Genomic DNA, 144179 nt, shown 5'->3' with positions numbered 1-144179 from the left:
AAAAATATGAAAAGCAACCAAGAAACAAAGGAGAATTGTCTGAAAAATAATGAGCAACCAAAATAACTGGAGACTTTACTATCAGCAACAATGCATGGCACAGAACAACGAAATAATGTATTCCCAGTGCTGAGGCAACAATTCTGCCACTTAAAAATTCTAAACTGGTACCTTTTCATTCAACGGTAAAGCATGTTTCCTTCACAGTGTGGAAGTTCACCTTGGAGAGAGCATCATAATGCATTTCTGAGGGGAAAAAGGATACCCCTCTCATTCATCCCAGCTCCGACTGCCAGGAGGCAGCAGATACTCATTTTCCCCCCACACACAGGTTCATTTTGCCACATTCCCACTTGGCATACCTAACGCCTCTTATTCACAGGCTCCGATGGACAAGCTCAGATGGACCACCAAATTTCCCTCTGTTCTCCAGTGATGGAGGTCACCCATTTGATATTGCTGCCACCCGGGCTAGCCACTTCACCGTCGCAGCTAGAGGTGTGTCGGCCTTGCCACAGCCTACGACATGGGTACACATGCTAGGCCAGCACCACTGGGGACAGGGGGACGTGGCCCAATCCTGCGGAGACGGGGTGGGACGTAGGAGAGTCGCAGGCAGTGGTTTTGTCGGTCATTGTATGGTATAAATCTACAGCTAATTGTTTGTTTTAAGGTTTGACAACACTTTTATTTTGCGAATCTGTTAGGCAACAATGAGCCAAGAAATTTAAAACTAAACTAAAATGTATGTTTAGTGAAAAAATGATACTAACCTTCGTGTCTCAAGACCATTGATGAAAGTGTAATGTGCACGAAATGTGTTTGGCATTTAGTACCCAAACCCCTTGCTGCTAAGGGGAACGTCCCTTACCCAGTAAAGGGTGTCCCAGCTGTATGACCAACGACTCAAAAGCCAGCAGGTACAAGTCGGTTCCTGGAACAGCTGGGGGATGTTGAAAGAAGTGTCCCCATGACTGTAGCCCCAGAATACGGATCTACAAATCCCCCATCAACAATGGTTTTTCACGCGCAGCAACCAAATATTCTCAATTAATTGGGCTTGTTTTCAGCTTACAAAGTGAAGGGGTTGTTACGCACCAATTGGGAACTTTGCAAAGTTTTTTAAAAAGGCCAGTTTTAAGTCCCACTGTCACTTGATACTTCAAATAGGAAAAAAGTTGAATTATTTTCTAAAATTGGATTTTTGGGGGTCCAACTTACAGAATCCAAGGAAAGCTTTGGAAATTCACCGTGTCCAAAGTGAAGCACCTGGTCTGGTTTCCAGTGTCCCTGTAAATTCAGTGAAAATGTTGAACAACAATGATACACTTAGGGGCCTTTCCACTGATCATTTCAATGCACGCTTTGGCGCTGCACAGCCAAGTCGTGAAGACAAGGCTCTTATCGGATGAAACAGCCGACGGAGCAGAACTGGGCTGAGAACCTGCTGGGCACACAGGAAATCCACCATTTTGTACAAAAAGCAACAATATTCCACCAATAAAAATAAAAGCTAGGGTTGTCGAAATTTACACATACACACACATGCATACACAGTGATTAAAACTACCAAATGTTTGTAACGAGGCTAATGCTGAAATTAAACAAACAAAATATCTTGGCATAGTGATACCAGCTTTATCTCCTTGTTTCCTAAAAGCAATCATAGCTTAGACACTTTTAAACCTTTGAATTAGTATTTTGTAAATCAAGCTATGTGTTCTACCATGTACTGAATTTTTATTTATTTCATTAGCAATGAGAGTGCTACGGTTTGATTGAATTTCATTTCTCATGCATTGGAAATCTTTCATTAAAGTATATGGCAAGTGGAAAGCTCCTCGGTGCAGCATCGAAAGCTTGTGGAGAACTGCCATAGAGAAAAAATAGGTTTGTAAACAAGAAGATATGGAAATATTAAGGCAAAGAAGGAACTAAGCAAAATAATAACTCATACAAGTATAAGAGATTTGATTTGGAAATTAGGTAACGGAACTGGGAATATCTCAACCTGTAGAAAGAATATTTAGATGCTGCTTCTATTTCTAATTGGATAGTGTTATTCTGGGCTAGAATGAAGTAAAAGTAAAAAATCATAATTTTTTTCAGCACTTAAGTTTGGTAAAACATTAAAAATAATAATACGGGCAATCTTTACGGCAAATTCTGTCTTTGAAAATATTTGTCAAAAAAGTTACTCTGAATGGATGCTGAAAGACAGTATGTAAAATATTTAGGGTGAAATATTTAGTTATTTCCATATAAAAATAAAGAATTGAGAATATCTTCCATCCAGTATAAATTATCCTGATCTTACCAGATACAACAGCATTAATAAAATACTTTCTCAACTGAAAATACATTTTCACCCTGCTGGTACAGCTCAAAGGATTGAGCGCGGGGCTGCAATCCAAATGGCTGCTGCTTTGATTCCCTGTCAGGGCACATATTGGGGTTGCGGCCGGGTCCCCAGTGGGGGCACATGAGAGGCAACCACACATCGATGTTTCTCTCCCTCTCTTTCTCCCTCCCTTCCCCTTTCTCTAAAAATAAGTAAATAAAATCTTTAAATGGATATATCTATTTTCACCAGAAACAAAAGTTATTTGAATATGCCAAGAATTTCAAACGTATTAGCCATAAATTACAATCCTGAAGGTCTCAGAAATTTTATGGGAAAACCACCCCCCCACAAGATAATAAAAATATACTGAAAAAATTTCCTCAGAAAAATACCAGTGACAACTTTAGAGTTAAAAGGGGCCGACCACAGAGGATGTTTAGGGCAATGAAAATACTTCATATGACACTATGATGGTGGAAACATGTCCTTATATATTTGTCCAAACTCACAGAATGTACAACATCAAGAGTGAACCCTAATGTAAACTACAGACTCCGGGTGACAACGCTGCGTGAGGGTAGGTCCATCAGGTGCAATGAGTGTGCCCCTCTGGGTGGGGAGGTTCATGGTGGGGGAGGTACCTGGTGGGGGAGGCTGTGCATGCGTGGGGGCAGGGAGTATACGGAAATCTCTGTATCGTCTGCTCAATTTGCTGTGAACCTAAACCGCACTAAACAATCTATGCAAAAAATGTTAAAGCATAAAAAAGCTGCTAAAGATATGATAACCTAATTAAATAAAAAATGTGTTCAAGCCAGAAATATTTTATGATCAATTAAGATAGTACATTAATAATCATTATTTTTCTATTGTATACAATTTTGGTGCCCTAACCAATATTTTTCTAAGTTTATTACTTATATATCACAATACGCACATTACCTTTTATAAGTAATAAAGTACAGTATAAGTAATAACTAAGAAACTAATTAAAGTGCATGAATATGTGCTGAGAATATGTTACCTGACTGTTATTTTAGTGGTTATTTAATCCGTTTATAGACATTTAAAATTGTTTGCATTAACATACATGAATGTGTTTCATGTATGTTTTCCAAAAATTTTGGATCAAGAATTTTTGTCATTCTATTAATATAACATTTCTTTGTCAAGAACTATTTCAAAGTACATGACCCACTATTTTAGCACTTTTCCCCCCAAAGGCCTGCTGTCACTTGGAGGGGAGTTAGAAGAATCCTGTGCATTTTGACCACAGTTTTAAAACAAGAGTCACAGCAGGGCTTGGGGCAAAGGCGATGACTAATCAGGGCATTTCCCACGGAAAACACTTGGAAAGGGACAACACTCGTGTGGAACTCCCAGCATAATGTGGAATAAAGAAACAGTTCCATTGACTAAATTCCCTTGTTCATAAAAGGAAAAAGTCTGTCCCGAATTACATTCCTCACGCCAGTCTATGGGAGGAGCACTTTAAACAAACACGGAGCCAGAGTCTCTGAGAGCGACACCCAGAAATCTGCATTTTAAAAAGCTCCCAGGAGATTCTGCTGGGCAGCTACCCCAAGCCCGCTGACCTGGCTGACTCCCACGCCTCTTCTTTGACTGACTTTCTGTAAGTCCATAAATGTCAGCTCTGCACCGTTTCTCGGAAGACTCAGGACATCGCTGTCATTCGACAACACTGCTGAGCATCTGCTCTGAATGAGACATCCTACTAACTGCCCGGTCCTGCCCTCCTGCTGTTCGTGTGATGACAGAGACAGTTTTCCTAGGCTTGACTGAAGCCTTCTCCCCTTTCCTCATGAAGCTCCCACTCACCACAGCCTTCCCAGGGGAGAAAGATGTGTTCGGACTCTTTCCATGGCGGAAGCTGACTTTCCAGGTCAGACAGAAGCCACCCCTGCCCCCCACCCCAACCCCACCCCCGGGGTGGCTGTTCACATAGGCGGGGTTGAGCACTGAATTTACAAAGTGGGCCCCGAAGCTCGCCCATCACTACAAATGGTCTCCTCCGAGCAGATAGGTGTGGGGTCCCTTCTTTTCCTTTTTTCTCAACCCTCAGACATTCACTTTTTCTCATGTGAAAGTAGTTATATCGACTTGGTGGAGAGAGATTTGAAAATACAGAAAAACAGAAAAATTACAAATCATCTAAAATACTACTTTCAAGAGAAAGTTAATCTTTGTGAACATGATGGTTTGCACAGTCTTCTTCTCTTATCTAATTGTGCTTTATTCCATTTTCAAACAAACATAAAATTCTATTTCTATGTGGCTTTGATTTTGTTTCTAAGCAGTGGACATGTGTAAGAAGTGTGTCTTGAACTTCCCTTTCAATTTTTACTCTTCCTGGAGATTAAAGTATCGAAGTAAACTTCTTAACTCAGCAGAGGGAGAGACAAGATGTCTCATTAAAATGGCATGAACTCTCTCTGTTACAGCTTATCGATTTTGGTAGCTCTCTGCAAAGCGATGGCCCCCACTAAGAAATCAACATTAATGTCTCACAGCTCAAGACCTGGAGATAAACGGCCACTCCTTCCTTGTACACTGAACACACAACCAGTGTTGGCCGAGGTGTGTCTGCTGCTCTGGAGTACAGGACCGGAAAACTAAACTTTGTAAGTCATTTTGAACAAAAGCTGCTGGAATCTGGAAGGATTGTTTCCTAGCCAAGGACTGCCTTTGAGGTTCACTCCAAAAACCAAGTGTCCACTGGGGAGAGCTGGTCTCATAACTTCTGAGAGTTTAATGTACAGCAATTCCAGCTCATGGGCATGAATACAATTTTATGAAAAACAATATACCAACCACTGGCATCACACACAGAACTAAAAAGGTGTCTTTTCTCCCAGAGAGTATTGTGGGGCAGTTTCTTTCAGTCATCACACTGGGAGACATACAGTGCTGGGGAATTCTTCAGAGGAGCACACAGCACAGAAGCGAGTGATTTAATCATTTTCACCTCCTTTTCCCTTTGTAGTTAATTAGCGAACATGACTTTCTCCATCTCATCCTTGTTGAGGTCATGTCAGCAACTATCTGCCCTCCGGTCTGTGTGAATCTACCCGAATAATTCATAATGCAGAAGAGCTCATCCACTTTCTTCCATGTGCCTTTGCCCCAGAATGATTAGCAAGGAAACATTTCAAATGTACAGAAACATAAAGAGGTAAATAAAACCACCAGGTAGAATAGAGGTTAACACTCCACTGTACACACTTAACAGAGTTTTAATGAAGCTTTTCAGGCATCTTTTCACTGCCACATTCCTGAGGAAATCTGGCCATTTGCCGCCTCTTTTATGAACATATCCTTGTATGCAAGTCTCTCACACATTTCTCGGAGTGGTTGCATGGCTTTCGTCTCCATGGTCTTTATTTTTCAGGTGTGGCCCACTCCACAGGGGAGGGGATATGTCTGAGAGGGGTAGTGGCTGCAGCCTGGCTTTGGGGCCACGCAGATCCGAGCTCCAAACCCTGCCAACTAGCTGAGGGCATGTAGGTGAGAACCTGCACCGTCTCGTTTATAAAATGGGAATGGGAATGCCTACCGTGTGGAGATGTTGAGAGGTGATGTAAGCAAAGCGTTAGGTGAGTACCTGAGCCATAGCAGGTGGTTATTACCAGCTCATGTATCTGTTGTATGTGCCAAACAAGCCTCAAAAGCTTGGGTGCCCATCCAACTGAAGCTGTGTTTACTAGGAACCAGCCAACCACTGTGCAGACTGTAAGCCTTTATCTGTGCACTCACTGATACACACCACTTCTGCACGCAAGGCCAGATTTAGCCCAGTGAAACGGGAATCTTCCGGTGCTTCTGATTTTAAAAGCATGAAATTCAGAGAGTTTTGTAGCACTTATCTTTATGGAAAGTCAAATCAGCCCATGAGAAAAGGGAACAATTGGTCATAACCATGAAGTGAGAGCCCTTGTGACCATGGGCAGTCTTTGGCTGTCTTTAGTTCCGTGCATATCTCCCTCTCTTCCTCTCCTCAGGGTGAGCTATGCCTTGTCATTTTAGCAAACTGTCTTTAAAAGAACACATTGTCTGACTAAGTGGTTCTCAAATACGGCTGAGCTTGAAACTCATCTGTGTTTGTAAAATATCTCTCTGTCTGTCTATCTATCTATCTACCCATCCATCTATCCATCATTGATCCCGAGGCCCCAACCCAAGCTATCCCAGGAATCTCTGGGACTGGGAGTGGTGAGGGTGGGTAGGATGAGGGCAGGGGTTAATGAGGCTATTGTGGACCCAGGGTTGAGAATCACTCTTGGTTCATTACTTGAAATGGTTTGTATCTAAAGAGCCATCTGAGATTTTGGAATTAATCAGGGAGTCTTTTCTTTTCCTTCCAATTAGTTTGTAGGCAGGACACTGCTATTCCAAGTCTTCTGTTGCACATTGTGTCTTCCAAAGGGATGAAGCAGACACACAGTCCATCCGAGCACCATGTAAACCAAAACAGATGTCCACAGCTGGAGAGAAAGCATGAGGGCCGTGTAACTGGATTCCACTGGAATGAGTCTGTGCGATTCCATGCCACAGTAACTGTAAATGACCCCGCTAAAGAAAGCTACAAGGAAGACAGCCAACACGCAAACAAACATTGGATTTAACTCAATGATAAAAAACCCCATAGTAAAATGCACGCACCGTACATGTTTGCAAACAAAACCACACCAAACATCAAGAACGGGCATGAGAGTATATTGTTTTCCGTTTATGAAGCCCAGACCGGTGGGGACCAGTGCGTCCCGTACGCCCTCCCTCTCCCCCTTCCTCTTTATCCCCAACAGCTGTATGCTCTCAGGTAACCTGGCAGAGAAGTGCCTCTGAAGAGGGAGGCCATTAAGAAATCACGCTTCTCTATGTATTGCAGTTTCCATGGCGAGCGCAAAATAAGAGACAACAGTAAGTGTTTCAAAGCAACAATGAAAAAGAAGCAACGTCTCTCCCAGGCAGGCCCCCCTTGGAGAGGGAGTAAAAGCCCTATAGCTCTCTGCTAGGTGCTGTTCTATACCTGCCCCCATGCCAAGGGGCGTGGCCGTTCTTCATGGGGCGGGCTCTCTCCAGACACAGACTCCAGCCGCCAAGAAGCTCCTCCTAGAATGTGCTAACTTTTCTGTTTTCACTGGGGACCTGGTGCTAAGTTTCACTTTCAATGAACTCCCAGAAATCAGACAGTGAAATCTCTAGGGCTTTCTGGGCCACTTAATTCAAAGGAATCCGGAACCTGAGTAGGGTTAGAACGCTGGCTGACTTTTTGCAACAAACAGGGACCTGGAATCGGGGGTAGTGAGATAGTTAGCAAGTTCTATCCCTCAGGAGAGAGTCCTGTGGGAAGTGGCCTGCGTGGTTGGGTTTCTAGTGCCTGGATCCCCCAGCCTCTGAGAAACCAGGGCCACACTAACCCACAACATGGCACAGCACCCCCTCACTGCAACCTCATCCTCATTTCATCCCCTTTCCCTCCCAGCTGAGTGCCCTGGCCCATGTCGATCGCGCCCGTTTGCTTTCCTTTCCAAGAGAAGCTCCGTTCGAGTAGTATTAAATCATTCGTTTCCATGACCATCCAACCCATTGACAGGATTGTCCTCAATTAACCCCCAAGAGCCCCCCTCAGAAGAGAGTGGAAAATCAGACAGACAGCATGGGGAAAGCGTGGTTTCTAATACTTCATTTTCGTTTTTTTTTTTCTAAGGGGAGGAAATTCCCTCCGTGGATTCAACTTAGACCCAAACTGGCATCTCCGCTTTGGACTTGCCCCTGTGTTCATTCACGGTGGTACTTTTTTCACTGAAGTTTTTGTAGAAGGTGGTTCTTCTCTGCCCAAAAACCCAAGGGAAAACCCCCCAATTCTTTCATTTACTCACATCCTGCGGCGCTTTCCCAGGCTGCTCACTTTCACACCACAGCTCACCTCCGGCTGCAGCATCCTAGTTTGCAGGACAGGGAGAGACCGGTCCACTGGACGCTACCCCCAGCTCAGGGGGAGGGAGTTCCTCGGGTGCTTCTTCCTGGTCACCAGCACCGGGCTGCTCTTTCAGAACCCTAGCAGGCTCAGTCCTAGAAACCGACACCCCGACTCCCTAGCCTGCCAGGGCTCAGTGAGGCAGAAGGAATAAATTAAGTAAATTAAGTGACAACATCTGGTGACTCTCAGTTCCTGAGAACCCAGGAGGTGAACAGTGAGAGGTACCCTCAACCTTGAGGGATGAGGGCTACTCGGTTGCCATAAAAGCATAATGAGCTCTGCAGGTTTGGGTAGAAGCTCTTATCCTGTCCTGGGGGTTCCCCTGTCTCCCTGGCTCTAGGAGACCGACCACCCGAGTTGCCCACAAAATAGCATCATTTTTGAGCCACTAACAAGGTGGGCCAGTGGATGGGTTATATTCTAAGGGTGATTTTTAATTCTTTCCTTCCTGTCAAAGTGGTCTGCATTGTGCCTCACCCCAATCTTTATATCGAGGTTTGATCACACTGAGACGGACACTGAAGGTCTCCAGGAAGGAAACACGAGTGGGGGAAGGAGAAGAGACAGGAAAGGGGTGCCATGATGCCTACATTGTTTGATTGACAAGGGCAGCCACGACCGTGGGGGAGGTATGGGGGAGGGTTGGAGATGATATTGAATGCCTATAAAATGGAGGCACCCCTTTTACAGTCTGATTGGGGAGGCCAACTTCATTACAGTGCTGACATTCTGAATCTGCACATGAATTACAGGTTTTAAAAACTTTAAAACGTTTTAGTCCCAGATGGAGAATCCACATCCATCCCCTCCTGCACAGCTGTCCCTTGGCCACAGTGCGGCTTGGGCAAGGCAACGCTCCCTGACCCTCAAGGTATGGGAGCTCTGGCCCAGAGCTGCTTGCCATTTGCCTTCTGAAATAATCCTTACATCTCCTTTTGAGTTTACACACTCAGAATTTGACGTTGTATCCTTAAAGCACAAAGCTCTCCACATTATGCCCATTCGGAAAGCCTAAGCAAGCAAGACTGGCTAACCTAGGAAATGGCCAAGTAATTCCATGGAAATCTAGTCTTCCTATTGCCCAGTAACCACAGGCCATGGAAAGTTGCTTCGTGTGACAGGGAGCTCAAAAGCTACTTCTCACTCTATCTCTGACAGCCATTTGACATTGGGAAAAGATCTGTCTTTTCTCCGAATTTTAGCTTTCTCCTTTTCAAGAGTAAGAAGCTGGCTAGACAGTGACCTCGCAGCTCTAGGTGCTGGGTGTTGTGACTGACTGCAAGGTTGAAGATCTGAGAGCGTGTGCATGCCAAAGGGCTTAAAAACAACAGGACCTAGCACGTAAGTACTTTACCTGTTTGAACACATTGAATCCTCCCTAGAACTCTACGAGGTGTTACAATTAAAAGTAATTCTTAATTATAGTAAAAGCATACTTTTATACTAAAGTAAAAAGTATAATTACTTCTAATGACAACACCTCTATTTTTTAGGTAGGAAAAAGGCAGACAGGGTGAACAGCCTGGCCTGTGTCACACAGAAATGGTGTGAACTCGAGGGGTCTGGCTGTAAGGTAAGGTAGTACTCAGTAACCCCCAGAGATAGAGGAAAATAGAGCAATGGAAGGAGGAAGTGTGAGAATCACAATTTAGCTGCCAGTTCACAGCATTTACAAAGTACCAACTACAGCCAGGCAAGGACTTCCTTACTACCCGCTGGGTTCTCATTCATTACCATAAACAAACACAAGTTCTTGGGGCGATGGGGTAAATTGCATGGTAGCAAAGCCTGAAATCACTTAAAGACACACTGTAAGCTGGGGATCTCTTTGCCACCTACTGACCTGTGTGTGGTTTGGGGCAGGGAATGCTCAGATAACCTGGATGAGGAAACCCAAGAGGCCAGGCAAAGAGAGCCAGCCACTCTCCTGACTGGTTTAGACAAGAAATAAGTCTGCAGCCATAGCACCTTAAATGCACCAATAACGCCTGATATAGGAAGCTGGAGGAGAAATGAGCGGTGTCTCCAGGGTCTTCAGAACTCCGCGGTCCCCTCTGCCCTGTTCTGCCCTCCCAGCGTTGGCCTCCCCAAAAGTCAGTCCAACCCTCATCTGGCAAGACCTTCACAAAGGAAGAGACAACACGCTTGTTCCTTTTGAAAACGAGTCTATTAAACCCCCCCAAACACACTGCAGAAAGGCAGAGATGAGAACTTATGCCATCCTGATTCTAAGCTCCCTGTACCAGCCTAAGGTTCTGATTTGGCTTCTTTCAATACTTATTTATTTTAGAAAAGTTCTTTTTTTCCATCAAAACATTGTTGAGTGTTGTTTAGTTCTGTGCCCTTCGGGGGTTTTCCACAGTTAATCCTCTGGGAGCAGGACGGGGTGAGCTGAGCTGGTTTCAGGGATCCTCAGGCAACACAGCACTGCACAGGTTAGAAGCACCTTTGGGGGGAAACCAACACAGCAGGGCAATGGGATACAGTGTCAGGCTCCCATCACTGACAGGTATTCTACAGCCAACTTGGAAAGAGTTCTCTACCCTGATGCTTTCCTTGACTCCATCAACCAAATAGCCATGGGGCATACCAGCTGTCACACAGAATGAAATAATGCCTTTCCTTCCCTTGAGCTAAAAGCACACTGTAATAAGAAGCTGTAGATCTTCGCTACCATGTCACTGATTTACCTGCTGTATTTGGTAACCCAGGAGAGCTATGAATCACTCCTCTTAATGTCCCAGCTAACAAAACTGGTTCCTTTGGATACAATCTGTTCCTTATCTGGATTGGTTTTCATCTTGATACACTCTGAGGGCATTATTTCTTGCTAAAGACAGCTCCCCCTCAGTGTTTGTTCAGTGATGACTTTTGTTTCGAGCTCTTCCTGAGTAGTCTGCTTGCCCTTGTTGAAGGCTCTGTATTCCTAGGAATGCCTGACTCACGTTTCCAGTTTTCATCAGTCGCAGGCAGGGGCACACACATTTTTGTGTCTCTCTTCTCTCACATGGGTCATTGAACAGTGTTAAAATTCTGATTTCTTTAGGGGGTGGGCTCAGAGACATCTTTCTTTTTTCTTTCCTCTCTTCATAGTCATTGTTTTAATTTCCAGACACTACTACACATCATTTCTTCATTCAGACGTCAGTTGAGGAGTTACTGTGTGTCAGACACCTTGCTGAGTGCTGGGGACTGAGCTGAAGAAACACCGTCTGCTCCAGAGGATGCTCCCGGTATGACGAATGGGAGGTCATGACTAGACAGAGCGCGGGGTGCCCTAAGGAAAGAATGATTCTTGGAGGCGTGCGGAAGTGCTTGACCCAACCTTTAAAGGACAAGTAGCGGTCATTTCAGGAGAGTCCACCAAACAAGCCCTGGCTGGTGCAGCTCAGTGGACTGAGTGCCAGCCTGCAAAGCGGAAACAGGTGGACAGAGGTGGGTGCTGCAGAGGGGCATGATAAAGGGAGAGGCTGGAGAGCCGTGGCCAAGAAATCTGAACTTTATTGCAGACAGGAGCCACCCAAGGAAAGAGACAGCAGAACTGTGACACAGACTGGCACCGAGGATGCGAGGACAAAGTTCGCACACACCGGTAAGACTGTGTCCCCATTCACCTCATCCGGCACTGCTTACTTGGCCCCGGCGACAGCGGGCAGAGCATGGGGACACTGGTGGGAGCTTGGTGCCACTTTGTGACACCAGCCTACCTCTCCCCAGACTCCTTGTCAGGACCCCCATCTTCGGTTCTCTGCTCTGCAGCGGGGTCCGGATGCTGATCACCCCAGAAGCCTTCCCAGAACTGGAAGGATCCCGTCACATCAGGTCATGAAATGAGGGACCCGGATGACAGACAGCGGTGTAAATGGGCAGCGCTGGCAGATAGGAAGAGAGGGTGTGCCCAGAGGTGGAGATGCAAGCCAGCCAGCCCTGCAGGCAGGGAAGAGGTGGGAAAGGTTGTGAAAGGGAACAGAAGATCTGTGTGTTTCCTTTTCCCAGAGAACACGGCCGCACAAAAGAGCACACATGTCCAAGTTGGAGAAGCGGAGGTAGAAAGGGTAAATTGTCTCGGCACAGAGATGAGGCAATAGCACACTAGTAAGATGAACCTCATGGGTTTGCTTGCTTCTGCTTCTGATCTCTGTTCTCCATGCCCAAGAGCAGCCTGCCTGTCCTAGCCAGTTGGGCACCTGCCTTTGAAATCAAGCACTCACAGGGCTGAAGGGAGTTTTCGGGTGGATGTGTAATTACTTCTATAGAAAGGGGCTCATCTGCTGGTGTCGCATCAGTAGCATAGCTCATGTTCACTTGCGGCTCATCAGAAGATCTGGAAACAGCTCAGGAAAACAATTGGACTCCCGATGATCCCTGAACAATACTTTCCCCCCTCTGGACACAGGCTGCTTCAATTTTCCATGAGAAGTTTTGGGTAAAGTGAATTAACAAGTAACAGAATTTTAGGAGTGCATGAAAACTGTTAGGTTTATCTCATTTCATGCACACGGGCCTTTCTGCTCCAACCCCCCAAATTTCTCCCTCATATGTATGTTTCATGAAGGACTTTTCCAGGAATTTAAAAGTTTCACTGAGGCTAAGTCCGTTTCTGTTAGTAATTTCATTGGCTCAGGATGTGTTCCAGAGACAAAAGCTGTTTCAAAATTGCTGGTTCAGTGCCTGCAAGTGACTCTCCATCTAGCAAGAAGAAGGTGTTTTGTATCATTCCTGTCCCCAAACATACCCTGAGGCTACTGTGTAAGCCCCTGAGACCCCCACCCTGGTCTCCCTTTGGGTCATATTTTCTATTTCACAGATGTAAGGAGACAGGTTCTGGATACTGAATGATGAATGTAGGGTCAGTGTGTTTAATGCAATAGGCGTATTTCTGCAAACATATACGTAAATGAGGATTTTGTAAGCACCATTAAAAACTATCTAAAAGGGATTTTCTAGGTAACTTTCTGTCAATCTTTATATAAAGCAAAATCCCTTTTGAAAAAAGAACATCACTACCTACTTCATGTGTTTTAATTTCCGGGTTTCATGAATTAATTTTAAAAAGTGATGGAAACCACCTTCTTTTTCATTTATTCAGTAGGCTCCACACCCACCCAAGAGCCAATCTAGCTTTGCTGTTCAACTTTACTAAACAACAAGTAGCATTTGAAAATGCGGGCTACTGAACAGAAACCTTGCCCATGAGTCAGTAACCAGGCCCTGCAAAAGATCTCATGCATGGTTCCAACTAGCTAGCTCATAGACTTTCATATCCAGTTCTGCTTTTTTACCGGTCACTAAGGGCCCAATTTCTGGTTAGGAACTGAGAAAGTGGGTTGCTTTCTACTTCCGCAAGCCAGTAGTGGTGCTCAAATACCTTGCGTTAAGAGTGGTCGAAAAAGTAGCTGAACCCCAGGGTCTCATATTAAATTCTTTCCCTTCAGCTCCCATCCACCCTCTCCCCGCTGAGGTTCCAAAGGGGAACAGTGAGTAAGCAGGGAACAAGGCAGGCAAAGAACAATGTGTTGTTAACGGGACCCCTGCCTCAGAGCTTATGGTAGTGGAGGCTGGTGAGCTGGCTTGAATTAGAAACACTCTTGCCAGAGAAATAGTTCCTAAACCCAGTCACGCATCACAATCACCTGAGGAGGTTTGGTTTTGTTTTGAACCGTAATTCCAAGTCTCTCCTCAGACTGACCTCTGGAGTCTGTATTGTGAAGAGCACTGGCTATCGGCGCATGGCCCTCGCTGCGTCCACCATCACAGACGCGCCAATCTGAGAGAAAAGGCACAAAGCCAGCGGTGTGCTGAGGATGGCTTGTGCCGGCTCATGAGAGCTGGTTATTAAATTTTCAGGGATTTTGCAAGCCCTATTAAACATTAAATTATATAAACTTACTATTAAATAAATTACATCCTAAACAAAGATAATACCCAAAGCTCATCACTTTCTAATCCCTTACGACACTTTACTATTACCTATGTTCTTCAGCTTTTGTACATCTATTGTTTGTATAGTTGTGGGAAATGCTATATAGTGGGGCCTGGCTGCCCATCTCTTCCCAACTCTGCATCCAGTGACGTCACATTAGTAACTAGAGATAGGAGCATTTGTACCATGGGAATCAGCAAATGCTAAAAATCAGGCGTGGATTTATTGTTGACTGTCTCTCGACTTAAGCAAGTGATGAAAAGTGTAGTTAACTACAAGAGAGCTTCCATAAGACTGCTGATTTCTCAACAGAAACTCTGCAGCTGGAGGGACAGGCCCAAAATATTCAAAGTGATGAAAAGAAAAGAACTACAATGAAAATTACTCTACCCAGCAAGGCTCTTGTTTAAAATCAAAGAAAGAGAGAGGAAAATCTGAACAAGTTCTTCACCACCAAATCAGTATTACAAGAAATATCAAAGGGACTTCTTTGAGAGGCAAGTAAACAAATAAAACATATGAATAAGAAAATATTGCAAAGAAAACATTCTCACTGACAAATGCAAACAGAATAAAAGCAATAGATCAACCAACACTACATTTAGTACAAAGTTTAAAAGGCAAAAAAGTAGGAAGATCACGTGTAATTCCAACAGTAAATTAGGAGATATACACAAACATGCACACAAAATAATTAAAAATAATGGCACAAACATAAACGTAAACAGTGTGAGTGAAAAATGATAGTGACTGTAGAATGTGTTTGAACCTAAGCAACCACCAAATTAAAATGGACTGCTATAAATATAGCTTGGTATATATGAAGCACATGGTAACGACACACCAAAATCTCTAAGAGATATACAAGAAATAAAGAGGAAAAAATCCAATTACAATGCTACACAAAGTCATCAATACGCAAGAGAATAAAAAAGAAAAAGAGAACAAAAAACCCAACCAGAAAACAATAAAATGGCAATAATTACATACTTATCAATGATTACTTTAGATGTAAATGGATTAAGTGCTCTGATCAAAAGACAAGTAGATAAAGATGTGGTACATTTATATAATAAAGTATTACTCAGCCATAAAAAAGAATGAAATCTTACCATTTGAGACAAGAGGGATAAACCTAGAGGGTATTTTGCTAAGTAAGTCAGACAGAGAAAGACAAATACCATATGATTCCACTTCTGTGTGGTATCTAAAAAAAACAACAAAAACCGAAATAGAAACAGACTCATAGACTCAGAGAACAGACTGATGGTTGCCAGAGGGGAGAGAGGTTGGGGGTTGGGTAACACGTGAAGGGATGAAGAAGGACACGTTGGCAATTACCACCTCGTCACGGGAATGTAAGGCACAGCCTAGGAAGTACGATATTACTGTAAAGATTACACATAGTGGCAGGTGGGCGCAAGAGTTATCGGGGGGTCACTGTGTAAGTTATACGAACGCCTACCACTGTGCACCTGAAACTAATAAAATATCGCATGTCGACCGTAATTGAAAAAAATTTCTTAAGTGATGAAACCATGTAAATAATGCAGATTTAACTTCAAAATGTGTCATGTCTGTAGCCAGTACATTGTGAGTAGCACAATACTTGAGGAAACACTTCTAGTAAGCAAAAATTGTCCGATTCCATTAAAGATGTTACTCTTTTCACTGACGAACAAGTGAGATTCCAACATATGTCTTTGTTGTTCTCACTTTCATCTCACTCTCATGTGAAGAAAAATACTAACCAACGTTTGCGCCATGAACCACACTTAACTCATCAACTGTAACCAGTCTGGCTACAGATACTCGTTCCACACAAATCAGTGAACGCATTCTGTAAGCATTAGTGAGCTCCAAGTAAAATTTACAATGAAGTGTATTGAATGTTCTATTACTGTGTATGGATTGTATATTTTACCGAAATGTATTACTCTATTACGCATGTATTGTATCTAATAGTAGTGCATATTCTATGAAATATGTGAAGTACATATTTTATTATTTGTGTATCAGTGAAACTTCTAACAGACGGACATTGGACTATGCGTGCAATACACATTTCTTTCTCCGAGAGCTGGTGGTTAAACATTTACGCACACCACTGCCTAAACCAAGCAGCAGCGGCCTCCCTGGCTGCTTCTATCCCATAGGTCCATGCCCGTATCACGGCTCTGTAGTCTACCATCCCCCTGTTAAGAAAATTGCAAAGAATTGTACAAGAACACAAATCTAAAGAAAAAGATTTTCTGGAAGGCTCAAAGCATAGAATTTAATCTCCCCGATCGGGCCTTTTCTAAGAAACCTGCCATCCCAGAAGGGGAAGCCCGAGGCCGATCCGACCACATCTGCCAGGTGGCAAGAGTCAGAGCGAATCCTAACAGTCTGGGCACCATAACTTAGTAAGTGTCCTCCCACCTTGAATCCACAGAGAAGTCCCCTGGGGAGCGGAGGAGAGGCGGGTAGTGGCATCCACACAGGGACAAAAGGAGTTTGAATCTTCCTGTCAAATTTGGAACATGTTTGGGACACATAAGAGAGGCTCGGCCAGCATTTCCACCTTTCACCAAGCAGAGTGCTCCTGAACATCAGATCTTCCTACGGATTTATTTTTTAAATGTCATTGCTTAATTTTAAACTGTCTTTCTAAAGGTGAAGTAACACAGTTACCGAACCAAGATGTATAGGAATTCAAAATATTGTTGCTCGGGAAGCTTGCTGTTTGGCAATTTCAGGCCAATGCCAACAGCCAACACTGATCAGTAAGGAATTTCCTTCAGTGCTAAACCAAACCAGACCAAACCTCAAAGTTTCTTAAACAAAACAAACAAGGTCAGACCTACCTCTAATCATATCAGGTGTCTGACTGTTCATGTTCCCCTTGTGTCCTCGTCCCGTCCGGGCATCTATTCAATACCGGAAGTATTTTTCCATTTGGGGCAGTCTTATCCACCCCCCCCCCAGCTTCTCCTCAGTGATTTTTCTCTTAAAAAAACAAAAGAAGCAAAAGCTCACCATATATCTGGTATTAGTATCTGAATACCATACGGTAGAAACATTTGCTAAACTGGCATCCCCCAGTAAAGGAAATGCAATTTTTCATAAATGAAAAAACACAACCGATGTAGAGAAGAAAACCAGTGGGCCTGCAGGTAAGTAGCTTTTGAGGTCTTATTTATAATGTTAAAAACATCAATGCCCCAAAATACATCTCTGACCTCCAAACAGGAGATGAGTCAATGCTACCCTCATAAAATGTTCACATCCACTCACCAAAAAGCAAAACTGCTTCAGAACACCTTACAGAGAGCAGAAAGCCAGTCTTGACAGAAGGTACCGCTTTTACTGAACTGGCATGTTCTGGAAACCCAGGCACAGAACTGCTCTTACAAGACCCCCAGGCCCCTCAGAAAAGGGGGGGGAGTAAGGGCCAGACATTTAGGGGCTGGGGGTACGGGAGGAGAGGCATCCTACGACGTATGAGCCATGTGTCATTATAGTTTATGAATTAATAATTGCGTTCATAATAGTAAGAACAAGGGGTGGAGGAACAATATATTTCAAACAAAAATGTACCCAAGAAACTTAGAAAACAATCTGGGAAAAATCAAGGAGATATTATGCTCTCAACCACAAAGACATTTACTGACTTAAACATTTTTTATTAAACATTTCTTTTTCTATAGCTTGTTACCCCAGAGTAAAGGAAAAGAACTCTTGGGTCATCACCCAATAACTTGCCCTCTCAATAAGAAAGCTGAGGTGTTTTTCTATTTGACTTTTAATTCTTAATCCACACCAGCTGCCACCCACTCACGAATCAGAAGATTAGAGAAATACATTATTCATTAATACTTATTTCAGCAACTCACATCTTTTTAATGCGCTAAACTCCAGAATTTCCTAATAAACTGACGTTTTAAAACAGGAATTTCTTGCGAGGCTCTGGGGCCAGACTACCTGCCTTGAATCCTGTCTATGCCCCTTGCTAGCTGTATAATCCCACACAAGTTATGTGATGTGTCTTCTGTGAAATACTGATAATGCTAATATCTACCTTATGGAGTTGAAGTCTTAATGAGTTACTAACACGTGGAAAGCACTCAGGACAATGCCTGGGACACAGTGAGTTAGCTGTTGCTACGGCATTATTCTAGTCTCATGATGAGCACATGAATAGTTTGACTAGAAAAGGTCTGCATATACTTTATGGGAACTAAGTAATTAGATAACTAGAAAAATATTAAACTATCTACCTAGAAAATAAAATTTCTGTAGCGAATTTCCCAAATGACACTTTGAAAAAGTTATCTTACCAGTTCAAGCTGATTGAGTGTAGGCTCCTCGTTTAGCCCTGAATACTCAGTGTGCGCACACAGATGCACATCACTATTGAACGAGTAACGGATTTCAACATTTTAACATTAAAAACGGTATCACTTAGCAGATAGGGGTATTTACATGCAATAAAGTGACATTACCTCTAGCCCCAGGAGAATTCTACCCACAAAGTAGGTCTAATACAGGTGGTTTACACCTTTGCAAGGTGTCTTATCATCTGGCGTTATTCCAAATCATGAGATCACTTTACTCCCCAATGCCCTGGACTGGTGCGTCGGTTACTAATTTATTGTCTGTCAGATTCAAGTGCACCCTTCCAGGTCTGTTCACAACAATTCGATGGGTCTTTTAGCACGAGGTTTTCTCCGTAGAAGGCATCCGAGGGACACTGCTAGTTCCAGCTGCTGCTCGGCTGGTCAGCGGATACAGAACAGGCAGTGACGCTCTGCCCGGCCACGCGCCCAGAGCGGCAGCCCCAGCTTGGCCTGGTGACCACCTTCCCAGGCCTTCCCAACAGACACCATGCACGGGAGCGGCACCCTGACCCCACAGAGCACAGGCCCAGCAGCTGAGGCTGCCCAGTGCCCTGGGAGGAGGCTTCCTATCTCCTGGACGACAACTGCGGACAGCTCTGGCCTGGGCAACTAGACCACGTTCTCTGCTACCCAATGGGCTGCTACCATGGGACCCTGCCTGGTAAGGTTGCCAATATAGAAGCTGGGAGCCTTCAAAATAAAAGCTTAGGCAAATACTTTTGGTTCTGAATTGTGACCAGATTCAAAGATATTAGAAGTAACATGTTCTGTGTCATGGCTTTTTTCTTTAGAGGAACTAATAAAGCTTACGTTTTTCTAAGCCTGCCATTCAAAAATAGAAGTTGTAATACTTAACTTCAGGATTCCAGGCTAATAAATAGTTGTCCATAATGGAAACAAAATCCCTCAGCGCACTCTGCATACAATTACCATAGAGGCACAGAGAGCCACTTGGGAGGATACATGCATCGACTTCAGTGGCCATGTAGAACACAGGTCAGCGCTGCTACTGAAGAACTGGGCCATCAGTTCCCTCAGGTGGGAAATGCTATCTGTTAACACGGGGCTCTCTCAGCAGGAGTAATACAGCCTGGAGAGCTGTACACTGTGGTGCAGTGTCTGAATTTCGGCACTGCGCAGAAACCCCAGGCGTGGCACCTCTGAGCTGCGTGCCTTCGGCCAGATGACATAAGCTCTGAGTTTGCCTCCCTGGCCTGCCTTACAATGGTGACTGTAAAGTGGGACATACCTACCTTGTAGAATCAGTCTCAATTCTAAAGAAGAAAGTGAACACCACTCTGATTAATTTCTCCTCCTGTTTCCTCATTTTATAGGTAAGCCAATACTGAGGCATAGAAGTAAATTACCAACAGTGCAGTAATTTATTAAAAAGGTTGAAACTAGGCTAAAAATACTCTTGGTTTAAGTATGCAAACTCGAGAAACAAAGCACGTACTAAATGCCAGTAGCTTCTACCGAGAAGGATGGCACTTTGTTAAGTGCAACCCTGAAGCTCCTGATGACAGCCGTTCTCTAGCAGACTGACAGGCCCTGATGGGAAGTGCAGAGTCAGCGCAATTTATGGGACTCAAAGGTGATCCCGGAGAGTAGCATGACACTTTTACTTGGTAAACTGCTAATATCATTTCATCACACCAGCCGTATCTTTAAAAGACCTGTTTTTTAGTGATAGAAGTAACAAAAAATTTCATAAACGAAGACATTTCAGAAAAAATAATCTTAGGCATGGATAAAGGAAAGTCATAACTAATGAATGATTTTGCTAATAATGTCTCAACCCTTAATAAAAGCCCAACTTTCCCTTAATTGCACTATCACAACAGGTGCAATGAAGATGAAGTTGAATTAGAGGTTTAAAAAAAATAGGCACTTTGCTAGAAAGAAAATGGCTGCTCAGATTTGGTGCATAAAATATAAATAAGTGCTAAATGTGAAAAGTAAACTTTATATGATGAAGAAAAACAGTCACTAAGGCTAACAATAATTTTCCAAAAGACTTCTTTATAACTTAGAATTTTGACTAAATGGTGTTTTCGATATTATGAGTCTAGACGAACCGTACCTTCCCTCCAACTCTGCCTGTCCCCATGTCTTGAAACCAATGGAGACACTAGAAAATAAATTTTTAAAATCCACAAAAATGATTTAAAATAATTTCAGTGGAAGACTCCTGGTTTTCCCACTTACAAAAAGTTTAAGTGCCTTCTGAAATACACCCTTGACTGTATGTAACTTAACAGAACGCGGACCTTCTGTGAGCTGGTGATGGGCCACAGGGCACTGCTCTGGCCTGGGCAACAGCATTGTTGCCGCTGCATTACCGGACAGCACGCATCCACCTGGACATCTACAACTCAGCACCGCAAACCAGCATGTCCACCGTCCCTCCTTTTCTCCCCCCTTTAAAGCCACTTGACCTGGTGCAGAACTGTGACAACGCACGCTTCCACTGTAGCAAGAGCTTCCAACTGGTCCCTGCTGATTGCTGTCCTGTTTTGACCGGCCTTGCATATTGTGGCCAGACTAATCTTGAAGTAATTCTGCACTGTTATTTCTTTCTTCAAAGACTGATAAATAACGAATAACGTCACATTTAAATTAATGCTCTATCTTACCTGCCACACACTGGTCCTTTCATTCTGTCACTTCACCGAAGACAAAGTCCATCGCAACACCGTATGTAATGAGGGCAAATTTTCCTTGAAAACTAAGATTTAAATGCTATTTTTATTTTTCTCCCACACTCTAACTATGTTACATTAACTCACAGCACCACCTACCTTTCAATAAAAGGTTAGGAAACTAGGTTTACTTTTAGCATCATGTCCAAAAGCCTGGCCTATGCAATAATAAAATCAAGATCCAAAAGCCTGGCCTACACAGAATAAAATCAAGATCCAAAATGCAAAAAAGAAAAAAAAATCTAAAAACACAAGCTCCACTTGGCACTATATATAAAATGCCTGTACCAGCACACACAAATTTCTCAGGAATACTGCAAACGAGGGCGTCTGGCCAGCAGCGCGCTCTCGTTTGATCTGACATGACGGCCAGTGAGCCAGCGGCACCTGCGAATGTTAACTGGCGGCTGTGAGCAGGAGAAGCCGGGCTCTTTGACTTACTGATTCTAGTGTCCACTGACATTGTCCTGCCCACGTGTTACCTGGGATGTGCACTGTCTATCCCTTCGAAGCCTTCTCAGTAGTTTAGCCATGTTCCTGTTTAAATGAGAAAAAAGATGACCAGGTGCAAACTTTCATCTGTATACCCTCTTGGCGTGATCCGTATGGGCACTAGAAATATCTATAAAGCGTGGCCCAGAGCCTGCTCGGGCACCACGGCCCTTTCTCCACACGACCCAAACCACACACAGCACAGTTCTTTCTTCAGTCAGTGTTACTCTTGGACTTGGCGCTGAGAGAGAATTCTTTTTTTTTTTTTTAACAGAAATTAACAATCTGCTTACACAAACCTAAGCAGTATAGAAATACTGGAAAAATACTTTTTAGTCAGCATGAACAAGCATTCGTACCAATATTTGAGAAGTGAAGCCGTGAGAAGCAACTGATTATATGAAAAGCCTGGTTGCGACGGCCACCAAGAATGAAAGGGCCTTAAACTTATCCCGCGTTGCCCCCGTGCGGTTGGCAGCAACCCCATGGGGCAGGCGGGGGTGGGGTCGATGTCCATTCCCACCACAGGGCACAGAGGCACTAGGGGGCACGCACCTTGGCCCACGGAAAACCAAACAGAACCCCCGGCGCAGGGTTATTTATGGCTCTCTTGCGCTCTTCCTTCGGTATAAACATTGGAAAAACAGCAAAACAATTTCACCTAAAACTGACTGAAAGTAACTAACATATAAAAGTGATTTTAAAAGTAGTAGTTGGTTACAACTTTCGGGAAAACTGTTCATATGAGAAAAGTTTTGAAGACTATTGTTCAAAAAACAGCTTGTTAAAACGCAGTAACTGGATTAAGCATTTTCTTAACAATTCACAGGTTGGCGCTCTAACTATTTTGGGAGGTGCCGCTCTCTTCCTCGAGCGTGAAGTTCACCGTTGTCACTGCCACACAACTTGTACCGGACAGTCCTTCCCCAGGTGGGTCACGTCAGCAGACACTCACCATGAGCCAACTTCAGCACAACGGTCTTGCCAGTAATAGCAGAGTGGTTAAAAGAAGGAAACTTCTAACCTTTACAGTAATTAGTGAAAATTTCATGTCATCAATGGAATAACAAGGGTGGTTCTTGCCCGCTTCATACACCTTTTCTCCCCTCTTTACATTCCATATCCACTATTTTCCTAATGTCATTAATTTCAAATTCCTCCTTTCCTCCTGCAGAGTCCCCCATAAGCTGTTCTGGGGAAACTACTAACATACGTCAAGGTTTCACTAACCGCCCTGAAGTGACCAGCGTGGTTCAGTCGGGTGGGCATCGTCCCGCAAAGCAAAGGGTCTCTGGTTTGATGCCTGCTCAAGGCACACGCCTGGGCTGCAGGTTTGGTCCCACGAATGGGCACATATGAGAAGCAACCAATCGATATTTCTCTCTTGCACTGATGTTTCTCTCCCTCTCTTTCTCCCTCTGTTTCCCTCTCTCTAAAAAGAAATAAGTAAAAAATCTTTGAAAAAAAAGGTCTGACTAAACTTCTGTGTCCTAACATTTAAAATACGATAGAAATTTTTACACTGTCTCATATGTTATTGCATAATACAAACTTGATTATGATGCATTAAGAAACATTTTGTGTTCAAATCAACACTAATTTAAAATGTTCGGTAGTAAACAGCATCATTTATTTTAATACATTCCAATTTAGTATGAAGATGAGCAGTTATTTCTGAGGGTTTAACTATTTAAACTATAGTTTACCATTGAAACAAACAATTTTTTTGGTCTCTTTCTCTTCATTTTTGATTTAAAAAGTTTTCCTCTGAAGAAGTTCACAGTGTCACAGGAATAAAAAACAAGACTGATAGAAAGCATTCTAAAATGTATGGCTTTATATACATAAAAAATTCAATAATGTTGCCGCAACCCCTAATACAATGTGATCCTTATGTACTGTTATCCAGAATAAACTTCTGTACATATTAAATTGTTCAAGTATATCTACAGCAGTGCCTGTACAAGTGAAGTCCCACTGCTAAATCAGTAGGTGTTTCTTTGGAGACCACATCCAATGTCAACACAACTAAGTAGAATCGTAACCATTTTTTGAGTTTACAATTTATCATATATTCTCAAATATTCCCAAATGCTCCAACGAGCCAAACATATGATTCAATTTGCATCTTCTTTAACGCTCCCTTTGACAGCACCAAGATTAAAAGTGGATCTAACTAAATGTTCTTTTTTAATTATTGTACTTAGAGTTTGTTGTCATTTATTCCTACAACATTAAACACACTTTAAAAATGAAGACAACTCAGAGCAAACTCTTTCACCTTAAATAAATAAACATTCCATCCACTTCACATTTAAATACCTAATTTTTTTAATAGAGCATATGTTTCTGGGTAGCAGTTCTGTCTCTGAGAACTAGGCCAGTCGAATAGGATTCTCCAGGTTTGCTTTAAAACTTTCCAGAAACCGGGTAGCTAGTTCGTCATCCACCAGTCGGCCGTCGCTGGACATAGTGACCGTGACGAGCTGGTGCTGCTGCAGCTGGTCATTCCCCTCCTCATCCCGCGTGAGCTTCAGCACCGGTCGGAATCTCCCGACGGCCAAGATGCAGGCCTGAGGGGGGTTGATCACGGCAGTAAATTCATCGATGCCAAACATCCCCAAGTTGGAAATGCTAGAGAAAACGAAAAGGCGGCACGTTGTCAATCGGATTAGACTTTCGCTTCACTGAAAAACTGCTACAGACCTTACACTAAGTCATTCAAAGACCAATAACAAAAGAGTGTTATATACAATAGTATCAAAAAGTGTGAATTAAATACTGACACGCATACAGATATTATACCGCATAAAAACACCTATTCAGCTTCCTACTGGAAGTTGTAGGCAGTGGCATATGGCAAGAAAAAGAAATGTAAGATGCAAGGACTAAAAATAATAAAACTGTCATTATTCATGGACAAACTGATTGCATACATAGAAAAATGTAAGGCTCCACAGATAACCTAGTCAGATTAGTAAGTGAATTCAGCTAAGTCGCTAGATAAAAGGTCAATAAAAATTCATTTTATATCTATATACAAGTTGCTATAATTAGAAAATAAAATTTAAGAACAATACCATTTACAATAATATCACACACATCAAGGAATGAATCTAATAAAACATCTATGAGACTTCTACACAGAAAATTATACAGCATAACCGAAAGGAGCCACAGCACTGACTACACAGCGGGTTACGCCACGGTTGCTGGCTGGAAGACTCGTGCTCTGAGGATGTCGATTCTCAAACTACCCACAAGAGTCGATGCAGCCCTAGTCAAAATCCCAGCATGGCTTGCTGTGTATACAACAAGTGACCAGTTGGCCCTAAAAAACCTACACACAATAAACAGAATCCAGTTTCAGATGGATTATGATCTGCCTGTGAAAAGCTCTAATGCCTCTAGAAGACAACTTCATGACTCTTTAGGCAGTAATTCCTAGCAGAAAACAAGGACCAACCATAAAGAAAAATAATGATAAATAGGACTTCATTAAAATTCAGAAATTCTGTTTATTAAAAAACACCATCAAGAAAGTTCCATGGAGAACATTAGGCCCACTGAAATCAGCCAGTCAGAGCAAGACAAATACCATATGATTTCACTCATATGTGGAATCTCATGAACAAACTGAACTAATAAGGAAAATGGGGACAGACTCACAGATGGAGAGCAGGATGACAGTTGGGGTGAGGGGAGGTTAGGGGGTGGAGGGATTGAGCAAAAAGGAAAAAGGATTCATGGACACAGACAACAGTGCAGTGATTACTGGGGGAGGGGTATGAGGAGACTAAATGGTGATGAAAAAAAACATATAATAAAGATTAAATTTTAAAAAGTTCCAGAGGCAAGGCACAGAGTAGGAAAAGGTATTTGAAATAGTCCTACAAAGGTCTGTGTATCTGGAAATGAGAACTCCTACAAATCATTTTTAAAAATAGACACAAGACTTCACCAGGTCCTTTATCTGATGAGTTACCAGATACCCGCATGGCTAAGAGAAAAATGAAAACCGTTTTCAACATCATCAAACTGTATTCCCCTGACCACAAAGAGCGCCACTGCATACCCCAAGAACTGTTAAAATGTAAAACCTAGCATTCCTAAGAGGACTTCTCATAGACTGTTAAGTGTAAATCTGTGTAAGCATTTTGAAAAATTGTTTGACAAGATCCATTAAAGCTCTTAACCTAGCAATTCCACTTTCAGTGTACACAATGAAAGTATGTACAGTCACCGTAAGACACTAATAAAATGTTCATGGCACCATTATTTGTAATAGCACCAAGCTCTATCCAATACCATAAATGCCCAACAGTAAATGGATACTGGCATATGTTTACAACACTCTACGGAATATAAGACACTGCAACGATAACAGATAAATGACTGCGTCACACAGCAACATGGCTGATCTCACAGACATTAATGTTGAGTGAAAGAAGCCAGACACTAAGAATGTGTACTTAGCCTTGGATGGTGTCTCAGCTCGTTGGGCATTGACCTGTATACCAAAAGGTGGTGGGTTTGATCCTCAGTCAGGGCACGTGCCCGGCTTGTGGGTTCAACCCCTTATGGGGGCACGTGCAGGAGGCAACTGAGTGAAGGCTTCTCCCTCACATCAATGTTTCTCTCTCTCTCACCGTCTCCCTTCCTCTCTCTCCAAACAGGCGAACACATCCTTGGGTGAGGATTTAAAAAATGTGTGCTTACACGAAGATCAAAGCTAGCAAAGCAAATCTATGGTGATTTTGAGAAAAGTGGTTATCTTTAAGAGGATGGAAGGGTAGAGGAAGTATATCCTGCTTTGGTTTGCTGCACAAGTTTCTTTATTTCATAAAACATTCAAGCTACACCAAGTGCAATTTATTGTGTGTAAGTTACACTCAAAAATAGAGCTGGTACTGGCGGGCCTAAGTGTTAATATATTTCTCCAAGGTACCTTAACATGAGAAAGCACAGCAGAAAAAACACACAGTTGAGGTTTATAAATCTACTGTACTGATATATTTTTAAATATAAACAGCAAACTCTGAATGTCATTCTATGAACATTATTCAAATGTTCAGAGTTCATGAACTCATTCAGAGTTCACTAGCTAACCCTAAGGGGTTCCTACTAGGTTTGATATGAAAATCTGATTCATCTGAAGAATATCTTCACATATACTCTGTTATCAAAATACAGCATGTGATATTTATCTTAAATTTTAAAAAAGTTTCAGAAAATAAATAAAACAGGTTAACATGGGCTTTATAAGTCTTCTATTTGTTTGATGCTACTGATAATTAAGAGTTTAAATTCTACCTGAAAGATCCTCCTTGGTATTCTTCAGGTAACAATTTTCCATCTCTTGCTTTCTTTGATAGAGCCTGAGAAAAATACAAATGAAGTGTGTCAAGTAAGACTATATTATACAGAGCACAGGTTGTCATTTGAAATATTTGTACAGGGTACAGTCTCATCTCTTAAATGCTTTGATTTGACTTTATCAGATGTATATCTGGTTTTCTCCAAATTAATTTAAAAAAAGACAAGATAAAATACAGATAACCTAAAGAAGCTAAAGATGTGAATCAAAACTAGAAAAATCACTTTCCTTTAAAAATTCTTCAAATATTGGAATTACCTTATGCACTACTAGTATGCAGAATGCTCTAATATTTCTATTTTTCTTAGAAGATAAAATATTAGACGAAGCCATTCCTGTTCATCTAATATTTTAAATAAACTATGTGACAGCAACAAACCCACAACCAATATATCAGATTTTGTTTTTCAACTTTTGCCTCTTTTTTACCCATAACACACACACACACTTTCAGACAGTTGTTAAAAAACCCCAGACCGCTCTACTTCACTTTTCAATATAGACATCTTCTATGTTGCTAAGCCTTTATAAACAAATTTTTAATGTTTGCTTAACATTCTAAAGACTCTATCTGCCAGAATTTACTTAGTCATTTCCCCAGTGTCATAATTTGGTTCATTGGTTTCTTTTGAGTGATTTCATACAAGTTCTCAGAAGTGGAATTACTAAGCCCCAGAAAATGGACATTATTTTGGTTCTTGATCCTACAGCCAACACATTTCCTGGATGAGCTAGTCCAATTTAGAGTGCAACACGGAGTGTAGTCATTTTTGTATCACTCTTGACAATACTGACTTCTAAAACTTACAGAGGGAAAGGCAGACGACACCCTAAGAGTGAATTTAAGGAAAGTCATTCAATTTTCCTCTATTTAACCACTTGCAATTAACTTGCAATTAACCATACTTGTGTTCATTTTTATTTTTCAATGCTTCCAAAATAAGGAAACACAGGCTGAGTCATTACATAGAAAAATTAATAATGAGTGATTTTATTAAGAGAAGAATAAAGCTGTTGTCATTTGAACAGATAAACTAAATCGGGGCTTACTTGATGTTCTGTATTATACAGATAACAGAAGTAGCTGTAACCACCATTAATAGCTCATTTTAAACCACAGGTGACTTCAATTTTGAAAACTAAAACATTCTTTAAAAATGTCAAAACATCTCAATGTATCATCACTGTGACTAATGCAACTGACACAACTGCAGATTCACACTATTTGGACAGAGTCACTTATGAAAGCTACTTGAAACCAAAATGAAGAATGAGACACAGACTCGTACAGTCCGTGGAATAACAGGTAGCGAGAACAATCTACAGATGCATTTTTCCTGCCTTAAGCAACACAACTGTTCACATGATTTGAACAGGCACACGTCACACAGACTCTGAAAGGCATTTCTTCCACGGCAGATGACCTCCACATACCCATACCACACAAATACAAACAAAAAGTGTATTTATTTTACTACACTTTTAAAAAGTCTGTAAACCCAAACTACATCAGCAGAATGTTCCTATCAATGAACCCTAAGAGCCTAAAATAAAAATAGAACCTGAGGAGGATCATTGGTTCTAAAAATTCCTAAAGAATTCTCACCGAATTTTCCTGGTCACGTGAAAATAGGAACTTAAAATAAAGCAGCTGCTACCTGAAGCGTCCAGCTGAAAGCACGTTATACAAGATGACTGGCAAGTGTTTCTAAAATATATCACATGCCTTAGTAATTCATTCAAAACCTGTACTGAGCACCAATGAGGTAACTTTACCTCTGTCTCTGTGAAAGGTGTATTTTATTGATTTTGCTATTACAGTTTTCCCAATTCTTCCTCCTTTGCCCCCCTTGGCATGGTATCCCCATTCCCTCCAGCAACTCCCCCCTGCCCCTTAGTTCATGTCCATGAGCATGCATAAGTTCTTAACCTCCCCCTGCCTATTCTGTACCTACCAATTTGTACTTGTTAATCCCTGTACCTTTTCCTCCATTCTCCCCCTTCCAGCTGATAACCCTCCAAATGATCTTCATATCTATGATTCTGTTCCTCTCCTGCTTGTTTGCTTAGTTGTTTTTTAAGATTCAGTTGTTGATAGTTGTGCATTTGTTGCCATTTTAATGTTTATAGTTTTGATCTTTTTCTAATATAGTTCTCTTTAGTTTCATATAATGGCTTGGTGATGATGAACTCCTTTAGTTTTCCCTTGTCTGGGAAGCACTTTATCTACCCTTTAATTCTAAATGATAGTTTGCTGGATAGAGTAATGAAGGCTGTAGGTCCTTGCTTTTCATCATTTTGAATACTTCTTGCCAGATACTTCTAGCCTGCAAAGTATCTTTTGAGAAATCAGCTGACAGTCTTATGGGAACTCCTTTGTAGGTAACGGTCTCCTTTTCTCTTGCTGCTTTTAAGATTCTCTCTTTATTTCTAACCTTTGACATTTTAGTTATGATGTGTCTTGGTGTGGTCTTCTTTGGGTCCACCTTGTTTGGGATTCTCTGTGCTTCCTGGACTTGTATGTCTATTTCCTTCACCAAATTAGGGACATTTTCTTTCATTATTTTTTCAAGTTAGTTTTCAATTTCTTGCTCTTCCTCTTCTCCTTCTGGCATCCCTATGATTTGGATGTTGGTATGTTTAGAGATGCCCCAGAGGCTCCTTATTCTACTTTTGTTTTGAGTTTTTTTCTTCTTGCTATTTTGACTGAACATTTTTTTCTTCCTGATGTTCCAAACGGTTGATTTGAATCTAAGCTTCATCCCATTCACTATAGGTTCCCTGTGGATTTTCCTTTATTTCACTTAATGCAACCTTCATTTCTGCTTGGGTCTTTTTTATGCTGTTGCAGGACCCAGTGATTTCTTTGAGCATCCTGATCACCAGTGTTTTGAACTATGCATCTGATAGGGTGCTTATCTCCATTTCATTTAGTTCTTTTGCTGGAGTTTTGTTCTGTTCTTTCATTTGGGCCTTACTTCTTTGTTTCCTCCATTTAGCAGCCTCCCTGTGTTTGTTTCTGTATATTAGGTAGAGCTGCTTTGACTTCCTGTCTTACTAGCGTGGCTTATTGTAGAAAAGGTACCCACCTGGATGAATGTAGCTTTTTAAAATCCTTGGTTGTTGGACTTCCATATAGCTCAACTTTATGACAAATTTCGGTGATGTTTTTGTAGTTTAGTTGTAATTTTTGCTGTAGTTGTGTGTGGAGGCAAAGTGTGTTTAGTTATGCCTCCATCTTGGCCAGAAGTCTCTTAATCTGACATCAGTGGATTCAAGGAAACACAGATGGCTGTCCCAAAAAGTAGGAAGAGCACAATAATGGACAATCCAACCAGACGTTTCTTAGAAATCTAACGGCCGCCTCTAAAGGACGCCTTATGGAGCCTAGGCAAGGCGTTCTTTTCCTGAGGTCCATGGACTCTCAAGCTATCTTCTAACTGAAGATTTCCCTGAATTTCTAACAGGAGCTTAGCATTTTCCTGGGTTGTGGGTTTGGTCCCCATTCGGGGAGCATGTGGGAGGCGGCTGATTAATGTTTCTCTCTCCCGTCCTCTCCCTCTGTCCAAGGCCAGCCGGGTAGTCTGGGCAGCAGCCCCTTGCATGTACCATGCTACAGCATAGCACTACCTCTGCTTTTTAGAACTGCTATAATTAATGAGGAATTAAGAACAGCGTGGGATCTATGGCTTGTTACTGTATTACTCTATTTAGGGAATATAAACTTGAACTTGGCTGAGACGTACATACCTTTAACACCACACATTGACATCCTTCAGACAAAGAAGTGAATACTTAGTGCAGGTGTTCTTAGCCTGGGGTTCATAGATGCATTTACAGGGACCTACAAACTTCCTGGAAAATTAACTTCAGTAAGAGTTTTTATGAAATATTTTAAAAGATTCATTGAGTAGTTAGTATCTTCCAAGCACTCTTCTAGAATTGGATATATGGCAGTGAACAACACAGTCAACATGAGATAGAAAGGAACATAGAAGGGTCAACAAATAAGGTAATTTCAAAGACTGATAAGCCACCCCTGGCTGTTGTGGCTCCATGGATTGAGTGCTGGTCTGCAAACCAAAAAGGTCACCAGTTTGATTCCCAGTCAGGGCACATGCCTGGGTTATAGACCAGATCCCCGGGGAGCGGGTGCATGAGAAGCAACCACACATTGATGTTTCTCTACCTCTTTCTCCCTCCCTTCCCCTCCGTCTAAAAATAAAATCTTTAAAAAGAAAAGGCTGATAAGCCAATGAAGACAATAAAACAGGCTAATGTAGGAAGCTATTCTAGGTATGGAAGCCACAGAAGGCCTAAGAAAATGGCATTTGAAATGAGGAATGCCTGGATTTAAGTAAATCCCACTTCTACCGCTTTCTAAATGCATCACTTTGGGCAAAATTTCTTAAAGGTGTTAAACTCAGTTTCCTCAATTTTAAAATGGGGACATTTAGGTTCCAATTATAATATTGGGCCCATAGGATTGCATTAAATGCTAAGCCTAGTGCCTGGTGTACCATAAGAACAAGAGAGTGGAGTGTTGATCACAGACATCAGGGTGGGGGAGAGAAGCAGGAGAATGAGAAGTACAGGTGAGAAGCCAGAGCACAGCAAACCTTCGGGTTGCTGGGAATTACAGGGGGCACCACGGATTCCCAGAGGCCCTGGGACACCCTAAAGGGTTAGGACTGTGCTTCCTACGGTAGGGAGGCTGCGACACTGTTTCCTTACAACCCCAACTTCTTTCCGGATGGAAGGGAGAGAATGCTAATATAGCTACTTTAAAGACTATTTATCACAGTAGTTATGTTGGTAAATTAAAATCAAAGAAACCTTCCTATAATTGTTAAATTTTTTCAATTAAATTTATATAAAGATAAGAATAACTCCACAGTTAAATTCAATTCTATTTGACTTTCACAAAAACACTAAAATGCATGTAATCTCGCTGCTGCTGAAAACCCTTGATGAATATAAGGCATGTACTAGCCTAGTAAACCAGCCTCTATCTTTTCGACTTTTCAATTGGCCAAATTAATACCTCCTCTCAAGTACAAAATACAGTTGAACTGTCATCTCTAAATACATACTTCGCAAACCTTTTCAAGAACGAGTGAGGAAAGGCTTTAGAATGATAATTCTACTAAGGTCACCTTTAATTACATCTATCTCTAAGACTCCAAAAGTATGCTTTTTAAACTAGATAGGCTTGCATTTATTTACTTATTTTGGGCAAGTAGGTCTACACATTTGCATACTGCCAGCTCCCCAAAGAAATCTTATCTTCTCCTTATTAAACACCCTTATATCTTGTTCTACTACTACACATACAGCTGGTCCTTGGTAAGTGAAAAAAGAATCGCTTATCTAAATGCATCTAAAATTTTCAATGCTAACACTACGATATTTCTGACCAAAACACACACTTAGACTGTCAAAGCTGCCCTACCACCTGTATTCCTGCTTATTCCATGTGGTAGTTTTGGCAAAACCAGACTTTTCTATATCGGAGCTATGAAACTGCTTTTAAAGAAATCTAGGAAAAATAAAATATTTTTGTTTTTGGAATACTAAATAGGTTTAGTGGTCTCAATTCCAGAAAGGAAACGAATAAATTTTTAACAGTAAAATGATAATAGTGAGGTCTATCTACTGCCATTTTAAAGAAATATAGTTTCAGCTTTAACTGTCTAAACTACCATCCTTAAAGTTGAATTCTAGACTTCGGTAAGTAAAGCATTCACTTATAACACAAATGGAATTTATCTGTATGTTATTTCTGAAATTTTGAATGTTAAGTGTTTGTAAGTTGGGTTGTGCATGAATAAAAATTTAAAACTCCACATCCACAAGTGACAATCATTTGATGTGCACACACACACACACATAACTGTATATATAAATATACAATTATATACAGATATATGCATATTGTATCAGTCAGAAAGTGACCAGGTCATGTCAAGACTCACTCAGAAAGTAAATTCCAACATTTGAAAGCACGTCTTAAGGCGCACCTTCACAGAGTCGGCAATTTCCTGTATGCCCTTAGCAGCAGCATCCTTTATGATCGGTGTAATTAAACCTTTGTCTGTCGCCACGGCCACCGAGATGTCAATGAAGGGCAGTTGCTTTGGGCCCTCTCCATCCCAGCTGACATTAACACTCGGCATTTGCTAGAAAACAGAAACAGAGAAAAACATGCTACTAAAGAAGCAGCTTTAGACCAAAGTGATTACAGAAAAAGAACTAATCCTATTACGCGCATCTGAAAGTGAATATAGCTAGACAGAAGAAAACAAAAATTCTGTGTAAAAAATAGATTGGATCTCTGGTTAATATCTTTTACATTTGGGACGAATAATTCAGCATACTATCTTTTTGAAGCAAGCCTGAAGAAATTCTGATGATATCCATATTTTGGTCTCTTTGTATCACGGTAAAAAAAAAGGATTCCTTTGTTAAACCTGGTTGATAAAAAGTACTGTATTTTGCAGTGGATGTGCACTTTTTTGCCTACATTTTTGAGGGGAAAATAAGGATGAGCACTATACATGGGTAGTACCTGAAATTCCTTGTATCTGTTCTTCTGCATTTGTTACATAAAATTTCTTGTACCATAATATGTTAAAAAATAAATGCTAAAATTCTTTTGTAATATAAAAATCAAGTATCTAAATATAGATAAATAAAAATTGAATTAAAAAATTTAAACAAAAGATATTTTTCCTGGAAGTTTGGGACAAAAACGTGGGTGTGCATTACATACAGGCGCACTTCACATGCGGCAAAACACAGTAACTGACGTCTGCTCTCCTTCCCGCCCCAGTGTTTGACCAACGTGACCTTGAAAGAGGAGAGGGAAGAGGGCAGTGACATTCATCCACACTACTCCTGGGGCATGAAGGAAGCCTACTTCCTAGCGCAGTCCTAGCGCAGTCCTGGGGAATATCAGCAGGCCATTAATAAATGACTTCTGTATTTAAGGGAGATTTTCCAGCTTCATCAACATACTATATACCCTATACATGTATATGTATCTATTTAATATACATATAAACTACATGGGGGGTGAAAAACCAGAAGAAATGATTAAATGCCTTGAAATAATGTGCAATAATACTGTCAAATATCATAGCAGAAAATGATGCTCAAAAAATAGGTATCAAAACCAAATTTCTCTTCTCAAGATTCTTTGCTTTCTACTGAATAAGATCCATGCCTCTCCACATGTACTGTAACAGAGCCATCCGCCAACAAGATGTCACCCACTTACCTAATTTGAGCTCCGAGCAGCCCTGACAATGAATCCCCCACTCCACTCAGGCCTCTCGCTGCCACGCTAGGCTCATTCCCATTCCATCTCTTTTCAATTGCTCATTTCACTTCCTCGTCTTTCAAGGTTCAGCTCATTCATTGAATAATCCCATTATGTCAAAATAATAAACAATGACATCCCAGTTTTCTTAGAAGATATTAAATTGTTTAGAGATAATGGTAAAGTGAAAGAGAAAAAACCCTCACAAATAAAGAGTATCTGGAAAATAAATTTAAATAGAAAGCTATGTAACAAAAATCTATGGGACATAACCTAAGTTGTACTCAAAAGAAAATTTATACTCTGAATAATCTTAATAAAATAATTAAGATTATTCTTCTATAATTATAATTAATTAGACATTCAAGTTTTCTGAAAAACAAAAACAACCCCCCCCAAACTCTAACCAAAATAAACTTAAGGAAATGAAGGGATATATAATGAAACAATATAAAAGGAGCAAGAATATAAACATGAAATAAAAGCAAGACAGATTTCAGAAAACGCCCAGGCACTGAGGACACTGACTTAATTATAACAGGCAAATTTAAATGACCCTAGGCTAATAAGTTTGGGAATCTAGATAAAATAAATGATTTTCTTGGAATATATCAGTTTCTAGACTGATTTTAAAAAAGCTGAAAATTAAACAGCTTAATAATTTGGGTAAAAAATGAGAAAGTTGCCAATGTTCTCTCCTCAATATAGAACTCAGATAGTTTTACTGGTGAATTCTACAAAACCTCAAGAACTAAAAATCGTTACAATATTGAAACAATCCCAAAGAAAGGAAAGAAAAAAGTAACCAAATTCATTTTAATGAAGCCACTGATTAAAAAAATAAAAAGGAAAATCCTAAAAGAGCTAGCAGAAAACTTAAATTAAAATGACTATGGCTCCTGACACAAAATTATGAAGTGAAATATTGACAAATAGCTAATGTCCACTTAAGGAGGGCAAGAATAACTCATAATCAGAAAATCATGAAGTGAAATATTGACAAATAGCTAATGTCCACTTAAGGAGGGCAAGAATAACTCATAATCAGAAAATCATTACTGTAATTCAAAATGTTTGGTCATAGACAAAAGACTTATGAGCATTTAGATATGAGCAGGTGAAGAGGCATGCCTTTAAATTCTCTATTATTTAACTGATCAATAAATAAAATAAATTCTTTATAAATGTACTTTAAAATACAGCCATTACTAAGCAGTTATACAGAAAAGCAGCCTCATTTACACAAAGGCGTGACAGAAAATGGTGCTGAGCAGCAAGTCAGGAAGCCTGGGTTTTAGATTAACATCTCCAGTCAGACCCCCTGCCTTCCTGCCCCCTCCACCAGGACGGTATGAGGCTTCTCAAACTTAATACACGTCCGGAGCCGAGCTCGAGATTCTTGTCTCCAACCAGCTCCTCCTCCATCTTCCCAATCTTAGTACACGGGAAATGCCATGCCTCCCATGTTTGGGCCCAAATCCTCACCCTTCTTTCCCTCGCATCCCACATCCATCAGCTACTCCTGTTGGCGCTCCTAGGAGGCTGCCACCTTCAACAGCCTCCTAGGAGCGCTCGCCGCCCCGACCTTGCCTTTCCACAGGCTGCACTGCACACGGCAACCACAGCACTCTCTCCTTTTTCTATTTAAAATGTGAGTCAGATCCTGTTAGTCCTTTGCTCAAAACCCTCCAAAGACGTGCTCCTCATTCGTAATAAAATCCCGAGTCCTTACCATGGCTACCAAGGCCGCCTGTACTAGGGGTTGCCCTCAACTCCACACTCTTGTATATCCTCTGAATCTCATCTCCTACCCTCTGTTCTTGCTGACTCCTCTGTAGGCACATTTAGTAGCTGCAGTGCCATGTCTTTGAACGACACAGCCCACTCCTCACAGCCTTTGTGTTTGCCTTCCCCGGAATACTAATCTTCTAGCACTACCTACTTGGCCCGATCCTCTCTTTTTGCAGGCCTTGTCTCATGATCGCCTTGCCAGACAGGCCTCCCTTTTGAAAATTACACCCCTAGTTATTCTATTCCCATACCCTGCTCTTTCTCACCTCTGCATTTTCACACTACGATGATAGTATTTGTTTGTCTCTCCCAACTAGAACTTGAGCCCCACAAGAGCAGAAAACATGTAGGTTTGGTTCACTACAACATTTCTAATGCCTGGCACATTTTTAGCACAGGATAGGGGGTCCATTAGTCTATGCTGAATAAGTGGTGTTTATTCTCTACGACTAATTAGTATAAACCCTTCTGATTCTCAGTTTCTTCATCTGTGAAACTAAAGGAGATTAAATGATAGAATGATTTTAGCAATAAAATTATAAAATGTTTGTGCCTTAAAAAAAAAAGAGTTCCATTTATTATATAAAAATTTAAAGACATGCCAGGGCTGGCTGGCTTGCTTGGTTGGAGTACTGTCCCGTACACCAAAGGGCGGCGTGGGTTCGATTCCTGGTCAGGGTGCAGGCGAATGGCAGCCAATTGATGTTTCTCTCTCATATCAACGGTTTCCTCTCTCTTTCCTCTTCTCCCCTCTCTCTCTGATATCAATAAACATGTCCTCAGATGAGGATTTAAAAAAAAATCAAAGATGTGAGACTACTTGAGGAGCCAAAATTATTGGTGTTTGCTACTTACTTTAAGGGTAACAGCTGCTGCCTTGATGATAAAATCATTTACTGAGACTTTAATGTCATCTGGAAGAAAAATGGGCATATTAAAATTATTGCTCATAATAAACTTTACCATTGACCATTATGATTGCAAATTGTAAATTACTGACTACACTGACAAACACTGATAAAAGGCATTACAGGTTTTTATTGGTTTGCTTATTCAATAAGGTTCTGCTGATTAGAAAAACTTGTGCTATATGAGGCCCTTGATAAACAGTATTAACTATATACATAAGAGTTTACTTTTGGACTTCTGGTCAGGATGATGGCATAGGCAGACATGGCTTTGCACAACCACATCAAAACTACAACTGAAGTAAAGAAGAGCCATCATTTCTTTATTTTGGAAACATGGCCCAAATGAAAGAATAGATCAAAACTCCAGAGAAAGCTAAATGAAATGAACATAAGCAATCTGTTGGATAGAGTTCAAAACACTGGTTCCTTAAGGATGCTCAAGGAACCTAGTGAGGACCTCAACAGAATAAAAAAGGTCCAGTTAGAAATGAAGGATACACTAGTGAAATAAAGAACAATATACAGGGAAACAACAGTAGGGTGGATGAAGCCAAGAATCAAATCAATGATATGGAATGTAAGAAAGCAAAAAACGGCCCTGGCTGGTGTGGCTCATTAGACTGAGTGCCGGCCTATGAACCAAATGGTCTCCAGTTCAAATCCCAGTCAGGGCACACGCCTGTGTTGCAGGCCCAGTCCTCCATGGGGGTTATGTAAGAGGCAACCACACATTAATGTTCTCCTTCCCTTCCCCTCCATAAAAATAAATAAAATCTTTAAAAAACAATAAAATAAAATAAATTTATTTTAAAAAGCAGCCCTGGCTAGTGTAGCTCAGTGAACTGAGTGCAGGCCTGAAAACTAGAGGATCGCAGTTCGATTCCCAGTCAGGGCACATGCCTGGGGTGCAGGCCAGTTTCCAACAGGGGATGCACGAGAGGCAACCATACATTGATGTTTCTCTCCCTCTCTCCTTCCCTTCCCCTCTAAAGAAAAATAAAAATAAAATCTAAAAAAAAAAAGCAAAAAATAATCCATCAGAATAAGAAGAAAAAAGAATTTAAAAAAATGAGGATAGTATAAGCAGTGTCTGGAACAACTTTAAAAGGTCCAACACTCACATCTCAGGGGTGCCAGAAGGAAAAGAGAAAGAGAAAGAAATTGGAAATCTATTTGAAAAAATAATGAAAGACAACTTCCCTAATTCGGTGAAGGAAATAGACATGCAAGTCCAGGAAGCACAGAGTCCCAAACAAGGTGGATGCTAAGAGGCCCACACCAAGTCACATCATAATTAAAATGCCAAACGTTAAAAGTAAAGAGAGAACCTTAAAAGCAGCAAGAAAAAAGAAGTTAGCTACCTACAAGGGAGTTCCCATAAAACTGTCAACTGATTTCTCAAGAGATACTTTGTAGGATGGAAGGGATTGACAAGAAATATTTAAAGTCATGAAAAGCACTGCTCTACCCAGCAAAGCTATCATTTAGAATTGAAGGGCAGATAAAGAGCTTCCCAGACAAGAAAAAGCTAAGGAGTACATCATCAACAAACCATCATATGAAATGTTAAAGGGACTTATTTAAGAAAAAAATATCAAAACTATAAACAATGCCCATTGGTCGATGACTGGATCAAAAAACTATGGTACATTTACACAATGGAATTCTATGCTGCAGAAAGGAAGAAGGAGCTCCTACCCTTTGCAACATCATGGATGGAGCTGGAAAGCATTATGCTGAGGAAATAAGCCAGGCAGTGAAAGACAAATACCATATGATATCACCTTTAACAGGAATGTAAACAACAAAACAAACAAGCAAGCAAAATGTAACCAAAGACACTGAAATACAGAATGTGCTGACAGGGTCCAGAGGGTAGAGGGGAGAGAAGCACAGAGTAAAAGGGGATGGACTCACATGAATAAGTATGAAGGACACATGGACAATAACTAAGACAGGGGCGGAGATGGGAGTGGGGCGGGGAGCACTGGGGGGGTGCAGGGCTGGGAATACAAGAAAGAAAACTGTACTTGAACAAAAATTAAATAAAAAAAACTATAAACAATAAAATGGTGAAAATACATGTCTACCAACAACTGAGTCAAAAAACAAACTAAGCAATCATGAAGAACAGAGAGAGAATCATGGATACAGAGAGTGTTTTGATGGTTGCCAGATGGGAGGGGGTGGGGAGAATGGATGAAGAGGTGATGAGATTAAGAAGTATTAATAGGTAGTTACAGAATAGCCATTGGTATGTAAAGTACAGTACAGGAAATGAAGGAGCCAAAGAACTTACATGCATGACCCCTGGACATGAACAATGGTGGGGGGAACGGCCTGAGGGAGTGGGTGGTGCTGGGAGAGGGACAAAGAGGAAAAAATCAGGATAACTCTAAAGGCATATTCAAATATAATGAACAAATTCTTCTTTTGGGGCTTGATCATAATTCTCTAAGTATCTCAGATGTCATACATAAGAACTTGAAAGATGTATTACACCCTCAAGCAGAAAGAAAAGAGCCAATTCCTATGCTTCTAAAGAGACAAATGATTTCTCTGTGATGTATATAAACAGGATGTTTACAAGATAATTCACTGTTTTCTCATCCTTTTCAAATGTCCTTATTCTGCGCATGCTTTATAATATACTGATTCTATTAGAGCTGTGGTAGACATAATCACTTAAAAATATATCTGGAACTTAAAAATTTCTTTTTACTAACTGGGTACATGACAAAAATTTTAGACCACTGCATTAAATAAGATCTGCTTTTTAACTTAACCAAAGAAGATAGAGCAAAGGCCAAAGATGAGGCAATGTGGGTGTAGGTCCTAGCGTAATAACTAAAAATGAGGTTTTCTGGAGAATCCATTTGAATTAATTTCAGCGCAGTACACATAATGATTTTAAGATAAAGCTGAGGTCCTCTCCCTTCCCACAGAGCTGATATAACCACAGTATTTGATTTATACTTTCGCTTTTCCCAGTGGATATGAAAGTGTTGGCAAATATAAACTATACTTGATTCTTTATTGCAAGAGCTTCCAGGATAAGCTTTAAGATCAAGATGTAGTCAATGGCACACGGCAGGAATCACGAATCCTTGATTACAGTGCCCTGGAATGCTGTGTGAACGACAGCGCACCCCAAAGGCACGTGGAGGACTTCAGAGGGGGGTTAGATGAGTTACCATAAATACTGTCAAATGCCATGGCAACTGTCATCTGCTCATTTAAGTCACAGCTCTTCCAATCCAGATTTCCAAGAACGTACACATTTTCTGTTTCTTTAGAAACCCTTTAGGAACAGAAATATAAATGGATTTCCAGTGCTCAGACTTCTAATGATAAACCATATAAAAGACTTGGTCTGTACAAACTCAGACATACAGACACAGTCTTTTATGAATTCACTATATTTACCTTTCATGGCTCCCTCAGCTTCCTTCTCACTTCATCTCCTATCCACAGGTCCGGCGAAGATTTCCCACACCAGCTACCAGCCAATGATTTCTAAACCCACTGCCGAAGTCACAGTCCTCACCTAAAATTCTCTGCTCATTCTCTGACATTTCGTCATTTCAACATTTTTTTCATCTACTTTCTCTTACTGGCTTCTTCGTCACTCTACCCTCCTGGTTTCCTTCCAGTCCCTGTCACTCACTCACTTTCAGGTTTTTCCTCTGAAGGCTGGCATGTCTCCAGGTGAGAACTTCCAGTTCCGTGCTTTTGATACCACTTACATGATGATTCCTCCAAATTCCACCTCAAATCCTGATGTATTTGGGGCTTCAGACTTATACATTCGATTTTTCCCATGATATTTCCACCTACATGTCTAATAGGCATCTCAAATTGAACATGTACAAAGGTAATTTTTTTCAAGTTCCTTTATTGTAACTCATTACTACAGCAATTTTCAAATATAGAAAGGAGATTGTCAGTGACATTTCTTGAAAAGAAGAGAGCAGAAAACAGTTTGGGGGGGAGTAGTGGACATTCCCATTTGCAGTTATAAAAGCAAGCGTGCGACATGTTTACGGAATGCTGCATGCTATAACGTTATCTAAGAAAAGAGGAGTGAAGATACGCAGGACACACAGATGACGTGGCTCTTCGAAGGCTGACCACAGAACTCCTCACTGCAAGGACACACAAAGTCTTGGGAAAGACCCTACACACGGACCTACAGTGCTCCTGACTACTGCTTTCTGTCGCATGAAAGGGAGGGGCCAAGGGAATTACTCTCATAGGAACCTCTGTAGCACAACTAAACAAGTATGATTTCAGACCTACAAGGGGAGCTCCCAGGGTTCACTTTTTGAATATGAATCCCTTTCTCTGAAGCAACTTCCCATTTGGTTCCTTGAACTTTTAAGAGCTATTAGGTTATCTTCATACACAATGCTGAAAGTCTGTATCTAAACTGATGTTATCACTCCTGCTTTCACTTGGGACATAGAATGCAGCGAGAGAACGGTGCCCCACCCTAACAGGGCAGGAGCACACTTGGGATCAACCACAAAACCCTGACTTTGCGGAGCTCACTAGGGAGCTGAGGTGACAGGGCAGACAGGTGAACTGAACAGCAAAGGGTGAGGTCCCCTAGGAGGAAAGGCGAGCAGAGTCTTGATTAACTACTGCCAGAGCACAATGAGCACGCACAGGCGGGGACGTCAGCAGAGAGACGCACACCACAAAGACATTCAAATGGAAATGCAGGGGGAACCATGCAATATCGAAGATAAATAACTGCTTTTTTAAGCTTCAAAGACTTCACACAGCAGAGGACAGTGTCATAAAATGAAATTAGATTGGTTTGTTAAAGTAAAACACCATGCACATATTCTGGGGATTGCATCATATGCAAAAGTAAAACATGAAAATAATAGTACACATGACAAGAGAAAGGAAACGTAGTGAAACTGTAAGTTTCTTACATTATATGTGAAGGGCTGTAGTTAAAATTTGAAGGTAGCCTGTGATGAGTTAAAGGATTATACAAGGTGGGCAAAAGTAGGCCTATAGCTGTTCATGTGGAAAAGGCATACAGGTTATGATTATAATAATACAAAAATAAACTTCGAGCTTTGTACACTCACAACTGTAAACTTACTTTTGCCCAGATATTGTAAACTCTTCAACTGTCATTTACAGAACGCTCCTCAAAACAAAAGTAGAACATACATTCTTCCCAAATACTCACAAAACATTCAACAAACTTGACCCTATTATGACTGTAAAATAAATCTCAACACATTTAAGAAATTTTAAATCATATAAAGTGTATTCTCCAAACACAATGGAGTTAAACTAGAGATCATAAAAAAAGTAACAGAAAAGTCCCCAAATATTTGGAAATCAAACAGACATATCTAAATAATTCATGGATCGAATAAGAAATCACAAGTGAAATTAGAAAATATCTTGAATTCAATGAAAAGGGAAAATAAAAACACCAGAACCTGTGTGATACAGTTCAGCATTGCTCACAGAGAACCTAAAAAAGCATTATATGCTTTTGTTAGGAATAAATAAAGTTTCTTATATTGATCTCAATTTTCACCTTATGACACTATACAAAGGTAAACAAATTAAGCTAAAGCAAATACAAGAAAATAAAGATCAGGGCAGAGATCATGAAAACAAAACTATAGAAAAACAACAGAATGAAAGCGAATGCTGGCTCTCTGAAGACATCACTAAAACTGATGACCCTCTAGCCAGAGTGCTCTAGAAAGCAGAAGGCACAGACCACTCATGACGGACATGGAGACATCACTGCAGGTTACAAAGACGTAACGAGTATAATAAGGTACCGAATGACTTTATACCAATAAATCAATAACTTAGATGACATAAACAAATTCTTTGGATGACACAAACTACCAAAGTTGTTTCAAGGAGAAATTAAAAAAAAAAAAACAGGAAGAAATAGATAACTCACATCTATTTAAAAAAATAAATTCGAGTTAAAAATCCTCTCATTAAGGAAATCAGTGGCCTAAATAGTCTCACTGCTAAATTCTACCAAACAATTAGAAATAAAACCAATTCTACCTAAATTCTTCCAGAAAATAATAGAGGGGAAAAAAATCTCCCAACTCATTCTGTTAGACCAACTCATTCTGTCAGACCTGAAAACAACCCCCCAACCCCCGCCACCCAAAAGTATCTCAACAGAAGAAAACTACAGATTGGAATTTCTCATGCACACAAGTGTAAAGATTCTCAGAAAGTTTTAGAAAACGGAATCAAGCAATTATGAGAAAATTAATGATCAAATGAGTTTTATTCACTCGTTATAAGCAATCACTCATATAAACAAAACAAATTCACTATCTGGGACTCAACCAGTGAAATTCACCGTACTGACAGACAGAAAAAGGGAAGATTATCTAAAAGATACACAGAAAGCATTTGACAAAATCCAACACCCATCCAAGTGTGAATTTCTTCAGCCCGAGAAAGGAAATGACAAAAACCTACAGCTAACATTAAACACTAAATGCTCTCTTCCAAGATCAAGAACAAGGCGAGACTGTCTGCCTTTACCACTCACACTCATCCCTGTAACAGAGGCCCGTACAGCACAGTAAGGAAAGAAAAGAAAATAAAAGCCATATAAACTGGAAAGTAATGATGTATCAGTTTATGCTAAGAATTCTTATGTTTGTCAGCAACCTTAATTTTAATTCACTTTTGAGAGAAACATTTCAAGTTTAACAACCTAAAATGCATTCTGAAGAAGTTAAAGAATTAAAACCTGTGTCAAGAAGAGGGATATCTAAGACATATTTATAATCTAAAATATTCTCAAACCAGTTCTGCATTTTATACTTTCTAAAATGTTAAGGACTGCTTTGTTCAGATACATAGAATACCAAAAAGTATGATTTATTCATACCTAAAGGATGAAAAGTAGTATTTATAATACTATGAAACTAATTTATTTCTTATAGGAAAAGAAAACCAATTCTTTTCTTTAGCACTAAAACATGCCCAGATGAGAAAACTGAAAAAAAAGCTGCACAATGTGCATTTTATAAATGAAGGATTTCATGACAGTTAGCATGTGTACTGCATTAAGTAAATTCAACCTCACTGACCTTTGACTAGATCTTGTCTGACTTTTAAAACGGCTCCGACGTCACAATCGGCAGTAGCATACGCATGAGGTATAGTACTTTTAGATTCAGTTAACCTCTTGGCAATAACTCTTCGAATATTGCTTGCTGGGATTTCAGTGAAGGTGCCCTGTAAAGAAAAAGCAATCTGTCCATTAAACCATAAATGGAAAGGGGAAAAAACCCGTTGTAAATCAGGTCTCAGTTACTTATGATAATCAGGTCTCAGTTACTTATGATAATAATTAATAAGTAAAGATTAACATAGCAAAAGTACTATTAAAAATTCTTAGTATAAGACACAATGTAAGAAATCTGAGGAGTTTTACTGTTATAGTATAAAACTGTAGAAAAAACTTCATAGTATATGACTGTAGAAAAAAGTGGAAAAATTCAAGTTTCAGTTGTAAATGGGGCTTCTCACATTACACCATGTTTAAGGTGTGACGTGAAAAGTTTAATTTCTTTTCAAATTATTGAAAGAAACCTCACAAATCATGAATAATTCCCCATGGATGTGTGGGCATTGTCCACACACACTCCAGAGACGCCACCTGAAACCAGCTTTTGTCATAAAAATAATTTCTTAATAACACTCAAAGCAGCCAATATATCAACAAACTAAAAACAATTCTTATTTATAAAAATAGCTTACAGTAGAAAAGATAATCTAATATATTTGATAATCTACCAAATTACTTTTATTTTGGTTTGTCATTTTCTTTAAAAAGAATCACATGAGTATCTTATTTCCTAGAAATTCAAAATATAAAGTATGAATGAGATAATTAAATCTTCCTGGGATTTTATTGTAGTGTTTCCATTCTCTTCTTTGAGCCTCTAACAAAACCATGATGGACCTTAAATTACATCTAATTCGTTTTCTATTCTTCACACCATTCTGGGACTGGCTTACAATCAACTCAGGATAATACAAAGAGGCAGAAAGCACAGCTGATTTCTTTTTTAACAAATGCACTCTTCTGGAATCAAATATTTTAGGTTAACAAAGTACTTGATCAAATGGTACAAATGGTATCTACACACAGCAAGAATTTGAAAGTAAGGCTTATCTTCCTAATTTAAATAACTTACTTTTTAAAAAAGATTTTATTTATTTACTTTTAGACAGAGAGGGAGGGAGGAAGGGAGAAAGAGGAGAGAAACATCAATCCAATGTGTGGTTGCCTCTCACATGCCCCCTGCTGGAGACCTGGCCGGCAACCCAGGCATGTGCCCTGATCAGGAACTAAAACAGCGAGCCCTTGTTTCTGCAGGCCAGTGCTCAATCCACTGAGCCACACCAGCTAGGGCTGAATAACTTACTATTTAAAGAAGTAAGATTTTATTACACACACATTTTTTGTGTACGTAGTCATAAATCCTTAATGTATATTAAAAAATCTGTTTCCTATGAAATTTGTACTGTTTTCAATTCTTTTAAAAATACTATGTTAAAATATATTTCTCCATTAGAAACAGCAGTGTAGGTTTGTCTTTGTTTATTTTTTTATTTTTAAGTCCCCATCAACTTTAAGTAAACCAGGTTATCCTGCATTTCTTCTGATGGGAAGAAAGTGACATGAAACCTAGGCAAGGAAGACGGAGAAGCAAACTGGAGCAATTTGAAAAGAAAAAAGGACTGTTATACTGCACATACTTCAGAAGAAAAACACGATTAGCTACGGTCTCTGTGGTTCTTCACAGTAAGACCATTAATTTCCTTAATCGAAAAATAGAACACATCTGCAAAGGGAGCTAGTGTCAGCTACCAGCTACTGGCGCCACACCCAAGACAAAAGACCTGAGGAGTGTCATGGTTATAGAGCATACGTATGGTACTGAAGTTGTGGAGCTTGTAGTAAATATAAACCAAATCATGATTCTAATGTTCCTTTTGTAAGTGAGCACTGTACAAATAAATTTGATTGGTCCTAGGAAATCTGCAATACAGAGCAGTTTGGAGAGTTTGGCTTTATCGCTTTTAGCTGCTACCAAAACAGATTGCTAAAACTACTTGTAAAACATACAGTAATGGTGCTTATTTTCTCTCCCACTTAAATCTGAAAAATAAAAATCTACTCAGATGACGTTACCTCTGCGTTAGGCTGTCCAGGAGTTGACACTGGTGGGATCATCGGCCGGGGATAAGACGGCCTGGTGGTGGCCTGTGAGGGCAAAGGTGCAGCAGGGGTTATTGGAGGGGCTGGTGTCGGTCTGGATTCAGGGATCTTGCCCATCCCTTTCAACTGGACAAGCTTGAGAGCATCCCTAGGGGAGAGAGGAAATCAGAGAGCCATGATTAGCTACAAGAACTATAATAGAACTTTTAGAAACTGGAGGTGAGATGTGGAGGGAAGATACAAAAATAAATATATGTCAAGGCTATAATGCAAAATAAACATCTGAGCTAGATAAGTAAATCTTGTCTCACCTAGTCTGCTGATTCATATTATTTGTTCAATGGCTATAGTATTTGTACATTTTCAAAAACCAAACAATAATTAGAATGTTATCAAAGTACTGGGTATAGATGTTCAAGTTATTTTTACAAAAAAGAAATCAGTCTTTTTATCGGGGGGGGGTGTCATATGGAAAATGAACAATTCATAAATCAAAACACACCCTTATATTTGTGAAATTATTTTCACAAGGCATTCAGAAAGTATCATGTTTATTGTACCTATGACTTTCATTAGGATATTCATTAAATAACTGTTAAGTTCAAATTAGCTTGTTTATGGAGAGAAAATCACCCCATTATTAATTTTGCTTAATAAGCTACCAGCATAACCTAACATAATAAACCTAACCTATGACATCATTTAGAATGAAAAGTAACTAAACTAGAAATAGACCTACCTTTGTATTACTCTGTGAAACAAAGGAATCTTTTATAAAAACGATATAATTAGATTCCTAAATATGTCAAGTCATCAATTCTTATGAATTAGACGAATGAATTAAGCAAATTGCTTTAAAACATTAAATCAATTTGAAACGTTACTATTAGTGCCAATACAGAGGTGCCAACTCCAGCAACCTTCCATCCGTTCATGCGCCTACCTGACTGATCTCTGTCTTCCCACTAGAGAAAGTTTCAATAGAGCAGGCACGTCTGTTCTAATACACTCTTGAAAGACACAAAATTTAAACACATGAAAAGACGTACCGGTGTTCTTAAAATGAAGACTTGACATCAAAACGATGCCAGTTCTAAGTTAATTTAAAGCGTGACACAACCCAATACAAACACCGTATGTCCTCTGCCAAACCCCGCCAATGGGGCTACATGAATTGTTTAAAATTCATGTGGAAGAATTAAGAGTGTGGAACTAAAAATGAGAGACAAAATGAAAAAGAAAATTAAAAAAAATACCCAACTGTACTTGGAAATTACTTTGATCATACAAGTGAATGAAATCCAAATACATAAGAATAAAATTGCTTTTAAAAGAATACTTTGGACTTCCGGCCAAGATGGAGACATAGGTACCTGGTCTTTGCTTCCCTGCACAACCCATAAGGACAACACCAAATTTAAAAACAAAAAATAACCCAGGACTGCCATAAAATCAAACTGTATGAAGTCCAACAACCAAGGAGTTAACAAGAAACACTCATTCAGACCTGCAGGGGGTAGAGATGGGCAGCGGGGGAAGAGAGGACGCACAGCAAGGTGTCAGCTGGAGGATCAGGTGGTCCCACATTTGGGTGCAGATAAACTGTCAGCAGCAACTGGGGAGCAAGACAGACCACACAACCCAGGGTTCCAGCACAGGAAAATAAAGCCTCAAAACGTCTAGCTGCAAAAACCCGTGGGGTTGTGGTGGCAGGAGAAACTCCCAGCCTCACAGGAGAATTCGTTGGAGAGACCCACAGGGTCCTAGGACGTACACAAACCCACCCACTCAGGAACCAGCACCAGAGGGCCCAGTTTGCTGGTGGGTAGCGGGGGAAGGGACCAAAAGTTGGCCGAGAGCCAAGCAAGCAGCACTATTTCCTTTCTGAACCCCACCTCCCTCACACAGAGCCACAACACAGAGACGTGGGTTGCTCCACCCTACAATGTAACAGGCACTGCAAGACAAAGAAATATGGTCCAAATGAAAGAGCAGATCAGGACTCCAAAAATAGAACTAAGCAACAAAAAGGTAGCCAATCTATCAGATGCAGAGTTCAAAATATTGGTAATCAGGATGCTCACAGAAATGGTTGAGTACGGCTAATGGTTGAGAAAGAAGTGAATGCTATGCAAAGTGAAATAAAGAAGAAAATATATAGGGTACCAACAGTGAAGGAAAGAAAACCAGGACTCAAATCAATGGTTTGGACCAGAAGGAAGAACTAAACATTCAACAAGAACAGAATGAAGAATCAAGAATTCAAAAAAATGCAAGAGGCTTAGGAAACTCTGGGGAAACTTTAAATGTTCCAACATCCAAATCACAGGAGTGCTAAAGGAGAAGAGGAAGAGCAAGAAATTGAAAACTTATTTGAAAAAATAATGAAGGAGAACTTCCCCAATCTGGCAAACAAAACAGGCTTCCAGGAAGTTCAGGAAGCTCAGAGTCCCAAAGAAGTTGGACCCATAAAACTACCAGCTGATTTCTCAAAAGAAACCTTGCAGGCAAGAAGGGTCTGGAAAGAAGTATTCAAAGTCAAGAAGGGCAAGGACCTCCATCCAAGATTACTCTAGCCAGCAAAGCTATCATTTAGAATGGAAAGGCAGATAAAGTGATTCCCAGATAAAAGTTAAAGGAGTTCATCATCACCAAGCAGTTATTACATGAAATGTTAAAGGGACTAATCTAAGCAAAAGAAGAGGATCAGAAATATGAACAGTAAAATGACAACAAACTCGCAACTATCAACAATTGAAAAAAGAATCCCAAAACAAAAACAAACTAAGCCAACAACTAGAACAGGAATGGAATCACAGAAATGGAGATCACATGGAGGGTTATCAGCAGGGATGGGGAGGGGGCAACTGAGGGAAAGGGTACAGGGGTAAGAAGCATAAATGATCGGTACAAAATAGACAGGGAGAGGTTAAGAATAGTGTAAGAAATGGAGAAGCCAGCGAACTTACATGTATGACCTGTGGACATGAACTAAGGGTTTGAGAGGATGCTGGTGGGAGTGGGGGGTGCAGGGTGAGGGGAATAAAGGGGGAAAAAATGGTACAACTGCAATAGCATAATCAATAAAATATATTAAAAAATAAAAGATTACTTCTACGTTTTAGAAATTTAAATGTGAGTTCATGTTTATTTAATACAAATATAAAACAATCAAAGTTCCACTACTCTGCATTTATAACCATTTCTAAGGATCTGGCTTAGTTATCAAATTAGAACTATTCCTGAGTAATGCTGCAATTATTCCAAAAACCACCCTTGTATCAAACACACTTTTATACAGACAAAAATAAAAATACAAAAAACAGTGTACTTCCTTTTAAATCTTAACACTGAACAAGCTCTTCTTTAAATAATTCCAGAAAACAACCTTGAAAAATAACAAAATTGGTTATTATGAGCAGCACCCACGTACTCTTTCGTGAAGACCCCCCGAGGCCCAGTGGCTGTGCCCTGGCTGGCGTCCAGTGCGTGTTTGGCCAGAATATTACGGGCAGCTGGACTTAAACGGAACCTAAGAAGAGAACATGAAGGTTAGAGGAATCAATTGTCACTCATATGTGATTCAAATATATCTAAATGTCAACAGTTTTGCTAATAATGAAAAAAAATAAAAGCATAATAAAGCTAAAATAGCCACAAATATATTAATCTGCACTAATCTAGTTTCTTTTACTAAATCAAAATATTTTCATAAAATTTAACTAGTTACTATTTCAAAATATTCTTTTAAGAAGAGTAAATATTCATAAGGAGAGAGTTTCTACTTTTCACATGGCTCATGACAGATAAATCAGGAAGTAACTATAACGTTCCTTCATTTTTTGTAATAAAATATACTTAAAGTTTACAATTTTGAGCATTTTCAGTGTAGAATTAAGTGGCACTAAGCACGACCTCGTGGCTGTACAACTGTCACCACCGTCCTTCTCCAGAACCTTCATCTCCCCGGACCGGAACTCGGTGCCGGGAAAGGGCAATTCCCTGTTCCTCCCCCTCCACAAGCCTGGCAACCGTCAGTCTCCTCTCTGCCTTTATCGCTTTGCCCTCTGGGTGGCCCGTGGAAACCATACAGTCTTTGTCCTTGTATGAGTGGCTTATTTGACTTAGTGTAAGGTCTTCAAAGTTCATCCAGGTGGTGTACTTGTCAGCATTTTCTTCCTTTTTTTTTTTTAGATTTTACTAATTTATTTATCTTTGAGGGGAAGGAGAGAGGGAGAGACACATCAATGTATGGTTGCCTTTTGCGCATCCCCTGCTGGGAGTTGGCCTGCAGGGAACTGGCCTGCAACCCAGGCATGTGCCCTGACTGGGAATCGAACCGCAATCCTCTGGTTCGCAGGCCTGTGCTCAATCCACTGAGCTATGCCAGCCAGGGCCATTTTCTTCCGTTTTACAGCTGAATAACACTCCATTGCATGGATGTAGCACATTTTGGACACATGGGCTGTTTCCACCTTTCAGCTCTAGTAAATAATGCTTTGATGAATGTGAGTGCCCGATATCTCCGAGTCCCTGCTTTCAACTCCTTTGAGTGTTTACGCAGAAGGGAAACGGCTGTGTCACAGGGTAACTCTACTGTTAATGTTCTGGGGAACTGGAGCTGCCACACTGTCTCCCCAGGTAGTAACTGCACCATCTGACATTCTCACCAATAGTGCATAGGAGTTCAAACTTCTCTACATCCTTGTCAACACTGGGCGTTGTCTAGCATGGTCTAAAAAAATAATAGATATTCTAACGAGTGTGAAGTAGTATCTTCTTGTAGTCTGATTTGCAGTTCCCTAATACATAGTGATACTGGACAGTTTTCATGTGCTTATCGGCCACCTGTACATATTCTTTGGAGAAAACGTATACTTGGGTCCTTTGCCTATTCCCATTAGGTTGTTAATTTCGTTTTGTTTGAATTGTATCTTTCATGTATTTGCTCCAGTCCTTAGTATCTACCTGAATTCATTTTGTAATTTACAAACACTCCAGAAGAATAAGAGGGAGGCAAAAACAATTATGCTGATTCTACAGACAAGGAAACTGAGGCACACTGAAAGGTAACATGACTGGTAAGTGCCAACTCTTCCACTGAGGCCTGAAAGCACAGCAGCAAACACAAAGGACTGCACAGTCAAAGAAAATCAGTAAAAGGAGTGGAGTCTGCAGTTTATAACTCCGAAATGCACTGGAACACACTCATTTTGTTCCGTGCTGCAGGTGCACGAGCTGCATGTCTGGGAAACGCTCTAGCTGATACGGACTTGGTGCTACCCAATCTTCACCAAAATTTCTGATTTTTATGTAAGATTAACTGGTAGCCCACCGATTCGAAATGTTTTAAGGAAAGAAAATCACTGCATGGGCCAACACTGTGCAGGTTCGCAGTCAGCTGGTTTGTAACCCACGCCCTGGGGTCTCAGACCCAGCGTCTCTGAGGATGAGTCTCAACAGAGAGAGCAGGCCCGCTGTCTCTGCCAGTGGGGCACTGAGCACAAGACGGCCACAAGCCTCTGCCTTCTGATCTTCGTGGTGAAAAGGAGAAAATAAAGGGAGTGATGGCCATGGAGTCAGAAACACTGTGTGATAACAGGAATTTAAAACTCACTACTTCAAAAACACTTACTTTTTTTTCCCCCTGACAAGAACTGACAATGGTAAACTAAAGAAAAAAATACTAAAAAATGAAAGGGTTTTATTTAAGTTCAAAAGTGGTTTTTAGGACATTTTTCTTTACAAATAACTTTTTCCTATAAAGCAGCATAAAGGTATTTGTACTATAGAAAATATTAAATAAGTGAAACTTGTTAGAATTTTCAGAGTCCACCAATTAAAGCTATGGAAAGCTAAAGTAAAACAATGTTTACTAAGTATCTGTGTTGTTAAAGAACAGCTAGACAAAACAAAGTTCCAATCTCTCTCAAATTCAAATGCAAAATAGCTGGAAAAGGAGCATGTGTTCAAATGCTCATTTCATTATCAATTATAAACTTAAAAGTGGTATTCATAGCACAGTAATTAGAATCCATGAATGGGAACACAACAGGAAGTTTTATATACTGAATTTCATCCTGGAATCCTACAACCTCATTCAAGCTCAGTGTGGACATGCACAGGGCGTGCCCATTACCTGGAACACAGCAGGTGTTCATTCAATACCTATTCGTTTGTTGAATGAACAAATGAAGGTAAAGTACTCATTCCTAAGTCTCAGTTTCCTAAGAGACAAAAGGGAAGGTCAGCAACTTCCTACTTAATGTACAAAGATGTTTCAAATATTATAAGATTAAAGTACTCTAAGAGTTGCCAAAGCATACTTCTTTTTTATACATCATCATTCGAATAAACATACTCACTGCAATTTCCCTGGTGTGTGTTCCTTTTTGACAGGGACAGAAACCGGCGGTTCTGGCGACGGGGGAGGCACTGGCGGTTTTGAAGCAGCTGCTGGAGGACCTACATCTTTGGGAATTTCAACATGTTTCCAGTCTTCTCCTTCTTCAACCAGCAAACCAATTAGTGAACCCAGCCGTATATTTTTAGACCCTTCTTCAACCTGTATTTTAGAAAGAAAATAACTGCAGAGATGGAAAGGCTCGTGATCTCATGGAACAGTTTATTCCTTTGTTGGACAATTAATTACTGGTTAGAAAAAGCTCTTAATTTGCACTAAAATCTGCTTCCTCCCCCCCCCCCCACTCACCACCTTCCTTTCCTACCTTCCCACGGTTACACCTTCCCTTACCACTTCTGCCTCCCAGTTACTGATGCTATCTCCTGAAATAGACACACACACACACACACACACAGAATCTCCCCTCTTTGACAGCCTTTAAATATATAAGACATATCTATGACTGTCTTCCTTCTTAATCCCAAACTAGACCATGGTTACATATCTCAGCTATTGGTAATCTTTCCCAGGGCTTCTATACAATGGATTCCGAATTCCAAGAACGCTTAAGAGATTAATCCCCCCAAATAAGTTCTATTTACTTTACTAAAATTAATTTAAAGACAATATTTTCAGTAGACTTGATCCAGAATAAATAACATCTCATTGTATAGACAGAATTGGTTAACTACTCTGGTTAATGTTAAGTGTGGTTTCCACCTCCCTCTATATATCTTTTTACAAACCTGGGACAAAATACAACTGCATGGCATTCTCACCAGTATCAGAAACGTGGTGGCATCTCAGCTAAGCAAATGCATTTTCACAGATAACACCACTTAAAAGTATAAATAAGACTGATGATAAATAAAACTTAAGATAAATATATTTTAAGTGCTTCAGTACTACTAATTTATTTTTAAAGAATCAATTCTCATTTAATTTTAAAAAGTCCCTAGAGAACCTTCAGATGACAGCATTTTATAAGTTCAGGAACAGAAGAAAATGTTATTCCTTTAAAATTTGCTATTATTTCAATTACTTTAAATAAGGTTCATTACAGATGTAATTTAGTGAATAATTGAATGACAGGCTGCAGGATGCTGCCCAATATAGTAATCATAAATAAACTCCTAAAATGAAACTGATATTTCCGAGTAACACTAATTTTGATGCTGATTAGTATGAGCACTATTCTTAAAACAATAGGACATAAGTTCCAGGAATAAGGAGTAATTCTAAGTTACTAATTGCTAATGGAGAAGAAATGAAACAGTGGCTTTGATAAAGCGAAGTATACATAAGAAATGTGTGTTTAAAACTCAGTGAGGATGTTTAAGGAATTGCAGGCTGTGGAAAATACCAGCTTGTTTAGTGATTTGTCACACACTAAAGTTCTTTAGACTGCTTATTGTCTTCAGNAGCACTATTCTTAAAACAATAGGACATAAGTTCCAGGAATAAGGAGTAATTCTAAGTTACTAATTGCTAATGGAGAAGGAATGAAACAGTGGCTTTGATAAAGCGAAGTATACATAAGAAATGTGTGTTTAAAACTCAGTGAGGATGTTTAAGGAATTGCAGGCTGTGGAAAATACCAGCTCGTTTAGTGATTTGTCACACTCTAAAGTTCTTTAGACTGCTTATTGTCTTCAGTATATCAACAAGATGAGTTAAGATTATCATTCAGTTAACATTTTGTCTTCTTCTAAAAATGTCTAACTACCTGGTTATAAATTGCTAACTCAAAATCACAAAGTAAAATAGCTCATATTCTTTAAAAAATCAATTAAAAAACACTAAGCAATATAAAGTCTACTTGATATTAATTTCTATCAACAGTGAACCAGGAACAGGATCGATACCCAAGTACAAAGAATGTCACTCCAATGCAAAGCATTCTTTAAGAGGAAAGCTGTGTTGAAAAAAATATCAATGGATTTCTGAAATCTGAATCAGATACTATATTAAATCTAAAACTGACACCTCAACTGTTTTATCTACAGTAAATTGTAAAAATGATTCCATGTATACCCTGCCAACTGATACTTCACAAGTAGGCAATGAACATTTAGTATCATTTCCACTTTTATCATATCTAAATATTAAGTACAATTTATTTTTAACTACTCACATTTTTCCCATTACAAAATGACAGCATGAAGAATGATACCCAAATACAATTGCCAAGTGTATACTACCACACAACTTGAATATATAACAGAAGTTAAACGAAAATAAAGTCTATTTGTAGTTCAATTTAAAGTAATAAAAATCACTAAATGAAGCTAAGATCATTTCTCTGACTTTATTACCTGAGAAGAGATCTTTTAGAAGTGTGCTAGCTTCCTGTAGACGAGTTTGCTTATGTTGCAGTCAGCAAATATTTAAAATTGGGGAAGTCTTAGTAACAGAAGAGTAAATAATGCTCTTTCCAAGTTGTGTTTGGAAACCAAACAAGAGAACGAGCCTCCGTTGCTGCTCCCTCTGAGTTAGCACCCTGGACGCGCTCGACCCACCACAGCCCCAGTTCTTTCCCCAGGCGCCTGGTTTACTGGATCAGAGTCCTCTCTCCTCTGGCGCCTGCTCTGCCCTTGGGCCTCCGCTCTCTCAGTATGAAATGCAGGACCTTTACCGGCTAAAACTGCTGGTTAATGCTGAAACACTGGACCTGGAATCTGTCGTTCAACATGTTAGCGTTCACGCCTATTCTTCTACAGACTGTGTTGGTTTTAATGCTGGCACTGCTACTTACTAGTTAGGTGGCCTTAGTAAAGTTTCTTTATTTCACCATGACTGTTTCTTCGTCTGTAATGGAAATAATAATAGCTGCTACTCAGAGTTGTTGTGAGGAAATAAATGAACTAGGTATAAGAACTAAAACAGTGCCAGAAATCTAGTAACCACTATGTAAATGTAAAAGGTATTATTACTATTATTATTATCATCATCATCGTCATGGTGCTGGTATTTTCCTCCAAGTTACTGTTTCAAAACAAAAAATATACTCAACACAGATCAAGATTAGACTACAGAGGAGTGACCCTTGGTACGGGTTGGGAATTCATACCTTCAGGCCCAGCAACCACAAGGCTGGAAGCACTAGAGAGCAAACAGCAACATATGAGACCACAGGAAGTAAGGTCTGTGACAAGCTAGTTTTCCACGATGCTCCACAGAGGCTGAATTCTGTCCCAAGGTGTGCCCTCCATGAAGAGGCTACTTACCAGAGACGTCTCCACAGACCTGACATAAATCACCTGCAAATATGCTCAAAACTGCCACCTAACCCCACCCACTGGTGGACCAATAAAGGATAGGAGACGCACACACAGAGTAGCCACAGCAGTATTTACAAGAAAACCGAGGGGGTTCATTCCACCTAAGTGCTGGTAAATACAGTGTTTTGAATCTGACATTAAAAAACAATCAGTTAGTTCAGCAATTGTTTAAATATTTTTCTTTTTAAAAGTGGAGTATTGGAGAGCTGCTAGTGAGTGCTGAAGGAGCCTGCACTGTGGTTGGCTGGCGGAGAGGAGCTGAGTCACAGGGTGACTGCCACCAGGGTTTGAATCATCACACAGTTTTCAATGATTTTTATTCTTTAACATATAATGATTAACTTATGTGCACAATGAACTTGGGTTTAAAAGGAATATAAGTAAGAAACACTGAAGCCGAGAGCTAATCAATGACAAGACCAGGTAATCCGTGAGGGGCTAAAGACACATTCAGTAAGTCCTTGAATAAAGGTTTGTCTGGCCTTTTCGGCAAAGTGCCAGGCTCTGTTCTGGCACAGTATTAACTCATTTAATTCTCCTAATAATCTTATGAGGCTAAGTGCCATTATCATTGCCATTCACAGATGAGGAAACGGAGGCCTAACAATGGTAAGTGCTGAAGACCACAGGCTACTGGGCATCGAGCCAAACACCGTCTGGCACGTCCCCTGCCAGCATTCAGTATGGTCAGTACCAAATCCATGACAGCATTCACACCATCAAATGAGCACACAGCACCTCAGGGCAGTGCTACCATTTCTAAAAAGGAGCTTAACAGAGAAGCTGAAAAGTGGATTATAATTGATTTAGTTTTTAATTCTTTGGGAGCATAGGCTCACTAACCATTTCAAAAGGAAAAAATTAGAACCGAGAATATCTTCCATTTAATAGAACTTGCTCTGAGCTTTAAGAGGGTATTTTCTCAATTAGAAATGTTAGTCCACAGAGAAGAATTAATTGAAGCTCTCAAGAGTTCAAATTTCAACCATAAACTTTCAAATTATAAAATGTAACTTTGAATGCAACTTTGGGAATTTAATAAAAAATAAGGGGGACTACCTAACAATAAAATAAAATCATACTGAAAAAAATTCTTTAGAAAACACCATTGACATAGCATTGAAGATACAGTGAACAAACTGATTAAAGACAATCTCTAATAACTCTCTATGTCATTCTAATATTCTTTTATTAATTTATTATTTAAAACACCTGCCATCCAAATTGCTGAATAATAAATTTAAGCTTATTCACTAATATGTTTGTAATAATTTAAGGTTTTCTGCTCAACAATTTACTAGTGATTAAATGAGAATTTAACTTTCCCATTAACTGAACTAATTGGAAAAAAATCATAAAATTATTTAAACTGACAGCAAATAATCTTTATTAACATTAAGAGCTTCTAAGCTTTTCTTTTTTGGTTTTAGGTGAAATGCAACAAATATTATTATTTTATATTTAAAGTAGAATTCAGATGCAAACATTATAGAGTGAAGACAAAGAAGAAATCAAACTGGACTGATGGGAATGCAAAAAACCCTTAAAAGACTATGGAAATAAATCCCTCGGAACAGCAAAATAGGTTATAATTCTAATACTTTCACAAATGTAAGAAAACTTAAAAACCAGAGTTTTATATCATCTCTTGGCTTTAATAAGCTCAATTATCCAACTCCTTGATTCTGAAAGTAAAATCTCTTTTATGTATTCCTATAAAATCATTTTATTATTTATGCTAATATGACAACTACTCCACAATGAAAGACAAAGTTGCTTGTGTGGGGTTGGAGGGCTGGCAATGGAGCAGGGTGAAATGTGAAAGGCTGAAAAGAAACAAACGAGTAAGATCATCTTGTTTTTTCCCCCAGTAAATTGCACACTCTGTGACATTAATACACTCCCATTTCTATTACCCAAAAAGCATGTGAAATGATAATAAAGCCCTAAAATATACACACAATCTTTTCTTTGGCAAGAAAACAGCTATTGGTGCCACTGAAGCTGCTATCAATCACGTCCCCACGGCTCCCCAGAGCACCAGGGGCCAGATGATCAGGCCCTGCTGACCTGCGACACTGTTAGCAGGCTGAACTACACCGCTCAGCAGCTACCTGGAGAATGCGATCAGCTCATTCACAGCCAAGCAATCCAGACAGTCTAGGGCCAAGAACACTGCTTGCCAAAAGCAAACACAGTAAAATGTAGCTGGGCTCAGTACATACGGCAATTCAAACAACCTTTTTCTTTGAGGAAATGCTGCATAAATTAGTCAAAGAAACTATTTTTGTTTGGGTATTTATATTTTTGAAGCTTACAATCATAGCTGCTGTGTGACATATTTGCATTTAGTTATAAAGGGAAAGAAATTTTTGCCATCTGTTCATATTTCCTCCAATGAAACATTTTCAACAGTGTGTTTTACATGGCTACTAATATAGTGGATTACAAGTGAAGGATGTTTGGCAAATTAGAATGTAAAAAATAAAATAGAAGCACCCAGAAAAAAGGGAAAGAGGATTTTCCAGTAAGAAACAGAAGTGAAAACCGTGTGTGGACCTACATCTCATTGGAGTAGAGCATTTCCAAGTGCGGTCTTTGGATAGAACGTAGAAAGGAAGCCGTTCCGTCCATGCTCAGGGCAGAGGCGAGCTGGAGTTTCAGAATTAGAGACATATCAACAAGGGACTACTGATAGATGTGCAGCTTATCTGTACAAATCACTGTAGAGGCACGGATACTTAGCGTCTAGTCACAATTCCTCAGACAAACATACAGAAAGCATGGATCTAAGGGTCACCAAGAGCTGAGGGAATAATTATGATGATGGGAAGAGCAACATGTATTGACACTTGGTGGGTGACAGGTCTTGTGAGGACTGCACATGTGTTCCCTCATTTAATCCCCACTACTTCCCCATGATGTAGGTATTATTATTATCTCCACATTATTATGAAGAAAAAGGCAGACAGAAGCAAAAGACTTTGCCGATCGGTACACAGTGAATAACTGGCCACCTTATCAGCTCCATGAGTCAGGCAGCAGAGCCACGGTCTTAGCTGCTACACCACACTATCTGCTAAACGTGCTGGAAGGGAAGAAACAAACAGGCACATCGGGGAACAGACCATCCATGTAACCCCAAGTAGTCAGGCTTTAAGCATTTCACTTACTTTTCACATAAACTCGAATATTCCATTTTAAAAATAATACGCTTAGTACAGAATTTAGAAACTACAGGAAAAACGGGGAAAGGAGAGCACTTGGTTCCACTCACCAAAGATAAACACTCAACGTTTTTATGACATTTTATTCTTTTCTATACTTATATTTTTCCATGTAGTCCTAAGATTATAATCACTGCCCTGTATATAATTTCCCCAAATTTTTTAGTATTTATTAATGTATAACATATATAAAGAAATCACATTTTTAATGGGAATTATTTTTAATGGCTAAGGAGATTATTTTCTCCTTTTAACTAACCTCTCTTACACTGCTACCCATTTTGTTTGATGGGATGTACCAACTTCAGATTCTAGTAAAACCACTAGTGTATCCAACATGCTCCTCTCTGTTGAATCCACCAACCACGAGAACAAATGTCGGAGACTTTCAGGGTTCCAAAGATGTTACTTTATTGGCCAAGTTTAACCTGCGCAGGGGTGAACTCTCAAAGTGTCCAGCGACACCGTGCCCACAAGGGCTGCAAACGAGAGGCACACACAGCGCTTACAGCTAAGTCCTTATATAGAGCAAGCAAGCAAGCATTACAGAGATGATGTGGCAGTTAGCTATTGGCTTACAGAGCCCGTGCGCAGGAACAGGGTGGGGTCTGTCTCAACTGAAAGGAAAATTTTGAAACTAAACAGATTGCAATCAACTTACAGGATGTTTGCTAGGGACGCAGGCTCCTTGGGGCTGAGACTATTTTTCTTGTTCCCAACACTCTCCATTCTACATTAGCTAGAAAGCAAAGACTGCCCAGAGAAGAGCTCTCAAAATGACTATGACGGCAGGCCCAGGGTGGGAGAGACCAGAGACCGGGGTGGTTACTCAATTAACAACTATTGGGCAAAACCAACAAGACTGCTAAGGTTCCTCAATGAAGCTTGAAACTGATTTAACCTCCCCGTGGCTATTTCCGGGATTATCTACAGAGAATAACCGAGTAGCCTACCACCAGGCCTCGGCTTCTCTTCTCCCCTGTGCTTGGACTTCTGGACTGTTGCCCACAGCCAACCCAAAGGAACAGACATTTCTTCCTTGAGGACTATGCACTCAGCCGAGAACTAGCTCTTCTTGACCTTCTCCCACCCCCTAAATCTACAGCCAATACAAATTATTTCAAAACAACTTACATCTTTCTTCCTCAAACTGTTTGCGCAAGAGCCTTCAGCTCCTTCCAGCCCTGCCGCTGGTGGTTCAGACTTCCTGCCCCTGGACCTGGTCCTTTCTCTGGCTAGCATTTGGGTTCTCAGTGAACCCTTTCTTTTATAAAAACCTTTGGCTAGTAAATGTCTTTGTTTAACAATTGCATATACTTAAATTTAGGTCTAAAAGGAAATGACTGGTCTCCTAGAGGCACAAGTGCATTTTCCATAAAAATGCTTATGGAACAAAAAATACACCACCACAGGAAAGACTGTCAACTACATTTAAGTATACAGAATACTGTAAACACATTTGTATAGAAATATATATTTTAAATGATTATAAAAATGCCTACATTGTAAGAATGAGTAAGAATTTAACCGGGCCAGTGAGAGTGGCTATGAAACCTGCAGACGAGACTCCACAGGACATCTAAGAACAGTCTGGTCTCGAGACAGGCACTGAGTGGACGGTAACTGCCCCAAACTGGCGGTTCTGGGACTCCTGGGTCCCGAGATACGACTCTTTATTTTCTTGTGATAAGAGTAAAACATTACTCTTCTTTTTGATAAACGTTGAAATTGCTAGTTCTAAGCTTTAACCTATTGCTTTCTTTGTCTTCAAAATCCCACCTCAAATAGCCCTCTCTCATCCCTCCGGCCAGAATACTTCTCATTCTCCTCTAGCGAATCCCATACACTCAGCACCACTGCTGATAAGGCCGAAACAGTTTCCTGTTGTCTGATCATCATTGGCTATTTGTAGTCGTTAACACTAAAGTATTTTATACATCTGAACTTAACATGTATTATGGAGCAGGTAGTACAACACTATAAAAAAGAGGTAAAAATAACTTCATTTCAAGGAACTTCATGTTTAAGAAATCTTCATCCTGGTGAAAACAATCAAAATAAAGACTTACCACTATTTTGGCCAAGATGCCATCGTCACTTGCATCTAAGGTCACCACAGCTTTGTCCGTCTCTATCTCACACAAGGCATCTCCAGCACTCACAGCTTCACCTACAAAATAAGACTGGGTTTGGTTTGTCTTTTAAAGCATGAATTTTGGTACGTGAGTTGATATGTGTAGGTGTGTGTAAAACATGAACAATAAACACCAAAACATTCAGTAGCCATTTCTGGGCTGTGGAACTATAAGTAATTCTCATTGTGCACCTAATATGTTTGCTTATGTATATAAGTATGTTCTGTTGTATTTTCCTGAAACTCTATAATGGGCACAGTGATATTTGTATTTTTTTGGTTTTTTTAAAATTGAAGTTATTGGGGTAACATTGGTTAATAAAATTATATAGGTTTCAGGGGGTATAATTCTATAATACATCTTCTGTATATTGCCTTGTGTGTTCACTACCCAATATTTCTTATAATAAAAAAGCAAGTACAAAGATTCCTGAGCAAATATTAAAAATGAGATCACATTTTGGAAATGATAGCAATGGACGTATACCCTCCTGTTGAGAAATCAATTCCAGATGCCACACTCCTTCCTTTATGATATACTTCAACTATTATTCCATGAAGAGAAAAATTTTACAATTAAGAGCACTTCTGGGTTAACATCGAGTTCAGAAAACCTGCTGGCACCACAGAGCATAAATAAATAAAGTATATTAAACACAACGAGAGGTAATCGAGATACAATAAGGTCAAATAAGAAACATTTCTGTGCAACAGAAACAGCATGGAAACTCTAAGTTGGTGAGCAGGCCCGACTCGCTGGTTTCTAGATCTAGACAAGACGGGGGGTAAAGTAGAGCAGCTTCTCTCCGCGTAAAGGGAACTAAAAGCGACCTCATGAAGCCATGGGACTCAATCAGACTCTCAACCTAAAGCGGGGTCAGGGTTCCTCTGTTCCTAACAGGAGGCTGGTAAAATACGCGATCCACACCTCTGGACCAGGACTGGGACTCCGAGGAAGTAGCACTGTGGGTCTAGGAAGGTAGGGGAAGAAAGCACTGCCTCAATGCCAGGGACAGCTCCAAGCCAGCCTCTGGCTCCATCGCTGCACCTGCTAATATCTCTAATATCAACAGCAAAATTCCTGATTAGAGGGTGGGGGAGGGGAAGAGTAGAGGACAAGTGGGGAGACACTAAAACATGAACAAACACCTTCCATTCAAACGTAAATTGCAAAACAAAGTTCCACGACATATGAAGAAATCCAAATGCTACGAAAGAAAACCACAGAATCAATACTTGGAACAGAAGTTCATTCTAGATGCAATTCATTTCGTGCAACCTGCCAAAGACTTGAAAATAAGTATTTGAGGATGTTCAGAAATACAGACGAAAAGAAAGATCCATCACAAAACCAAGGGATAGAAAAAACAATAACGTACAGGAGGAATACAATAGTATCAGACAGAAAAAACTAGAAATCCTGGAAATAAAATAAATCTTGGGAGTAAAAGAAAAAGAAACAATCACCAGAGTATATTCTAGATGAACACAGTGCAGTGATTTGGTAAAGTACAGAAGCAGTAAGGAACTACCTGGAACTTAAGACAGGCAGACAAGAAGGTAAAAAACAGAAGAGAGGAGTTAAGACGTAGATGGAAACTGCAGTGTTGTTCAGCGGAGTTCCAAGGGAAGAGACTGGAGGGAATGGTGGAGAAGCAATAGATGAAAAGAGAATTGCTGAGAATTGCTCAGAACTGAAAAGAGACGGGAACCCTCAAAGGAAAGAGTTCTGGAGGAGTTTGGAATAATAGCTATCTACCGTGTACTACCCAGGAGGGGGCGGGGAGTCTTAGGCCTTTTTGGGATTATTCTGTATCTTGATCTAGGTGGTGGTAACCTGAATATACGTGTATGTAAAAGTTAACTGAGCTTACTCTTCCCGCAAGGAATAACTTGATAAAAAAAAAGTTAAACAAAAAAAGTATTAGACTGTACTGACACGAATTCACATCAGATACATTGTGGAGAAATTGCAGACTATCAGTAGTAACGACCACAAAAGCTTTCAGAGGAAAAAACCCAGATCACCTCAGTGGCATGACACAGTGAGAGCACATGCCAGCAGCTGCGATGGAGTCAGAAGACGATGGAGCAGTATCTCCAAAGAGCTGAGGAAAAATAACTGTTTGGACTCTAATACGCAGTCAAACCAACGTTCGAGAATGAAGGAACATATTCTTCAGACATAAAAAGGCTAAGAAAATTTACCACCTGTTGATGAGCTATATTACACAGTGCAGAGGCAACCCATGGGCTACAAAAAACAATTAGCACAGAAATTGATAAAAGTGTTAACTAGTAATTATTTATAAGGTCATTTCTGAGTATTTTCAAGGCATAACACTTAAACTCTAAAAAAGATTAAGATGAATAAGGAAATGTTTAGGTGATGGTTAAAGCACGCTGAGACCTTTGATACAGAGAGGAGGGAAAATACCAAATAATTCTAGACTCCATTGGCAAAGTTTAATGGAATATGTATCTTAAAAACCTAATGGTGTATGTCAAAAAATATAAAAGTAGAAATATAATCTACAGTAGTCAAAAAAGCTGAGGAAACAGCAAATAATAAAAACTAACATCCAACTGAAGGCAGACACATAAAAAAAACAGCAAAGAAGAAAAACAAAAAAGTAGAAATAAGTCCAAATGTATCAGTCATTGCAATAAATATAAATGGATTAAAACCACCTACTAAAAGCAGAGATTATCAAAATGAATTTAAAAAATAAAATCTGGGTACATGTGGCTTCCAATAGACAGACCCCAAAACAAAAACAGAGTAAAAAATAAGGGCTAGAAAAACATGCAACACACAGATGCACCCGCCCCACGCACACCAAAAGCAGCTGCTACGGCAACACTAATAGGCACACTCAATAAAAGAGCATGAAGGAAAACCTAAAATACTAGGCTACAAATACCCTCTGCCAGTTCACTGTACAGCTACCTCACTGTACACCAAGATTTCCACGTAGATGGCTGTACTGTATCTTGAGTTAAAACAGCTCAGAACCACCAATAAATCCTGTTTAAATGAAACAAACTTATCCGTTAGATAATATCTAGCGAACACCTAAAGGTGTTTGGTCTGACCCCAAAGAGATTTTTTTACTCAACAAATATTTATTGAAAATGCATCAGGGCACTAAGAACACAGAAGTAGGGGCTGGGGGTAGTGAAGATTTCTGACCTCAAGAAGCTTACTGTCTACTGACAGACTAACTGCAGCAGTGTTAGGTGAAGTCAGGTGCTGTGGGGATACTCAGGGTGGGCACCTAACTCACTTTTCGGAAGGTGAAAGACATCTCATCTGAGCCGAACAGACGAGGAGGAGACAATGAAGGAAAGGGGCAGTGATCCAGGAGGAAGGCACAACAGAGTCAAAGTCCTGGGGGAAGAGGAAACAGGAAACTTTGGAGGAGCAGCCCAATGGCACCTGGGAGAAGGGCTGAGAAAACAGGTGGTGAGGTGCGTAGGAATCAGACCAATAGACCATTCCTTGTGTGTCGTACAGAGAACCCTACGATGCCAGATTACAGGATCTTACACACTTCTTTATATGACAGAGGTTTTAGTAGTTAAAACAGACTGCACTTCAAAGGGGAAGAAGAATCACAACTTGATGCTTCTGATATAACCATGGAAAAAACAACTGAACTAGGCAATCCAGCATTAAATACGTCTAGAAAAGAAACCCTGGCAATAGGAAAAGAGAAAATGATGTTTTATCACTTGAGCTCACCTATTTCATATTTCAAAGAGCCTTTAAGAACCACCCACAACTTCTACTTCAGCTGTAGATCAACACAGATGATTCTGTTCCTATTCCCAAATAGGCAGAGGAGTTACAAGGAAGGCTTCCCACTCAGACACAGGTTTGAGTCCAAGCTCTGACACTTGCTAGTAACCTTGACCAAGCTACTCATCTCTCTGTCAGAAAGGTTTTGAATGTGCAGATATATATGATATATATGTTTAAATCACAGAACTGGAAATGTTACTTTTCACATGCATCTTCACATAAGACTTTGCAACATTTTAGATTAAAATGTTAGGTATGTTATGAAAAACCACTAAGAACCAAGACTCATTCTAGCTCTCTAGTCCACACCCTGTTACTTCAAACAGACCATTCAGCAAATGTTAGTGTACAAGGCATTGTACAAAGCACTGGATACAAATACAATAGTAAGATATGGTTCTGCCCACAAGTTCACAGTTGAGAAGATAGGACAGGGCATCAAGGCTGGCATGGGTGACAGACGGCTCCTCAGCTGCCATGTTGGTGGCTGATGGGTTGTCGACGAGATGGCAGCCTGGCAGTGTCCCTGTGCCACCTCCTCATGGTGCAGCTGAGGTGGAGCAGGCCTGGAGCAAGAGTGCGGGCCCCAGGAGGGGCCAGAGCAGAGGCCCGCCTGGGGCCGCTCCCCAGCACCGAAGCCAGCATCATCATCCCATTCCTTCGTCCCGACAGGCAGGCAGCTGCCAGAGCGGAGGAGTAACAGAGAATAAAGAAGCTTCTCTTTCTCCCAGAAATTCTGGGTATGAAGTAGAGTCTTGAGGAAATACAGTTAATGGTGACGTTTATGTTACTGACTTAAACACATCCTGTGGCTTGCACAAAACCATTTTGTTCTGCCAAAAATGAAAAATGAAAGTCTTCCTTTAAAACACAGGTGGCAAGCACAAGGCCTGCTGGCTGAACTGGCCCAGTGCCTTGTTTCTACCCGGCGGCAGCGCCGAGCTCTCGCTTAACTGTTAAGGAGCAGTTACACTTACACAGTCCTGAATTTACATTTGGCCCTCTGGAGGCAACTGCGAGGCTGATGTGGCCCCTGGTGAAAATGAGTTTGACATCTGTGCTTTAAAAGATGTATGTAATAGTAGAGGCAGGGGAAGAGTTCGTTTTTATCTGTAAGACCAAATAAATCAAACCTACTTGAATGTTCATTTTTTTAAATCCCTTTTCTGTGCTATGTTGAACATCATGACAACCTTTTGACAGACAAAAATAACTCAGTTTATTCAACAGATATTTACTAGCTGCCCCTAGATATAAGACACTGTGTGAGGACCACGGTAAAAACAGTCAGACAGACCTGCTTCAAAACTTCCCTAACCTGACTAAGGAGAGTACAAACAAGCAAGCTGCTATGGCAGTGTGGGAACACAGAAGGGGCCCTAGTCAGCAAGGTTGCCAACTCTCCATTTCATCACACACGAGAAAAGAACATTATTTGCATGGCCCAAGCTCCCAGGCAACCTGGCTCCCAGGCCATCGGAAGTTCTTTTCACTGTACTCTTACTGTCTTGGCTTAAAACACACACACACACACACACACACACACATATGACTTTAATAATAGTAACTGTAACAGATTTTCAAGACACTCTGGCAGGGTGTCCAACCTTTTGGCATCTCTGGGCCACATTGGAAGAAGAAGAGCTGTTTGGGGCCACATATTAAATACGCAAACACTAAAAAAAGCTGACAAGCCAAAAAAAGGCCCGTGCATAATTCTCACGGTATCTGCCACCACAGACAAGCAAGAGTCCTCGTACGTGGCCCGCACGCTGCGGGTCAGACACCCCTGCACTGAAAGACCAAAATGCTACCCATTAATGGTTATCAGATTAACCTTCGCTTAAAAACAAATCAGATTCACGAAGAGCTACAACACTATTCTGTTCCATGAAAAAATTTCAATATCTTAATGTTTGAGGGTATAAAAACTCAATTGTTTTAAATGGTGACCATATGTTAATAAAGATCTCAAGATAAATTTTAAAAACACAGCTAATAAAAAAAGGTATATAAAACGTTTTCTGCCAGCATATAAATGATTTTAATATAGGATGTATGAACCAATATATAGGATATATATATTATCATAAATATATCAAAAAGCAAAAATACGTAGGCATGTACAGTCATACCCATGTGAATAGTACATAAACGCTAATAAAAAGAAGTAAATTATGCTCAGTTAAACCACAAAGGGTGTACTTAAAAAGAAGCCAGCAAATAACTAAGAAACAAGGATTTAAGTTGCCCTGAGTTAATTACAGTGTATTAGCAAATAAACATTTCTCCTCAGTTAACAGGACACAGAATTTTAAGAGCACCCTCCAGGAAGACATGGGCATGGGCTTACAGAACAACTTGGCTTTTCCCATATAAAAATAGCACATTGTAATTGAATGGAAAAAAGAACAGAATGATGAGGCCATTTGTCTCTGGGCTCTTCTTCCTCCTACTCTCTATATGCAAATGGATGTGAATAACTTATCAGACTGCCAATGAGCTGGAAGTCTGAGAGATGAATGTAGTCTGAAGAATCCTCTTATTCACTTGTCTATCCGTTCTCAAAGTGTAAAAAGTATTAATCCTTTTATAATAACCCTGAAAGGCTGTTCTGTGTCTGAATTATTATTTAATGACACCAACACTCTATCATACTGAATATGGAAACAGCCAAAGCTCTGTAATTTATCAGGAAAAAAGAAATCTTACAAATAGATTCCAACTGATTACATTATTTATAAAGATGAAACTTTCTTAGAGACTGATAATTATTCTAAAAGATGGCAACAGCCACGTACAGCCAATTACTTGAAGTGCTTCCACATGACGCACTGGCCGTTCTAATTATATGACATGTTTTTCTCAAATTGCAGAAAAGTCGCTGCCACTTCTTCTTTGGCTATTACTTCCTCCTCATTCCCTTGTTTTTTTCCCCTTTTGGAATTCCGCCTATTGGATTATTATTATTTTACTCTTCACGTTCAACTTCTTTCATATTTTCTACTGCATCATCTCTCTGTGCTGCACACAGGCCAATTTTTTCAGGTTGGCCTTTGGTTCATGAATTCTTTGGTCAGTCATGTTTAACTACGCTTCCACCGAACCTTGGGTTTCTGTTTTTTAATTTTAGAGACAATATTTTTCACTCATAAAAATTCTATTTGTCCTTTTCAAATCTGTCTAGACTTTTTAGATAGTGTTTGTTTTTCTTTGCATTTTCAGTTCTTTCTCTTACATGTTTAATCATTCCAAACATGCATTCATTTTGTGTATCTGGCAATTCCAATGAATTGAAGTTCTTGGAAGTCTAATTCTGTTGCTAGCTACGATGCCTAATGACTCTTGCCAGTGTAAGACCGACACAGAATTCCTACAAGTAGAATTGCCTGGATATTGACAAATTCTCTTCTCCGGGGCTTATACTATTTTGTATTTCCTCCAGAAACGCATGAAAGTGCCTGCTTCCCCCATTCCCTCTGCAGCCTCATCAGCTGAGCAGCTTGTCCAGCTTCCTAATGTCTGTCACTATGAATGGTGAGAAATATGATCGATCTCAGTGTAGTATTTGTTTGCTTATTTCTTATTAAGTGTTTTTTCATATGTTTAAAGGTAATTTGCAATTCTTTTTCTGAAAATCATTTGTTTATATATCTTTCCCATTTTCCTACTGAGGTAATAGTTTTCTTCTCTAAAGTTTAGGAATATTAACCCTTTGTGATTACAAATATCCTTTCAATTTTTCACCTGTTTTTTACTTATTGTGTTTTCAGCCATATAAAACTTATGATTTTTATCATCAAATTTATCAACATTTCCCTTACTGCATCTGGATTTGGAGCTGTAGTTGGGGTGTTTATTTCACTTCTAGGGTGAGAAGAATTCACCATTTTTCCCCTAGTACTTGTACAGTTTTACTTTTTGTATATTAAGTATCCGATTCATTTGTAATCTTTCCTTGGGATAGTACAAACACTAAACCTAATATTGTCTTCTTTCATTATACATTAAATACCCAAGTTTAACTGTTTATTTTTTCATTTTCTATTCAGTTCTATTATTTGTCTCTTTAAGCACCAATACCACAGTTTTAATTATGGGGGTTTAAAAATATATGTTTCAATATATAGTAAAGAAACAGTCTTCCTCCACTGCTCTTCTTTCTAGAATTTTCCTTATTTTTCTTACTTACTTGTTCTTTCCAATGAAATTTATCAACTTGTCTAGCCTCAGGAAACACACATACAAACTCACACAGAATCATCATAAAGCTAAAATTAACTAAGGGGACTGACAAATTTATAATGTTGAAACTAAAAGTTAAGAAGTATTAGGACTAAAACTTGGGGGGAAAACCCCATAAAACACTTTCACATTCTCTGCTTTTGAAAAGTTACAGTCTGAACCCAGAAAACCTTTGCTACATTACCATGAAAAAAATTGTATTGAAAAAACAGATTACCTAGCAGAGAAACCCGATCTATTCCATTTATCATGTACTGTGTAACACAACTGATTAGGGGGAAAATGCTCGGATCACACAGGGCATCAGTGATGTACTTGCTCACCTTCCTTTTTCAGCCATTTCACAATGTTCCCTTCTTCCATTGTCGGAGACAGGGACGGCATCAGTATCTTTATAGGATCAGCTGAAATTGAAAGAAAGGAAAGATTAGCCACAAAAAAATAATGCACCTCACAAGGCATCCATAAAAAGTTCAAGTAAATGAACACTAAATTTAATTTGAGAAAGAAAACATTCCAAAGTTGGAAAGACTTCCAAATGGTCAAACTAAGTATCCAGGCCATAGTATAGAAACATAATATTCTCAACTTCTTAAAAATAAAACTTTTTTGGAATACTTTCAACTCCTTTCTCATGGGCCCCAGCACTCTGTACATATTTTCAAGCCAGGTATTCACAAGATTAAAAAACAGAAAAGTTGATTTATGTTTCATCTTCCCTTTCTGCAAAAAAATAAAATATTTACAAGTAAAATGATTAAAAAAGACAAATAAAAAATAAAAAAAGCAAGGGTTCCAATAATCTACAAAATAATAAAGATAGACTTTAAGAAATTGGTTGTTTGTATTATACTATACTATTCGGGAATCAAAGGTTTTTGTGATGTGCACTTGAGGCCTTATATGATCCTATTAGCCACTGTTAATAAATTTAATTGAAAAATGCAAGGGTAAATGCAAAAAAATAATAAACTGGTTGTGTTTCTATTTTCTTCTAATGTTTCACTGTCCTTGGCTGGTACATAGGAAAGGCAAGGTTTGCCTTGTCCAGGACAATCGGGCAAGTGAACCCAAGTGGTTAGACCAGCCTGTGTTCCATACGACAGTTCCACCGGGGACCCAAAAAGGCAGACTCACCAGGGAGACCTCTCAAGGACGCACAGCTGGTTTTTCCTTAAGTATCAAAAAGGAGACGCTCTAACACATTTGGCCAGACATGCTTCCCAATAGTCATCTGCTGAACAGGACCCCAGATATAGAGAGCACAGCTATGATATTACCATTTACAAAAAGTTTGTACGAATACAATTGTTAACAGCATGCTCCAGCTCTAGCAGTAGCCATGGTAACGAACCTATTCTCTACTCAGATTGTTCAACAATTTGACCCTATAAAGCAACACACACTGCATATCTAACATATTCCAAATGTGGAAGAGAACAGAATGGGGTTTCTTGTTTTCCTGCTGATATTCTAGGGTTAAAAGGAAGGGTACTGAATACTAATATTAAATGAAGTGAGGACTTCGGTCAAGATGGAGGTGTTAGTGAACACACTTTGCCTCTTGGAGCAACAACAGAAAAATTGCTAGACCTCAAAACAAACAACACACAGAACTGTCAGAAAAGAGAGCTATATGGAAGGCTGACAATCAAGGATTTGAAGAAGTCACATTATCCAGATCGGTAGCAGGGGCAGAGATGCTGAACAGGCAGAAAGGCATACAGACAGACACCGTGTGGCATGGAGAGGTGCCAGAGGCAGAATGGGTGGTCCTACATTCACCTGTAGTGGATAAAAATTGGGAGGGACACCTTTGTAGTGAATGATCCCAGCCCCAGGCTTGACCATACAGCCCAGGGTTCTAGTGCCAGGAAGATAAGTCCCCATAGCTTCCGGCTGAAAAACCAGTGGGGGCTGGGGTGGTAGAAGAAACTGCCGGATTTTCAGGAGACCCCACTTAAAAGGCCCACACAGCCTTGAACACATGCTGACCCACCTTCCTCAGGGATTCAGCACCAGGGCAACAGCTGGAAGGGCACTGGTGGCATGCAGGGAGTAAGAGAAGTGACCAGAAACATGGTGAATGCCGGACACACCTCCAGAAGCCAGGCAGTGGCACTGTCCCTGGTATTGCTCCTTCTCTAAGCCCTGCCCCCTGCCCCGGCCACACAGAGCCACAAAGAGGTGAAGTGGGTTGCCCCACCCTGGCGACTGGCTAAGGCTCCATCCCACTCAATTTATAGGTGCCTTTTCTACAATAAGCCATGCTGCTAAGACAGGGAGCCAAAGCAGCTCTACCTAATACACAGAAACAAACACAGGGAGGTTGCCAAAATGAGGAGATGAAGAAATGTGGCCCAAATGAAAGAACAGATAAAAAACCAGAAAAAGAACTAAACAAAATGGAGATATGCAACCTATTAGATGCAGAGTCCACAACACTGGTGATCAGGATGCTCAAAGGACTCACTGAGTGCTTCAACAGCACAAAAAACACCCAGGTAGAAATGAAGGTTACACTAAGGGAAATAAAGAAAAACCTACAGGGATCCAGCTGTGGAGGGGATGAAGCCAGGACTCAAATCAACAATTTGGAACATAAGGAAGAAATAAGCATTCAACCAGAGCAGCAAGAAGAAAAAAGAATTTAAAAAAATGAGGGTAGTATAAGGTGCCTCTAGGACATCTCCAAATGTCCCAATGTCTGAATCACAGAGAATAGGAAAAGCAAGAAATTGGAAACTTATTTGAAAAGATAATGAAAGAAAACATCCTTAATTTGGTGAAGGAAATAGGCATACAAGTCCAGGAAGCAGAGAGAATCCCAAAAAAGTTGGACCAAAGAGGTCCACAGCAAGACACATCATAATAAAAATGCCAAAGGTTGGAGATAAAGAGAGAATCTTAAAAGCAGCAAGAGAAAAGCAGTGACCTACAAAGGAATTCCCATAAGACCATCAGCTGATTCCTCAAAAGAAATTTTGCAGGCAAGAAGGGACAGGCAAGAAGTTTTCAAAGTGAGGAAAAGCAAGGACCTACAATCTACATTACTCTATCCAGCAAAGCTATCATTTAGAATGGAAGGGCAGAGAAAGTGGTTCCCAGACAAGGTAAAGCTAAAGGAGTTCATCATCACCAAGTCATTATTACATGAAATGTTAAAGGGATTTATTTGAGAAAAAGAAGAAGAGTAAAACCATAAGCATTAAAATGGCAACAAATGCACAACTATCAACAACTGAATCTTAAAAAACAAACTAAGCAAACAAGCAGAAAAGGAACAGAATCATAGGTGTGGAGATCATTTGGAGGGTTATCAGCTGGGAGGGGGAAGGGGGAGAATTGGGTAAAAGGTACGGAGATTATGAAGCATAATTGGTAGAACAGGCATAATACAGAATAGGCAGGGGAGGTTAAGAATAGTATAGGAAATGGAGAAGCCAAAGAACTTACATGCATGATCCATGGACATGAACTAAAGTGGGGGGAATGCTAGAGGGAATGGGGGTACCACGTGGAGGGAGGCAAAGGAGGAAAAATTGGGACAATTATAATAGTATAGTTGATAAAATATATTCAAAAAACAGAAATGAATAAACAGTTTAAAAAATGAGGTTAATTATTTTCTTTGGGAAACTGCACTAATGCACTGTAATTTCAAACAACATGTTCCTATGGCTTCATGATAAAGGAATTCCACCTCTGAAGCATTTGGAAGGAAGCTTCTGTCCTCTTTCCCTTTTTCATTTTTTCCTCTCTAAAGAACTGAGAAAAGGACCTGAGCCTATATTTGCCTCGGCCTTTTCCTCATTTTCTTTTAAGATCTGCCTACATATAGGGAACCTGTAGTTTCCTTTCAGTCCTTCCATGTGCTGGGAGTGCAGAGACCTGACTTTCAAAGGCAGATAGCAAGCCTGCCCCTCTCGGTGCCCACCCTCAGGACCTGCTGGGGGTGAGGTAGGAACTCACGTGTGTGTTTGCTTTGTCTACACAAACTCTCCCTCTCAAACAAAAACCCAAAGTCTAAACATGGGCTTGTACTGGAAGTCCAGCTATGAAAGGCCACGCATCTAAGTCACATTCTCAAAAGCTAATAAAACCATCAGCATTAAAACTGTTATTTTTTATTTCTATAAGCTTTTTTGCCTCTCCCTCAATTGGTACCAAACTCTAAGAATCAAAAAGAATTATCATTCCTAATACTCCAAAAATAACAAGCTCCAACCAGACTTCAAGTCAACAGCACACCCATTCCGTCAATGAGAAAACTACAATGCAGACTGATGAAGGGATCTGAATTCTGCCTAACTCTCAGGGCTGTATGTACTCTACTACACTGCACAACCTCTCGTCATTAATTACAAGGCAGGATCATCAACGCATCACCTGTTATTTATAGCCTACTGACCCAGAAGTTCAAACATAAACCAGACATACCGAGTCCATGTGAGCATTTTTCTTATGTCCAATCGAATATCATAGTAAACACTTTCCCTACCATGGGCATAAAGAATTCCTGTACTAAGAAACCATTTCTACTACTGACAATATTTAGAATTTGGAAGGGAACAGGTAATCTTTTAAGTGCATTAAATGCATATCTTGAAAATTAAGAAGGGGAAAAAAAGCTGTAAGTTCTGAGTCCTGATTTATCATTAAAGAACACAGCTAGAATAGGCTGAAGTGTCTGTGTACTGTCTCTCAATAATCTTCACTGTAACACTTCCATTTAATTTCCAAGTGACCTCTAGTTGAAAAGCAAATTATGCCTACAATATAGCTTTAAAAACGCTTATTTTTTTCCTTAGTAAAATAAGTCCTCGTGGATTAGGTACTGTGAATAGGTACAAAACAATGCGGACCGCGATATACAACCTCGGGGCATCGTTGCCTATAAAACAGTGAAGCACTGACTGAATTCTGAGTGAAGTAAATTAGAATTCGAGAAATGCATTTAGGTTAAACACACACACAGGCAAACTCACACTGTAACGTCAGGGAGGCATCTCCAAATCCAAGCGAGAACAAGCCTCCGCCTAACTGCAAGAATTCTTAAACAGTAGTCAAAGCTTTCCCCACAGTCAATTCATTAGAAAATAAGAAAATGAGCTTCCTCATCCCCTGCATTATTTGTATACATAACACCTTTTTAATTTTTTACATGGCTTCATGAAAAAAAAACAAACATTTGCCTATAGAATGTAGCGCCAGCCTAAGCCTGAGCATTTAATTTTTTAAAGCTCATAGTGGAAAAAAGAAAGAAACCAAAAAACAAAAGACCTACAACCGAACAGCGCCACGGTAAGAGGCCAACCTCTCCTGGAAAACCACAGCTTAAAACAAACCCCGGTTTGTTGCTTCCCACAAAACCCGTCAAGGCTGCGATGGAATGTTTCATCTGCACTTACATATTAAGTTTATATCAAATACAGTTCCACTTCAAAGAAGCCAAGTAAATGGACTTCAGTGCTGCTATGTCCAGATTCCAATTTATGACAAAAATGAAATCAACTCTCTTGAAACAAAGTCTGTCTTCAATATCCTTACATATTGGTTCTAGTTGCCTTGATACAATTCATATTTATTTTATGATTCAGTCATTATAATCTCTCACCTAAAAGACCTTCATATTTCCATGATCCTGACACTAAAAACTCCACTATGAAACTTTTGCATTTTTATTTTCCAAATTACCACATCAAAAGCCTCAAAATTATTTATATTTTAAAAATGAAAAGAACATAATCATTCCTCATATAGCCACCCTTCATGGATGAATTGAAATTGCTTCTCTAAATAATGACAATAAAGTATAAAAACTGTGTAATAGATCACTATCCTCACTCTGAAACAAAGGTAACGAAAACAAAGAAAGACATTTTGGACATCGCCATTATTCAGCACTACCTTCTGATTGATTGTACCGGCTTACTATGGAAAGCAAAACGTGCAGTGTTTTCTGATTTATCCTCAAACTGTCATGCTGGAAAATAATATCAAACACAAGCACTGACTTATTAATAATGGTACATATTTCATTCTAATATATCTTCTTTCAACTGGAACATTATACACATCTTTTTCAAATGTATTTTTCCAGCAGAAAAGTAAGTCTGCAAGCATAATATCAGCTTTGAGCGACAGGGCTGCGCATAATTAATATCCACCCTTAACAGATCAATTCTACCGAGATGGTGTGGGTTTCTCTAGATGCCTCAGAATTTTAACCTACACCTAATATTGTTTAATTTCACTATAAATTAAATGTAGCTTCCTTTTTCACTCCAGTAAGCAGTAAGTACATTATTCAGGAGGCCTTGAAATGTGCACCAGTTATATTTCCTAAAAGCAAGTGGGCACACCTATGGGTAAGAAAAAAAGAAAATGTGTTTTATCCCCCTCCACTGGTCACACAGGCTATTTCAAAGCAGTAAAAATACCATATTTAATAAAAATGCCCCAAATTTAGTTAAAATTTAACACCTCTGTAGTCATTTTAATGTTCTATTTTTTCTATCAAGCTAACAAACTGTATTAATGGCTTTTAAAGTCTGTCCTTTTATAGCAGTTTAAAAAATACTTAAGATGATTATGGTAATGTACATTTCCAGTTTATATTTAAATACACTGATTTTAAAAGTAGGGTCTCAGGAATTATTTGAATTGCCTTAATCTTTTTTTCCTCAATAGAATGACACAATAAATTAAAATTTTTTTGCTTAGTATACTGCTGCTTTACCCGCCACAACGGGACACTATAAATCACTGAATTTTATAGCAGTTTCTCTGAGCAATTCTTACACTTCTCTCCCAATCTTCTCAAATCTTCTCTTCCAATCTTTCCACAGCAAAATTCCATCTTCAACATCAAATTGTAATTTGATTAGTAAACTACTACTCTAATTGTAGTTTCTCATTCCCTAAAGAACCCCTTTTTACCCAAAGAGCCATAACACATTTCAGGCAAATCAATGATGTCAAAGCTTTAAACTGCTGACCTACGTATCTGTTCTGAAAGTTCTCAAGATTCAAAAAGAGCTAAGATGAGCAGACAACACAGGAATGCGGATCAAACTGCTCTGTGGCCGAGACGCAGTGGATCTAGGCTCCACGATGGGGCCGAAAGTAACTGAGGAAACTCGGCGGTTCACAGAGGCAGCTCCAGCGTCATTCCAGCCCACGTACATCACTACAATCCAAACACAAGTCAGGACACGAAGACAGGATGGACGAAGGAGGAAATTACCCCGCACTTTCTTAGTGTGGCTCCCTGTCCCTAACATGAAATTGCTTCTTTATTAGGAAGAGATGCTGCTCATTGTATCACTTCTCTTTTCAAGGCAAGAACTCATCAAGCACAACTGCACCTTTAAAACTTCCATTGGAGAAAACAATTCTGCCATCTGCAGGCTGAATAAAGTAAAGCAGAATGAAGTGCGAGGGTAATTTAAAAATCAACACCCAGGCACAGAATAGTATCAACACTGCAGATTTGAATAAAGGCAGTCAAAGCAATTTTTAATGGGTGGTTGTCATGTAAGTCTTCTTCACTCAAATAGTTATTTTGGTATGGTATTGGGGCAGGAATACATGGAAAATATCAATGGATGACAACAGTACGCATAATAGTCTGGGTGAAAATAGCATTTATAGGTTCTGGCACAGTAAGAGATGCCCAAAACATGTAAGAGATTCCCCAAACAGAACAATAGCATAAGCTAATTTCTACTTGCTTATTAGCTTGTACAAAAAGGCTGAAAGGATATATTCCAAAATGTGAGTAATGGAGTAAGTTTTTTAAATTAATTAAACACTTTATTAAATAGTAAAATACTTATTCTAACACAGTAATGCAGGTACTTGGTTTAAATAGTGAAATAGTACTAAAGGCTGATTAGCAGTGAAGTAGGTCTCTGCCCTGTCTCTCCCCATTTCCCCAGGCTTCTTCATACAGGTAACAGTAGTTATCTCTAGTTGCTCATATTACTTTAAGTTCCTTTCATTACATTTGTTTCTTATAATCTACATGTTAACTTTCTACAATAAATTTATCTAATTTTACTCCCTCTCCAAAACTTATCTAACACTAAGTAAAAAAATGTGCTTTCATTTTTCTTGTACTTAGACACAAACCCACAAGGACAGGGGGAAAAGAAGGGACAACTGCATACAATTTTGGATGCGGAAAAGTAAAGAGATGAGGAACGGCTGACTACCAAGACTCCAGAAAGCCGAACGCAGTGCTGGGTAACAACCGCCCTCATGCAGCGGAAGACTGAATGCCTGGAGATGGTTTTCCCCAGAGAGGGTACTTAGGGATGGAGGTGCGGCCTTCACACCCGGGACACCAGGCACTGCAAAAGTCAGTTAACCAAGAGATTACCTGATGTGACTAGCAATACAGAATAGTGCTGAAAGCTAGCAGATGGGGTGGGATAAATTAGCAATATAAAATACAAATAAAACTAAAGAAAACTTTTCAAAGACAACTGTGTCAAGAAAAGCAAAAAGAAAGGTAACAATCATAATATAAGACAATATATGGCAATCCTCAGGTGTGTAGAACATTTGTTTAGTGTAAACAATGAACACAGATTTAACCAAGACCTGCAAAAGAACTGTATTAAGAGAGTGGGGGAGGATGGCACTGACCAGCGGTCAGTTATCCACAGATGATACAAAAATAGAAATAGGGAGAGGAGCAAATACCAGAAGAAAGTTAAGAGATAAAATTTGTTGCTTTCAATGAAGACGACTTGGGAAGTGGGGAGAGACAGGGCAGCGACCTACTTTACTGGTAATCAGCCTTTAGTTGTCTTTTTAAAACAAGTACCTGTATTACTGTGTTAAAATAAGTATTTTACTATTTAATAAGATGTTTAATTTTAAAAACTTATTCTACCACTTACAAGTTAGTCATTCTATGCCCCAGTTGCCTTGGGTAAAATAAAGAGTGTTGTAAGGATTAAATTAGGCAAACACACTCGAAGTCTTTGCAACGCAGCCTGGCAGAGTCGGTCGTCTCCACGCTGTTAGCTATTTTTTTGCTAGGCAGCACAGACATGGTTAAGAGGGTGGACTCTGGAGGGCTCCACACAGTGGGCTGGATGTACCACGTTATCCCTATTTACAATTCCTTCCTCCAGTAATGAGAGATGGATTCACCCGTTCCTTCAGGCTTCCCAGCCTAAACTTGGTTTCCTTCTTATTCTCTCCTTTACCTACTTCAGGGGTTCTTGCAGCTAAAGTACACCAACTCATGACATCTATTTTAACTGTACTTCACGTCTGAAAACTACACTCTCATAAAATCACTGGCAGGTGTTTCGGTGGACCAGGTAAGTTAAAAAGAGCATGCTGGAACTACTGCCTTAACTCATAGCACCTCAAAGTACCATAGCACCTTATAGTACACTTTACTACTCACTTAATGGTTTGAGGTTATTTCAATAGCAGTGAAAAGCCGTGAAAACGTTTGAGCGAGTAAGAGAAATAACCACAATAAGGACATGAACTTGTCTGCAGTTCCACATATATGGCTAATGCTTCCTAGTCAATTTTAAAAAATGCACATGTTCTGATATGGTCACAACTTAAACATCACAGAAAAGCTAAAATAAGTGCAAACTAAAGACACCCATGAACGTGTTTCCTGTCTCCTTTACTCAATCAAACCCTTTGACCTGAGGGACTGAAAAGGCACCTAGGGACCAGGTCCTTCTACACTTCAGGCCCTTGTCCTACAAAGTGTCAGGGAGAAATGGATGGGTCTTTGACTGGGGTGTGGGCATTTCTCGCACATCAGTTCATGGCACAGGAGTGGAGTAAAGGAGGGGAAAGAAAAAAGCCCTTTGTTTATTCATTTGTAATTCACTCAACAAATACTTATTCAGCACCTACCAGGTAGGTGATTCTAGGGGCTGGAGATACCAAAGGTGAATAAAAACAGACAATAATCCCTACTCTTACGGAGATTAGCTTTTAAAGTAAGGAGACAGAAATAAATAATATGACTGGTGGCGGTATGAACTACGAAAGGAAGGTAAGGGGACAGTGACCGTGGAGGAACTGTGTTATCAGCTGATCAGAGAAGGCCTCCTCTGAAGGAGGGAGCAGAAATGGAGGAAGCCACGTACACATCTGACAGAAGAGCCTTTAAACGGAGGAAGCGGCGAGCACAAAGACGGAGCAGAGTGTGCTTGGCCTGTCCCAAATACAGGGAAGCCAGCACGCTGGAGTGAGTGGGGGAGAGGCTCGGCAGGCTGAGGTGAGAAGTGGACGGCTTTCGTCCCCCAGGGGGCCTTGTAAGCCACAGCCAGGACCTGAGGTTTTAGTCTGTGTTTAACAAGAAGCTCTTGGAGAGTTTTCAGTGACATGACCTGATTTACAATTTACAAGCACTCTGAAAGCTGCATGGGAAACAGTCTGTACTGGGCCAAGGGTGGTGGCACGGGCCTCTGTTGAGACACTCCTGTAAGAATCTGGATTAGAGGCAGCTTGGCCCAGTCTAGTACGTAGTAGTAGACATAGTAGCAGTGGTCAGGTTACACTTCAAAGGTAGAACCAAGGAGTTTTGATTGACTGATGTGGTATATTAAAGTCAGGAGTCAAGGACGAGTTAGGGGTACAAGTGAAAGAACAAAAATCAGAATCAGATGCCATAGGACCAAAAGAAAATCTTTCTTCCTCTAAAAGTGCCCAAAGAATATTATAAACTAATAAACTTGATTCCTTATTCAGCTACTCAAATACGGGCTGAAAAAAACATTGAAAATCAATCAGGTCAGTTATAAAAAAAACTGCTTACTCTTGTGCAAGGCAATGCCTTGGGGACACAATCCAGAGACACATGATTCTTCCACATGTAGAAATTATACTTGTTCTCTTCACCTCTCTTAGCATGAGAACTATGAAATATACATAAGGTATAGTATTTGCTAGTTTCAGTGTTAAAACTGAGATGCAAATGACAACGACTGATGACTGTGAGTCCAGTAGGTGTGGGAGGTATCCCCCATCTGTCTGTCCAGGTGTACTTCTCAACCTTCCCACACACCACTGTACGGGCTTTGGCCTCTGGTTGGGTTCTACCGATGGGCAGCATTAGCAGGAAGCTAAAGAGAGAGAGGAGAGTGAGGACAAGGTATTTATTTTCCCAGCTTCCTCCTGGCGGGGTCACCTGGAGTGCGTTGGATCCTTTAACCAAAGGGCTCATCTCCATCACAGGGCCCTCCCACAGGCTCCCGCCTTCCCAATTCTGCTAACTGGCTCTTCCTGTGCCTCTTGAAGCCTAGAAGTGGTGACAGCACCTCGCCCAAAACAGCCCCTTAGTATAGCACCATCTCTACACCCAGAATCTACAAAAATGTTTATTCCTTAAACTCAGCTCTATTTATCCACTTTTAGGGTCCTGGCAAGGAACAATACTATCTGTTCCTACAATACTATCTTTCCCTATAGAAAGACTTAGGTGTGTGGCATTTTTCATTAAATAATGAAAAAAATTTCAAACCACAAAGTCATTCCATTAGAAGGAACAACATGAGCAAATGAAAGAGAAGTGCCCATGTTTAGGGAAAGGTGAATTGTCCGAGGAGCCTAAATCCACAAGTCAATTTAATACAAACTCAGATCTGAATGAAAATTTCTAAATTAGGACTTCCGCCAAGATGGAGGCATAGGTGGAAACACTGTGCCTCTCCCACAACCAAGTTTGAATACAACAAAGGTTTGGAGAACAAAGACACAGCCAAAGAACAGAAAATTGAATTATACGGAAGTCTGACTACAACTAACTGTTCAACCGGGATGGTAAGAGGGGCGGAACCAGCAGTGGAGCAGGGTCGGGCAGGACAGATCCCCAGACCTAGGTGCACAAGTGGCCCGGACCAAGTCGGGGTGCGGGGCAGACTGACCAAGGTCGCACATTCACGCACAGTGAGACGGACCACGCAGGCCCCAGCGGGTGAACCCAGTGGTGGAGGGCTGACAGCGGTGGCACACTCGTGTGCATTGGGACAAAACGCGAGGGCCCCGGTGATGGTGGCAGCTGCAGCACCTGTGGGGGCCGCAGCGGGAGGCGGCAGACGGGATGCCATTGCACCTCTTTGACCCCGCCCCCACATACAGCGTCACAACCCAGCAACTGAGTTGCCCTGCTCTGGTGAACACCTAGGGCTCCGATCCTGTTATGTAACAAGCATGAACAGCCCAAAAGATGGCGTAAGAAGAACTCAAAGTCCCAGAGCCGATAACTCTAAGCAACCAAGAGATTGCCAGCCTCTCAGAAGCACAGTTCAAGACACTGTTTATCAGGATGCTCACAGAACTGGTAGATTATAGTCACAAATTAAAGGAACATATGAAGGCTAAACTAATTGAAATAAAGGGAGATGTCCAGGAAACCAATAGTGATGGAAAGGAAACTGGGACTCAAATCAATGGAATGGACCAGAAGGAAGAATGAAACATCCAACCAGAAAGGAATGAAGAAATGAGAATTCAAAAAAACTAGGAGAGGCTTAGGAACCTCCAGGACATCTTTAAACGTTTCAACATCCGGATTATAGGGGTACCAGAAGGGGGAAAGAAACAGGCACGAGTGGAAAACTTATGTGAACAAATAATAAAGGAGAACTTCCCCAGTCTGGCAAAGGAAATAGACTTCCAGGAAATCCAGGAAGCTCAGAGAGTCCCAAAGAAGTTGGACCCAAGAAGGAACACACCAAGGCACATCATAATTACATTAGCCAAGACTAAAATGAAGGAGAGAATCCTAGAAGCAGCAAGGGATAAGGGGACAGTCACCTACAAAGGAGTACCCATCAGACTGTCAGCTGATTTCTCAAAAGAGACCTTACAGGCAAGAAGGGGCTGGAAAGAAGTATTCCAAGTCATGAAATCCAAAGACCTACAGCCAAGATTGCTTTATCCAGCAAAACTTTCATTTAGAATGGAAGGACAGATAAAGTGCTTCTCAGATAAGGTCAAGTTCAAGGAGTTCATCATCACCAAGCCTTTATTATATGAAATGCTAAAGGGACCTATCTAAGAAAAAGAAGATGAAAAATATGAACAGTGAAAGGACAGCAAACTCACAGTTATTAACAACCACACCTAAAACAAAAGCAAACCAAGAGGACAGCTAGATCAGGAGTGGAACCACAGAAATGAAGAATACATGGAGGGTTAGCAACAGGGGAGTGGGAGGAGGAGAAGGGGGTAGAAGGTACAGAAAATAGCATAGATGGTAGGTAGAAAATAGATAGGGGGGAGGGCAAGAATAGTAGGGGAAATATAGAATCTAAAGAACTTGAGACAGGTGGTTATAAACTAAGGGGGGGAGAATGGTGGGGGAGGGAGTGTGCAGGTGGAGGGGAATGAAGGGGGGGAATAGAACAACTGTAATGGTATAATCAATAAAATATATTAAAAAATTTTCTAAATTAGTGGCTTCATTGCAGTCTCTTACGTAAATGTATCCACTAGTCATTTATTTACAGTTGGAATCCCTATTGTCAAACACATCTTCCTTATTCTCAGACATAGAAAGTACCCTTGTAAAGTAGTGCAACTATTTTCTGCAGGAAATGCCCCAAATGTTTATGGAAGTAGGGTAGGCAGTAATTTATAAGTTACAGGGAGATATGAGTTCCCTGGAATCACATAAAAAATTTTCTATGTGTGTACTTTTCTCAAAAACTGGTACAGCTTTTAACGGTTTTCAAATAGATTCGTGCTTCACTAAAAACCAATGCTTTTCACGTAATACAAGAAAGTCTTGATTGCAGAAAATTATCTAGATCACTAGCTACTATAAATGCACTGCCTACGTCTGTTTACTGGCTGCCAATCTGCAATCCTACTGTGGACCTCCGTGTCTTTTCATAACTTCCCAGATTTTTAGCTTCCCTAGATGTTTATTTAACATGTATAATATGCAAGGCCTGTAGCTGTATATTAGGTAAAGCACTACAAAGGTTGAACCCCATTCATTTTTCTACTCACGTGTTATTTTAAATTCAACATGTTATTCCTCAGAAAGAACTTACAACCAATATTATTAACATCTTAGTTATTAATTAATTAAATTGCAAACAGTGCCCTTTAGTCTGAAAGGGAGGCAGTGGAAACTCTCCAAAATTAACAGCCTAGACTAGTTTGAAAAACTTCTTATAGATGCTGCATCACTTATGTAAATACCACATCTGGCCTCTGGGCCTTTGCATCTGCTGTTCTTCTAACCTGGAAGGGATGCTACCTTTAGGGAGCCTTCTTAGGTACCCCCTTATTATCCTGGACTTAGCCTTCAGGGCTCACTACATACACTACTGAAATCATACCCTTACTCTGTCCAAGCAGACTGCACAGAATTAGGACTGCATCTCCAGAAGCTAACTCTGATTAAATGGGCCATGTGCTAAATATAGAGTTCTGCTTCATTCTGTAGGCCCACCAGTTTCCAAGCAGGCTACCATGTAGCCTAATGTTCATTCCTTCACTCAGTATCAGTAGAATGGGGAATAACAATAAGTCCCTGCCTTCTCAGTAAGTATCTCAGTTGAGAGAATAAAACAAGTTAGGACTTTCTTAAACAAGGTAAAAACTATATATTTATTCATTCTTCAGTTCATTATCATTAGAGCTATGTGGCTTTGAGAGACCCACTTAAGTACTCTGAGCTTTAGTATTTTTGTCCAATAACATGTAGATAATGCCAGCTTTATTAGGTTGTTACGGGAAGTGAATAAGGACTTTCTAGGAAGTGCTAAACATGGCACATGTCATAGATCACAAAAATGCTGCCAATAAATACCTTTTAAGGAAATCAAAATCCAAGTGCATATCCGTCTGACATATTTTTTAATCATGGGTAGACATGTGAAAAAAAAAGAAAATAGTCCAACAGTCATACTTACTTAACACAATCTGTAGATTACCAAATAGGTGCTTAGTTTTATGAAATAATTTCTCCCAAGCTCAGAGGAAAATGAACCAACACCATGTAAAGTCATGCTGCTCTGTCACAATAAGAGCTCCAGAACTGCCATGTGCACTCAGCATGGCAACAGTAAAGCTTGTCGGTGAAAGGACAGGAGACAAATTTGGGTTCAGAATAAGGAAAAAACTCCAAACCTTCCACGTAACTTAGAGTTACCCTACAACACAATTGGTTTCTGGGGTAGACAGAATGATGCCCACAGTTCCCCTCACCGCCACCCCGCCAAAAATGTCTTGGTCCTAACACCCAACCTGTGAAGATGTTAGGTTACGTGGCAAGGGAGAATTGTGGTTTAAGAAGGAATTAAAGCTGCTAAGCAGCTGACCCTGAGGTAGGGAAAGCACCCTATATTGTTGGGTAGGCCTGATGCAATCACGAGGGTGCTAATATGTGAAAGGGAGACACTAGGAAACTGACACGGCTTCCTTGGGATGTTGTGTCCTCTTCCTTACAGGTGACGGTCAAGCAGAGTTAGACAAGTTATTCAAGGTTTGGGGGGGCAGGGGAGCAGGGGAGGGGAAAATACCCTGATACATCAGGTAAGGGTTCCTAAGTGGGCTTCTAGAGGCAGGGGTCCTTCAACCCGGTCTAAGGAAAGCCTCCTAACCTGCATGAACATCCGCCCATTTCTCTGCAGTGAGGATCTACAGCCTTCGAATATCCTTGAAATGATCTGCTTTACAAACAAGGTTAAAAACACTCTCCCTAGATTACTTCCAACACCGGGCTTTTGCTACCCCACGCTTTTCTAAGGCAGTTGAGTCTCAAAGCGTAGTTTGTCAAACAACAACAAAAAATATCAAAACTCCTCTAAGGCTGTTTGTAAAATTCAGATTGCCGAGCTCCACCTCAGGCAACATCTCTGGGGAGCGGTAGGAAAGTTCAATATTTAATAAACTGGGAGGAAAAGGGAATTCTATACACAGTTAAAGAACCACTGCTCCAAGTATCTGATGAAACATTAACCTGAAGAAACTGAAATAAATTATCCCCATCACCAAATCTTTAGAAATCTCAGTGCACTCATCTTACCGCGTGACTTTGTGTAACTTATTTTTTCTGAGCTTGGGCAGCCCAAAATATGTAGGCAATGTCTATTGCACCTTATTTTTTAGATTAAAGTACATTCTGTGCAGTGCCAGAATGATGATCAGCAGGCAATGGGTCACATTAAAAAATGTTAATCCTATGACCCGACCCGAGCCTCATGTAAAGATAAATAATGCCCCACATGCTGTATTACCTGTTGTTAAATACCAGAAGAACCGCTGTCAATATCATGTCAACAAATGACGATTTCTTATAATAAATTTCATGTAACGATTCACCCTCCTAACTTTTCACTCTTTCATGCTCACGTTTTGCTGGACTTATGTCTGTGATGCAGTGGGCATTTACGTAGTAAGTCCTTTACTAGTCTTCGCGTGGAGCAACCCTGGTGGCCTAGAAGAAAAGGTCTCCCACCAGGGAAAAGCCAAAAGAATGAATAAGAACAGCCAAAAGTGGCTTTTCAATCTCAGCAACCTTTAGGCAGCTTTTCCCTGACAGTGATGCTTGACAACCCTAAAGGAAACTGACGCGTGACTAGGAAGGACCTCAGAGAAGGGCGTTTAGGACCGATCTTCGCGCCTCGCAAGAAAAAAAAAAAAAACCAAAACCCAAATTCCAAGGCAAGGTCAAAAGAAACCATACCAACCAGGAAGCCAAAGACGTAGTCAAGTTCTCCCTGCTCCGAGGAAAGCCCTTCGGGACATGCACGTATTAGGCGGTCAACTCAGCAGACCCTCACCAAGAAAAGGGAACGCGAGCCCCGAAAATCTCCATATCCAAATGCAGGACCTCAATCAAAAAGCCCCTAACCCTGCCCCACTGCTCATTTATACATAGAAGTGAGCGAGCTCCGGTCACTCACCCTGCAGCCACTTAGTGCTGTGAAACCATCTCCAACTAGCTCCGCGGCCGGCAGTCCACCCAGCAGCTCCCTTAACCAGCCCCAGGCCTCGCCGGCCGCCGAAGCCTGGGAGGTAGCGCAGCATCCGCAGGTCACAGCCTAGCCTCCAGGAGGCCGCCATCTTCCCAGCCTTCTCACCGGCTGTCGCAGCAAAGCCTGATCATTCTGTCATCAAGCCCCTCCCAGGCCCCGCCTCTCACCCGGTTAGTTACGCCCCTCAACTCCCGGTTCGGCTAGAGTTCCACGAATCCTAGCCCCTCCTCCAACCCAGTTGGTCCCACCTCCCAGTTAGGGGGCTGAGGGGCCGGATTGCCAGTCAGCGAGGCCCCCCTAGGCCCTCCCACCGCCTTGTACGCCCCGCCCCTGGGATGTCCTCAGCACTGCCTGATTAATTTAAGGCCTCGCTGCGTTAGTCCACTTGGGTCGCCGGGAGCAAAGCCGTGCGAATAACGGGAGCAGCAGGTGTCCCTAGTCTGGGCTATGTCTGGCTGTCCCACTCCGGAGGGAGAGTGTTGCTCAAGGCAATGCCGCCTGCAGGTAGGGGCGGAGCCGCGGGTGCCCTTTATTCCTAGGAGGCGAGGCGCTGGTGGGGCTTGGAGGGGGCTTCCGGGAGGCCCTCACGCGACCCCCGCGCAACTTGGCGCTGCAAGCGGCCTGAGGTCACGACCGGCAGCAGTCGCTTCCCGGGACTGGGCTGTCGTATGGTGGGAGATGGGCAGCAGACGTTGAAAATAAGAGCGACCACGGAGGAGAGCGTTCGAGGCCTTAATTGTGTGTTTCAAAGCAACTTACTAGGAAGACAAACCAATCAAGGGGACGTGCAGCGCTGGAGTGGAAATGGAGCAAACACAGCTCGCAAGCTTATCTTTGCGCACTGGCTACCAGGCTGACGTTTGCCCAGCACGCTGAAGGCACACACGGCGGGGGAACTCTGGTCTGCTTTCCCTTGACCAGAGCCGTGCCTTAGTAGCCAGCACTATCCCTCAGCAGTTTTCCAGCCTCAGTTTACATTGATTATGGGATGATCATAGAAGGGATTCTTAAGCTGGGGTCAAAGGAACATCCACCCTAGGGCTGCTATGCTTTTCATTTATTTGCACGCACCAACAATTTTATGGAGCACCTACGTTCTCATTGATACAGTGATAATGTATGGCCTAGGGTCTACAGGAATGCCAGACAAACAACTTTATTACAATGTGAGAAGCCTTGCTTATGAGGCAGGGATAAAATTAGCTCCCTTATTCTTCCACTTTTCTTTATTAAGGCTGAAGATCCCAATTAAAAATAATAACCAGCCTGAGGTTTTATTGTGAAATACTTGTGGAGGAGGATGAAGTTTTCCTCTCCCTTCTAGGTTCTTTTAACTGCTTCCATAATCAAATCAACATGATACATTAATAAGAGAAAGTACACTGAATTTGATAACATGGTAAATAAGGAAACTCCACATACCTGAGAGGTTCAGGGACAGAAAGGTAAAACAAGGCATTCAAGGCCTCCCTGGAAAAAGTCCAGCCATTGCTAGTATAATGAGATCGTTTGTGTGACATGATGTAGCCTGGCAGCCAAAGATGGTGGACTGGAATGCTCATGCATGAATAATGATGACTTCACTGTAGTAATCAGTGGAGGGGGCCTTAGGTACCCTGAGTGAGCGTGTATACTATGTGGCCATCACATTCAAAATGACTGAGCGAGTAGAGCAATGAAACTGCATCAAATTTTGCATTAAGCTTGAATATTCCTCCATGGCTACTATGCGGTTGATTCAGAAAGCGGTAGCTATGGACAACTAACTGGTGATTGGCAGCTTCATCATGACAACATGCCAGCCCCTGCATCTTGTCTGCTACAGGTTTTTGGTGAAACATCAGATCACCCAGGTGACTCAGCCCCCTAAAGCCTGCAACTTCTGGCTTTCCCAAAAACTAAAATCACCTTGGAAAAGGAAGAGGTTTCAGATCATAGATGAGATTCAGGAAAATACGATTGGGCAGCTGATGGCAATTGGGAGAACTGTGTGAGGTCCCAAGGTGCCTACTTTGAAGGGGACTGAGGTGTCATTGTCCTGTGTACAGTGTTTCTTGTATTTTGTATCTTCTTCAATAAATGTCCCTATTTTTCATACTACATGGCTGGAAACCTTCTACACAGACCTTGTATATGACTTTCTGAGCTGTAGTAAGATGCCTTGGCGCTTCAGAGGGGAGAGGAAGGTCATTCTTAGAATAAGAAGAGCAGGTGTCAAGTAATTAGAAGTTTTCCCTGCCTTATAGATAGTATAGATAGGTCATGAAAAGTTATAAAGTTGTTTCTAGTAATAACTCTAATGGCCAAGGCCCCAAATTAAAATTCTCTAAGGGAGAGGTAAAAGTTTCGCCTAAGTCTACAGGGTCTCAGTTGCCTTCCACTGAAAATAATTCACGTGCCGAAGTGGCACATCTTGGGGAGGCTTGTTCTGAACCCCTTCAGTGGCTACAAGCATTATGTGCTGCCGCCAGCCTTCGAGCACCTCAGTCCTCTGGGCAGCTCCCTTGCACAGTTCCCTAAGTGGCTATCTCAAAACCTCACCATCTACCCCAGCCCTGTTTTGCAGCTGACCCTGCCTCCAAAATTGCTAAGAAGGTGCTACTGTGGAAGCTATTAGGTGTGAATTTGTCAACTTCAATTTCTTCCTCTTCCCACATTATCATGTACAGATTAGGGACTAGGCATCTAGAATCAAACTGCCTAGGTTCGAATCGTCTCTACCTGGGTGGCCTTGGACAAATTAAAATTTTTGGAATAATATGGTTATTATAAGGATTAAGTAAAGTCCATATAAAGCCTGTAGGGTAGTGCCTGGCACAAAACAAGCACTCAAAAAATGGTAGCTAGCTATTCTTGACCCTGGCTGGTGTGGCTCAGTGGATTGAGCGCTGGCCTGTGAACCAAAAAAATGGTAGCTACTCTCGATGTCAGTTGTATTACATACAGGGTGGGGCAAAAGTAGATTTACAGTTACATGCAAAACAGTTTATTCTTATATTGTTTATTAATTATTGTGTTTTTCCATGAGGAAAACTGTAAACCTACTTTAGCCCCACCCTGTATTTACTTGCATCTTTACTCTTCCTCTTGTCTGAGGCACATTTTCCCCTGTTTTCCTAATTCTAGCTTCTGTATCCACTAAACTGACCTGTTATTAAGGGTATTGCTCTCCCATACTCTTAATCTGTCTCCCAAGCACAAAACTCTATTAGTCAGTTTCTCCTTCTATTTCTGTATTGAGCCCTTTACAGCAACACTACCGACAGGGTCCTTGGAATTCTCTGCCTGTAAGTTTTATTAATTTCTCAGTCCATTTTGACCCATTTTTATAACTAATTTGTTGAAACAGTTGTTTAAGGTCATGGTCGACCTTAGTTACAAATACAGTTGGACCTTGAAATTCCATCCCAAGGTCCACCCTGTTATCCATGCTGTATGGGACTGAACATTGCCAGAGAAAAATCACACAACTGTGCTGACAGGCCTCATGTCATAGTCAAGATTTTAACCTCAAATTGGCACTTAGTACTACCCAACACCCCTCCTGTGCTTCCGTACTAGTTTGCTGTCCTGCTCCTGGAAATGTCTAGTTGATCCTATAGTCTCTTTTCAAGGCTCTCATACCCTGTCCCCACATTCTCACTCAGCTGGTGACTTTGTTTCTACTTAAGAAAACAGAAGTCATGAGATGCGAACTTCCTACCACAAAACCTGCATATCTGCTTAAACAGGAGCCCATCACCATCTCATTTTGCAAAATGGAAAGCCTCTTCTTCCACGTGTACGCCGGTCTCCATCCCCTCTCACCTGAGGTTCTTTCTCTCCCTCTCCTTGTCTCTCATCGTGGATCAATTCCTTTTCTGGCAGGACTGATCTTATCAGCATGGCCTTCAAGCTCCTGGGTGATCTGGCCCTACAAACTCATAGTCCACCACTTTCAACACTTCATCCCTCTAGCCAACTAATCATCTAATCATCTTTCTATTCTTTAAACTCTTCAAACTCAAACACTTGTTCACTCTTGGTTCTTTACCCCTGCTGTTTCCTTTGCCTGGAGTGCTTGCTTGCCCCCAGCACAGAGTCTTGCCTGTGCACACACACTGGTCCATCATACACTGGTTTTTCCATGTCTGTTAAGCCTTAAATGTTTCCTACTCAGAGAAGCCTTCCTTAATCAAAGTTGATCTTTGCTATTTTTCTCTAAGTACCTTGTTTGTTTCCTTATTGCAATTTATATATTGCAATTTGTTTATTAATTGCGTCTTCTGTTTATAAAAACTAGCCCCTGCCCTGGAAATTCCTATAGAGCAGGCACTTTGTCTTGTTCTTAGCTGATTTCCCAGACATACTTTGCCAGTAAGTACTCAAGAAATATTTATGATTCACATCTCAGTGAATGGCTTCACTATCGCCTTGAGCTACCCAGCTAACCACAAACTTGCAGGTCCTTGAAGCCTTGCTTTTCTTCAGTTCTCTCATCCAGAGTTCTGCCTTTCATCTCAACTTCTAAAATACCTCCCAATCCATCTCCACCATTACTCCCTTGCAATTCCCTTTTAGAACTTTCCACAGCCTCCTGACTGGTCTGGTCTTTTGCTTTCTTGGTCACCACCCGTCATCCTCTCTCTCCACTGTCACTGTAGCAATGTTTCAAAACCAAGATCTGATCATGTTGTCTATCGAAAACTGCTCAGTGGTTTTCAACTGCCTGTGGAATAAAGTCCCAACTCCTGTGCACGGTGTCATTGATCCGATGTGCTCCGCCTTCCTTTCCCCTCCATCCCACAGCACCTGCTTTAGAACCGGTTCCAACTGCAGAGACTTCTCTCTGACGGAAACGCCCTTTCTCCTATTCACCTACCCAGTAGATCCCCACTTTCCTTCATGAATACTTAGCACAACCATCCCTTCTAGGAAGCTTTTCCTAACTCCTGCTCCCTCCCACCCACAGCTTCTGTTCCCATAATGCCCTGGATTATCACGTATTGTATGTTGCTTTGTTGCCTTATAACGGTTAACTTCTTTACTAAATTGCAAGTTCCTCGAGGGTAAGGAGTTTATCATATTTACATTCATTTTGGGGAGGCTTCAGTAAAAGTTGTTGAATGAATGCGTGGATGGGGGCCTCTGTAATTCATGCCAGAAGAAAGGTGTGTAGAGCAGATGCTGTGGCACAGAGTCCAGGGGAGGAGTGATCGCTTCCTGGTGCAGTGCGAGAAGGGGTTGTGGATGAAGTGGGTAGGGGGCCTGGCAAGCAGGAGTCTGACAGCTAGAGTAGGGATTATTGGAGGTCCAGCATGAGCAATAACAGTGCAAAGAGAAAGAATGTATTCTTGGCTGGCAAGAAAATGTCTTAGTCATCTATGGCTGCATAACAAGTATCTCAAAAGTTAACCTTAAAACACAAACAGTCGCTGTCTCAGTTTCTGAGAATCAGGAATCCAGGAGAGTTTAGCTTGAGGTTCTGGCTCAGGGTCTCTCAGGGGTTGTCAGCCCCGCTGTTGGCTGGAGCTGCAGTTGCTCTCGAGTCTAGACTGCAGCTGGCGTGAGCTCCCAAGCCCTCACGTGCAGGTGTTGGCAGGCCTCCGCTCCTTGCTGAGTTTTGGTCTGTCGCAGGCCTCAGCTCCTCACCATGTGGCCTTCTGCACAGGCCTCAGTATCTTGAGCAGCTGGCCTTCCCCACACCGAGTGATCCGAGAGAGAGGGCCTCCAGTTGGAATCTGTCGCCCTGCAGCCTAATCCCAATCCCGAAAGTGACAAACTGTCACTTCTGCAATAGTCTGTTGGTCAGACGGACCAGCCCCAGTCCAGTGTGGAGAGGGACTGTGGACCATGCGTGGTGTGAATACCAGGAGATCATTAAGAGCCATCATGGGGACCGACTTTCACAATGAGGTTGAGTGGAACTGGGAGACTTACGTAAAAAAGTGAAAGAAAGTATTTGAAAAGTTAAATGAGGGAAAGAAAGAAGAAAGACATAGACTAAGGAGGTGGGATTTAGGCAATAGCTGATGTGAGGAATGGGGTTCAATAATCAAAGCAGTTCATTATTTCAGTATTCATAGTAGAGCGAAGGGTAAGCTGGAGGAGAAGAAGGAGAAATTGTAGGCAACGGGACCAAATAGGAAAAGGTAACCTTAATCCCCTCCTAATATCAGTTGGAAAGAATTTTTACTCGCTGTTGCAAAAGAAGAAAAATTAGGACAGTGAAAAAGTGAATTTCACAGAATTAATTGTGTTCCATTTAAAGGATTACCTTTTTATGGTGAGATTATCTTTCCTACTTTTTTATGCTTAAAATGCACTTTGTTTTTTTTTGAAGAAGGTGATGGTGATTGTTAAACATGGTTAATGCTGCCACTCAGCAATCTTATGTCAGTCTCTCAAATTTGAAAACAACAAAAACTACTGATCTTGAAATTGAGAAGTCTGAGAATCACTGAGATTATTATTATTATAAGGAAACTGATATCCAGAGGGCTCTGACTTGCCTTATGGTCTTCTGATTTTTAGTTAGTGCTTGATGAACGTGAAGAAGAATTTTTAAGTGTGGCGAGGGGCTTGGAGTGCAGGTGAGGTTGCGAAGAAAACCGATATGCACAGAGAGGAGAATGGGGCAGAAAGGAACAAAAACCGTGCTGACGGCTTTGCTGCGTCTGCCTCCAGTCCCTCCCTGAGGCCAGTGTCAGGAAAAGTTGTGAAAGACTGAAATGAGCAAAACAGATAACTCGCTGTCCTTGAGCTACTTCACAACTCTGTGAATTGTGGAATACTGACAGTAATGGAGATGCTCATTGTTCAATGCAGTTTGTATCACGGACGTTCAGCTTATTGCTCCCTGGTGGATATTGTCCTGTTTTTGCTTTATTTGTAAATCTAGAATTCCTGATTACTTCTATGGGCTAGTGTTTGTTTTGAATTCTCCTTGGTACCCGTTATAATGTATTTCTCGTTCCCTCATTAATTGATTAATTAAATAATGTCTTTGACACATGTTTATTTTTTAATTATACTTTATTGAGGATGCTGTTACAATCGTCCCAATTTCTCCCCCTTTGCCCCCCTCCACCCAGCAGCCCCCCACTCCCTCGGGCAATGCCCACACCGTTCATTGCTCACGTCCATAACTCACGCGTATAAATTCTTTGGCTGCTCTCTTTCCTATGCTGGACTTTACATCCCCATGGCTGTTCTTTAACTACCAATTTGCACTTCTTAATCCCTTCACATTTTCACCCATTCCCCCAAATCCCCCCATCCCCTCAGAGAGGCATCTACACATTGATGCTTCTGCCCCTCTCTTCCTCCCTTCCCTTCCTCTCTCTCTAAAAATAAATCAATAAAATCTCTTTAAAAAGGAAATTGAAATTTTGTGGGTTTGGGCTGGTGCATGAACCTTTATTAACAACAGCTGCCTCATCAGGGTTCTTCCTGCAGAATGAAGCTGGCTAATTGCTGTAGCGCCCCAGTGCTGGGAAAGACAAAAATCGGAGGGAGATCCTTAATCACAGGCCATTTCCTGTAATGTTTGCAACTTGCTGGGCAAATTGCTGGTTTCAAGGATTGGAAAACTGCAGGAGTCTTCTCATTAGCTGTACTTTACTATATAATTAAAATCACTATATTCCTAAAAAAAGGAAATAGCACATTATACAGGGAATGGATACGTTGGCTAGATTTCATTGAGACAGATATTTTTAAAAACCCCAACATAGCTATACTATCAATTTTTTAAAAAATATTTTATTTATTTATCTTTAGAGGGGAAGGGAAGGAGAGAGGAAGGAAACATCAGTGTATGGTTGCTTCTCGTGCATCCCCTGCAGGGAACTGGCCCCTGCCAGAAACAGGCCTGCAACCCAAGCATGTGCCCTGACTGGGAACCGAACCGTGATCGTCTGGTTCGCAGGCCCGCGCTCAATCCACTGAGCTACACCAGCCAGGGCTCTATACTATCAATTTTAATTCAAGAACTTTTAACTCATTAAAATGGGAAGGAAACTAACATTGGGTCACGCATCACGCTGGTCGCTTTATATTCACTTTCCCTCATTTTAATCCTCATGATGTTCTCATTTGATGGATCAGTAAACTGAAACTCAAAGGCATGTAAGCAAAAAATTGTGTAATAGGGATTTAACTTTATGTCCATTAACTCCTAAGCCCTGCGTTGAGTCAGAACTTTAAAAAATTTCAACGTGCCCATGTTCTTCATTTTGTATTTTGAATCTACTCCATCAAATTATCACTCATAATACCTTAAATAAAGAGTATATGTCAGATGTTCACAGTGAATTTGGGAAAACACTGTGATTTCAGAAATCCAGTTAAGTAGCTGGAAATTCAGCCTGTTCAATAGTAATTTCTTTCAACCCAAAGATGTTTTTTTCCCTTTTACCCAATGCCAAGATTTATATAGGCAAGCCTCCTTGCCATTCTGTTCTTCACTGTGGGTCTGTTTTAGCTGGAGCATATATCCCCTTGGGGTGTCTAGCATGTGTAGGGATTTTTCTGTTAGATGCCACACTTGGAGCATGCCCTAGGTTTTATCTGTGTTTTTAGTAGCTTGCACAGCTGTCAGAGTTGAAGCTCAAGGTCACCAGAGTTTTGCAAAAATCTTCAGGGAAATGACGGCTTTGGAGCTAGCTTTCCTTCTAGGTAGATTTACTCTCATTTCTTTTATGGTCCTTATGAGACCTACTTTCTTGCCAGCTCAGCAATTTATTTTGAAATATTTTAAAAATAATTTATTCAGCATTTTAGTTGTTTTCAAAGTTAGGATTATATATCATACTGCCCAAAATGGAGCTCATTGTATTTCTTTATTTTTGTTTTCATTAATTTTAACTTTGGAAAAGGGAGAAAAACATTGGTGTTTTTTTCCTAAACAAATAATTATTAGACATATAAAAATAAGGCCCGTATTTTAACTAGACTTATTATGCTGATCATTTCATGATATATAGAATTGTCAAATAAAAATGTTTGTACACCTGAAACTACGATGTTGTATGTCAATTATGCCTCAATGAAAATAAATCAGCAGACTCGGTGTTTACCCCAACGTATATGCATGTGTTCCTGTACAACCTGTTTTTACAGAAATAGGTGCAGGAAGTATATTAACTGTGATTGTTTCCAAGTGAATGCTTTTTGTTATTTCCTTGGTGTTATATTTCGTAATAAGTACACATTGCTTTTATAATAAGAGAAAATAAAAACAATCACTATGGTAAAAAGAGAAGGTATTTTAGAATTAAAAAATTGAACAGAATATGAACAAATAGCTATTATAGTGTATCATATATGTTGTGCCCCGATTAAATGTTTTGTGTACTAGAAATTTACTAGATGACAAGCATGCTCCTTCAACACTAGATTTTCTTTTATTTCAGCCATCTCAATGGACATAGAGACATTTGTGCCATATACTGGGCATCTCCCCACTTTGGTCTTATAGCCTGTTTCATAGTGATGGACTGGAGGCCCCGTCTTGGGTACTTCCAGCGTGCCACATAATACAGTAGATCCACTTTGTAAACATTAAAAACAAAGTGTGTTTTACAGTAGGTTTCTCCCTCACAGTATCTTCTCTGTGGTAGATTTTCTTAAACTTTCTTAAATTGGCTTCTTCATAGAAATTTCAGCTAAAATAGTCACTTGATGAAATAATGTCTGGTATTAAAATAATTGTCTCCTTTTTAAGGACAAGGAACATCCAAGATACCTGATCCCAGAGCTTTGCAAACAGTTTTACCATTTGGGCTGGGTCACTGGGACTGGAGGAGGCATTAGCTTGAAGCATGGGTAAGTTTCTGGCTGATTTCTTTTTTTTAAATTTTATTTACTTTTAGGGAGAGAGGAAGGGAGGGAGAAAGAGTGGAGAGAAACGTCAATGTATGGTTGCCTATCACATGGCCCTCTTGGGGGATCTGGCCCACAACCCAGACATGTCCCCTGACTGGGAATCGAACCAGTGACTCTTTGGTTCACAGGCCCACAGCCAGGGTTTGGCTGATTTAATTTCTGGGAATTCTCTGTAGAATAGACCATGGAGAGCCCAACATGCATTATGTCCAAAGAAAACTGATGCGCAGTTTTGTGTGATACTTAAGGTATTTCATTTCTACTTGAGGAAATAAATATTTGCATAACTGGGTGGAACAGGTATGTATGTATGTACGTCTAAGTCACAAATATAATAAATACCTAAGGATTTGAGAACACAGTCTCTAATGAGAATAATCTGGTCCTCAGTTTTTGGAGTAGCAAAGTTAAATACCAGGCTGCCATTGTGTTCATATGTCTGGAGTTGTAAAGGGTCCCCTCTAGATAGACAGGACTTGTTTCAAAGGTTCAGAAACATATTTAAAGGTCACTTAATTACAGATTACTAGCCATTGAATTCCTAAAAATTACATTTTATTGAGTCAAAAGAAAGGCAATATGCCGTTCTAAAGCACAGGTACCATTACTAATGGACATAGCACCTGCTGGTCCGTGTTGCTCAGGACAAAGCAAGAGGCACTGAACTAGACACAGAAGGAATGAGCAGTATACAGCATTTCATTAGACGTGTTCGGTGTCTCTCCTCCAAGAGGATGAAGAAATCGGTAACTTACTGACAATGAAAAGAGAGGTGGCAGAATCTCATCCTCTTAAGTGATTTTTCCTCCTGGAATGGTTAGGAATATTATTGTCTGGAGGCTGAATGTTCAACTGAGTAGCTAAATTTATTTCTTTATCCTGATTCACTTTCTTTAACACATTGGATTGCTACAATATTTCTGTAACATTGGTTGTATATAGAGTAATACCCCCAAGGAGGCCACATTGTGTACAAGGAATGGCATATAAAATGTAACCATCAGGACGTTCTGAACAAAAGGGGTTTTATGGCGTACCACAAGGTGGCGCTGTTGTGATTTCATTTGCTTCCGCTGACCGAGCACCTAGGAAATAGTGGTGGAACGGTGGGAAAGGACAGGAGGGGCCTGAGTCAGCAGCCGTCACAGCAGTGTGTGAAGGGATGCACTCCTTCTGAAGAGGTCACGTTCCCGGTTCACTGTACGTTTGTCTGTCCGTGCCTCTTTTCTTAGCGTCAACCAGTGCTGGCGTGCCAAGTCAGCATTGCGCGGGCTTTCAGATTATTGTGCCAAAAACTTTTAAGATGACCTGTTTCCAGCAAAATCTTACAATGGATGAGATAACATTGGTTGTTACCTTATCCATTTAGGAGTTTGAGTCCCAGTACTCAGCTCAGCTGTATTATTTAAAATAAATCACATTCTAAAAATTGCCCTTAATTAACTGCTTTTTATTTGCATATACAGAAGTAGTTTTTGTGTGCACAAGACAGAACTTTCTAACACACTGAATTAAAATAACCATTTTAAACTGCCTTTTTTTTAAAAGGCAAAGTTAAAAATAGTGCAGGTAAGGGGTCATTGCAAATCTCAAAAGGGAATTTTTTTTATCATAATGACATAAAACACTATATTCCTTCTAGAAGAATTTTACTGACCCATATACTGAAATTGTGCGGTCACCCTGAAACACTCACTGGTACCTTTTAAAATGAAATGGCTTTTATAGCACTCATATAGCAATCAGTTCATAGGAAAGTCGCATCCTGTGTGAAAGGCTTTTGCCTTCCATTCTTAGTGGGCGAGGAGCTCCTCCTGGAGGTCCCAAATGGAAACAGCCACAATTTTATGGCACTGTGTTTGGCATCTTATTAAATTTGTGCCTTGCATAGTAAGATAGGTAATTTGTACTAACATGTTTAGTCTTTTTCCCTAAGACTTAAATGACTTCATAAGCCCACATCAATACTATATCAGCAATGTTATCCTTATTATTAGCAAAAGCTTGGTTTTCTTTGATGCTTAGGACAAATATATTTGGAATGACATACAAACCCAATAGATTATGTTTCCGGAATAATACTGACAATAAGCTCTTTGGGAATATACAATTATTTACTGATTCCAAGGTTTGGCTGACACCATTCCAGCTTATGCTGCTGATGCGTGGTGCCAAAAGATATATATGAAAGGCAGCTTACGACATGTGAGAGTTGGGTAAGAAGGAGGAAATGGCGGACGGACCAAGAAGGTGACAGTCATCAGTGATCGAGGCAGTCTCGGGGTGCGCGGCAGACATTGCGTTTCAGTCACATCCTGCCGTTCACATTTAGCACTTCCTGTTTCTATGGCCAGAGATGCTACTCCTGTTGCATGCCATTAGAGTTCCAGTGAATAAAATGGACAAGATGATTAAGGCTTAGTAAGATTTAAATGACTAGACAGTAAAAAATAGATGTACTTCCAACTCTTGGGTTCTGTTTGTACACTTACTGCTTGTGAGAGAGCAGGGAGTATAGAGAAATAAATTCTAAAACGTAATACCTTGACATTTAAAATGCTTTTTGTTGGTGGCTCACAGCACCAAGTAAACACTTCACTTTTGCTCTTTGGCATGTTTTCCTGCTAAAATAAAAGCGCTGTCATCTGTGTTACTTTTGTCCAGACATCTCCTCCTTTGAAGGTATAAATATATTGTTTCTAAAACCTGTTTACCTAACCTTTTAATTATCCATCATTGATCAAAGTCTGAACTCATTTCCTTTTTACAAAGGCAGTTAGAAAAACAGAGCTGACGTCCCAAATCACTTGAATATGCAGAATAAATACCCTGGATTTCCCCATTTTGTAGCTGGATTTTATTTACAAGCAGACTGTTTTGTACTTTATTTGGGCCTGTTCCCAGGACTGCATAAACTTCTCTCACATGAGAAGACTAAGTCCACTTACCACTGGAGATGATTAGCTCATTCTAGAGTCACACATCATTCTAGAGTTTCTTCACGGTCATTCTCACTGGTTCTAGAAGAATGCCACTCTGTGGCTTTCTTATGCAACAAAGCTTTAAAGCACTAGCTACTTTGTGAAAACAAATGTTTGAGTGTCACTTACGTGCTTTGCTTTCCACTGCCATTATCAGGTCAGGCATTTGTTTTCTAGACCTAAATTTACCGGTGGACCATTAAGGAACTTGCTTCATTTCCTTTCATTTTCATCTGTTCCAAGTCGGTGGCTTTACTAGTGACCCCAGCTTTGATGAGCTTGATTCAATACAGGATGTCCTCATTTTCACTATGGAACAGTTCACAGTCATTCCATATCCCTGTGTCCATGCCTCAGCGGCAGAAGCCTGAGCGTGCATCTGCCGGCATTTCCTCCGTTTGCGTGCACGCGGCAGCTCTCTGCCCTCTGATAGCAACGGAAACTGGTAAATGAGCTAGAGGATCCTTGGGGGGGCGGGGCGCAGGTGGAGAATTTAGAGAAGATTTTGAAATCAGTTTGCAAATCAAATTTGGGAGCACCTTGTGGTAAATGGTAGGGCATAACACAACATTCCGTAACAGAGAGGCCTCCGGATGTAGCCATGTCTTTCATGTTTTAACTTTCATAACTGTTTTTGCCTTATGGTCAAATATTTTCATAAGGTAGTTGTGTTTTTCAAACAGGAAGCATACTGTTCCCCCAAAGTAGCTGTGCTACTGCTGTAATTTTAATAAACTGTCCAGCAGAGGTCTCTGAACTTCATGTTTTATAATAAGAGCATTTGAAAGAGTAAAATTAAACCTGATTACTTGCAAGGCAGATATGTACTCCTAATGAGCATGTTTTCTCTTCATTGGATTTTAGATGAACTATTCCACATGTACTATGACAAACTCTGCTTATTCATGCTTAAAGATTCATGCTGAAGATGCGTGTTTTCAGATTTTACTTCTAACCAGATGAAAGCCTGGTTACCAATGATTTTGTCCCATAAAAAGAAATATATGTGAAAACGTAGAAGACTAAAGTAACTACCACCATTTTCCTGTGTCAGCAGCGTTACAAAGGCATTCACGTGTTTGGTTTCTTTCTATATAGCCTATACCATTAATTAAATCAGGCCGTTCCTTGTATGACTTGACTTATGGCGAACATTAATGATTGGACTGCGAGGATGCATTTTTCTTTGTGCAAAAGCAGAATGTTAGAGCTTCATAAATACCAATTCCTGTATTTTGTGTTACCAGCAGTGAAATCTACATTGCTCCTTCAGGAGTGCAAAAGGAGCGGATTCAGGTACGGTGAAGGGGTCCTTCCTAAATTCAAAAGTCTGTTCTTCTCCGCTTGACTATTGTTTTGTGAAATGGGATTCATTCTTTAAAAAAGTTTCTTTCGAAGGATGGTCATATTATGAGAGTTTAGCTAACTTACGAACAAACATTATTTGAATAACAAATGTTTTTATAAGCTAGTGAGTGTCCTCCATGTAACCAGTGTCTTTTGAACTCCCTTTCGACCTCTAGAGGGCAAGAGTTAGTAGCGCAACCTTGAGTCACGGAATGGAAAGGGGTTCTAACTCGCAGCATCAGAACACCACCTGGATCAGGCCGGTAGGGGATCAGATTGATGGTCTCAAATGAGCCAGACTCGGTTCCTCTTTGGCAATTGCAAAGCTATTCCAATTTAATATTATAAAACTTACTTCAAAAATTTGAGAAGACTCATTCATATTGATGCTACAGTAATACCCCAAATCTATTTAAAATGGCCAGATAGTACTTAACTTCTATTTATGGCATAATGCTTTATTAGTTAAATGTTTGTGATAAACCCTGCAGTTTGTACTTGGTAATAAACCCTGGCACATACAAGTGCCAAGTCAGAAACGCGCACGCATTGCTAGGAAGTACCTGGGACTCCGTAAGTACTTAGAACTTGGGAGTAATATACCTTGTTGAGATTAACATTTCTGAGTGGCAGCTAAGTATCTCAGGGGATTAAGAAGATTTTACTCTCTCTCTTTTTTTCTCTTATATTATGAAATTAAAACACCCATCTTAGACTACCGGCGTCTTTATATAGTCTCTCTGAAATATACCTGTGAACCTAAAGTGATGAAGTGACAGCCGCGTCACGTCATACGTGTTAAATATTCCATATCAGTTTTTTCTTCAAATTCTAAAGGAAGGTTTTTTTAGCTCTCTGGAATAGTTTCATTAGTACAAAATATTTTTTGTTCTCAAAATGGGTTAAAAAACTTGGAGAGATAGACTATAATTATATGAATATTTAAAATATGAGTTGAATAAGTGTACATATATATTATCACTCTGCATGTGAGTACATACTGTATACAGGGGTGGGGGAAAAAAACCCAAATGGAAACAATAAAGCTTTTTGCAGAAAAAAACAAAAACAAATGGAAACAATATTTTTTTTTTGCGTTTGCAGCAAAAAAAAATGTTTATAGGGGTGGGGAAAAGTAGGTTTACACTACTAATACAAATATAATACGATAATAAACAATAACACAGTAAACTCTTTTGTGTGCTCCCAACTGTAAACCTACTTTAGCCAGCCTTTATATTATAAGAAAGGGGACATTTCTGATGATACAGTATAAAGCTTCTCTTTTTTGCCCTCGGTCAGTAGCCTGAAGACATGTTTGTGTGTGACATCAGTGGACAGGACCTCAGTGGACCTCCGCCACGCAAGAATCTACGAAAAAGCCAGTGCACGCCTCTTTTCATGAATGCGTACACTATGAGAGGTAGGCCGAAAATGGGTCTGACACACAGGATGTTTGCAGAGCAGGCTCCCCTGAGTAATGGTGCTGATTGTTACGGTTAACGTTTCTTGGGTGCCTACTGTGTACAAGAACTTTCCGTATGTTCACCCCTTCCCTCCTTGCAGCAGCCACTGTGGAAGGGCCGTGGTTACTCCATTTTACTCACGGGAGGCCCTAGGTGATGGGAAGATTTTTCCAAGATAAACAGCCAGTGAGCACCAGGGCCAGAATTCCAGCCTAGATCAGCAGGACTCTGCTGGATTGTCAGATTGGCCGAGAACTAGGAGTACAGTCAGATTCCCACTCTCGGTTTCGAGTTACACCTCCGGGGACTTGTAGTAGAAGTCAATCAAACTACAGTGAGGGAGAATCGGCCTTTTCCTCACCTTGGTGGGCGTCGTCCTGTCTGTTTGAAAAATTTACTGTGTGATAAAAATAGGAATCTTATTTTAATTCCCCAAAATCATGGTAGAAAACCAGCCTGGAAAGGTCGGACCTAGAAAACAATGTTAAAATAGAAAATTGTAAGTGAGGTGCTGGCTCAGCCACAGCCAGGGAGTCATTAGAACTTCAGTCCCACACGGTCACCGGATGAAGTCAGTACTGAGTGAGTGATCATGTTGTGTTCTGTTCCTGAACGTTGTCAGCTACCACGGAAAGGATAAAACTTCAGAAGATTCTAATAGCGTGAGCGACCTTTCCCGGCATAAAACTCAGTAAACTTCCAATTTCATAAATAGCCATTACTGAATTTTATAACATTCAAATGCTTTTCTAGGTAAATTCATGGCATTGATACCTTAAAATCTCTACTGTCCCTGATGCTACCAAGATATGTCCTGTACTTGAAAGCCTAACTTGATGATTAAGGGTCAGACTGACCTGGGTTCAAATTCAAGTTCTGTTACTATGTCTGTGAACCATGGGCAAGCCTCTTTTAACCTCTCTGAGCCTCCATTGACCGTTATGTAAATGGCGACCGCTGCGGTGGTTGTGACGGTGCAAAGAGATAACACGTAAAACGAGGTTTGCCCAGCACCGGGCACAGAGGAGTCCCTGAGTACGTGGCACCAGTATCGTGACTGTGACCTCCATGATTATTAGAGCTGTACTTCGGGCCGTCTCAGAGGTTCTTCATGAGCACATGTAAAATATTATGAATTGATCTGATGATACCGGGTAAAGCGTATTTCCCTCTCCCTTCCTCCCTCCTGCCTTTCTACCTACTGCCAACTTATTCTGTGCCAAGAAAAACAAGTCCATAACCATGTGTATGTGTGTGCACGCACCCGTGTGTGTGTGTGTGTGTGTGTGTGTGTGTGTGTGTGTGTGTTTCTTTAAAAGGTGTGGCTCAGCTCTCGCTGAGCCCGGGACTCCTTCTGCCTCCCCAGGAGCAGGCGCAGTCATCCACACCCACTCCAAAGCTGCTGTCATGGCCACCCTTCTCTTTCCTGGACGGGAGTTTAAAATCACACATCAAGAGATGATAAAAGGCATAAAGAAGTGTACCTCAGGAGGGTATTATAGGTATTTTTTTCTTCTTTTGCTTAAATAATTTGAAAAGTATTCTTTCTTCTTTGGATAAACAGGCTACTGATTTTTTAAAATGCATTTAATGAGATGTGGTGGGATCCACGTTAGATAATACCCCACTGAATATTATACTCCAAATCTGAGCTCAGAGAAACCAATCAGATGCCTCCCCTCCCACTCCCCTACTCTCGCCACTGCCTTGGTAAATTAGCAACACGAATGATGACACGTTTATCGGAGCAAAATGGCAAAACCTTGGCCGAGACGTCCATAGAGATGGGAAGATTGTGTCCCTGCATCGAGGCACCCAAAGAGCAAGATCTTCACTTTGTCTGCAGGGGGGTTCAGGCCCTGACTGAAGTTTTCACTTCATTTTGATTGGATATAGTGTTTCTAGAATATGTTCACATTTACAAAAGTTTTATTATTATTTCACTGAAGTACATCTTCTTAGGTCTTATAATTTTTCACTGTGGAAAGTGGCATAGATAGTATACAACAAAGGTCTCGATAAAATCAAATAAATCCACCAGCCCACAAGAGTGTAGTAATTACTCATCAGTCTAGAATACAGTGACGGGACGAAACATGCCCTCAGTGTTCGGATGTAAGCTGAACACTTCATGTGTGTGTATTGGCATCCTTGCTCCGGAGTCTTCAGCCTTCCTAATTTTCCTAAAGGGCCTTGTTTAGAGGAAGAGGGTGTCAGGTTTTCTGAAGTGTTCTGACAGCAGTGCCTCATTGCTACTGCCTGTGATAGAAGGTACATGTTAAAACCAGTGGGCTGAGAAACTGATTTGGTTTGATTTTAGTTAATATTTATTGTGTGCCTAAAGCATTCCTCAGCACTGTGAAATACCTATTTACAAAAGTTAAATATTTATATTATGAAAGTGTACATACTAAAGAAAGTCTAGTTGCCTTTTCCATATCTGGGTCTTGAAGGAAAGCCATTATGTGTGATATCAACTTCATCAGCATTTGATTGCTTTCACGAAGGAATAAAAATAGAAGAACACAACAAAGAGTGGGGAGAGGAACAGAGCACAGTAGAAAGCTTTGGAATTTTGTTGGGGGGGAAAGGCATGAATTTTTGAAAAGATGCCATTTCTTATGTATTGTAACGTATACATTTAGTATATTCTTGTGAGCGTTTCATAATTTAAAGAATACAGACTTTTCTGAGACATCCTTTGTGGTTTTGTTTGAGCCTGGCTGGGAAACCAGGCACAGGGCCTTCTTTCAGCTCAGGGGGGAGCGATATTTTACTAGAGTTTGCGGGGAATTCTAAGAGCCCAGTTTGCAAAAGAAGGAGCGATGAAGGCTGGATGAAGTAAGAAAAGAAGGTTCTGATATTCTCTATTCTATTTTTTTAGGTCCACCTTGGGGAACAATGTTTTAAATAGCCTAATTCCTATCAGCAGAAGTTACCATATTTACATGTAATTGTGCTGCCTTTTGGAAGCAACATGTGTGTGGTAGAGTGAAAAAAAAAAAAACACTGTTTGATGGTCAAGGACCATATTGGCTCCGTCCATCATTTAAATACAAGGATTAGTGTAAAGTGGATGACTTGGGTTGAGTTACTTTTCAGGTCTTTTTTTTTTTTTTGCTGTGGAATTATTTTGTCCCTGAAATTTGTCTGACTCTTCAGTGTATGCTAGAGGAAAATACAAGTTTGTCGTTCTCCTGGCTAATGTTAGGAAAGATTTAGGACTAGCAATTCCTTCCTCCCATATTTAAGAATATTTTATAATTACCTCTACTTTACGTAAGTGAAATAACGAGCAACTCAGTGCTGTTAATAATAACGGTTGGCCCAGTTACACATGACAGCTGCTTAGCCTGTACCTGCCCTAAAGTAGCAATTTCCGATACTGCTTTAGCACAACTTGGAGGTGAAGGTTAGTTATTACAGAGGGTGTGAAAAAGCCGATATATATCACCAAGGCAAGAGAAACTTGTGTCAAATGGAAAACTTGTCTGAGTTTGAGCGGTTGTAAATGACCTTAGGGACAGACTTAACCTTGATAGTGACTAAGTTATTTGCTTAAATGCTATTACATGAATAAAAAGGAAAAGACACATTCTGATTTTACCACATGTATTCACTGAAACAAGACGGAGGCAAAAGAAGTTCTGATGCCCCATGTTTAATAATCCTCTGAAATACTATCATGTCTTTCACAGTCATCTCCAGAAGTTCCTCGTTACCCCGGTGACAGAAATCACATCTGCATTCACTCGTCTGAGCTACTTTGGGGTCCTTCAGAGTTACATATATTCTTCATCATTTAAAAGTTCCTACTTCATAAGTAGTTTAATTGTTAATGCCTCAGCTCTGATTCTGAAATCTATCATTTTCCGTCTCCTATTAAAAATATTTTGATTGTCTCTGCTTCAAGGAAATACTTGTACGATCTTGATCATTTCTGTTAGGTCTTGGAATCCCGTACACATTTCTGCCACTCAGTCTTAGGGTCAGTATAATGCCTGCAAAAGTCCCAAGGCATCTGTGTTACAGATGTTTGTGCAGATACACAGAATAACATGCCACATCTCGTTCACTATGCAGAGTGGCTTTCCAGATACAAAGAGGGTGTCTGACTGGTTGCCTGAAAAAAATTTACAAATTTCACATATGAGTGCTTCTGTTTTAATGGGAAAAAATGACTTGTTTTATCTCGTAGATATGATGATATGTTGGTAGTACCCATTGTTGAGAATACACCCGAGGAGAAAGACCTCAAAGAACGCATGGCTCGCGCGATGAATGAATACCCAGACTCCTGTGCGGTACTGGTCAGGCGTCATGGGGTTTATGTCTGGGGAGAGACTTGGGAGAAGGCTAAAACTATGTGAGTATAAATCAAAGGACATTTGGGACAAGTCACCATACTCTAAATGTGCAAGAAAGCAAAATAGGTCTTAGGATTTTAAGTGAAGTGTGGTTTTTTTAATGTGTTATTGGTCAAATTGGTTTCAATTTAAATAGTTTATTATTATTGCTTCTAGAAATTTGACTGGCATCGTGTATTCATTTAGCCCTGGCCAGTATGGCCCAGTTGCCTGGAGTGTGGTCCTGTAAACCGAATGGTGGCAGGTTGGATTCCCAGTCAGGGCACATACCCAGGTTACAGGTCGAATTCCTGGCCAGGGTACCTACAAGAAGGCAACCAGTCATTGCTTCTCTCTCTCTCTCTCTCTCGACAATTAAAAAAAAAGTCCTCAATAAGGATAAAAAGAAAAATTTTTTAATGAAATATTTATTGGATGAGCTGTTATTTGGCACAGTGCTGTGTGCTGCAGTATGGAGGAGGAGAGGCAGGTCTTGTTCTTGGAGGTTAAGGTTGGAAGGGAAAGGTAATCCATGTTATATAATGATTTGCTGCATTTATTTCAAATGGCAAAGTGAAATGCCAAAGGCCAAATGGCTCAGTGAAAATTTTAAATTTATATAAATGGTATATTTTAAACTCCTTTTTATATCCTGAGAAGTATATATGGTTGCATGATTCAACATTATTTCTTTTCATGCTTTAATAACGTTGGAGGCAAAATAAGAAACATTTAGCTTAAAATTGAGAAAAATTCCTAACCCGGCTAGGAGCACGGTTAAATGGACCGAGAGGAGTAGTGTGACTATTAAGATTGGGGAACCTGTTTCTCTAAAGACAGTCAGTTTGTTTTGCTTTTTCTTTCGTAGGTGTGAGTGTTATGACTATTTGTTTGATATGGCCGTGTCAATGAAGAAAGTAGGACTGGACCCCACACAGCTTCCAGCCGGAGAAAATGGGATTGTGTAAGCCAGATGGAAGTTTATATACAGAGACAAAGCTTAGCTGAATTATTACTTATATGAAACCTATTTCTTAATTAATTGGAATTTTCACACTGCCATTAATGTCACTAAACACTGCAGATGATCACCTTGAATCTCTTCTGACATTGATTTGCTCAAATATTGTAATTTTAAATGACAGTGCAATAGAATAAAAATTTTATAATGAAGGTGGGGATGGGTGGGGCAGAGGGGAGTGGTAGGGGGGAAATGGAGACCTCTGTACTTAAGCAACAACAAAAAAATGTAATTAAAAAAGTTTAAAGTGAATGGTTTTTGTTTATTTTTAAATCCATAACAGCAAAATATTTCCCTTTGAAATAATTCTTTCTTTTGTATACACTCCCAGTGTATTAAAGAATTTCTGTTATTCTTTAAAATTGCTGGTGATAATAGAATTCATTGGGAAATTTCCACTTAATTATAGAATGAACAGTTTCTTGTTTTTGCCCAAACCAGTGGCCAGTTCTTTCTCTGTATTTTATGTGACTTCACAGTAGCATTACTAGTGATCACTCTCTGCTTACATTTTTCTTGGGCTTCCATGACACCAGACCAATGTGGTTTTCCGCTCACCTCATTGGTCACTTCTGTGGTTAGTTCCTTGAAATAACCATCAGTTCTCCTCCATCAGTCTTGGAAATGTCGGAGGGCCTCATGGCTCTCTGCCCTTACCCATGGTCTTCATCTCTACTCTTTCCTAGGAAATGTGGTGCAGGGCCATGGCTTTAGATATTACCTCGATGCTAATGCCCCACAGCGCTTTTCCTCCAGTTCAGACTTCCCTCTCCACCTCCTGCTTCTCACCATTTGGGTATCTAATTGGCATCTTAAACCTTCCAAGGCCTGAAACAATGCTGTTGATTTTTCTTCCCTGTGATCCATTACTGTCCCGTCACCCCCAAACCTTTTCTGAATGCTTCTGCAGGAAACCTCTCAGAGACGGACCTGTTTTGTTTCACTGTAACTTAGAGAACACCTGACACGCTGTGAGCACTCAGTAAATACCTGTTCTCTGAATTCTCGGTGGAGATTCTTCCCACCAGGGAAAAATAGTTTTGGTCACGCTGCTGAACCTCGTTTTTAAAGTGGAGCTAGTGAATGAGAAACGTATGGGAAAGAGCAGTCATTTAAACTGTGCCATCACACAGCCCCTGTTTGTATGCTTCTTCACCGCCGGGAATGCAGAAGAGGTTTACAAAACCTGGTGAAAGTCGATCTGCTACTTAGTTTTCTTATTCAGAAGAATATGATCCCTACAGTGTGATTGCTGGGTGCCAAGGTGCAAAGGCGAAGACAAATACGGCTCTGGGACGGTTTATTCTGGGTCTGGCATGTGGGTGTCAAGTAGGCACTTGTGGAAGGGGGCAGCAGGCGTTCTTCCCATGCCCTTGTGACTGTTCTCGCAATTATTCCTCTCTTTAAATCAGGGGAAGGGTTGGCTATGAATGAAGGATTAAACTGGTAAGAGATCTAGATTAAACACTTTTATTTCATTAAGTGCAGGACATTCCACTTCTCAGATTGAATAGGGGATTAACGTATTTTAGTCAAGAGTCTGTCATTTGTTTCTCAAATTATTGTAGAGCCGTTTGGTCCCACCCAGTTCTCTGGCTCAGAGGTGCCTCAAAATAGTATAGCTCCCCAGAGCACGTTCCGAACGATCGGAAAGGCAAAGTCAGAACCTTAAGGAGAGTTTCATCTTATATTGCAGTGTGTTCGAATACTCCCCTTTCACTGAAGAGAACTGTGGTCTCATGGGCAATTCCAGTCAAGTGGCTGGATGTGGGGGTGGTGACACTGACAACAGTTTCCAGGAAGCAGATTCTCCCAGCACCAGGCTCTAAAGCTTGGCTAGCAACACACTTCGGCTTTCATTCCACTCGTCTGTGTCTATAATCCTGCACCATCACGTTCCGGCTGCTAATCACTGAAATAGGCATACTTTGTGATTGTCACTTGTAAGCGGTGTTCATCTCTTCTGCATTGTGTGAAAGTTTCATTGTTTGAGAGTTTATGTTCTGAAAATTAAGTAATCCTGACTTAAGAAAAAAATAAGAGTTTTTCTCTATTTTCTTCCTCCTTCTTTACATTTCTACAAATTTTTCATTATGGGACTTTTAGAGGCCAAAGAATAAGCAGGCCAATTTTTATCATCAATGCTATATTAACCTCCTCTATGACTGTTGTGGAAACTTTCTGATTTAGAAGTAGTTAAAGGGTAGGCGGATAAAATGAATTTTCCCATGCCCTTAGGATGGCACCTAGCACAGGCCCGCTATCCTTGTAGTGAACAAAGCAAAGGTCTTTATCTTTACGGACCTCCTCATACCAACGTAAGGCCTTTAAATATAGTACATTCCATCCAAGTCTTATGATAACCCTTGAAGGTATTATTATCCCCATTTTACAGATGAAGAAAATGAAATTCAGAAGTTCTATTACCCAAGTAAAAATTGTACCAATGTCACTCAGTAAGCCCTCTGCACTTTTCTGTATTAACTTCGTCTCATCATTATATTACTAATTGCTTTTAAGGGTATAAAAAAACTCTCTCTTTTTTTCCTTAAAGACTTTATTTATTTATCTTTAGAGAGGAAGGGAAGGAAAGAGGGAGAGAAATATTAATGTATGGTTGCCTCTCGTGCGCCCCCTGCTGGGAATTGGCCTGCAACCCAGGCATGTGCCCAGACTGGGAATCGAACCGCGCTCCTTTGGATCGCAGGCCTGCGTTCAATCCACTGAGCTACACCAGCGAGGGCAAGAGAACTCTCTCTTAAAGCACATGTGGCTTTTGAGATAGGTATTAAGGACTTGGCTCTAACAGAATTTTTAATATGTTCACAAAGAAGCATCTTTGGCTTTACTGACCTAATATTTCCCCGGAGACCATTTATTACTGATGCATTGGGTTTCCATTTATTATTGGACTATATGATTAATTTCTACTCTTTTAAATACAAATACAGAATTCTGTTATTTTACTTATTATTCTACTATAAGTACCTCTTTTTTTCTACCTGGTACTATTTTTTATTGCAGCGAAGGCCGCATCTTTGCAAATGAAACCCAGGAAGTATTTTCTTTTTATACACAGTACAGCTGCAAGTGAGGTTTGAAAGTTAACAAGTGAACATTTCCAATAGTCAAAATTACTGTAAAAAGTCCTTTAATTCACCCATAAAGGACAGAACCATATGTGTGATTTGTGAATTTAACCTAGTTTCTTTCATTCTTTCAGAAGTGTCTATTGCCCTCAAGTAATCAAACTTTTTTTTCTTCTTGGGGCTATGGATGAAGCTATAATCACCCATTTACCTACTATTTGAACAATGTGTTTTAAAATCCTCACACATTTTTCTGTTGGTCTCAGGCTTCATTGTATCTATCACATTTAATATAATTAAGGAAAAGGGGATATTGCCCTGAGGCAGAACTTTTTTTAGTTAACACTAACATGATTTAATACCGCTTTGACTGGAACTCCCTAGTGACTTAAGATTCCTTCTCTTTTCTCATGCATGGCTGGACTTTCCGGTTAATAAACTTCTCCTTCCCATGCTGCGCACATGAAAAGTTTGTGTGCCTGTGTTCATTTAGGCTTGTATTATTCTACAAAAACTGGGTGAAAAGCAAAATACCCCATCCCAAGGAAATACGGAGTCTTACGTGTCACAAGTACTCTCTTGCAGCAGGCAGTTGTGTGGGTGTCGAGTGTCGGGCTCCCTGGTTGAATCACTGGTGACCTCGCTGGTGACCAGCTGTAAGCGTATGGGTTTGATGCAGGTGATCGAAAGCACAAGGGCACAACTGCAGGAAAATGGAGCAGAGACATCCCCGGGGCACTGATGGTTCCTAGGTGGGGAGGCTTTACCCTCCAAATGACAGCTGCCAACCTAGGATAGTAAGGAGATGGTGGTAGGCGTTGGAGAATGTTTCTTGGCCTCCCAGCAATATTAGAGCAGCTGGGTGTTCTGAGTAAAATGGGACATCTGACTCCATTGGTAGAGAAGAGAGCCTGAGAAAAATGGATGTCACGTTAGCTTTTATGTTCAGGACATAATCACTCATGGTGGTTAGTGGAATAGGATTGAGAAACTATTAAATCCCTGTTTCATACAGAATTAGAAGGGGGAGTTATAAATCAATATTACATAAAAAAGGAAGAGATTGGAGCCCTGGCTGGTGTAGCTCAGTGGATTGAGCACAGGCCTGCGAACCAGAGGATCGTGGTTCAATTCCCAGTCAGGGCACATGACTGGGTTGCAGGCCAGTTCCCTGCAGGCCAACTCCCAGCAGGGGACGCACGAAAGGCAACCATACATTGATGTCTCTCTCCCTCTCTCCTTCCCCTCTAAAGATAAATAAATAAGTAAAAAAAAAAAAAAGGAAGAGATTGGGAAGAATAAGATTATTAAATAGAAAAAGAAAGAAAAGCTTATCTGATATCTATTGAATGCGTATATTTTTATGTCGTCCCATTAGCAAACTCTGAGTCCCTTTATTCATTAGCTATATTTTATAATAATAACAATAATTACATGAAATCTATCATTTAGCAAATACTTTCCCTCTTCTTGTCAACGCAACAATCCTGTGGTTCAGTGTTAGCATCATCCACCAGAGAAAGGATAAAAGCACCCGGTGAACCGGGGCAGTGTTCTGTCAGTGTCCATAACCTTGTGCCCACATTAGTAGACAATCAGAAATGTTTGTGTTTCAAATAAACCCCCATGTTGCCCATGAAAACACAGAACCAGAAAGATTAAATCACCCAGTGCCTGTGAGCGGTAGAGGTGGGAATTTATCCTAGGCCTTTGCCACATTCTGCGACAATTGCCAACCTGGATGAGCAGATACCTACCAGCAAATGCGGATCTATGCATTTGGTTAGTTAATTTTTAAATTGTTCAAGATCATGTGCATAAGGACATTTTCAGGTTGATTTATCTATTTTCATTCCTCATATAAATTTCAGGTATATTCCTTCTGACATTTTAGCAAAACTAAAATATGTTTCACAAAGCATTTTAACAATACTTATAGACAGGATCAACATCAAAATGTTAGAATATTAGGATATTATTCAAGGAGCAATTATTCCCTACCTCCCCCTATTATTCTTAATAATGAGCTTACATATACACACTGAAAAGGCTACATATTCCTGCTGGTCCACTTAGTTCCCATAGCTCTTCACAGATAGGAGAGTCCTGACAACTTCTGTCTCATGGAACTTAGAAATGTGTTGATTCTGTTTTAGATCCAAACCTCTAAGGGATTTGACCCTAAGTGGCACTTTCCAATGGCACTTTCAAAGCGATTCCTTTTACAGGATGTCAGGTATAAATCTGCCCTTTAAAATTCCCTTGTTTTTTAGCAATTATTGCAGTTCATTTAATCACATGGCGTCTCTAAGTGGTGATCTTACCACACAATGGAGAGAACTTATTCATTTTGATCTACACTCATTAATGTCATATCAGCATTCCCGTGTGCTTTTCATGGAAGTCCTTTGAGACTTCTTTCCTCCATTTTCCAGAGTTTCAGAACCTATTGTAATGTTCCCCGTTGCCTCTTTTTATCCACTCACTTCAAGCTGCTGATTCCCCTTCCCATCCTAGAATGACATTGTAAGACCTTGTGTTGTGAAAGCTGGCATTGTGAAAGATAATACTTTTGCCCCAGGTAACTTCATGAGAATTACCATTTAGCATATACAATGATTCTGACTCACCCAGCTTACAAAAAAAGTGTGATTTTGACCCAGGCTTTAACTACTTCTAGTTGTTAATCTTCATCATTCAGTGTCATTCACATATTCTCCAGGCATTTTTTTTATTTACTTAAGAAACAAATCACCACCTACAGTTCCAATATGAAATAAAAACTTTACCATAAACCAAATCCACATTTCATTACAATATCTGTTGTCACTCATAATCTTCCTTAAAACTTTCACACTCTGGGACTGAGGTTTCCCTATTCGCTTTCCTCTTCTCCAATTCCTTCTGCCTGTCCGTTCTTAAGGAGGGAGATTTTATTCATCGCTTTACTCCTTTATTTTCCCCTTTGCCATTTTTTGTTTCTCTTCTTTTTATTCTTTAAACATGTGTCTTTTGTGTTCTACTTTTATCTTTTTGTCCTGACATACTTTCTTTCTTGATACCTATATTCCCAGCATATTAGGACTTTGAATATTTTTACATTGACCTTGAGCAGAATCACTTAAACTTCCTTCCATTTTTGGCTACTTACTGAGGATGTTTTAATTCCTAATTTCAGCTACTTTCATACTCAGCACCCAAGTATTGGTGTTATTAGCAATAAAACTATTGTTGGAGTCTGCCCAATTGTCCTCACTCAATGAACCCACTTTCACCCAACACCCTGTTCTGTGAAGTTCTGGCATAGCTGCCAATCACAATGTCCTGCCCACCCCCTGGCTGCAGAAATAAGCATATAACCCAGGCTTGGCCAATCATGGCACTCCATCCCCTGCCCACAGGATGGTTCCAAGCATGAAGTTCTGGACTCAAAGAGAGCTGTCAGGGCCCTTCTTCCATTCTCTGCCAGGCACATAAACCTGTCTCCTGCTGAGGAAAATGAAACCCACACACAAAGAGAAGGGGGGGAAAGCAGCTGTAGAAGTAGAGAGTTCTCCAACTGTCTATTGAAAAAGTGAGTTTTGCTACCTAGATCCAGCCGTACCATTGGATTCACCTTCACCTTCACCTTCAGAAGGGGTGAATACTTAGACTTTGCTTTTCTTTGACTGGTTATTTTGATGTGGGTTCTTTCCTAACAGTCTTCACAATGCCTGAATAACAGATGCTGTGCAATGGCATGAAATAAAAGGCTCACCCACATTAATGTTGATGAGACCACAGTCTTTTAGGCATGTTATTTCATACAGAATTTGTAAATAGGTAAATGGTGCTGGTATACTGGCATCACTGAAAGTTGTTTTGGTCGATACATAATTTTTTCAGCACGTTGCATTAGAACCATTGTGAGGGCAAGCTCTCACAATGGAGGAAGCTTCAGAAAATCGGAAAATCTTGAGGGGAAAGCTGAAAATCTTCAGAAGCTTTTACTTTACTGCCAAAAAGGGCTAATTTGGTAGCTTTGCAAGCCCTCGGCGTTTCACTCTGTTGAGCAATCTGGGGCGGTCATGGATGAAGACACTAGAGGACCCCTCCCCTCCTTCACACACACATACACACACACACACAACAATGGATTAATGAAGAAGGCTTCAGATGGAATTATAAGGAAGTAAATAACAGTAATGCTAGGAGCAAACACTGGAAGAGAACTAACTGCACTAGCATTTTTATTAGTAATATTATTGTTTTTATTGCTGTTCTGGTCATATAGTCTCATATATTTTTTGGTGTTGTCCATCCCATATCCCTTATTATTTCAAGCACCACATGGATTCTTTAGAAACATATATAGGGCCTTAGAGCATTTATATTTCATATATATATATATATATATATATATATATATATATGTATGTATACCCACACTCATTCTAAGACTAATTGAGGACCATATGAAGAAGATGATTTGGGGAAACAGTGAAGGGAAAGAAAGCAGTAGAAATAGAGTCATCAATGCTGGAGGGTAAAGTTAAGGCTAAAAAATTAGGAATGTTGTAAGCCCTGTATTAGTAGATATGCTATTCAGATTTTGTTTAAAATCAGGAATCAATTTCCTACCAAACAGGCTCATTAATATTACTGTCCATCCCATTCTATCCAGCTGGCTGTGTTGGTTTACATTGAAAAGAACATAAACTTGGTATAAATTAAGTATTTTTGCCCATTTGGTTAAAAAGGGATGTGGTAGACTTTTAGATCAATAAAAACAGGGTTTTTGTGTCTATTTTTTATTTTTGAATATTTAGGATCTTGAAACATAACGGATACTCAGTAAATATTTGGCAAAAAATATATTTAAAATGTGTTACGTCTTTAGGTTCTAATTTATTTCTTAACTTATTTTCATGGTTTTTCGAGTAGATTTTTCAACTTAAATTCACACTTGCAATGTACCTATTCACTTAACATGACAGAAAAATTCAAAATGCACAACAGAGTATCAGTTCTCCTGATCGCCTGCTTCCTCTCTTTGGAAGCAGCCGCTGTTACCAGCCACGCGCATCCTTCCACAGAGGCGAATGTAAGAATATGTCTACGTACATCCACATTGGACACAGGAATGCAGCAGGCAGATCCCTTTCCATGGACAGACTTGTTGCCCTAACTCCTGAGTGCGGTCAGCAGACAGCCTTTAGCTGTCGGTCTCATCCAGAGATGTCTCAGCGGCAGAGTTGATTGCCCAAGGCCATGGCCTTCCCAGGGCAGCCCACATCCAATGACTGAGGAAGCAGGAGTATAAAGGCCTGGCTGTTTTGACCAGGTGCCGGGCAAGTCTGACGGGCCAACTTAATTCCAGAACAGTTTGTGGGCTTATCTGAGGCCACTGGGTCTGCATTGCAGCTTGACTTCACTCACCAATCTTATTTCTGCCCCTCCCTTCTTCGGGTAGGGTTACCAACTGTCCTGATTTTCCAAGGACCAGGCTGGTGGGGGTGGGGATTGTCCCAGGATGCTGGCTTTTCAATGCTAAACCCAAAAATGTCTCAAAGAGACCACCTAATAAACATCCTGTACACCTGTACACCAAACTTAGTTTCCAAGGCCACTCACTACCTGGGATATTTAGCCTGCGATAGTAGCAAGAGTGGTCTGAGAAAGTGGATATAATACAGAGTTTGGGATTAGATTCTCTTACCACCAAATTGGCATTGAGGACCCCATCCAGCGTAGGTGAAGTAGATGGTCCCTGCTACCTGTAATGGTCCAACTGTTAAAACTGTCACTGATAGTAAAGTGGGATAGGATACCAAGAAAGGGAAAACACTAGTGTGCACATCTGGTATTTGAAAGTTAAGCCGGAAATAGTTGCTATAGCAACAGTAACTATGTGGTTACTCTGATTATTGCTCTGATAAAAGATAACAAAAGGCTGAGAGTGATTAACAGTGTAATTGAAAGCCAACACTAAAAGCCAGAGAGCTTCCCTGTAGCCAAGGGATTCTCACATTCTGCAGTAGGAGAGCAAAGAAAGACGAAGAACAGGCTGGGTTTAAACTATCGGAGTATTTGAAGTTCAAAGAATGTTCAATTCCCAACTAAGGCCAGACATGACAAGTTCAAGGCTTTTGCTGGGAAAGAATGGGACCCTGACACATTGGATGGGGAAACCAGCATTACATCCCTGAAAATCTTTAAGTCCCAGATTTCCTGAACTTCCTGGGCCGACAGAAAGGAACTCCCCTCCCTGTTAGGAGCTAGTACTCCTCCCCCGCCTCTTCCCTTCAGGCAGCATCCCCCGAGGTCTGCTCTCACTTCCCCTCCTGTCCACTGGGTGAATAATCAGGGTTAAGTCACAGAATAACCCAGCCAGGGTTGTGCCAGGTTCAGTAAGAGAGGGGAGAGACCCCCAGGTAGCTGCAGTACCAAGTTATAGGTACCAGCAGGAGCCAGGGGACTTCTGTAGAAATAAATCAAGGGGACTTGATCAAGAAAGCTGGAGCATAGGCTAGTTATGGGAGAATTTATTTATTTTCCTTGGGGAAAAGCACCCAGCCATTGTTGGGCACAGGGTCTGAAGTGACATTGACAGTGAGAGACTCAAAGTGTCATCATGGCCCATGACCTGACGTGGAGTCAGGTAGGGCCAGGTTATAAATGAACTGTGGACCAAGTCCTGGCTCACAATGGGCCCACTAGGTCCGTGGACCTACCTGCTGGTCATTTCCAAATGTATAACTGGAGTAGACATAGTTGGAAGATGATGCATCCCCCAGATTGGATCCTTGGCCTGTGGAATAAAAGCTCTCTCATGGTAGAGAAGGTCAAGTAAAAGTCTTTGCAGCCGCCACCTACTCCTATCCTGCCCCCAGCCAAGATTCTAAATAAAAAGAAATTGACTTCCTTGAAAGGATGACAGAAATGAACGCTACTCTTAGTGATCTAAAAGAAGCGGGGGTAGAGATCCCCATTTTATCTCCTGTAATTCACCGGCTCGGGCCCCTGGTGATCAGAAATCAGACAGGTCTCCTGGAGGCTGACAATGCACCGTCACAAAACCAACTGCAGCTGCCACACCAGATATGGCATCTTTGCTAGAGAAGAGTAACGTGGCCAGATACATGACATGGGGCTACTGATTTCTACATCAGAAAAGAAGATAAGAAACAGTTTACCGACATGTGAAATAGGCAGTAGTTATAACTTCCCCCCAGAGCTATGTTAGCTCTCACTCTCATCGTACAGTACACAGAGAGTTCCTGTACATCTCTCAGAACATGATATTCAGTTACTCACGTTGACGGCATTGTGCTAAAGGAGCTGAACAAGCAAGAAGTAGCCAGTATCTGCCTCAGTGGTTGGGAGATAAACCCTATGAAGATTTGGGGGTTTAACACATGAAAAAAGTTTTAAAGGTCTAGTGGTTAGGGACATGCTAGGATATCCCATTCAAAACAAAAGACACATAATTACATCTTATACTGCCCACTAGAAAGAAGGAGGCACAAGGCCTTGTAGATCCTTGGGTTCTAGAGATAGTATCTTCCACACACGGCAATACTGCAGCAGTCTATGCACTGAGTGTCTGGAAGGTCTGCTGGCTCTGAACAGGACCCAGAGCAGAAAAGAATCCTGCAGCAACGTCCTTCGATGCAAACAGCTGTGCTGCTTGGGTCACATGACTCAAAAGACCCTGTGGTATTTGAGAGTCTACGGTGAGGAAAGGTGTCATGTGTAGTTCATGACGAGTCACACAAGGCAGGTCCTGGGAACCTGCAATGGAAGCTCAGTTTGCCTTTTGAAAAACCCTAGTGTACACCTGGTGTACACCTGGGCCCTGCTAAAGACCTCTAGCCTGTGGCTCTGCTCTGAAGAATGCGGACTTGCCAGCCCCACAGTCACGTGAGCCAGTTCCTTAAAGTAAGTCCTATCTAACCAGCCATCTCTCTAGATATAGATATAAATATATACATAATCATGTATGTAGATAGGTATGGATATAAATATAATTATATAGAGAGAGAGGGACATATATTTCCTATTGGTTCTATTTCTCTGGAGAATTCTGACCAACACACCAAGTTACCATGCATCCAGAACACACCCATCACCATCATGAGCTGTATTTTTAGACCCACCAAGCCATAGTTCAAACAGGCCCAGCCACAATCCACGAGAGGGCAGGGGTACACATGGAGGCAAAGCACGAGCTGGGCCAGAGGTCACAAACAAGTTGCAAGAGTGATAGCTCAGGCTTCCATGCCATTCATTGTTGTTGCACTCGTATTTCTCCCTTAGCTCACACTGGTGGCCGTGTAGCAGATTCCTCCCAACCAGCTCAAAGAGAAGGGAAAACCTGGGCTTGATTTATGGATGGGTCAGCTTAGTACACGGGCGCAAGCCAAAAATGGCAAGCAGCTGCACTGCAGCCCCACCCAGGGGTGGCCTTGAAAGATAGTGGTGATGTAAAAATTCTTTCAATTCTTCCGGTCAGGTGATACATACATCTCATCACCTACTTTATAGGGTCATAAGAAGTGGCCCGATGTTAAAATATATACAGACTATTGGCAGTGGCAAATGGCCTCTCTGGCTGATCAGGTACCTGGAAAGAGAAAGATTGGAAAGCTGGGATCAAATTGGTCTGGGATGGAAGCGTAAGGATAGACATATGAGAGTGGGCATGAAGTGTGAAGATTTTTGAATCACATGTTAATGCCCACCAGAGGGCACATACGAAAGAACAGGTATGAAACAAATGGACAGGGTGACTCAGCCAGTAGGTGTCATCCAGCCTCTAAGTCTGTCTCTGATAATTCTGCCCACAAATTATTTGATGAATTATTTCAGACTGAACAAATCCGCAGGGGTCCCCACCCCTAGTAATTAAGAACAGCCACCAACTTTGACACTCACAGCCAAATTTTATAGGCGTATTTGAGGACTCACAGTAGGAGAAGGCAACTAAGATTTCTGGAGACCCTGATAGAATCTTGACTCTTCATAGCTATGAGCTCATTTGTCTTCCACGCCTAGATTTGACCGGGGATTAAGTCCCTCTGGACATCCAACACCCAGATGCCCTGACTCACTGAGTGTGGTGACATTGCCACCCTCACATGAGCTACCAGTTGTTTAAGATGCAGAAATTCTTCTCCAACTATGTCTGCTTAGCAGCGACGCCCCTCAGTAGCTGTACTGAGACACTCTCACAGGAGTTCAAACCCAGGTCATTGGAAGGAACCAGGCTCTGTTTTCTCCTATAGGAGGTTTATAGCCCACCTTGGTACTACAGCTTCCCCCGAAAGAAAAACACGAGAGAGTCCAACTGGTGTGGCTGCCCCAGCAAATTCTTAAAATCTTCAGTAGTTCCACCAAGCTCTTACTACCATTTTGTGGCAGTGACAGGACACGAATGTGGCCAAATCCAGTGGGTAGCTGAAAATATGGGCCTAGACTTTGGGGGAAGCTGTATCTGAAAAATCTCAGCAGAGCAGTGACACATCCAACCATTCATACATTTATTTATTCAATAGTATTTATTGAATACCTACTACATATTGGGCACTCTACAAAATGTTCAAACACTTCCAGGGAATATGACAGGTCTGGTCTCTGTTGTCCTGATATTTAGAATTTGGTGGGATTGTGGAAAAGTTAATTGAAGCCAGGAGTATAGATCATCTTTTCAAAGATGTGAAGAACACAACTTTTGGGGGCATGTTCTTCAGTGTAAAAAAAAAAGGGGAAGAGAAACCAACAAAGGAAATAGAAGAAGAGGAAATAGGTGGAAACCCAAAATATCATGGCATTTAGTTTAAGATGTGGGAATTTCAAAAAAGGGAGAAAGATGGTCAAATACTATCTACTGCTAAAATATCAAGAGTATGACTAAGGAGAGAAAAGTGGAGTATTATATTAATCAACATGGACTATAGCTTCAGAAAATCAATTTTGAGTCCTCCCTTCACCATTGGTTAGTGATATGACTTTGGCAGGCATGCAAATATCTCCTGTAGGGTTGTTTAATGAACTCATGTATGCAAGGGGTCAAGTATACTTCTTAATAAAGAGAGGTTTAGGTTTTTAAATCTTTTTAAGTTTTTTAGAGTGGGAACCTTTGAAACTGCACAAAGGGTAAATGGTGAATTCTAGGAAGTTTTCCTAAAGTTTTTAAAACCCAACAAACATGCCCTTCTTCATTGAAACCTTCCAGTGTCTGTGTGTCTCAGACAAGCCTTCCACTATGCACCCTTCTGATAAGATAGAAAAAGAAAGGTAATAATGAGACATTTTGATAATAATCCAGGGCCACCAGCCAGTACCCAGATGCCTCAGACTTTTAGCTTAGAAGATGTAGTCAGTCACACAGCTGGACATTTAGGCAAAGTATGTACCCAGACTCCCACAACTCAGAACACAGAGCTGAATGGGACTCTGTCTCCCACAGCATACAAATAAATCAATGATCAGGCTCAGCCCAAATTAGAAAGCTACAAACTATTTTCCTCTTGACCTTACTTGTACCTTGGGGGCAGAGATAGTTGCAGAGAACCATTAAAAGAAACAGTACTGGCAAAGCCAGAGGCAAAAGCAGAGATGGCTGAGCCTGGGGAAGACTGAAAAATGGAAGCCAGATATCAGAAGGTCAAGGAGAAGACCTTGAGAAGCATGCACAGACCACTCATTGAAGAAGTTTGGTATTGAAAAGACATGGACATAGGGAATTCTGACAGTGCCACAGTCAACTTCAACCCTAGCTTAGGTCAACTACCTAAACTAAGCCCTGCTAGACGAGTTGGTTTCTCAAGCAAGCAATCTGTCTCAGCTCTTTCTCAGGGCCTGGCTTTCTCGTGTTCCCCAAACAGAAAGGATCCTAATCCCTACTGAGATGTCAGTGGAGACGACTCTACTCTCTAGTACGCCCAGCCTGCAGATAATGATCTTGACTAGAAGATTGCAAGGCAGTTAAGAGCAGTGAAGGTGCCAGGTCACATTGTCCTTATTCCATCCGGGGAGAGATCATTCTTTCTATGACTTAGCTTAAACAAATAAAGCAATCACTAAAAGTTCTATTCTCAGCAGGCACACCAGGTTTCATTCAGGTTCTTGGGTGCAGGCAGGGCGACAACTAGGTCATCTGTGTGGATTTGGCTTTCCAAATCACAGCTCATTTTCTCAAAGAAAGACGGCTACTCATTCTACAGGGGATAAAAACTATAGTTTGGTTCAAAATTCTTAAGACCTCCCTCACATTCCAAATTAATTCCAGGGCATCTTCTACTGTGTCACAACTGGTCCTAACTCTGATGCCGGTGAACTAGGGGAGACCAGACCTTCCGTTTATGTTCCTCTCATTTCCAATCCTTGCCCTTGTCTGCCGAAATGGCTCTACCAGTGTGTGTCCACATGGTTGGATTTACCACAGGGCCTGCCTTTGATATGTTGTTGTGTGTACGTATGTACCAGTGAGAGTGGTGCGGGAAATTACCAGAATGTATGGTCAGAAAGCACAATGACCACATGTTTATGGTGGTGTCTGGTTTATGTGTTTTAAAGCCCCCTAACGCTTAAGATTCAAAATTTAAGTTAATCTGTATCCCAGTCTCATGGCCATACAAAGAAATTTCAAGGCGAGCCCAAGCTGCTTTCTGAGTACAGTGACATCAGGTATATACAGTTCATTGGCTGGCATGGGACAGGTAAACCTCTAAAAGTGAGAAGTTGGGCTCGTTCTACAGATTTCCATTGTTCAGTTTAAGTGTAAACAAAATATTCTGACATTAGGTTGCTGGATGGCGAGGATAGAAATAAAACCTAGCATTATGTTTTTATTTTTGTTTATTCTTCATTCCACATGTATTTGTTGAGCGCCTACTATGTGTTGGGGGCTGTGCTAAATGCTGAAGGTGCAGCAAGAGTAAAACCAGTCAGGTCCCTTCCCTAATGGAGCTACAAGAAATTAGTCAAATCATTTTACAGGTAAATAGAAAAGTATACACGCTACGAAAGAGAGCTACGGGGTGCTGTGAGAATGTATGATAAAGATGTTTGACCTGGTTTGGGTGGCCATAATGATGGAGGTAAGAAGCACCAAATTTTCACGTGAAGAACACAGAAGACATTCCCAGCGCATCCCATGTGGAGACCTGGGGAAGTCTTAGCTATGATGTCCCTCCCTACTCTGCTTGAAATGTTCCACGTTTCCTTCCAGATGGACAGGGAAAACTAGGAGTCGCCACATAGGTTCAGGGGATGTGTTTGGATAAAGGAGTAATCTGACAAGAGAACATGATTTCTTAATTCACTTAAATTCGAGGCCATCTACGCTAGTTGGTACTTCCTAAATTAAAAACTATCAGGTAGAATCCTAAGAAATTGATTATAGTCAACCTTTGTGTACCGTAAAAGCACCAACTTCATAGGCTTTGGGTTAATCATATAGAGACTTCAAATAAAGAACTTTAAAGTGTGGTACTGAAGAACAGGACTGACCTGAGACCACATAATGAGGAACGACACCCAAATGACACCAGTGTAACAGAAGAGGCAGTGAAACTCTGTGGTAACAAAAAGGTGTGGAAGAGAGACCGCTGGGCCGGGTGTCAGGAGACTCTGGCTTTAACCCCAGCAAACACTGGCATGTCCTCTGTGATTTTGCATGGGTTGCTTTCTGCCTCTGAAACAATGGTTTCTCACTTTTGAAATGATGAGGTTTGACCGATGATACTTAAGGGTCCACCCCTTCAAGACTCTTTTTTTCTACTTGCTACAGAAGACAGCAAGACTTAGATTAACAAGCGTCTATACTCCCCAGCTTATTTCCGACGCTTCTCCATGCAGGCAGGTCCAGACAAGTGGCAACATGGCTCGCATCTATTTGTCCATTGTACGTGGTAGGCACCATGTGGACCAAGATAAGAATGGTTTCAACTTTCTCCATCAGACAGTTTGTGAGTTAAGAGCTCAGATTCGGATCCAGCATTAACCTTTTACTATCTGTGGGAACTGGGTAACTTATTTCAACTCTCTGAGACTCTATTTGACCATCTGCAAAGTGGGGATGACCATCATCACCTCTCAGGGCGTTTGTGTGTCTGTCATACAATATATGGAGGTAGATGACTCTCGGGTTATGTACAGAAATGCCAGACTCAGGCTCCTGGGTTTGACTCCCGCGTCCCCCACATGCTGGCCCTGTGCGGGGTCAGGTTACTTAACATGACCTGCATTTCACTTTTCAGTCGGTAAAATGGACATGCTAATTGTCAGGGTGTGTCTCAAATGCAATAATCCCATGTAAGCACATAGAGCAGCACATGACACTTGCTCTCAATAAAAGTTAATTATAATTATTAATAAAGGGTAGCTAGTATTTTATATTTTACAGTACATATTATATATCTAAAATGTAAACATTCAGCAGGAAACCACTACTGAGGACAGGACTCGAAGAATCTGAGCAATAAGCACCCTAACGACCAGCTAAAGCAAACAGAGATCGATTACTAAGCACTTCGTTTTTCTCCTTGATGAAAATAGAAATAGTATTGTTCAGCACTTAGAGGCTAAATCCAAAAAAACGGGACTGGACATGCTTCCCGAAGCCCAGCTTGGTCACATCGTGTCCACTCTGCTGACCACGTGGCAGCAGCTGAAGCCTCGCAGTTGTCAGCAGAAGGGCAAGTGGGCAGCCCACGGGATTCAGGCCTGCCCAGAGTGAGGTCATGATTCAGGGGGTTGACACTGTCAGACGGTGCTGACAAAGACACACTGTTTTCCCTGACAGTACAGAATCATATTACTGCTCACACAAGTGTCTCACACCTGGGAAAGATGAAATTACACTGAGCTTAATCCTCCGAAACCAGCTCAACGAGAAGTCGCTTAAACATTTAGGATAGGAGTTGTCTCCTGGCAAAGAAAATAGTGTAGGGCAACTGGGCAGTTTCCATTCATTAGAAGGGCCTGGCCTTGTCCATTGAAATGCTCTTTGATCCTTTATTCTCTTTATTAATTAGACCTTGAGAGATCTAAACACAGGCTCTTTTAGCTGGGCACTTGGGTCTCCTGCACTTTTATTAACAGAGGGAATCAGTCCTTCAGTGAGGTTACATAAGCATATTAGAGCAAAGCAGATTGATACCAGATACCTCACTAAAAATAGATTTATAAATTCATTCCTTTCAGCAAAATTGAGCTTTGCTCCAATTAGGGTCAGCGAAGATTATGTGCCTGCCAGAATGTGTCAGCGAACACATAGCCAGGCTTGTAATCAGAACTGAGGCCCCAAAGGATTTCACAACCTTTATCTCTGGGCTTAAGTAACCAGAAAGCCAGCGTTTGGGAAGCTGTTTAAACAACCGTCCTCCTCTGTCGAGCTCTGCTGCCCACCTTCCCCTGGACGCAGCCTCTCCTACCTGACCGTCCTGCAGAAAGCCTAGTTCCAGGTCTTTAGTCCTGGAACTCACACCAGGAGGTGGACAGAAGCAGCCGGTTTCAACCTGAGGCTCCAGCTCACTTGCCCATGCCTTCCCCTTTTCTCCCTCTCGCGAGAAGAAAACTCAGTTTGGAGTTTTATAAGAAATTAAATCTATGCAACGTATCAATTGACCCTCCTACCAAATGCATGCATTTGGTTTACAACAACGCAATGCTTTAAGGGTGGGTGCCAACAAACGTTTTAAGAATTAACAGTTGCAAATAAAATAAGACATGACAACAAAAGAGAGCTAAAAGAGCTAAATGTAAAAAGGATGCACATGGTTTAAAAAAAAAACCTCAAAAGACTCCAAAATCGTACTATAAAAAGTAAGGCTTCTTAATTTCTCTCTCTCCAGCTACCTAATTTCCTCCCCTGCAGGCAATTGGTGTTATCACTTTCTTCTGACTCTTCCAGAAATGTTTCATGCATATTCAAGCCTAAATGTATGTATTTCCTTAAACACACGTGCACATACGAAGGGTAACAAGCCTAAGCCACTGTTCTGTGCTTTGCTTTTTTCATTATACGTTGAAGCTTCTGCTGCGTCAGTACACGCAGCACAGCCTTGCTCTTCTTACTGACATCAAAAGAATTCTATTGTGTGGTATGGCATGGACTTAACCATTTCCTTAACGAAGGACGTTTAAGGTTTTTCTCCCAATCTTTTGCTGTTCCAAACGAAGTTGGAACATAACATCCTTGCATGTGCAACATCACGTCCATGCTGTGAGTGCTGCAGAATAAATTTCTGAGAGTGAAACTGTCAGCTCGACGAGTGTGCACATAAGTGATGTTGATAGATACTGCCCAATTGCCCTCACAGCGGCTGGGCCAATTTACCCTCCAACCAGCTGCGGGTGAGAGCGGCTCGTTTCTCCAAACCCCAGCTGGGCCAGTGTATCATCAAACCTTTTATCTCTGCCAAACTAGCAGCAACAACTGTATCTTACTGTTGTTTTCATTTGTGTTACTCTCGTTACAAGTAGGCAGAACACCTTTAGAAATGCTTAGATGTCTTTTCTTTAAACTGTGCATGTCCTTTGTCCTAATTCCTCTTCTTTTTTATCGTCTTTTTCCCTCTTCTTTATTGACAACATTGACATATAACATTATATTCATTTCAAGTATACAACATAATGACTCAACATTTGTTGTACTGCGAAATGACCACTGCGAAATGACCACCACGGTTAAGTCCATCATCACACATATGTCCTTTATTGGTAGGTAAACACACTTAGTATGTTACCGAAAATTGTGCTGTGTGGTGTGAATATTTTATCCCAAGTTACTGTTTGACTTCTGACTTTCTTTTATTTCATGCATGTTAAAATTTTTTTTTGAATAACTGAATATCGTAAGCTTTCCTTTTGTGGCTTTGAAGGAGTAGGAGTGGGGGAGGTCATCGACATTTAACCCACCAAAGTCAAAGCCAAACTCCCCAAAATGACGAGCAATTTATGTTTTCTTTGCTTTTCTTTCAAGTCCTATCTCTACACGTCCTCTCCAAGCACATTAAGTTCTAACCATGTAGATCATTGGCACCTGCCCAAACGAGTCGTCATAGCTGTTTATTCATACATGTAAACTATAGCAAGGGCTATTCTTTCTACTTGCGGTGCAATTCTCAGGCCTGTACTCCACGTTTATTCCTTGGGCAAAATCCTGTTTCATACAGACAATTCAAGTATCATCACCTGTGTGAAGACTTCCCTGTCTGTTTCATCTTACCTGTGCCTAATTAGTTATGTATCAATAGCATTTCTTACGAACCCTTCTGGTACTAGTCAGATGGCTTAGTTCATACCCTAGATGCTAGCAGTATGGGCTCTGGGGCCAGGCTGTTGGGGTTCAAATTCTGGCTTTGCTATTTATTTGCTATACAACTGACCTCGAGTAACTTACTTCACTTCTCCAGGCTTCAATATCATCATCCGTAAAATGGGGATAACAACAGTGCCATACAGCACGGCCTTGAGAAGTAAATGAGCCGGTATTTGCAGAAGTGTTCAATAGCGCTTTGTTGAGAACAGTGCCCAATACACAGAAATATTTATGAAATAAATAAAAACATACTAAATCAAATGCCAGTGTAAGCAACAGAGAATAATCCTCCAGGAGGCAGCCATGCTGTAGGTTATCTGCTTCTTATTTAAACACCCGCTTTTCTAGACTGCAAAGTTTTGAAGGAAGGGGCCATATGGAAGGAAGGTGCTTCACTCAACTGTGTATCCCAAGCAGCCAACACGTGGTAGCTTTGTTGAATGAATAAATGAATAAATAAATGCCTTCCTTTCCAAGGCTCTCACTGTAGTGGAAATATAGCATAAACACATAAGTAGATTTAAGGAAGCCCTCAAAAGAAAAATAAAGGAATGTAAGTAGTCTGTAACACAAGCAAACCCAAAGTCCTTCCCCTTGTGATTGCTAAAGAAGTAGTCAAGACCAGAGGAACAGAACAAAGAAACATTCTTGTGGGAGTTTCCTTTAGAGGTTTAAATCAAAGGAAGAGCATGGATTGGAGAGACAATTAAACCCAGGGAGAGGAAATGACTCACCCCAGGGGCCGCTTGAAGATGATCTTGAGTCCTGGACAGATTCACCCGTATCTTATCCAAGGTGTTCAAATACACCCACATCCACCATAACTTGGGGGCAACAAAACCCTTGAAAGGCATTTTCTAATTCAGCTTTTGAAACTGTCTTCTACTAGGTTATGACTTCTGAGCACTTCTTGGGTACTCATGAGAAATATTAAGAAAATCTAATCTACAAACTACTTTTAATTTTAATGAGATGCTTATAAATATTGGATTTAATAACCACTGAGTTGACATATGCTATAATTTGCAGCTCTATCACTAAACATTTTAAAATTTCTGATTTCACAATTTCCACATTTAGGAAGCAGAACAGTTCTTTCTCTTCTTACCTCCCCCTACCCCCAGTCCCCAGGACTAAGGTATTTTAATCGGGTCTTGAAATGTTCTTGGGCCCTAGCCTAGGCACTGTGCTTATAGTGCCTGATGGGAAAAGTAGCCCTGTTTGTTCAAAGGCCAGGAGACAAGTGCAATCAAGTTTTATGCTGAATATGGCAAACTTATTTTCTCTGTTGAGGCCAAGTATTTATGTGGAGGATTAGCTGGATGCATACTTTCTAAGAGAACCAGCTGTTTTTGTAAGTAGACGCTTGTTGCCAAAAGAAGAAAAAACCTGTTTCGGTTAGGAGGTGGGGATGAGGGGGACACACTGGTTTTCTTCTCATCCGCCAGCAACACCATGCCCTCAATTCATCTCACAGCCTATTAACACTCAACACCAGACACAAGGTACGGGGTCTAAAACACTATTTTTTTTTAACCACAAAGCCAGTTCCCACATCTTTTCCAGAACAAATTCTCACACATTTCCCTTCCAGCTGCGTTGGAACCACTCGGGACCTTTCCTCTTTTCCCCCCGCCACCTCCCCTGCTAGATGGTGCACTACCACAACCCTTGGTGACAGATGAAAGGTACCGTCTTTGGATGGCGAACAGGAAAAGGTGAAAACAGACTGAGACTAAAAACACGATTTCACCCGAACCGGAGAGTGGGAAAAGAATACTGGAATATTCTGGAAAAGAATAAGGGAATACCCAGCTGGACGTGAACATCATTTTGCAGGTGCTTGGATGAATGGCTCCGTTACAACGGAATCGGGGTTGGCGTTTTGCACAACTCCAGGGGCAACATTCCCATAAGGTCGCGGTGCTCCCTGGAGTTGTGCCACCGTGTGGGTCTGAAAGCAATGGCCACAGGCCCCTCGTTTCCAGGGAAACAAGGATCAAGATGGCCAAGGAGAAGAGAGAATAGTCTACCAAGCTGCATATATGCTACGGGCATTCCAAACTGCAATCAACCTCATGCTCAACTCTCGATACAGCTCAGACTTGCATAACCCAGCGCTGGGGAGGTTTGGGGGGAAAACCGGGATTCCATCCCTGAACCCAAGCCAAACCTTCAGTGACTGGAGATGGGGAAAACGGCTTTTTTTCATTTTAATCCAGTTTCTCTTTCCCAATAGTATTTAAAGGACGAACATGTTCTGTTCTGCATTTTTGGAACTCACTACTCATGGTTAAGCCATTAGCCATGAGGACTTTATAAGGGTTATTGGAAGTTTAGCTTTACAGTAAATGTAGCATAATTTACACAATAAAATACAGTCCTTTGCTTAATTACCTGCCTCACCTAGTGGGAGTTTTTCTCATTTCTCAGGTCAAGGTTTCTACTTAAAGCTATAACTATGGAGTTGACATTGCTACGAAACACTTTTGAACCCCTAAGAATAAGACTTCTTGACTACTCCTGTAGAGCAACTGGCCAAAAACAATGAATGGTATTTCACAATATGAGTGGGTGTACTTTACCCAACTAATAGGTAAACAAAGGAGTGGTGAGTGAATAGCTCAATACTGGAGGGGCCTCTCGAGAAAGCTCAGCTACTAGAAGTGAAGGGCAACTTCACTCAAATCCTGTGACACTGTGGAATTTAGGCACAGCAAGGTGGTTGGGCCTCAACCAAGGGGAGGACAAAAGGCTCCTTTCACTCTCAGGAGCTCACCCATGTCCGTAGAGATGGGACACCAGGAGGTGGGACTCCAGCGCTAATTCCGAATCTGCCCATGTAGTTTCTTTTTTTTTTAAAGATTTTATTTACTTATTTTTAGAGAGGGGAAGGGAGGGAGAAAAAGAGGGAGATAAACATCAATGTGTGGTTGCCTCTCACACACCCCCAACTGGGGACCTGGTTCACAACCCACAACCTAGGCTTGTGCCCTGACTGGGAATTGAACCAGTGACCCTTTGGTTTGCAGGCCAACACTCAATCCACCAAGCCACACCAGCTGGGGCTGAATTCTCCCCTGCAGTTTCTAGTCTGGACTTTTCTTTCCCTATTTAAAAACCAGCAGAGAATCAGAGAGAGTCGCAGAGAAGAAAAGATCAATGCTGCCCTTCTGTCTTGCCCTCTGGCTTATGCCAGGGTGAAAGCCCAACAGGCCAGCATGGCCTGAGGGAGCAGAACCAACCAGGCCCAACTGTAGGTACTAGCAGAATCTCCACAACAATAACAATTCAAACGTCAGTAGCTAGCATCTGTTCACACTTACATGAACATGAGGCCCTAGAACATTCTGTCTACCTTTGAAGGTTTTCTGGGAGGCCCCAGGTGATGGTGCACAGGCATTTACATACAATCTTGTTTTCCATTCCAGCTCTATGCAGACAATGTCTGTTCCCCAAATTCCCTCTGTGGTCTCCAGGACAAAACTGGCATCTGGGTCAAGGCTGTGTCTCATGGTGCTGTCAGTGCTGCCAAGCTGAAAGGGGCCAAACTGGTACTATCTCTTGACCTGGGCGTCAAAGCACACCAGGTCCCAGAGAACCCCCTGTGAAAATAGCTCCTTTTGCCTCTTGGTGGAGGGTTCAGACAGGAGTCCCGAGGGATCATACCAGTGCTTTCAGGAACTGATATCTGAGAGAGGTATGATTCTTTCCTCTCTCTACTTTATCTTTTTCCCTACACCTTGCTTCCCCCCAGCCCTCCCTCCACACATTCTGTTTTACTATACCAGAGTGAACCCCCAAAATCTACATTCAAATGAGTCCCCGCAGAGGCCAGATACCAAGCCAAATACCACCTTTGGTGAAGCAACTGCGTCCACGAACAGCCTGCAGATCAGCCCCAGTTGGGAATCCAGCCTCTGCCATGTACTCTGTCCATAGGCAAGTGATTGGACCCTGTTCGTGGCCCAGTCTGCTCCATTACCAAACGGAGACAATGAGAAGACTCAGCTCATAGGGCTGTGGTTCCAATTCCACGAGCTCATGCCTTAATGCCTGTTTTTATGAGTACTTTATGGAGGGCCTGTGATGTTCCAAGCACTGTTCTAGATGTTAGGGATATACCACAGGGCAGCAACTGGCAGCCGGTGTGCTGCGAGAGGCACGCTAGTATGTGACAAGAATTTTTAAAAGACGCAATGCCTGAGTATTTAGTCAGGGCCACTGATCTCCTTTCCCTTAGATTGACAAATAAGAAATGATCATGGCCAACACAGCAAGAGCCATCCAGCGTGAATAAATTAAAATTATACCTATTTTAGAGGGGCAGATCAGTGAAAAAAATATATGTTTTGGTGTGCTGCAGAATTCAAGTAATTCATTGACGTGTGCCGCAAGATGAAGAAAGTTGAAAATCACTGGCGTAGACCGAAATGCACACAACCTGTCCTCACGGAGCTTAACCTCTAGTTGGGGAAACAAACAATAAGCATACGAACAACATAATGTTGGCAGGAACAAAGTCGATGAAGCATGATGCCTGATTGGGGCATGAGAGTGACAGAAAGGCTATTGGAGAGGGAACAGTCAGGAAAGGCCCCCTGGAGAAGGCGGCGTGTGAGCAAAGATCTGTGTGTAAAGTATTAGCACAGTTAGGCATAGAGTATCTAATAAATGAGGCCCTTAGTGATGTTACTTTCCAGGTTGTCATCTTCCAGACGCTCCCAGACTGTGTGCCTGGAAATGCTGTAGGCTTTTAATTTTGTTGAAAATACAACTATAAACAACATTTTAAAATGCCGGCTCACTGCACAAGTACAATGATTAAAATAACCACTCACTCTAATGATTGTATCTCATGAAGTTTTCATTTCCAATCCCTGGTTACCTTTCTACTGGGTGCCAGAGCAAGGTTCGGGACTGGGTGTTTCGACCGCTGGTCCCTTACCTGACAAAGGTCTGTCAGTACCTGAGAAGGGCAGCAACATGCTTCCTGGAGTAGACCCATCACGTGTTTGCTTTTGTGGAATCTGGGCTACAGTGGGAAGGAGGCAATGGGGAAAAGAACGAAGCACATTCTGTAGACAGCACCATACATCACTCAGGGGCATAATTCTATTGGTGGTGGGTAAGCCAGCATGATATCATTACATAATACCCAGCACAATAGGCCTGCGGAGTGACCTCAGACTACTCAGGAACCTCTGAAACCTGGTATTGCTGTAAGGCAGACTTTTCCAAAGTCTCCACCTGGAAGTATTCGCTCTATGGGGTTCCATGTTCCAAATCTTTGGGAAACACTGCAGACTAAAAGTTTCTCCTGGAGATTTACAAGCATATTAATAGATTAGATTAAAGGCCTTGGGAAGGTCTGCAGTAAAGACATCTCATTAACCTTAATTCTCTGACCTCAGAACCCCTTTCTCGCTTAACACTTATTAACCTACATTTTCTGAAATGCTAATATAAAGTAGTGTCTTAAAGTGTTAATCAGCTCATCATAACAGACTTCTAGAATCTGAGAAATAGCTCAAGAGGAGGTCATTGGTAAATCTGGGGTGAATGGCTCCAAACAGGGGTCAGGGTAGGTGCAGTCCTATCAAATTCACAGGTTCAAAAACTTGTATTCAAGTGTCTCCGTATAAAGGAGGGCTCTTGCTTCAAGTATCACAGAGCCATTGACACGGAAAGGTTTTGAAACTTCTTTTTTGGAGACTCATTTCCAGAATCTACAACATTGGAGATGGAAAGTAGTCTTTTTTAATAGTTTATTCTTTTATTATATTTTCCCCCCATCATCATGTATCCTCTTTATATCCTCTTCTCTCTCCAGGAAAGGAATCTTAAAAAGCACTTTTTTCTGAACCTTATTTATTTATACATTGTTTCTATTAAAAGATCAATCCCACAGAACCAACATGAAAACAATCCTGAATTAATTTTTTTAAGCAGCAATTTAGGTTCTTTTTAAAAATTTTTTAATTTAATTCTTATTCAAGAACAGTTTTCTATATATAAGACATTAAAAAGCATTTTGACCACCACTTCTGACCCATGTTGTCAAGACACTGTGAAATCTGATAACGGTAATTTTTAAAACACGGGAAAGTACCATCGAATGCCAAAGACATTTTACAGAAATGTGTCCGAGTAGCATCGATGTTGTCCCATTACATTGTTCCACTTTTATCCCTTTGCATCCAACATCCTTTTCCGAGTGGGAGGAAAGAGGGGAGTCCCAGCCAGCCTGCTGGGAATTGCACAGCACCTGCAGCCTCTCTTAAGGGTGCCGAGGACCACACCCTTGGGGGTGTGTCAGGCATGCAAATCTTATCGGTCATGTCTTTTATCTGATGGAAAGAGGCTAAGAAATGCTGAACCAGCACAAATCCCATAGTTTACAGATGCAAACATGAAGCCTAGAGAGGTAAAATAACATGTCTAGATCATTCCGCCAAGAAAAAAAAATTAGAACTGAGACCCAGACATTGTGTGCTCTGACTCTGAACAGCCTGGCCTCTTCTGAAGTACCTGTTGCAGGTCGGGCCCCTGGAAGCGGAGACTCTGATGGGAATGCTAGTGTAAGACACTTCCTGGAGAAATGTCCCAGACCCCCCACCCCAATCTAGGCTCCTTCGTGGTTCCCAGTAAATAGATCAGTATTCCAACGTGGAACATTCAAACCCAAAGAGGCCTATTAAGTACCCTGCTTCTTCCTTAGTTGTATGAGAAAATTGACCTTTCCGTTAGATAGGACACCTCAGCATGCCTGGGGTCATGGGACCACAGTGACAGTGGCAAGTCGGCGAGTCTTTGTAGTGTTTATCTCCCACTCCTGGAAGCACATGTGTGTTACCAAGGCATCTGGAGAACTGGCCACCTCTCATCAGGTTGGGGTAATGGGGTCTCCTCAGTACAGTGGACCGAGGTGATGTTCTGCATGATTACGCAATGTTTTGAGTTCCTTTGGACCACACTGTGCCAGAGACTGCAGACAGGAACACGGCCCTGTGGTAAAACCGCAAATGTGTATTGTCGTTCATTGCATATACGTGTGGGCTGCTTCTGAGCCTCCTTTCTGATGGGCCTTTAAAACTGAAGAGCTGCGTGTGACATGCATTAGGAAGCCTTAATCTGTTCTAGCAAGAAGCAGCTGCAGCCTGGGGCTATTCCTCGACGAAGTTTGCCTCAGGACAGTGTCTTCCTCCGTGGTCCAGCTTCTCAGGGGCCAGACTTGTGTGTTAAATGAGTGTACAATGGGGACAACCCCCGATGCATCATTTATATCTTTGAGGGTGGCACAATCCACCATGCCCCTAGGACTCAGCATTTTGATATGCTATTTTGAATAAAGGGTGCAATTTGGGGGACTGTTACGTGGCTTTTCCTACTATGATTGCTTTTACTCTACAGCACAAAGAGCTATGTAAGCGNTGGAAGCGGAGACTCTGATGGGAATGCTAGTGTAAGACACTTCCTGGAGAAATGTCCCAGACCCCCCACCCCAATCTAGGCTCCTTCGTGGTTCTCAGTAAACAGATCAGTATTCCAACGTGGAACATTCAAACCCAAAGAGGCCTATTAAGTACCCTGCTTCTTCCTTAGTTGTATGAGAAAATTGACCTTTACATTAGATAGGACACCTCAGCATGCCTGGGGTCATGGGACCACAGTGACAGTGGCAAGTCGGCGAGTCTTTGTAGTGTTTATCTCCCACTCCTGGAAGCACATGTGTGTTACCAAGGCATCTGGAGAACTGGCCACCTCTCATCAGGTTGGGGTAACGGGGTCTCCTCAGTACAGTGGACCGAGGTGATGTTCTGCATGATTACCCAATGTTTTGAGTTCCTTTGGACCACACTGTGCCAGAGACTACAGACAGGAACACGGCCCTGTGGTAAAACCGCAAATGTGTATTGTCGTTCATTGCATATACGTGTGGGCTGCTTCTGAGCCTCCTTTCTGATGGGCATTTAAAACTGAAGAGCTGCATGTGGCATGCATTAGGAAGCCTTAATCTGTTCTAGCAAGAAGCAGCTGAAGCCTGGGGCTATTCCTCGATGAAGTTTGCCTCAGTACAGTGTCTTCCTCCGTGGTCCAGCTTCTCAGGGGCCAGACTTGTGTGTTAAATGAGTGTACAATGGGGACAACCACCGATGCATCATTTATATCTTTGAGGGTGGCACAATCCACCATGCCCCTAGGATTCAGCATTTTGATATGCTATTTTGAATAAAGGGTGCAATTTTGGGGACTGTTACGTGGCTTTTCCTACTATGATTGCTTTTACTCTACAGCACAAAGAGCTATGTAAGCGTTCTGCAACTGCTAAGAATGTCTACTTCGTTTGTACATCTTGGAGCTGGGGAAATGACCATGGGGTGGGTCCATGGACTCAGTTTACCTACTTGGAGTCAAATATCTGGGTTAGGACTCAACTTGTTACCTGGCTTTCATATGCCCCTGGAACCCTAATATTCAGATCTCAATCTTAGAAATTTCTGCCTCTGATCGAAACTCGTAAGACACAATTTTCTGAGTATTGGTTGCTATGCGTATGGAGATGTGCAGGTAGGAGGAGGGGAAAAAGGAGCCTGGAGTAAGCTTAGAAGGAGAAGGCATGGAGAAGCCACAAAAACACAAAGCTGGGGGAATTGAAGACCCACACAACCACCTCCCCTCCCAGGTATCCTGACAACAGAAAGCTGGGAACCAACAAGAGACAAAACTCTCAATGGGCTGAGCTGACACCAGGGCTCCCTGGAAACCGTGCTGGAGAAGGATGAAGGAGGTGGTGGACTCAGTCTTCCTTAAGGAATCAGAATCCCTTCGAAGATCTCACTCACTTGCAATGGCAGCTCTCATTCATTAGCATCTTGCCAGAACCCCAGGCAGTTCAACATCGATTTGGCTTCCAGTGACCACAAGCAAGATGCAGTCCCAGGAACACCACAGAAGTGTCTGCTGTGAGAAGGAGCATTATCCATGAAGGACTAGGGGCGTGAGGGAGGAGGGGGAAGTGGGAGCCAGGCTAAGCAGGAACCAAGGCAGGTGAAAAAGTCAAGGAGAAAGGGGCCCAAAATCAACGGAGTGAACAGAAAGGTTTTCTCAGGCACTGCACCAGAAGAACACATTTATTTGGTGAAAAATGTTTACTGATTTGATCAGGATGCTGCACTGGAGTTGACATCAGAGTGTGCCCCTGGACTGGGATGTGGACCCTACCTCCTGACCTTTGCATGCACTGTGCCTGAAATGCCTTTTCCACGGTTTCCCTGCCCACATCAAATTCACCCTTTAAGACTCAGCTCAGAGATCGCCCCCTCTAGGCAGCCTTCTATGATTTCTCCTGCCCCTTAAATCCCCAGCCAGGTATGGATTAGGCTGCTAGGTATCCATATCCTTCATTATGTTTTTCCTCTTACTAAACTGGCAGAATAATTCATATCTATGACTGTCTCCCTGGCTGCACTGATGTTCCTTGAGGGGTTGTGTCCTATCCATCTTCATGTCCCCAGTGCCTGACACTGAGTAGAGGGTCAGTAAATATGTTGCATTAATTTTGTTGATTCTCCACACCCCAACATGCACCACCAACTAATCAAAATGCGTTTAAGTGAGAGGCAACTCTTACAGAACCAAGAACATAGTCTGGGAGTCAGACCTGAGTTCTAGTCCAGGCCACACCACTTTCAGGAACTATAACTGTGGGGGTGTTAATCAACCTCTCTGAGCTTTAGTTTCCTCATTTGTAAGTAGAGCTAAAATTCCCCAACCTGAAGAGCTGTGGAAGGATTTAACGAACTAATTTATGTCCCTGGCAGAGTTCCTGACACATAGTGGATACCAGTAACTATTAGTTCCCTTTAGTAATAAATTACTGTAAGAGGTCATGCAAGGGTGGGCAGGTCTAGGCAACGTCCTGGGCCTTGGTAAGGAATGAAATCTACTGTCCTCCGGGGGTTACAGGAGTAACTGCTGGAATCCTCAGGGGCCCCTGAAGGAGGCGGTGGGGAACTGGCTGAGAACCCACGGCCACCTCCTTCTGTGGCAGGCTCACACAGGCCAGGCTAATAAGAAAGGCTCGTGTCAAAAGTACCTCCAGGCGGAAAAGGGACCAAGATGGCCTTGAATAACAACAGGAGTGGCTACAGGAGACAGTCCCTGTGCAGCTAACACATCTGTGTCTGGGCAGACACAGATGGGCAGAGCTGGCCCCTGTGGTCAAGTTCACCTCATCCCCCTCCTGTCCTGGAGCACAGTCGTCCTAAGGCCTCCCCATCTCCAGCCAGGGAAAATGTCCACACCACTGGAAACCAGATGAAAGGCCAAGGAAGGGAAAAGGTAGAATGAGAAAAAGAGGATTTAGGGGCGCCCAGGCCCATGGGGCTTGTGTGATTAGAAGGTTCTCTGAGGGTCCAGGAGAGGAGACGCCCTTTCGCTGGTGGCTCAGTTAGAATGTATTCCTGAGTCCATGCCCAAGGTAGGCCCCAAAGGATCACAAGGTCAGCTTCAGACTCGGGAAAGAGCAGTTCTACTCGTCCTTCCAGGTTCACCATTAGTTATCCACAAAATACTGTGGGTAATGGGCTGTGCTTTCCTGCCCTTCTGATGTTAAGAGCCAAGTTAGGACATTTGGTCGAGACTGCTAATTGCTCTCTGATATCTCTTCTTTCTTTCTTTCAAAGCAATAGGTCCCCACTCCACACTGTAGTTGAACATGCAGCTACCTAGAACAAAGACTACATTTCTCAGCCACCCTTGCCGCTCAGCTTTGCCATGAGACTAATTCTGACCCAATAGATGAATGCAAAAGCAAGTGTGCAACATCCATGGCATGTTCTTAAAGGTAGGAGGTATGCCCTTTTCCTTCTAGCTGTCTTGGAATGCAGGCATGATAGCTGGGGCTGGAGCAGCCAGACTGGGCCATGAGGTAGGATCATCATGTTGATGATAATATACAACAAACTTAAAGAATTCTTGCTCTTTAAAGCCTGTGGAATTGCCATGCTAGCTAGAAATGCATGCCATGAAAGGGAAATAAACTTGTACCTCTTATTTTAAGGTTGTTTTAATTTTTGTCACTCATACGTAAGCCAAATCTTAACTGATACAGGGGTTCCACAATAATTTCCAAAGCCCAAATCCTCCATTTCCTTGGGGAAAATACCAGGTAGATACTGAGTAATATCTGTTGAGTGCTTACTATGTCTCAAGCACTTTACATGCATTAGTTTACTTAATCCTCACAATAATCCTATGAAGTAAGTACTATGTTATCCTTGTTTTATAGCTGAGAAAACAGGAATGAGGAAAGCTAACTAGCCTGCTGAAGTTCACACGGCAAGTAGTAGAAATGGTATCTGACCCCAGAGATCCAGGCTTCCAACACAGACTCTTAATCACTGCATTAACTATTGGGTTGGCCAAGAAGTCAGTTATTTTTTTCCATAAAATAAAAGACACGTTTTTCACTTTCACCAATAACTTTATTGATTTCGATAGGTTGAGTATGTTGGCTGTCTCCTGCTACTGGCTTCTGGTGGGTAGAGGCCAGGGGTGCTGCTAAGCATCTTCCCATGTATAAGACAGCCCCACAGCAAAGAATAATTTGATCAAAACGTCAATAGTACCAAGAAACTTTGCAAGCCACTTTTGACACATTCATTCAGTCACAGCATCTTCTCCATATACTGCACAAATAATTTTTTTTGCATTTCAGTTATGTTTTGACCTTTCTTGAAATAGTAAAGCATAATATGCTGGGAGTGTTGCATATTTTATTCCAACTTCAATATTAAAATGGCTGCACAAAAATTCACCAATTTTGATCAGTTTTTTTAAATGCACACTGATATGACAGCTGTCACAACACAGTCTAACAAAATTGTTTTGAATGAAGTTAAAGACAACTAAGCACTACTAGATAGAGTCATCGTATAAAAAAAAGTAACAAACTTTTTTGCCAACCCAATGAAATGTAATCATATCACAATTCAAACCAGATTAGATTTGGTTGTTTCCTGTCCTGCTTTCTATCATCCAGAGTCATTTTTGTCTTTCATTACTTTCAAAATAGGGAAATAAAATGGATTACTTAATATAGCAGTTTGAGAGGACCTTCTTTGAAACATGGGACACATAATGGAAATGCAGGGGCCCTTTTATTAATTGGGTACCCTTACTCTAAATAGATGGTCTTCGATTTTCTGGGTGTCATGACCTACCAGCATCACACCTCGGGGCCCACCTTTGCCAGAGCATGAGCATGGGAGAAACTCACATATACTGCCCTATGAACAGACTCCTAGGTGGATGCCCTGGTGACCTGTCCAGATCTCCTCTTTAGAGTTGACGTCTCGTCTCCAGCAGCTGGGAATATCACCTGCTGGAGACTCACAACTGCATTTCTCACTGGAAACTGCCCTTGGCTGTAGGAAACTGCTCCCCCAAAGTCATGCCCTCCGGGGTTGTCTGTAGCCCGTGATTGACTGACGGGGGTACAAAGACCCAACTCCTTTGCCTTAATTCAGGGCCACTCTGAGGGGCATCTCAGCTCTAGGGATCCCTGTATGACGGCTGAACCTCTGTTGTGTGAGTGTCCAGATCAGCTCTGCCCAATCCTGCCTTCCTCGCTTCCTTACAGGTGTAGCACCTGAGACCTGCAGGCAGCTTCACATTTCAGAGTCTGCTTCTGGGGACCCAATCATAGACAATTACATGCATAGTCAAATATACCCCCCATACTAAAATTCAAACAAGGGTGAGGTGAAAATAAATATGAAGAGCTCTGGTGTTTTCTATTTACGTTCCAGAAGTTGTCTTGTGCACCCACGAGCTGTACGTGCCCATTTTGGAGATGATTCCCAAGGCTTATGGTTTAATACAGTATTTGCATTAATCCCAGCCCAGGGATATAAACAGAGGTCCAATATGAGGGCCACAAGGAGGAGGAAGAAGGAAGGGAGTCCTTCCCTGACCCTTCCTACTCAGTTTACATTTCCTTCCCCTTTGGGACATTCGTCACTTGTGGTAACTTGTTTTACCACTGTCTTCCCAAAAGGCTGATGATTAATGAAGTCAGGGTCTGTGTCTGTCTTGTTCATTATTCTATAGTTAACACTGAATAGTTCCTGGTATTCAGTAGGTGCTCAGTAAATATTTGTTGATTGGGAAGAAAAGAAGGAGGGACCGAGGGAAGAGAAAGAGAGAGAGAAAGAGGAACAGAGAGAGAGAGAAGGAAAGGAGAGGGAAGAGGGGCGTGGGAGGAAGGGATGAGTAGGCGAGAGGGAGTTGGGGAGGGGAAGAGGAAGGGACTTTTTCGGGATCTGTTCCCTCCTCATTGTCAGATCCCAGCAGCACATGCAGGCTGAGCCCTTTCCCGGGCATTTCAATCTGGCATGTCCTAGGGGCTGTTTTGAACCTGGAGGGCCCTCCGTAAGGAATGTAGAGAGAAGGTGTATCCACTGGTCCACCCAATAGACCCCATATAACTTACCACTCATCAGGTAACCTGACCTGCTCTGGAGACACAAAAGTGAGTGAGCACAGGCAGGGTCCCTGACCTCGTGCAGCCTAGAGCATGGAGTGGACAGCAATCAAACAAAAGCACAAAAATACAGTGAGAGATCACATTAAATACTCTTTAAGGAAAGGAGGTTACATGCCCTGAAAATGGTGTAGTCTGGTGTGCATTTAGGGCGGTGGCCAGGGGTGAGTTTGGCAGGAAAGTTGGGTCAGGCATGGTTTCCTTGGGGGAGGAAGTGATGCTTGGGCTGGAGCTGATGGATGTAGTTAGCTGGGCCAGTGTTTCCCAACCCTGGTACTATTGACATTTGAGACCAGGCAATTTTTTGCTGTGTGGGACTGTCCTGTACACTGTATAATCTTTAGCAGTGGCCTTGACCTCGACCAATTAGATATGACACATTCCAGGGGTGTGTTAATCAAAAATGTCTCCAGACATTGCCAAATGTCTCCTGCAGGGCAAAATTACCCACAGTTTAGAACCACTGAACCATGGAGGAGCCCAGGTGTTTGGGGAATGGAAAGGAGTGGAAGGGAAAAGGTATGCCAAGGGCGACGGGCCTCGTCTGCGAAGGCACCTGTGGGAGGGCGGTGCGTCTGGGGGGGCTGGTGATGCACTCTGAGAAGCAGACGGGGCCAGACCCTGCAGGCTGAGAAAGAAGAAAACGAGTTGTCTGCTCCCTGGTAAAGAAAACAGAAACGTGCAGAGAGTGTGGGAGCCTACCTGGGCTAATGACAAGATCTCCTGATTCTAATCACTGGGATCCAAAAATTAAGAAATAAGCCTGCATAAATCCGGAACCCGGAGACAATATTAATTGAGCTGGGTTAGCACATGTAGCCCATCCACTGGGCTCTCAGGGCTGATGAGGAGATGACAGATGAACCCAGAGTGGCGCATGGGGATGTGCCAAGAGCTCCATTTAATACATCAGCTGACACTCCCCTGCATTTGCATTGCTAATGGCGGTACCTAAACCCCAGGTGTTGCTGCAGAAACTTGTCCTGAAGCTGCCTCCCCACCTATAGCTTTCCAAGGGAGTTAGCAAAGGGCAGCAGGGTACTGGGAGGTTAGGTCTGAAATAAATTTTAAAATCAGCCTGGAGCTCATGAGACCTGGGTGTGTAAACTGTCCAAAAAGCCCAGCTACAGGTGTGCAGACTTGGTGTCCTAGCAAGCAAGTCAGAGCCTGGGTCACAGGGCCCCCAAGGCAGAAGTGCCTGGGAATAGGGACACCAGGCCATCCAGCCCCCAAATGCATCCTTCTCTGGCTATTGAGCTCCCAGGCTTGCCACCATTCATTCATCTGCTAACCAGTGGTGACCTCTACTAGTAAGTGAAAGTTAACCACTGTGGACCAGTGTCCTCCCATACATGGGGAAATTTTTTCTTCTCTTTAAGTGTATGTGTGTGTTAGTAAAGGCAGAATATTGGGGAACGCTGAATATTGGAATCATCCAGGGAGCTTTCCCAGTGTGTACCCCATACCCCAGTGACCCCATATTCTCACAGGGGTGTGTCCTTCAGGATTGGTATTTTCCAGTTTTTCCTCTTGCTGCAAGACTCCAATATAGTTTCATACAACACTGTCCCTGATCCAGTCTCAAATTAAAATCTCAATTTTTGTCTATGTGGATTTTTGCATTAATTTTGATTTTTAAGAAGTATTTTATTAGAATATTACTTATCTTGAGGACTCAAATTTTTAGTGCCCCTTAAAATTGTATTTTATTTGAAATGTAATTGCAGTAAAACACATCAAATTTACCATCTTAACTATTTTTAAGACTACAGTTTGGTGGTGTTGAGTACATTCACCTGCTATGAACCAATCGCCACCCTCCATCCACAGAACTGCTCATTCTCCCAATTCGAAACACTCCACCCGTTCAACAGTAACTCCCCACCCCCTCCACTCCCAGCCCCAGGCAACTGCTGGTTTACTCTCCATCTCTGTAAATCCAACAACTCTAGCTACTTCATGTAAGCGGAATCATACATATTTACCTTTTGTGACTTGTTTATTTCACTGAACATCCTCAAGGTTCATCCATGCTGTGTCACGTATAAGAATCTCCTTCCTTTCTAAAGTTGAATAATATTCCATTGCATGTATATGCAATATTTTAAAAAACATTTTAGTTATTTACTTTTAGAGAGGGGAAGGGAGGGAGAGAGGGAGAGAAACATCAATGCGTGGTTGACCTTTGTGCGCCCCCTACTGGGGACCTGGCCTGCAACCCAGGCATGTGCCCTGACTGGGAATAGAACTGGTGACTCTTTGGTTCACAGGCCCGCACTCGGTCCACTGAGCCACACCAGCCAGGGCTATATACAATTTTTTAGCCATTCATCTCTCTGTGGACACTTGCGCTGCTTCCACCTGTTAGCTATTGAAAATAATTCTGCTATGAACATGGTATACAAATACCTGTTCAAGAGTCTGATTTCAATTCTTTCAGTGTATACCTAGAAGCAGAGTTGTTGAAGCATATGGTAATTCTGTGTTTAATTTCTTGAGAAATTCTCATATTGTTTTCCACAGGGTCTGTACCATTTTACATTCCTCTCAATAGTGTACTAGGGTTACAATATCTCCTCAGCCTTGCTAACACTTGATTTTTTTTCTTTTTCTTTCCTTTTTTATATAAAGATTTATTTATTTATTTATTTATTTATTTATAGAGAGGGAAAGGGAGGGAGAAAGAGAGGAAGAGAAACATCATGTGGTTGCCTCCCACATGCCCCCTACTGAGGACCTGGCCTGCAACCCAGGCATGTGCCCTGACTGGGAATTGAACTGGTGACCTTCTGGTTCATAGGCCCACACTCAATCCACTGAGCCACACTAGCCAGGGCACTTTTCCTTTTTTTGACAGTAGCCATTCTAATGGGTGTGAGGTGGTAGTGCCTCCTCAATTTTGTCCTGGAGAGGCGCATTCACTTCACTGTTGTGAGTCTCCACCCTGCCCCCTAGTTAAAAACCAACATCTAGTGAATCTCAGATCCTGACAGACATGTGTTACATCCCACAGTGGCCTGGAGTAGAAAAAAGTCCTGTGCATTTGGGATAGAAGCTTGGCTCGACTACATTATGACTATGTGGCCTCAGGCAACACACTTAACCTGACTATGGCTTATTTCCTTCATCAATCAAAAGAGAATAACAATTGTACTTATCTGATAAAATTGCCTAGAGAATCACATATATATGAGGAGACCCCCCCAAAATGGAATTTTTTGGATGGCAGGCCTCTTGCAGTACAGGCTTCCCCTTCTAGGTGAGTGTTCTAGGAACCCATCTGTATCAGTGCACCAGCTGGTGTTGTTGTGAGAGGCTGCATTTGGCTTCAGTGAATTTTTTGAAGACTCTTTCAAAGTGTTTGCCCACTTCATAATGGGCAATTAACATACCTGCTCACACTGCACAGAGTGTTCAGCAGTTTTTGACCAAAACCAGCATGACCCCTATGCCCCACCCTCCCTATTCCCCCAATCTCACCCCAAGGAACTTTTTGTTTGTTTGTTTCCTTGGATGAAAAAAATCCTGAAAGGGAAATGTTTTGCTGATGTGGAAGAGGGGAAACAAAAAACGGCAGAAGAACTAAAAGGCATCAAAATTGACAAGTTCAAAAACTGTTTTGAGAAG

General features: G+C 41.2%; 2 protein-coding genes across 2 annotated transcripts; one reads left to right on the top strand and one right to left on the bottom strand.

Annotated features, from left to right (window-relative positions):
• Positions 1-23452: 23452 nt before the first annotated feature.
• On the bottom strand, positions 23453-86710 carry PDHX (pyruvate dehydrogenase complex component X). Its single transcript, XM_037040494.1, has 11 exons — positions 86506-86710; positions 69913-69993; positions 61475-61575; positions 52860-53059; positions 49928-50026; positions 46468-46642; positions 44354-44501; positions 37186-37244; positions 33239-33397; positions 27155-27219; positions 23453-24475 (listed from the first exon to the last, which is right to left on the bottom strand). The coding sequence occupies exons 1-11, from the start codon at positions 86663-86665 to the stop codon at positions 24217-24219; spliced, it is 1506 nt and encodes a 501-aa protein (XP_036896389.1). The 5' UTR covers positions 86666-86710; the 3' UTR covers positions 23453-24216.
• Positions 86711-86879: 169 nt separating this feature from the next.
• APIP (APAF1 interacting protein) lies at positions 86880-107739 on the top strand. Its single transcript, XM_037040495.1, has 7 exons — positions 86880-87081; positions 96284-96384; positions 100673-100721; positions 102078-102195; positions 103605-103740; positions 106437-106604; positions 107453-107739. The coding sequence occupies exons 1-7, from the start codon at positions 87025-87027 to the stop codon at positions 107550-107552; spliced, it is 729 nt and encodes a 242-aa protein (XP_036896390.1). The 5' UTR covers positions 86880-87024; the 3' UTR covers positions 107553-107739.
• The last annotated feature ends 36440 nt before the right edge of the window (positions 107740-144179 follow it).

This window comes from Sturnira hondurensis, unplaced genomic scaffold (genome assembly GCF_014824575.4).
Source record: "Sturnira hondurensis isolate 20B ecotype Veracruz unplaced genomic scaffold, ASM1482457v3 Scaffold0002638, whole genome shotgun sequence".
In the NCBI taxonomy this organism is placed as follows: Eukaryota; Metazoa; Chordata; class Mammalia; order Chiroptera; family Phyllostomidae; genus Sturnira; species Sturnira hondurensis.
The sequence above is the reverse complement of the archived record's forward strand: the minus strand, read 5'-3'. Positions and strand labels throughout refer to the sequence as shown.

What these genes read in the sequence shown, in the direction of transcription:
- APIP (XM_037040495.1), top strand. Translation starts at nt 87,025, where the DNA reads ATGTCTGGCTGTCCCACTCCGGAGGGAGAGTGTTGCTCAAGGCAATGC. An exon ending in CAAGGCAATGCCGCCTGCAG is followed by an intron (nt 87,082 to 96,283) that starts GTAGGGGCGGAG and finishes CTCCTTTTTAAG; the next exon opens with GACAAGGAACATCCAAGATA. An exon ending in ACCTCAGGAGGGTATTATAG is followed by an intron (nt 103,741 to 106,436) that starts GTATTTTTTTCT and finishes TTTATCTCGTAG; the next exon opens with ATATGATGATATGTTGGTAG.
- PDHX (XM_037040494.1), bottom strand. Translation starts at nt 86,665, where the DNA reads ATGGCGGCCTCCTGGAGGCTAGGCTGTGACCTGCGGATGCTGCGCTAC. An exon ending in CACACACCAGGGAAATTGCA is followed by an intron (nt 50,027 to 52,859) that starts GTGAGTATGTTT and finishes TTCTCTTCTTAG; the next exon opens with GTTCCGTTTAAGTCCAGCTG. An exon ending in CTGGACAGCCTAACGCAGAG is followed by an intron (nt 44,502 to 46,467) that starts GTAACGTCATCT and finishes TTTTCTTTACAG; the next exon opens with GGCACCTTCACTGAAATCCC.